Raw genomic sequence first — 144,179 nt, 5'->3', positions numbered from 1 at the left:
TCAAGATTCAGAAAGTAAACAGGTTGTGAACTCCTCGAGCTGAATTAAAACAGTTTTGGTCCGGCTTAGTTACATTACATGTGCTAGTGAATTTTATTAACTTGACATAAATGTGGGGATGATTATCTCCAAGATGTTTGAACATATTTGAAGGGTTGGACTCTTTGCTATCACTTTTTGACGGTACACTTTGCAAACAGGATACCCATCTTCTGTAACAACTCCATATAAGGCTGGAATGTCAATTCCCTCTGACATTTTTACAGCTCTTCTTTTACACACACTTACGACCCGTGAGAGGAGATTTCACCGGGCAACAATGTGACACGTGGGATTCATTTTCACATGGCAACAATGCAGGAATCGGGACCCCATAGATAGCATAGCTTCGATAATTCTTACGGTTATGAAACTGTGACGTTATTTAACCCTGGTTATGCCAAAATCATATCTTTATTTTATTGAAACAAATCTATCGCCCCATGTTGAGCCAGATTTTACTGTACATGTATTGTACCCCAATGATGTGACGCCATATGACGCCATAACTTCTCCTCTTTTTCCCATCCTTGCCTCAAACCAGAACAACATTAGGAGAAGGGGATTCTTTCTTCCTGCAGAAACTTCTGTCTCCATTGAATACAAAGTGTTCATTAACAGTGTCGTTCACGGGCAGACGGTGGCGGAGATGGACTCATTCCTGTGGTCTGGCACCTGGGCAGACAGTCAGGATACTCACACAGCCTCGGCCACCATTCATGTAGGAGCACGATCCAAAGATTACCGCACTGGTTGGGCTGTCCTGCCAACTACCACACAAATTGCTTACAGCATGTGGAAAGCATGTGCGCTCACAGAGCTAAAATAAGTGACCATGTGGCAGAGGTTCAAGAAGCACTCAACAACTTCATTGTGTTGAATTTGAGTGGCAGTAAATAAAGTGTGTGTGCACACGGCATAAACAGCTCTAATCAAAGTGTTTTAGTAGCTGCAGAGTTTTATTAGTGGCTTGACAATTATTCCACTCGCACCTGGCATAAAACCAATTCTCTTAAAGATTCTGATCCGGGGTTAGAGCGATTTTAAACCATCTCCTTAAACTGTAAAGAGACCATCAGTCAGCCCACAGCAACAATTAGTCAGAGGAGAAAATAAACGTGAGCAGTTCATAAAATATTCTCTTTTGTTCTTTAAAATAACATCCTATATGACTTTTCGGTTGTAATTCAGGGAGCCGTCTCAATTAGTGACGCAAGCTTCCTGCAAGTGCACTTTCCAAGGTAGGCCAGACGTTAACGAGTCAGAAGTGTTACAGTTGAGATTAAGCTCTTTGCACAGAATCCCTCCATCTGTGACCTTTCCCTGAGGCTAATGTGTTCTCGTGTAATTACGTGCTGCAGACCCCCTGCGCTGCAGCAATAAAAGCACGAGCTTCATTAAAGAGCACTAACTTGACTCTTGCCCTACTTTCACTTATACCGGCTAGACAATGATTCCTTTGACAGTATCCAGGGTCGTGTTTTCTTCGCCGGCAGTTAATCCTGTATTTCAGCAAATATGCGAATGCCCAATATAAAGGAGAACACCAACAGTTATTATTGGCATGGTTCCTTCTTTATGATCTAATGCAGTTCAGTAGTCAGACAGATTTGCCTATGATTACCTGACTTCAAAATGTTACTCATTATCAGGTAGCACTGGTATTCACATTTCCTCAGCATGCCCTACTTGGCTACTACTGAATCAGTGTAAGGCAAAACCTTTCTTGTTTAACGACACTAACATTACATTTGTTTTTGAAGCAAATGTATATCGTATTTTTCAGGGTATAAGTCGTTCGGCTGGTCCTGCGATGTATACTCAGGCGTGATTTATATAATAAAATATATAATTCCCAGCTGACATCGGGCGTGAGGCGGGGTGCACCCTGGACAGGAGAGAAAACCCACACAGACACGGGGAGAACATGCAAACTCCACACAGAAGGGCCCCAGCCGGGATTCAAACCAGGAACACTCTTGTTGTGAGGCGACAGTGCTGCAAAACCTAAAATTGCAAACATGGAGCATCAAAAACTCCCATATGTGACGGGAAGGGGAATGAGAACAGGTTACAAGTGTTTAGCTTCAACGTATCTGTGGTTTCCAGAAATATACAATACCAACGTTTTTTTCTGGCACTGGAATTCCTAACCACGTCTAACCTCGACATGGTGGAAGTGTTTACATTCCTCAGAAACCCTGTGAGCAAAAACACAAAGCAAGACGAGCAGTAGAGATGTATTATTATTTATAAGAACCCTATCAAAGCAATCTCAGCACTAAATCCATTTAATAGCTGTTCGGTGGCTTTCAATCATGTCACAAAACCTTCATCAGCAGAGGAAGTTTGTCACCACCTTTCCCCATCACCTGACTGCCACCATATGCACTTGTTCCCCCTTTTCCTCATCAGATCAACCTTTAGAAAGTTAAAGTTTCTTCTAGTCAGACAAGTTAGTTGTATGGTAAGGAGGTCCTCTTCCCTTTTCCTCACCACCCCTGCAGATAAGTTGCCATCTGCTTGCACCTTTGTTTTCTAGCCTGTCTATTGTCCCATGCCCCTTGACTTTAGCAATAAATCACTGAATGTATCTTGTTTGTCAGCTTTCGGTTCCTATTCTGCATTTCTTACCATAATTTCCATTTTCTAGGGGACTACTCATCCGAGTAAACCCTAACCCACAATTTTCTCTCCTGGTTTGCACTTCAGCACCTGTTGGCCTACTTCCCGTGCAGCATGGCTGTACATGCTGTACATGGTCCAGAAATGGTAACACTGCTTTGTGAGGTCACCAAGCATCAGCTGAACATGGAAGATATCCTCTCTAAGGGCAGAAGAAACATGCATGGCTCAGGAGGTGTTCCAGCTGAATTTCATTCGGCTCCCCACACAGTATGCAATCTCCAGTTGAACAGTTCTGCCCGATGGAGCCTTAATGGGGGAATGATGGGGCATTTAGAGGAGTGCTCTGGGGAGCCGCATTGTTGATCTGGAACATTGTTATTGGACTTTTGCTGCTGGAAATAAATTGTACAAATAACAAAGGTCCATGTTCAGAGTTTTGCACCTCTACAGTTGTCATGAATGGGGAAATTATCTGCTGAGACCAAAACTGTTTTTTGTACCACGCTGCAAACATGTTTATCTCTGCTGTAAAGTTGGACATTTTAACATGGGGCTCTGTGGGGATTGAGTCGCTTTTGGAGCCAGCCTCAAGTGGGACTGCAGATTTTGGCGCTTTTATGTTGGTTTCATTTTTCAGCTCCATACTTGATGCACTAACATGAAAGTGGTATCAATCTTCTGATTCAACTCTCTGTTAGAAACCAAATGCATGTATTTCAAACTGTTCCTTCGATGCTTTCAGGGTAGCTGGTTCCCACAAAACTGTAAAAAACAAAAAAATAATGATGAATAAAGCCACTATAATGTGCATTATCCGCATTTCTGTTGATGTTACGATATGTTCAGATGGTAGTCAAATCTGATTTTACAAAGTAAAATCTAGCCTTCTGAGCTTGTATTTATTTTAAAGCTACAGTGTCCATTTCCTGTGTTCAGGTGTCCTTAAACTATCTGCAGGGGTTGCTGTGGTGACAGCATGAGTGCACGCAGTATGCTAATAAATAGAAACCAAAACAGAGAGCTGCAGGCTAGATGAAGAATACAGATGTATCCCCCTGCACTGGAGGCCATCGCATGGAGTCGCATTGCTTAACTCCTCCGTCACATCAGTGCCTGAATCAGCCACGAGGGAGGACTTCATTTTGAACCAGGAGGCCGAACTGAGTCACACCTCTACGTGAATCAGTTTCCGACCATCTATGAGTGGGGTTTGATCCTGATTTACAAAAAAAAATCGATGCCCATGTTGAGGTGAACATCAAGCCTCAATAAAAGCAGTGTGGTTTAGAAATGCTCTGCCAATCTCGACATACTGAATGTTTTCTAGATTTTTATGCCTGTCCCTATTTCAGCCTGTGATTTACACACAGCCCTTCATGTAACGTGGTGAATGAGTCATCTCTGCTTGTGTCCAAGTGATTCCATGGTGCGCATCAGCCCTCCCAACACACTGCCAGACTGATTCACTGTGGTGAAATGAATCAAATCTTATTCCATTCTTCTCCTTGGAGGCATGTGTGTTGTAGATTCTGACTCATCCCTTCATTTTTCACCTAACATGTGAAAAACGTCCGTCTGCCCAAATGCTTTGATCAATCTAATTGTTTGCAAAGATGGCACAGTGTTGTTCTTAAACACTTATAATCAGTTTTATTCTAAGTTGTGTATGGATCCAGCTGTGGTTGAGTCCATACCGAATCCCTGCTCTGTCGCTCTTGTATTTGTCATATTTCACGCCATACTGCACGCACACAGAGCTTCTTTGTTTTTCCTGAATTAAATTAATTTGTGCGTCATCAGCGCTGTGTACGCCAAACCTCTTCAAACCAATTGTTCAAGCTTGGCTTTTATTTAAAAGATGCCACAACACTATTATGTGGTTTTCGACATTTGTACCCATTTTTCTCCCAATTTGAAACAAGCACTGCAGTCTTTGCTACTGCTAATTGCACCTTGGGCACAGTGGATAAGTGTGTACCTTAACAGTTTTATTAATTTGGGTACTTGTCAGACTTTCTCTTTTTTTGCTTCCCTCTTTGTTTCCTTTTCTCAGGTCCTTGCACGCTTGGAGAGCAATTAATAACCTTCAAATAACCATGTGCAGTGCGCACAGCAGAATACACACAGCAGCATAGTTATATTGTTACCTATATATCTAATTATATATCTAATTTGTGGCCACAAATTACGTGCTACATGTTGGTTAAATCACTGTAAACTGATTTAAAACAAATGTACCATTTAAGTACCAAACCAACAGAGGATGCTTCCAACAGTCCTTTTGTTTGTTTCTATAATTACTGCTGCCACAAATATTAATGACTCATGTACTTTTACGCCCAAAGTGACTCCACACAGCTGCTTCCCTACAACAATTATTCTCCACGCACATCTACAGTTAATCTCTGTATTTTAATATTCTGTGTTGTATGTATCCACCCCACCTATCTGTATGTCATTCCTGATTTGCTGTTGCAAATAAAACAACAACAACAATAAAACGGAGGATTAAAATTGCGATTTTACTCAGCATTGAATATTAATGCAGGAACCACCCTAAAGACCTTCAAATGATATTGTACCTCGATGGTAGCTCATATATTCCCAAACACATTTGCAATTCATGATATTACCACAAACCAATTGACACATAGTGAACCCGGTGCCCTATGGGCTGGATCCCTGGGGCGGTTGCACACTTTGTCTGTTGGTAATGCAGCCTTGGGGCGCTTAGAAGACTTAAGTTGTTACAAAGATTTGATTTTCCATTAGCTTCCTAACCTCTCAGGGCAGAAGGCGTCACACTTTGACATGGAGGAACCACTGCAAAGATTAAACAGACTTTTACCAGGTGAAACACAGAAGGTTTCTTTGGCAAAACTAAAATAAATAAGCAGCTAGTGTAGAGTAAAATAAATACCTTAAACGTACCTCCAATCATTCAGGTAGTCGTCCCCGTTTGAAAGTCACTGTGGCTGTTGATAGTGTATAGGATTTGCTCTCGGCCAAGCTGCTGTCCTTCATACTCTCTTGCACATTAGCAACGACAGAACTGGGAGATCACATACTGTATTATCTGTAAGTGCAGTACATTGATATGTCTAAGCGTGTAAATTCATGTATAATTTGCATAAATGTTTAACAGTTGCTCTTCTAGTGGGCCTTTAGTGTGCAGACTCTTTCACTTGGGAGAAAAACCGGCAGACGAAGGAGGGTAAGAGATCTCAGGGGATGCAGCAACCTGAACAAATATATAATACTTAGAAGGAAGTAGGTCTACACCACCAGCAGCAATTGTTTTGTCTTCAATAGACCGGGAAGTCTTGTTATAACAGGCAGGTCCTAAGCAGGGCTCATATTGAACTGCCAGGACCAGCCACTCCTGGTGGAGTTTAAGCTTTTTCAGGGCGCCCGTTAGGAGAATCAAGCTCTTCCAAGTCTTCATTCCAAGTGCCATTGATATGCTTAATAGCAATTAGCACTCTGGCTGCATCCATGCACTACGTATTCTGGATTTCCATTTCCCTGCCAGAGCTCTGAGATTTATTGTGTTTTTATGATTTTAATTCACAAACCTTAAACCTAGAACCTTGAACCTTGAACCCAATGTATTGGCACAGGCTTTCAATGTCAAGACCACATCAAAGTCTCTGCTGGCTCTTTAGATCCTCAACCTCTATATGCATCTTTCTAAAGAATCCACAGGAGATTAACACAGTCATTCATTAACACAGAGGCAAGCTTAACACACAGCGCCACCAGGTGAGCATGCAATAAAATGCATACTAATTCAGGATACTTCAGAAATGTACACTTCAACATTGACTCTAAAACAACTCCCCTCAGGGACTTGTGCACATTTAGACTCTTGCCAATCCCGATGTTATGCACAAAACCACAATCAGCAAATTTGGCTCTTGAGAGTCACTGGTAACGGTTTTCATCAGAGCTGCTTCATGAAATTGCACGGTGCAGACTTAACTGGCTGCTGTGTATGTTTATTTTTCCAAATGTCCTGTGCTATAAATGAAGAAGTGCATTATTTATGCTTCCCGACTTCAAATACCACAAAGTCCCCGAAGTCATTATCTACTGAAAGAGACATGTACTGAATGACGCCACCCTTAACTGACTGCATATGAAAAGCATTATCAATGAAGGATTATTGTGCCTATTAAGTTATAGGCTGTGGCTCTTACATTGGAAAGAGGTCACATCTTAGGGCTCCTTTAAGCTTTGAGAAAAGGCTGTCTGTACGATTAATAATACATTGTACTCCTATTGGAGTATATCTTCATTCTGCACTCAACCTTTCCATTTGTTTATTCTTGGAAACAAATGTACCTATTTGTGTTAATACATATATATATATAAATTATATTTGCAAAAAGGATTCTAGTGCATGTAGTCTTCAGTGGCTTCCCTTCACAATAACTTCAATCATTAGATAAACAGAGGATATTAAGCTACAAATGAACTCTTTTTAAATAAAGACATCCTTTTAGCTACCAGGGATTTATCTCAAAGCTGCTACCAATTTAATTTCAAAGGTTCTTCCATAAAAAGTCTGAGCAAAGGTCTGTTCAGTCATTGTTGTGTCTTTTAAAGCAGTAATTGTGTAGTTTAGTTGCTGAAGTCACCGCTGGCTGGAGTGCAAGGCGCATTTTGTTTCTGATCACAGAGGGAGACGAGTGACGGAGGACGATTTCCACTGCAGCCAAGCTTCAAAATCTCTTAAATAAAGAGGTTTGTGGGGGTTTCTTGCTCTTAAATGGCTGATATTTCTCCCATCGCTCTGTTAATTGAGTAGATTTGTCTCTGTAAAGCGCGGTTGTCGTATTGCATTTATAATGCAGTATGCTGAGCACTCCTGGAGCGAACAAGCATCCGGTTTCAAATTCAGTTTTCTCCACAGTTAATTTTGCTGTGATATATTTTATCTGGAAAAACAACTCAGTGTCACCCGCAGATAAAACTGCAGCTCTGCTGAAGTGTGGATCGGGAGGTAATGAAAATGCAAATTAAATTAATTATTCTGTAATTATTATATGTAATGTAGCTGGAGATAAGGTATAAGTTATATGTTATGCCTAGAAGCTGGCTCTAACTTGGTTTTCTTTCTAGACTAGGAATATGAGTGTATAACATAATAAAAGAAAAAAGTACTTAATTGAATCCACCCCCCAAAAAGGCTTGGTAATTAAGATAAAGATTTCAAGTGAAAGCACAGCATCATTCATCGTTAGCTTGTCTAACTCATGAAAAAGCAATTCCTGCCTCAGCAAATAGAAATATAAGTCATTCTGGTTTCACACTGTGAAACTGAGACGGCCTTAGAGTGAAGGATGCAGGCTCATGCTGTAATGTGTACGTTCAGTGATAGCTTACTTGCCCAGTGAGGCTTATATGGCAGACTTACGTTAAAGGAATAGGTTGATGTTTTTGGACGTTCTAGTGGAGAGTTAGATTTATCTGAGAGTGGTGTGAATCTTCTCCCTATACATGTCCAACTTTCAACTAGTCCTTCAGCCTAAACCTCCATCCCTTCCCTACTTCCGCAGGACTTGTTCAGACCGCACCCATCTTTGAACTCGTCCTTCGTTTGGATCTCAACCACACTCCTGTAAAGTTTTTGTGACTTCAACTTGTGCGTTTAACCGCTCACAGGCATAAATTGGGGCGTACCAGACCCCATCCCGACTTCCTACCCCCCTACTTCCTGCCCCCTTGCTCTGACCACACCTATTTTCAAACTTGGCCTTCATTTAGATTCAACTGCACGCTTGTAAATGTTGTAAATTCAATCACAGTCTCAAAATCTGGCCACAGACAGATGTATAAACACCTCAAAATACTCAAAACCACCTTTGTGTTACAGCCGGTGTTTCTTTCCATGCCACTCAAACACAGAAACACACGGTGAAAATAATACCAGCATCATTCACGATGATAGTACTAATCAATATTGACTTATTCTTTTACATGGGACATGAAGACTGTTGTCCTGGGTGAAAGTCCAGTGTTTGTTTGACCCATCAATCCACTCCGGCTTCCTTCCCACACAGACTTTGTTGCCCTTTCTACTACCTGACATCCTCCTTGGATTCTGTCATAATTACGCTACAATAAATGTAAATATGGGTCGTGATAAGCTGCTACAAAAAAAAAAACTATGAAGGTTTTTTTTGGGAGGAGGACAGTCTCCAAACTTTAACTTTAATGCTGAGCTACCTACTGGATGTGGCTGTTTGATCTGGCTGAAGTTGTTGCTCATGAAAAGCATGCAGTTTTATATGGGATGAATCATTTCTGAGGATCTGCCAATAAATATTATATTGAGCTTGGAAAGAGAGTGCCACAATCAAAAACCTTATTTTCCACTGAAAATGTTGAAATCTGAATGTATTTAATTTCTCACCGGTCTCCACAGAAATAATGACGAAACACCCGGTGTCCTAAAACCGGCTCTTTTCTGGCGTAAAGACGAGTTTACATGAGGTTCACTGTTGGACGCGTTCCCTGTTTCTCAAAGATCAATCGAGCCACACATGTGCACGGACTCCGAGCCAGTTCGAGTCTGTGCTTTGCTGTCCATTAGTCAGAGCTGTCTTTATTTTACACAGTGAGTCAAAGGATGTGAGCTAGCCTGAAAAGTAACAGCTGGAGCTTGCCAGTGGTTGTGGTGAAGAAGACCATGATTTGAAACAGACAAGAACTTGGAAACTTTCAGGCACTTTTTAAGATTTCAAATGAAAGTCCAGATAGCTAACATCAAGAACAAAAGCAATATCAAACACTCATTTCATCTTTTGATGCATAAAACGCCTCAGAGGCTACAGGCGTACACCTTGAGGAGAGGTTTGGAAGAATGGTTAAACATTTCGTTAGATCCAGACTTCAGGACTTCAAAAATCCGGAGGGCCTGAGACAGTGTTGAAAGAAAATGTTCAAATAAATTTATGTCATGAGTAATACTATTATCCAGTGTTTCTGTCCTTAACCAGCGTCTGTGGTGGTGGATGTTAATGAAAATGTTTCCTTCAAGGTTCAGAGGCGTATCTACAATTTACCACGTGAGGATTTAATGAGAAAACATCTACTATATATCAACAAACGGGACAAATCAAAACAATAATGTAATTAAACTTTATGACGCTGCAAAATACAAATGTCACTTGCATCACATCAAGCAAGGACCACAGTTGTCAGGCACATCCAATTAGCAATAACAAATAATGAAAATTAATGATGCCGTGTACAAAACAATGAACACAGAATCACAAAAGGACAAACCATTGAACATCTTATTTTAATCCTGCACGTCTCTCGGACGGTAATTAATGTTTAGAAAAGCGGACTTGCGAAAAGAATCATACAATTAAAGTTAATCTTGCAATAAACCTCCCCAGTGTAGACATGAGGCAGAGATCAAAAGTGAATCCGCAGTAAATGAGGACAGAGGTTCACACGAGGCTCATACTGTACACGGTAGAACAACAGCAAGAGGAGAATACATCACTACCCAATGTTCCCAAGTAGAACGGAATTACCAGACACCCTGAAATGTCTTTTGTAATGACACGGACATTAAGTGTGCAGACAAATGGATTTGTTCTTGGGCCATTATCTGAGGCTGAAAAGAAATAACTTCATTAGTGTGTGTGTGTGTGTGTGTGTGTGTGTGTATGTGTGTGACAGACACAAGGAAAAGAATGGAAGAAAAGGGAAAAAATGCAGATGGAATATATTTAAAATGAGTAAACACAATGCAAACAGCAGTTAAAGGTAACAGGGTTTGTATACTCTGGGATTTCGATTGCCATGATTGCCATTTTTAGATCCTCACGTATGTGTGTAGATTTATTGGCTCAAGGGCGCCCTCTCTCTAGACGGAGTAGATAAATGGCAATTTTGAAACGTTGCCAGTTTGTAAGAGATGTGGCCGAATGTGCTGGTTGTATGAGCTGCCTGTAAGACTGAGCAGTGCATATTCTGCTCTGCTCAGATGATGAATGGACCAGTGGGCCAAAAATATTAACAAGGCTCCCGCTCCTTATTCTACACACATCGCAGAATTGAGGGGTTGCTTGAACCAGCCAATATTAGCAAAGTACCGCTGAACATGGTTACACAAACTCACTATGGAGACAGATAAAGCTACTACTGCCTTCCTTTGATTTCCAAAAATAATCACACTAAAATCATAGAAAAATATTCAAATTGTCAGTATACAAATATAACAATTGCACATAAAAAACAATAAGGAATCTGAAATACACACAGAAGATAATAGGATAGATTAGGTTAATAGGAAATGTACTGAAGGACCCACTGACTATTTGTCTTTCTGCAGCTGTAGTGGGCTCAGTTGTAAAACTAGAGTGAAGATGTTTGTTGAATGTTCCAGGTCTCTAGTTTGTGGTTGTAAAGTTTTATGAGGCTGTGATTATCCTAGAGGTCACAACAGGTCATTTTATACAGTGCTCAGTGCAGCTCAAGTTTAAAAAAAATGTGCACTACAATGAAATTGCTACTATGGAGACTAACATCATCACACATGAACACAGTCGGATTCATCGAAACCACAAGAGTCTGAACTTTCCAGTCAGACCCAAATTATGTAATTCAAGACTGTTTAGAGACCCCAGTTTGCGGAAACACTCAAATACTCCATAATCGGGGAAAATAACACATTTGTACTGTGTGAGAAAAACTGCATGATTTTGCCTCAGACTGCATCTGATTATCATAAAATGAACATGTCTGTAAAGGGGAGACTGGTGGGTACCCATAGAACTCATTCAGATATCTTAAGATCAGAGATTTTTTTTTCCTTGCCAAAATGTTGTAACTTTGGAGTGTTTATTTAGCGCCCTTCCAAATAAGCTGGCATGGCGTGATAAGTACCAGTTGCACTTATGAGGGCAGGGGTCGCCCATGGCTCAATTGTTGAATAACGTGCGTTAAAGTGTCCTCTAGGAGCCAAAATGTGTGTTAAAGTTCCCTCTAGGAGTCAAAACGCATGCTAAAGAGCCCTCTAGGATTCAAAATGCATGCTAAAGAGCCCTCTAGGAGTTAAAACATGTGCTAAAGTTCTCTCTAGGAGTCAAAATGCATGCTAAAAGAGACCTCTAGGAGCCGAAAACGTGTGCCAAAGTGTCCTCTAGCAGCCACAACGCATGCTAAAGTGTCCTTTTCAGTAGTGAGGATAGGTGCCCTTTTCTTTCCTTTTCGCCCCTGCCCTTCAAAAAGTCTGTGCACTCCACTGACCAGTGGATTCATTAGATGGTGTATTTTCTTATGACTCCATCTTTACTCTAACTTTAAGCTAAAGCCTGCAACAGCCTCTTAAAACCCTCCCACAGGTGTCTTGCTGTGGCCCCAGACACGCCCCTGGATACTTTAAGTCTGGTGCAGGTTCACAGAGTCTGTCCATTACACTCACATAAAAGACTAAACCAACCGGATGGCTAACATTTATTACTGCACGTCATTACAGCTGTGAGACAAGAGAACCACACTTAGACATTAGCTCTGCCTCACCAGAGCAGAGAGACACTTTAATACACCCAAAAATGATAGGAACTCTCCTATCATTTGGCTTTACATATACATAGTTTTAGGCCCTGCAGACGAGGCCATACATCTTCAGCATTGGCTGTCTTCCTGCTGTACTATCTCAATCCTCCCTGGCCCACAATCTGTCTGGAAGTACAAAAGATCCGCTGACTAGAAGAAACAACTGATAATGAAAAAGGATAAGAAGGAATATTGGAATTTCACTTTGTGTTAAATTTAACAGTCTGCGATGCGGCATAAACGGACTCTTAAAGGTCCAAATGATTCATGATGTCACTGCAGCTAAACTGGGCTGTAATTATTATTTATTTATTTTATTTTTTTGGCTTGGAGCAGAGTGCCAGAGAGTATTTGGGAGAGCAGTACAAAGTATGGTGTCTGGATATAGTGTGAAGCCAACTGTATAGGCTCAAAGAGATGAATGTTTAAGGAACTACAGCCAGATACTTTCTCAAAGGATATTTTTCATTATGTTGATTGGGAGAAGGCTACACGGTGGTGTAGTGGTCAGCACTGTCGCCTCTCAGCTAGAAGGTTCCAGGTTTACATCCCGGCCAGGGCCTTTCTGTGTGGAGTTTGCATGTTCTCCCCGTGTCTGGGTGGGTTTTCTCCGGGTTCTCCGGTTTCCTCCCACAGTCCAAAGACATGCACGTGTTAGGTTCATTGATGACTCTAAAATCACCCGTAGGTGTGAATGGTTGTCTGTCTCTGTTCGTCTCTATGTGCCCTGTGATAGACTGGCGTCCTGTCCAGGGTGTACCCCGCCTCACGCCCGATGTCAGCTGGGATCGGCTCCAGCCCCCCCGCGACCCCGACCCCGGGTTAAGCGGTTGAAGATGAATGAATGAATGAATGAATGATTGGATGATTGGGAGAAACTAAGTGAGTGTGGCATAATATTCACAAAATACAAACTTCTCTGGGTCCGGGCATAAGTAAATCCTCCAATTTAAAATCAATGGCACGTTTCTGTATTATTATTTTTTTCACATTTCGTTCCCGTGATTGTAAACTTTAATTTGATGTGTCAAAGCAAATTATTTGAAACGTGATCAGTATCTTTTGTCAAAGGACAATCGTGTGATAATGATACATTGTTTATGTTCGGTAAATTATTCTTTTCCGCAGATTAAAGCACTTGCAAGCCAGTTAAATTAATTACCTACAAACATTAAACTAATCACAACGCTGAAACTAATGAGAGGGACCGTAAAATAAGAAAATGTCACCTGCTATGTTGTGTTGTGTGGGTCGATTACTAATTAGTGTGTTTGATAGCCTCCGTCCATGCGTTGTTTAAGATAATTGATAACTTGATTGCTTTGACTTTTTGTTTTGTTTTGTAGAACATTACAATCACAACTCAGGTCAATAGATCGTTGCACAGCAAGTCAGATATACAGACAAACTACAATAAATGATAATGTAGACATTTGGTAAACAGAAATAGATGATTCATGGTGCAATGAAATAATTACATTCACACTGACTATTAATGATACCGGATATTGAGAAGGGAGGGGAGGGAAAACAAAAAAAAACAAAAAGAGAAAAACCACAACCCAGAGAAAAGTCTTTTACGTGGAAACCATCAGAGATACAAATGGTCAAAAATCAGTCTTCACCAGATTTGTTTTGTTGCGGCCCCAGATCTTCCAGATAGTGTCCGATTTAACCTTAAGTGAGTATCTGATTCTCTCCAAACCCAAAGACATCAGCAGGTCTCTAACCCAGTGTCTGAATGGCGATTTCCAATTTAAAATAATGACCCCTCTGGGCGACATGGTGGTGTAGTGGTTAGCACTGTCGCCTCACAGCAAGAAGGTTCCAGGTTGGCGTCCCGGCAGGGGCCTTTCTGTGTGGAGTTTGCATGTTCTCCCTGTGTCTGCGTGGGTTTTCTCCGGGTGTGTCCTGTGATAGACTGGCGTCCTGTCCAGGGTGGACCCCGCCTCACGCCCGATGTGAGCTGGGATCGGCTCCAGCCCTCCGCAACCCTGACATGGACAAGCGCTTGAAGATGAATGAATGACCCCTCTTGCGAGAAGCGTGGTCCTGGCAGGGGCAGATGTGGCAAAACCTCAAATAATGCGACGGTCGAATGTGAACAGTATATTTTGGAGAGACATTTAAATATCTTAACCCAGAGGAGGCAGGCCCAAAACAGGTGGTATAAAGTAAAAGGTCCACTCTTACAGCTAATATAAGGGGCAAAGTTGGGTGCAATATGGCATAAATTGGCCCTGGACCAATGAACCCAATGGAGAATTTTGAACCTTATCAAATAATGTCTGGCACTAAAGGATAAGGAAAATATTTAGATCCAGAGCCTCATCCCAGGTACAGTCTTCTAGTGTATCGCCCATATCTGTTGTGTAAGCGCCTCTCACTCCCAATATCGATCAGGTCTGGACCCCGGTAAGGTCGCTAAAGGTTAAATTGCATTGACATTTAGATATGTAATTGAGGGATATAATCAGTTCATGTCTGAATGTCTGTCTTATATCTGTGAGCTGTCAGTGTTTGCATTATTTCATGTGGACTCTGGGAAGATAATAGGGAACCGAAAAAGCATAAAGAAAAATCAACTATCCGCCTTTATTTCATATTGAAAAGAAATTTTCCCCAAACATTATGCAGCTAGATTTTTTTCCCCAGTTCGCATTGCTATAAATGACCTTTGAGAAGCGTATTTCAGAGTTTAACTGACACTGTGTCAGAAAGGTGTTGAGTCAAATCTTAAGGTGCTTCTGGAGCCCACAGTTTGTAGTGTTGTTGTGCATTATATCACTTAAAATCAGCTTTAAAAAATCAACTTAAATCTCAAATATTCCAGTTGACAGTTGAATTACGATCTCTCTGACGATGTCAACAAGCATTTACATTTACTGCAGGACCATTGTATCAAATTGGATTATATTGCACACATTTTGTCCACTCCCTGTATGCGTCACAGCCACAGCTCCATCATACAAGAACCAGTCCTGTCATTACAGACCCTGTTATTCCCTGCCTGACCAGTAGCACTGTAATCCTCAATTGGTTTCCACCACTCCCTAGTCATCTGATCATCACCTGTCCCTCATTCCCTGTAATCAGGCGCTTATACAGTATATACACACACACACACACACACTACCCTTTTGCTAGATTGTTCACTGCAGCATTATGTTATTGTGTTTCAACCATCTGCTCCTGCTGTGTCTGCTTGTTTGTAAGTTTTGATCTCCGCCTCTTTTATCTGCCTGTCTGCTCCCATTTGGATTTGTTTGCCTCTGCTGACAGCTGACTTCTGTTCTAAGCATAGACCAAGTAAATCCCATGGCTCTGTGTTCTGCTTTTTGACACGCAACACCTAACAGATTGGATCATGCCCTCTTAAGTATATGAACAAAGATGCCAATAACATAACACAAGTTAAGTGCAGAAGTCGGTCCCGGAAATGTAAATTAAACCCTTTCCTGCAATCACAGGAAGCACTCTTTGGGCCAGATTGCTGAATCACTGTGAGTCAAGCTCAGTTTTGGAAGCAGAGGTTTGCCAAACTGGGATCTAATCCCAGTGAATGTAGCTCAAAAGTTGGAGGCATGTTATCACAAATTAAGTTACATGTTGTATTATTAAATCGAAATGTCGTCCAGTATTCAGACTGAGAGCCTCAAAACGGACGCACCAGCAGCTGACTGAGAGAAAGAAAATGCAAAAAGAGGGAAGTCACCAACAACTACTCTATGATTGTATTTCTCTTTTTAATGAGGCTGTCCTATGTGAGAGGGTGGAGCTCTTCTCTTCAAAATGATTTAATGTGAACATGCCACAAATAAAAACAGAGTGTCACACCCCGACCCCATAACATGACATCATTTTCTATTTTCTTTTTTTCTTTTCGGTCCGACGCCACATTGAAATTCCTTCTGCAGAATAATGTCACGGGGCAGGCGCTGTTGTGCTTCTGCAGGCTGACACTCTGCTCTCTGACAGCATATTTCCTTTTTTATAGTGGACTTGGCACTGTAAGTTTCTTATAAAAGCAGAGTTTGTCATTGTTAAATCTTCAGAAACATGGACGCTACAGTGACACGGAAACAAGGACTTTGGGACAGACAACGTTGCATTATGTTCTTTCAATTATTATTATTATTAGATAGAGGCATGGTGAGGAGTGAGGCATTTCTCCACATCATAAATCAGACTGATGCACATCGCAGACCCTGGATTATGTAAGACTTATGTAACGTTCACTCTGCTTTTGTACTGTGATAGGATATTTGATCAGAATCAGAAACCGTTTTATTGCCTTGGCGCATTTAGAGGAATTGTCTTATAAATGAACTGGAGATATTTTCAACTGTGAGCTTTCCACTTAAAACTTGTTCTGCTCGGCTCGGCTCGAGCTTAGTTTACGCAGGTCACAACCCTCCATGATCACTCATGCAGTGGAAAATGAGAGGTAACGTCTGCTGTTTCCACTGGAAGCATAATTGTGGGTTTAACACGTTAGATGGCTCTTTACATGTTAGTTCTTAAGATGTAAGTTCACATTCATTCTTCCCTTAGGGCATTGCTTTTGTGACTGTAGCAGCGTTGGAGAAAAAAACCATCATAACTTCATTTGAATGGCATTTCTTGGATCAACATCTTAAAATATGTCTTCTACCTTTTAACACTGTTTCAATACTGGAACATATTTCACAACCAAGTGAGCGGAGTTGGGCTATAATCAGGGCATTGAAACATCTTGACAGGTCTAAACTGAAACCAAGCTTTTCAGCTCTCATTACTCAACAGGTGACCATCAAATGTATTTTCATTTCCCTTCAACGAAATTGGACTTGTAATATGATGCCAGCAGGCAACTAAACAACAGGTGGTCACTAAATGAAGCTCAGAGAACATGTTTTTATGTCTCCTCAATTCAGCCTGTAGTTTGTGCTTCCAACTAAAAAGCTCAGACAATATGCTTTATAATAGTGGTTATGGTGTTGGATAATGACTCTTAAACTTTGATATATTGTTAAATAAAATGCTGATCATTTGCAGATTGAAAATAAAAGCAATTAAAGTCTTTTGTCCTAAGCTTTATTACACGCACTGGAGGAAGAAGTATTCAGATCCGCCAGAATGCTGATGCTGTTATGACTTTGCATCTTCTGGACTGTTGTGTTGCAGCGTTCATATACATGTGGCCACGTGTGTATTCCCCAATACTCTTAAAACATACAACTTGTCAGGGCAATGTGACTTAACAGTGGTTTGAGTGAGGCTTTAACAGCTTGGCTGCTGCTGCTGCTGCTGGTTGCTCTGCCCCAGCCCAGACTGAATGCAGCCTTTTAAAGTGCCGGAGGAGCGGCTGTAATCTGAGAGGAGCAGAGGTGTATTATTAGCCCCAAAACCCCGACGCGCGGCACTTGAGACATCCAGATGTTGCGTTTGAGGCACCGAGTGAAGTCGGGAATACGATCGTTTCCACGCTGAAACAAAAAAACACTTTAATTTGCACCTTTTGCTTTTCTTTTTTCCTGTTCCCCAGCAGTGATGGCAGCTGGCAGGCTCCTTTAAAGAAAAAGAGAAGAAGTGTTGAAACATTTCCACGCCACTTTGTATCTGTTTTGGACAAAGAGGACACTGAGGAGGACGCTGCAACACAGTTTCAACTCAACTGCGCAGTTTGGACGTTTACACCGGACTGACATGTGCCTGTTTCTACGCCGGGTTGGAGTTAAATAGTCTGTTTTAACATTTTAAACTCTTAATATTTATTATTTCTGAGTGTGTTTGGGGCATTATGGCTTTTCTTCACTTGCTCCTGTGTGCCGGGATGTTGTCACTGCCGATGTGTGGAGCTTTTTTCAGCGGACCGTTACAACCGGAGATGTCTAACGGCACTTTTCATCACTATTTCGTGCCGGACGGAGACTACGAGGACAACGACGACCCGGAGAAATGCCAGATGCTTTTTAAAATGACCGACGAACGAAAGTGCGGTCTCGACGAGGACCAGGACTCCGTCATACGGGATGATTTCACCATCATCAAGAGGCAGATAGAGGACTCGGCCAGGGTGCTGGAGGGGCTCGGGAAAAGCATCTCCTACGACCTGGACGGAGAGGACGGCTACGGGAAGTACCTGCGGAGGGAGACGGCTCAGATAAGCGAAGCCTTCACAAACTCTGAGAAATCTCTGCTGGAGCTGGAGGTGAAATTCAAGCAGAGCCAGGAGAGCGAGCAGAAGGAGGAGCACCGGCTCAACGACGACTTTCTGAACATGGTGGTGCACACACGGGACGTCCTGAAGGACACGGTGGACATTTCTGCGGGACTGAAGGACAAACACGAGCTCCTGTCTCTGATCATCCGCAGCCACGGCACGAGGCTGAGCAGACTCAAGAATGAATACATGAAGTTCTGAGAGAAAAAGTAGTTCCTACACTTCTCATTACTATTGTATTTTTTATGGTGTGTGTGTGTGTGTGTGTGTGTGTGTGTGTGTGTGTGTGTGTGTGTGTGTGTGTGTGTGTGTGTGTGTGACCACGAGGCAAAACATGAGCAATCATATCAGGGATAACAACAACAACAACAACAACGCTTAAAGGGCCAACTTGTGTTCCCTGTAATGTGTTAAAGGATACAGACTATTGTAGCCCCATCATTGGGGGTCAACCCAAAAGGGTCCTGGTGGCATCAGCCAATGCCTTCGCTGATTTAATTCAGCATTGTTTTAGGGTTAGGGGTTACGGTTAAAATCAGGCAGTGGGTTAGTGGAGGGTATACGCAGGTTTACTGAGTATACCCACCTCTTATTCTGGCAGTTTACAGTATACCCACTAAACAGCCAAAAAGACATTGGAATATATAGGAGTATAGTATCTTTCTTTTTCAAAAATAATTGTCAATAGTTGTGCTGGACATATTATTTTTGCATGACACAATTATAAAAAAAAAAATGTAAGTTTACCCACTCCCTTCATGGTTACTCATCTAACTACCAGTACCCCCACTTCATGAACAACCACTTGTTTAAAAAAAGGGTCTAATGTTCCCTGGTTACAAACAAAGCGGGGAACATAGATACGTTCCCCCTATATGGGACAACAAGATGAGTAATGGCATAGGAAAGAAAAAATTATAACCTAGATTTAATCCCTACTTTTCTCTCACCTTTGCTTTTTTTCTTGTAAAATACTCGACATAGTCTACATTCACATTAACAATTAGGGGGTAGGCGTAAACAACGCTTCACTTGAAAGGGGTCGGAAACAGAAGCGACTGCTCCAGAGGTATGCCGCCGTGCAGCTAGTTTTGGTTGAAACTGTCCAGGTCATGTGATATATCTTCAAAAACGGGATTACCAAACTGCCCCAAGGCCCGGGACCTCCAGTGGCCCCTAAAGCCCCCATGTTCACTGCATGTCAACTGTGTTTTGGTATTATTTGCTAATGTTGCAAAAGTACAATATCAACTGCATGGTCCTGCATAATTAACCAATCACTTCATGGCCTTTATTTGTAGAGATGCCATGGGCCATATTTCAATATCAAAAAATAAAATCTAATATCCACTGTATTCATGGCAGACATTTCTGTGAGTCATAATATAAAATCCTGGGAATATAAAACCAAAACTATCTCCATTGCTAGAAGTTGCCAATGGTACTGTAAGAAAATGTGTAGTTTTGAACCTAGTAGTCTGTTGGGCTGTATCAGCATTACATTATCCGTCCGCCTGTGTGTGTGTGTGTGTGTGTGTGTGTGTGTGTGTGTGTGTATGTGTGTGTGTGTGCGTGTGCGTGTGTGTGTGTGAAACAACGGCTTTGAGTCAGCCAGTCAAAAAGGTGAGAACGGGAACTATAAACACCAGTACTGTAGATAGATGAAGGGTTTTCCAAACACTCGTTCAGTCGTCTGTGACTAAAAAAACAGAGCGAGGGATGAGTTTTGGAGAGATTCATTTGTAAAAAGGTTGGACACGTTGGACAGCTTACTCACGAGCGAAACAGTTGGATAAATGAGTTTCGGATAGCTCTTCATAAAGTAATAAACCTCATGTAGCAGTCGTGTTGAAAGCTCCGAACACGAGCAGCCGTTATTGTTGCTCTTCTGACACGTCAGATGAATGTTTCAGAGAATATCAGAGAATGTTTACATATTGACACCTATTTTTGCTTTATGGGCTAACAGACTCTGCATAATTCTTTACTGTTACGGTGCTAAAGGTTGTGACATGGTTCTAAAATGCAAGGCCTTTACTGTGCTTTCCTGCGCAGGTAGTATAATCCTGGAAAATGTACAGTGTATTCTTCAAAGTAAGTCAATACTGTGAGTGCCAATATCTTTGTTACAATACACCTTAATATGTATTCATTGTTTATATAAAGTTTTGAAATAGAGCTGCATATATCTCTTCCTGTTTACCTTGTAAGATATGCGGCGAGTTGTGATGATACATTGACAGATAAGACTGCTGGCAGCACTCATGGACAATAACTAACGGATTGTGTCGTGTCTTCTTTAATAAAGAGTTTGTGATTGAAGTTAAGTGTCGCGAGAGCATTTTTTTTTTTACGGCACGCATTATACGGGACGCTCCTGAGAAAACATGCTATGATTTGGTCTTAGGTCAACACATTTTATAGATGTACAATAAATTATATACACAAGGTCTGCTGCAAATTATAGACACAGCCCTCCTACGGGTGCTTTGAAGGAAGAAGCTGGTTGTTGGTATTTATAAGGAACAGAGATGAAAGAAAGTGACCAGTCGGCTGAAAACAGCATTCTTGGTGATACATCTGCCTCTTAAGATTGTGAATAAAGTAGAGTAAACAGTTTAAGGCTTTGGGTCAAATAAATTAAAATGCACCGAGTATCGACAACTCCACACTGTGTTGTAAACGTGCCAACTGATGTAAAATATGTAACATTGCAAAGTACAGTTTACCTGCCTTGGTCTCGTGCCTGGTTGGACTCTGTATTGTCTTGAATTCTGCTGTTGAGAACTGGTCAAGTTGGTTCTGGCTGCTGATTCTGGATCACTTGTACAGAACATTACCTCAATTCTGTGCATTGATTAGTTAAATGTTAGATGACGGATCAATCTTATTCATCCAGATCCACTTTTGGCTTCACTGGAAGCGTCAGCATGATTTTATTTTGTATCTTTCGCGTGCATTTCCTGTCTTCAGAGTGTCGACTGCAACCGGGATTGTCCCGAGAGCGGCGTCTGCAGCCAGACACCCTCTCTAGTGTATTGCCAAGTGCATAATTACAAAGTTCCCCTCCATGTTTACTTTACAAGGTTTTAAGGTCTGCTGCAAATTATAGACACAGCCCTCCTACGGGTTTGAAGGAAGAAGCTGGTTGTTGGTATTTATTAGGAATGGTGATGTACGAATGTTGTGATGATGGTGTTTTGAGTGATGCAGTGAGGCTTACAAAGCTCCCATCTCTCCTGGATTTGTCACCAATCTGCTGAAAACAACATTTTTAGTGATACGTCAGCCTTTTAGGATCGTGAATAAGGTTTGCAGGCACGGTCTGAGGCTTTAAGTCAAATAAATGAAACTGCTCTGAGTATCCACGACTCCACGCTGTATTGAAAAAGTGCCGACTGATGTAAATTATGTAACACTGCAAAGTACAACATGACACTTTCATACTTGTAGACAGTCAATTGATACTTTGAGCCCACTGACTGTGTGATAAGGCAACATGAAGGATACATAAACAATAACCTTTAGCCTATATTGTATATTTCCACGAGTGGGAAAAGCCCCTGGTTTCCTCATTTAGATAACCAGATTATTGGCATCGTAAAGTGAAAAACGATGTGACAGATTTGAAACAGTCGAGGTATAATGACACCAAAATATCGTTCCAAAACATTTTCCATATTGTGTCTTACATTGCATTTTACTTTGTGGTATTGTTTCCAGTGTTGCATAATGTTAAGGCCATGTAGAACTTGACACCGGTCTCTGGGACACTTGCACTTGCTTTTGTCTCGTGCCTCGTTGGACTCTTGTCCTGGACTCGGCTGTGGAGGATCAATCTTATTATATTATCACTGGAAAGACACAATTGCCTGTTGGGGTCTAGAATAGGTCTTGATTTGCTCTGGACTAGGTCTCGACTCGGACTCGAGTGGACATGGTCTTGACTGCAGCCCTTCACCAAGGCTAACCTTTGGTTTAGATTTAGATAAATCATTCATCATTATCAATCAATTTTTGATTGAAATGTTCATATTGTCAGAATACTGTGTACTTTCTGAACCAGGAAGGTTTGATAAGTTCAGTCTTTAACCAAGATGGATATCTTAGCAAATCATGCTATTTCTTTATTATATGAAACATGGCACTGTCGCCTCACAGCAAAAGGTTCCTGGTTCGAATCCCAGCTGGGGGCCCTCCTCTGTGGAGTTTGCAACATGCACGTGTTAATTGATGACTCTAAATTGCCCGTAGGTGTGAATAGTTGAATGGCTGTCTGTCTCTGTTCGTCTCTATGTGCCCTGCGATAGACTGGCGTCCTGTCCAGGGTGTACCGCGCCTCACAGCCAATGTCAGCTGGGATCAGCTCCAGCCCCCCACGACCCCGATAGGGACAAGCGGTTGAAGATGGATGGATGGAAGTGGCTAACATGATGATCATCAGGACCAGGCTGCACAGGTAAACTCCTCTGACTAACACCTGGAGGGAAACCAGGGGGAGAGGAAGAGGAAGAAAAGCAGGAGGAAAGAAACAAACACACAACAGGCACTTTGCCCTTCCTGGCACGTAGCAACTGCCACAAATGTTTAGCACTGATCCCGTATGTGGTACAGTTTATTCTGCTACAAAAACAATGTGAAAATACACAAAACATTTCCCTAAAATACTGCATTCCAGCAATGTTTAAAATGTGTATTTCTCTCTTTCTCTCTCTCTCTCTCTCTCTCTCTCTCTCTCTCTCTCTCTCTCTCTCTCTCTCTCTCTCTCTCTCTCTCTCTCTCTCTCTCTCTCTCTGAAATGACCTGGGATTGGTCAAAGCCTCTTGTCATCAGGTTTTCTAAAGCCTTGAAATTGCCAGGGCGAGTTGCAGTTGTCTATTTTTCTCTCAAAACACTTAAATTACAATGTGATGAAAGATTATTATGGATTTATTTTTTACCAACAACGGCAAAAATTAACTGCCTACCACAGGTTTAAGCACAAATTCAAAACACGGTTTTAATCCTCATAGCTCTTTGTTTCATGCTAACCTCCTCCTACCATACACACCAACTTTTGCATTCAATTATATTTAAATTCAAAGTGACATTGGCGTGGGATACATATGTTTACATTGCCAAAGCAAGTATAAAATGTGCATGCAAGTAAAGATCTACTAAAAAGGTAGGGTTTAGCTCAAAACTACAAAATTTAAAAAAAAATGTGATTTTCCTCATAATATATACCGGTGTATATACAGATAAGTCACAAAAATGTAGATGTTGCAGTTAAAAAAAATATACTCTAACTAATTTCAGAAATATAAAATGCCTGCTCTGTATGTACAGTGTCTTTATGAGTAGAGATCAGAACAGTTCAAATTGTCTATGCAGGAATACATAAACGATTTTTAATTTTTAATGGTTTAATGGGGATTTTATTTTCCCTCTCTCTCGTGTGTGTGTGTGTGTGTGTGTGTGTGTGTGTGTGTGTGTGTGTGTGTGTGTGTGTGTGTGTGTGTGTGTGTGTGTGTGTTTGTGTGTGTGTGTGTGTGTGTGTGTGTGTGTGTGTGTGTGTGTGTGTGTGTGTGTGTGTGTGTGTGTGTGTGTGTGTGTGTGTGTGTGTGTGTGTGTGTGTGTGTGTGTGTGTGTGTGTGTGTGTGTGTGTGTATGTGTGTGTGTGTGTGTGTGCGCTGACGTCAGTTGCAAAGGTGACTGAGTTGTAATCATCATTTACCCTTTGAAACTCCGGCCCTGGATGACCGTGTGTGATCCTGGGTTAATAATTGCAAAAGGCAGCTTTTAAGATCTAAACTCAGGTGTCACTTGAATATAAGAAGGTCCTGCACCTCCACTACTGGTCATCACCTTCCCAGAACTTGCAAAGGCTGCAGAAGGTATCAAACTCAAAGAGGTAGGATGACTGAAACCAGAATTTCTTTTATTTTTTATTAGTGATTAATGTGTTGATGAGTTTCTTGATTAATTACACAATGGTCCAGAATAATGAGAAATGCAGATTAGCGTGGTGGTGGGACTGATGATTTTATTCATGTGTACTGTCATATATGAAAAATAAAAGCATTAGCCAAGCAATGGAAGCCGTAGCCAGTGGATGTTTGTGATTTCTGCCAGATAAATAACAAAAACAATTCATTGATCATCAGAAATACTAAGAAAACTCTCTGTTGTCTGACTAATTGATAGTTTCAGCTCTGGTGCAGTTTAATTTCTGTACATCTGTGTGTTCTCTCAGCTGTGGACAAGAGTGCACAGTCCTCTTGTCCACAGAGAAATAATTAGCTTAGAATTTATATAATATAACAAATATTGGATGGATTGCCACTTTTTGTACTGAAATCCCTGCTCTAGGATGCATCATACTGACTCTGGTGATCCCTTTATGTTTCCTCTAAAGCTCCATCAGGTTTGAATTTTAGGTTCGGAGTAAAATATCTATCGGATGGGCATTCAATTGTGCAATGTTCATATCAGGATTATCTTAATTATTACTTAATTATAGTTAAATCCAATATGGGGTGAATGCTCCCTGCTACAGATATTCAAAGTCCTTAGAGGCTAAATTATAATAATTGTGATGATTTTTAATTGAGAGCCTCGCAGCAAGTTTTTTCTCTTATCCAGCATTTGAGTTATAGTTAACTCAGCCTTCCTTGTGTTTAGTGCTATTTAGCAAATGTTGGCAAAAAGGCGAAATGAGCATCTCATCTGAAAAAAAGGGCTGGACAACATGGAGAAAATCAAACATCACAATATTTTCTCAAATATCATTGAGAAAATTTGTATTGCAACGATATTGTACTTGTAACTATTTATGCTTTTGGCAAATGTAAATAGCTGAATCATCAGTAATGTAAGCAGCCCCTAATGTCCCGAAAGGTGGTAAAACGTGTATATATATATTTATATAGTACAGTATCTACAGTGGCGGATTAAGGTGGTCATGGGAACCTAGGCTACTGTTTATTTGGGCCCCCCACATTATTAATCATGCTTTATCAGCAAAAAACCTGCAAGAACCGAAATTTTCTATAGTAGATCTTGGTCCCACTGTTCTTTCAGTCGTGCTTTTCTTTTTCGTACTCACATTTCTTTTCTGACATTTTGGCTCCATACTGTCTATTAACAATGAGTGACGTATCATTGACAACAACACTGGCCTTATGAACCCGGCCACATGATGGCAGCTCTCATTGAACGGAAAAGATTGCACCTGCAAGTCCAACATATACAGTATGTGTACAGCATGTAAATAGGCTGTCACAACATTGTTAAAGATATTTTTGGGCAGTTTGCAAGCCTTTTATTAGATAGGACAGACAGGAAATAGGGTGAGAGAGAGGGGGAGACATGCAGCTAAGGGCCGCAGGTCGGAGTCGAACCCATGGCTGCTGCCTCAAGAACCTTCAGCCTCTTTACACCGGGCGACTGCTCTAACCACTTCCCCCCCAGTCATGATATTTTTGATGGTTTCCTTGATTTCAGTCATTTTCTCCTCCAAGCTTTGCCAACCTTTAGGGAAGGGCTATTCAACATGTTTAGCCGAAGCAGGGACCTCCTCCTACGAATATGGTATTAAATTGAGTTGCATATTAAATTAGGCCACACAGCCAGAGTGACCTAAATCCTATACGCACAGCTTTTTATGGTGCATAGAATATTAGGATTTAACAATGATCATTATTGACATATTCAAATATTTATACATCATATTTTGACACACATTTAGAAGGCAAATTGAATCCTTCAGCTCAACTGTATCTGTGTTTGCATGGTGCAGATCCAGGGGGGGAATAATACCCTAAATTATTCAAAATTGAACAAATACATTTTTCAGACTTCACATTCTTCAAATATTAGATTCACAGCTAAAAAGCAATGATAGAAATGGCGGAACAACTAGTTTGACAAATACATTTCTCCACATCTCCGCTCTCTTGCACTACAACACAAATGAGCAGGTAGTTTCTTACTCAGACGCTGATATTTTGATATTCATCCATATCAATTCATCATGCATAAAGTAGTCCCATACACTGGGAGAAAAGGAGGATGGAGAGAAGACCTGGGGGGTGAGTACTGTAGACATAACATGCCCGAGACCCTTAAAATTATGATTTACAAACACAATAGTTAAGTAAGCAGCACTGTTGCCTGTTTAGGACAAATAAACAAAGCAGGTAAGCACAGTAAATGATTTCCTCACTCACTCACCTTCAACCGCTTGTCTCTATCGGGGTTGGGGGGATCCCAGCTTACATGGGGCGTGAGGCGGGGTACACCCTGTACAGGACGCTGCTCTATCACAGGGCACATAGAGACAAACAGAGACAGACAACCATTTACACAAACCTCTTGCTGTGAGGCAACATTGATAACCACCACTCCACCGTGCCGCCCCTAAATGATTTCATGTGCAGTACTTTTTGAATGATCTGGTGAGCCTCTATGAAGTTGTGATTTATGGTGGCATAGGATGAGTTGCATATGGGCAAAAAAATAAATAAAAATCACTTTTGTGTCCCTCCCCAATCCTGACATCAGATCTGCACACCTGTGTGCATGGGTCATTGAGGTTGTGTAAATGTTATTATTTTTTCACAAATGTATATAAGCTAATAATACATTGCATTCATTTTAATGTACTGTATATTTTCAGAGATCTTTTTAAATGAAAGTAAACAACAATTTGGCGGACCCCCTGCAGTAACTCTGAGGACCCCCCTGAGGGTCCCGGACCCCCTGTTGAAGACCTCTGCTTTAGGGTTATGCTAACGTAACAAACTTTCATCACTGTTGTTTATTAAAACGCATCCGTGTTGGCTAAGGACTCGGTTATCAGTTGCGAGGACTGAAAAAACGACCACGTTTGTAGGGCAACGTTCATGCACTCGCAGTGATGATGTCATCCCGTACAGCCTCGACCTTTCACCCACTTCCTCTCTCGCGCACTGACAGTTTGTGTTGACGGAGGCGACGCTCGCGAGGGGAAGAGGGACCGTCGTCAAAACATTAAAGGTAACTCGTGTTCCTGTCGGAAAATGTAGTTTTAAAACAAGTTTTCATACATAACGTTAAACTTTAAAGCAAAGCGGTGAAGAATGCAGCTGTGAAAGAAGGTTAACCTCTCTGTGAGCTTTACAACTGACGTTAACGTTCACGTTAGCTTCTTCCGGCGGACTAACGTCAGACTCCTTGCTGCACACTAAGACTAAAACCGCCAAAATACATTATATTCTGTCTCTAAACGGCTACATAAATGCATTTATCAGGTAAGCTGTTGTTGTCACCCTCAATGTAAGTGAACTATGAAGGGCAGCTGTGGTTCACACACTCTTTGGGTTTGTTTTTAATGGGTGTGTGCTTATCAAATCCACTCTGAAGTCACGCCAACTGGTAAATCCACCCTGGTCGTCATGCCAACTGATAATGAAAGGAATGTTAGAGAACCGGATGTAAGCTGTGATAGCTTCTTCTTTAAAAAAAAAAAAAACTTTATTTACACAAATAGACGTACAACTGTGATTACTGTTCAACCTGAATGTACAGTACATTTTTAATTTTTTTTGTTTTACAGCCTGAATATAATAATACATTAAAAAAAAAAAAAAAAATCAGTGTGATTTACACATTTCTCCTTACAACATTCAAGTGATTTTTCTTTTTTCAAAATTTCTAAAAAAACAATATAAAATGAAGAAAACTAAAATTTCAGGGTTGGAATAGTGATGAGTCCCCAGATCTAATACTTTGTGGAGGCACCCGCTGCTTTAATTACAGCCATCAGTCTGTTTTGATTCGTCTCTACCAGCACAATACACTTAGATTGGTGAATATTTACCCATTCTTCCTGCAGAACTGTTCCAGTTCAGTCAGATTCTGTGTGAGCGGTGATGGACTGCACTCTTCAAGTCCATCCACAGATGTTCTGTAGGATTCAGGTCCGGGCTCTGACTCGGTCTCTCTAGGACATTCACCTTCCTGTCCTTTAGCCACTGTGTTGTTTTGATGCTGATGTGTTTTGGGTCGTTTTCATGCTGGAAGGTGAACCATCTGCCAATTTTCAAGTGTAAGAGGGCCCCAGGTTTTCCTCAAGAATTTGGGTGGACTTGGCAGCATCCATTTTCCCTTCAGTCCCCACCAACTGCCCAGTCCCTGCTGAAGAGAAACAAGCCCACAACATAGCACTGCTATCACCATGCTTCACTGTAGGGATAGTGTGTTTTGGTTGGTGTGCTGTGTTTGGTTTCCACCAAACATAGCTCTTGGAGTTCAGCCCAAAAAGTTCAACAACAAAACGTAAAATTGTTGTCACGTGTACAGATTGACCAACCTCTGCCATTTAGACTTGTAACTCCTTTAAGGTCACCATGGGTCTCTTGGTAGCTTCCCTGATCAGTCTTTTCCTGGCTCGGTCATCCAGTTTGGAGGGACGGCCTGATCTCTGAACGGTACTCAGATGATATGTTGTGTTGTTTCTTCTGTGATGATAACTGGAGGCTGCTTACTCAGAAACGTATGCAAACAAGTTAAGTAAGTAATGTTAAACAAGTAGACAAGCAAGAACCCAGGTACATGCATTAACTCTGAAATGTATGCAAACCATGATGATGATGATGATGATAATAATAATAATAATAATAATCATATTAATACTACATTGATTTTGCGTAGCACTTTTCACAAACAGAACAGACCAAAACAACAAGCAAACAAAACAAAAGGACATTAAAAACAAACAAAAAGTAATACCTTTATTTTTATAGCACATTTAAAAACAAAAGTTTACAAATGTTTTGCAAAGGCAAAAGCAAAAATAAACCTTACACATTTACATATATGCACATCAACAAGGCAAGATAAACGATAGGACGCTTTTAACGAACAGTAAAAACAACTAATAATTCATGAAAAATGAAATTAACAGGTTATAAGGTAAAAAGACAGTAAAGAGACAACAATATAAATAAATAAATAAATAAACCGACACCGGAAAGTAGACCTGTGTATGGATGTATGGGATTTACAAGGCTACACAAAAGCGTTGGCCTTGTTAGAGCGATACAAACAGATGTTCGCACCACTGCTCAAATCCACAACATACAGTATAAATCAGATAACTATGGCTAGAATTTCTTAAGCTGTAGTGATTCATTTTCTGTCAATTGACTAATTGATTAATTTGCAGCGGTTTTCACGATTAATCCTCATAGTACATTTAATATTGGGGGGTTTTGGATTGTTGGTCAGACAAAGAAAGGCACTTTGGGTTTTTTCAGTTTCCTGATTTAAAAAAGTAGACAAAACAATCAGTCAGCTGATTAGTCAGTTGTGATAATATTTGACAGTTTTGACAGCCCTAGTTTTTGAGGGAACTAAGGTTTTCAGGGAAACATCTCAACAGAACCGTGCACAGGTGCAGGATTATAGATCACAGCACACTTTATATTGTGTTTTTTAATACAGTGTGGCTGTTTTGCCCCACAGCTTTGATCTTACCAACATACAGTCAGCAGACCGGGCTTATAAGAATACTCTGGCTGGCACAGCGACCGAGCACTTTTCCCACAGCCCCTTGAAAAAAGTTCACGTTTTGAACAAGTGTAGGACCATGATTTTGCTTCTTAAATGGGGTGTTAGACAGATATGAGTCGAAATTTAAGTCACAAAGAATCGTTGTTGATGCTTTTTTTAATTCATCAGTAAATTATTTTACCTTTCTCGCATTGGCTCAGGATATATTTAATTCAGACAATTTGCTGACAGTTGTGACTTAAGTAAATTAAGCTTTAGTAGGAGACTCCTAATGATGCTAACTTGTTGAGTCTCTTTTTTTTATAAACCCATTTTTCATTTCCCTTTCTCATTAACTACAGGGAGTCGGTGGCCCTTTATGATCTGGAGACATAATTATCCGGAGGGAACCATTCAGAAATGTGGATGAATACATTTGTACGTCTCACCCTGCCTGCCCTGCAGAGGAGCACTTCTGCCATGGCCTGCCAGGCTCTGAGGGTTTGTCGTAGACCAGGGCTGGCTGTGGATCCACTACCCTCTCACCTGACTTCATTACAGCTTCGTGGGCAGCAAACACTGGGGTCTGCCTCCCTTCCTCTGGCTCGCCACTCAGTAAGGCACGTCCGGGCTCTGGATGAGGAGAGGATGATGGAGGTGGAGTGGGAGGATGGAGGCCACAGTCTGTATCCATTCACCTGGCTGAGGGATAACTGTCAGTGTCCACTGTGTACCCTGGAGTCCGCTCAGGCCCGGAAACTGTTGATGTCTGATCTTGATATTAACACAGGAGTCGACGTTGTGGAGGTCACCAATGACAACAAGGTAGGCGGCTGCCATTATCTGACTCAATTTTCAGGGTTCACATAGTGTGGGCAAAATGACGATATTAGATTGTGAAGGATCAGAACGTGCTGACGATCTGCCAAAGCAGAGCGATAGTAGTATTGTGTTATTGTAGGGCCCATTCTATCCACTGCTGTTCTCTGGTCTGCACAGACGCAGCAGGTTTTTATTTCCTTCAGCCAAATCCCACTATTGGTTAGTCCTCTTAATGACCGCCCTAAAGATACGCCTATCAACTAGTGATAGCAAACTACAGGCCAAGGACTTCTCATTTCCCATCATGATTGTTTCAGAGAGTTGCGGTAAGTGATGTCTGAAAATGAAAACGAAACTCCCATGTCCTTACAGCATGCGAGCGTCAGACTATCACGTCCCATCAATGCTGTCTGTCCATACTTATTCATAGAATGTGCTGTAAAATATGCGCTTAAAAACCAGTTAAATGTCCCGTGCAACCCCAGAGTGCTAATGTGTTTTACAAGGAGGCAGCGCCGTCACTTCACAGAGGCCGCCTTTGAGCCCAAAGCTGCCAAACGTACACACAGTCACACAAGGTGTGCACATCGGATCAATGGTAACACAACAAACCTTTTCAACCACCTAAAGAGAAAACATCCTAAACAGTCTGCTGTGAGTGAAATGGCGAAGAGGTTGACAAAACTGCACAAATAAAAAATATTCAGAAAGGTTCTTTGGCATCAACGCTCTGTTATATTTTTTCTATATGTTTTGACATAGGGAAATACTTTGGTTGCACTTTTCAGTAACTTACAAAGTATTTAAAAATCAATGTCAAAAACCGTGATAAAATCGTGATCGTGTTTTTACTGTAAAAAATATTGTGATTTGATATTTTCGCCATATCGCCCACCCCTAGTTCACACACACTTATTTTGAGAGAAGCCTTTATTCTGGTTCAACAAGCACAACTCTTCCTTTAAGTAGTTGTGCCCTTTTGTACAGTTTTCAATACCATTGCATGGTAATAATGGACATTTTGGTTGCATTTAATTTCAGTTTTACTTTTCAATATGTGGATAAATTAGAAAATATGCTTTATCTTTTCAAAACTAAAACAAGTGTTGCCTTCTGACTGTTCAATTTGACTCTGTTGTAAAATGTGTACAGTGCTGCAAGATCCTCAGATTAAATCCATGCAATCTGTTGTGTCAAATATTGTCATAACCACCAGTAATCCAAACATGATTATTCCAGAGGATTATTTTTGAAAAAAGAAAGATCTGTCTTTCAGAGCTACTATCAGCCAAAGCAATGGGGCATCTCATCTCTTCTCACTGGTTTAAGTCCACAAATATTGAGCATAAAAGTTAATTCATAAAGTTCCCTAAACAAATTTAAGCGACTAAGAGAAGGTTTGACTGACTGCAGTCCGATTTAATTACATCACATAAGAGTTGCAACGATTAATCGATTGTTTCAGTTGATGAATTAAAATGAATTATTCTATTTACAGCAAATTAATCTGCAGCTATTTTGACAATAGATTTGTATTTTTTAAAATTATTTTCCAAGCAAAAACAAAAAATCAAGATAATATTGATGAAGAAAAAATTCAGCATATTAATTGAAAGTGAAAACAATTGTTAGTTGCAGCCCTACATCACTCTACATCTTCTCAACCTACATTGTTATAAGAGTAATACATGTGATACTTCCCTATTACTGACACTGTGTTCACCCTACAATTGTTTAAGTTACTGGGCGCTTTTTGTTTATTAGCGTGTTAAAGCATCATGAAACTTGTCCCAGTTAAGAAATGACATTTACACTTTTGCTCCCTGTTTGAGGGCAACTGCCCGGTGACACTGTGAGGTTAGGCGATCTAATTTTGGCAGCACACGTTCAGTGACCTTTAAGTCCTCCAAAGAACCACCTTTTGTGAGCTGCATCCTTCAGAGCGCCCCTGAAGTGGGACGCAGCTATCAACAGATTGCTTTGATGTGTTTGTGTGTCGCCAAGCTACCATGCACTATTTGCTTTTGTTGATAAAAATGAAATGCAGTTAAGTTTCCTGTATTGTCTCCTGTGTCCTGTACCGAGATGTCCTGGAAAATCTATTATAGTAAATGTGTTTTAAGTATCACAGCAATGGTTTCATGCTCGCCTGTGGCTATAGAAAAGATTAGATGGTGGTATTGGCCAAATGCCCCCACAAATAATAAAACAGCAGATGGTGAACATATGAAAATCCTCACTCCAAATAAGAAAAAGGATTTATTTTTATGCATTCAGTTTTGTGAACCAAAAGAGCAAAGCTTAATCTTCAAGGTTGTCAGAGAGACAATGCACTTTCAGTTGAAGGCTTACGTAAGAACAACATATTAAGAAGTGGAAAACATTTGAGAAAAAGAGCTAAAACAACTTGGCCAATTGGGACCAATAAGATTTTTGTCTCCACAGGTGTCCATTATGTGGCCCGACCAGCACGCCAGTGTGTTTGATGCAGAGTGGCTGAAGAAACGCTGCTTCTCTGCTTCTGCCAGACAATCATTGCAAGAAGAGCTTTTCCTCAATGGTGAGCCCAGTTTTAAATGTTTCATTTAAAGTTGAAGTCTGTATTTTAGAGTCTCATGGAAGTAATTGGTATTGGGGACCACCTCCTCCATGTAGGTACAACTGCTATACAGCTATATATCCTACAGTTGCCACTTTTTTTGCATACACCTATAGACTTCTGCAGTCTATTACAGCAGCCCTGCAATAAATCCTACCTTTATGAAGGTTATAATGTTCAGATTTAGCTGAAACCGTTTGAGAGGTGTTGATTCAACTGCATAGTATTGATTTTGGAGAATGTAGTCTGTAGTGCTGTTATATTGTGTTATACTGACAGGCAGGGTACAATATTAGCACTTGGCTTGTAGATTTGATTATCTCAACTTCCAAAAACACTGGTAGATTTTGAACATTGGACAAAAAAGTAAAGTTTGCACTGTGTTTACAGGTGTTGCTATTATTTTGTCCACCTCACTTATATCAATAAGGGTGGCCCAAACTAACAAACACCTCTCTATTCCATGCAAAGTTTAGTTCAGATACAGTAGGTGTACCTAATAAAGTGTCCACTGAGTGAACGTTTAATGTGCTTTTTATGTAGGACTTAGGACTAGTTCTGGTTGTAATATACTTGGGAACTAGTTTGTGCTCATCTCCTCCCAGATGTTTATACCGTGTGTGCACACATGAAGTCGGTGATGTTGTACTGATACATTTAAAAAAAGAAAATGTATAATGCATTAAAACTGCTGACAAAAAAATGTCTGTAATGATTGGTCTGCACCGGTCTGAAACTAATGATTCCTCTCTAAATGATTACGCTGTTGTTGATTAAAGAGATTATTTTGTAGGAGGCGATAAATCACAACGCGGCTGTCGTAGAATTTACAGGAAAAAGAAACACTGTCATAAATTAAGGACATTTCCAAAGCAGTATCTGAGAACAACAATTTGTCTGTGTGGCAGGCAGCACATTTTACCTGCACGTACATAAATAGCAAACAAGCAAGCACGATGAAGCTTGTCACAGATGACTCTTTCCATACTGGGAACACATGCCGTTATGAAGGTCATATTTCAAATTTGCAAAATCTGAACCAATCTGTGTTAAATCAAAACAGCCCATTTGTATTCGCTATGACCCGGCAGCTCTAATGCTCTATTTTACTGCAGAAATGTGATGAAATAGTCAGTGTCATCAATTTGGACCCTTTTTTTAATCAAAATCATCAATACGGTAACAAATTCACCGGAATTAATTGCAAAATACAAGCAGAACTAGTCACCACATTTGAAAGTTCGTTATAAAATTGTGTACTTGCCTCCATGACGTTTAAGGCCTGTTTATATAGTCATTATAAAAATGAAAGTGCAAGAGTCTGTGGCAAATTCTGCCATACTCAAATTGATTGTGCTGACAACAGTATGCTTTACTTGTAGTGAGCTATCAAAATTGTCTAAATTAGATGTGTTTAATTATAATTATTAAAAACAGGGCAACTTAAAAGAGAGATAACTCAAATGTTATAGGAAACACTTTGGGCGCGTGCGTGCGTGCGTGCGTGAGTGCGTTAATGAAAACGAGTGGACTTTCTCTTCTAACCTTTTCTGATGCCTCTGATTTAATTTTCCAAGCAACATAACAAGGAAGGAGGTTTTTCTCAAGACTGGAATGAGAACTCATTTTTCAGTGCCTTAATACGTTTTATAGTCTGCCAGACAGCAGAGGAGAAAGTTCAGCTGTGGTACAAGGTAGCAGCATTTGAGTGGAGCGGGGGATGGACCGTAGTCGGTTTGTGTACACACACGTGGTCCTGAAGGACCCGCAGGGCTGAGTGGCTCCTGCTCTCTTCCAGACTGATTAAGTGTATGTAAGCGTTTGTGTGTCTGTGTGTTGCAGAACTTCATTCAAGTTGAAGTGTAAACGGACCCACCTCATAACAGTTTACAGATAGTTAATTATGTAGGGTAGATTTTTTTTTCTCCTGGTAGACACTGCTGAGCTCAAACACCAAAACACCATACAAGATGATGCCAAAATACACACACACACACACACTCTGGGTTTAATTATTTCCTCTTGAGTGCCAGCCTGAAATTCCTTGCAGTGAAAAATACCAGAAAGGTCTACATTCTCAAAAGATAGATGATGAACAGCGTTCACCTCCGAGGATATTTGGCTCCTATTCTCACTCCTTCCTTCTCCATGACGTTAACTCTCTGAAGCGTAGTCCACAGTTTGAATTTCTGTTTCCTTTTTCATGCAGTGCACCTAGACTTTACAGGCCCAAGTATGCCTGTTAAAGTGTTCTCAACAGTGAAAGTTAAGCACACACAGGATACTGTGAGGTCAATGTGAAAATAGGAGCTCTGGGGATATTATTCAGTCTATACCATACCTCCCACTTTAACGTCTGAAGTAATGTTTTTTTTGCTCTGCTTTTACCGTTTCTATGGAGTTCTGCAACTCAAACCGAGTGAGGGTCTATTCAAGGGCAATTATTACATTATAATGAAAATGATTTAATTTGTGCTTCTCACATATTTTAGTTTTCAGCCAAATGCTCCGGCAAATTCCAGTTATTTAGCAAGCAAATTCATGTTTCCATCATTCTGAGAAAGTAAACTTGACTTTTAAATGACTTCCCTATATTGTTCATGATGTAGGCCTTTATTTTGTCTACTGTAGCGTATTGGATGCACATGTGATTTGTCAGCAGCTATAGTTTATTGTCCTTGCACATGTATTCCAGACAAAAGTGAAAGGCAGAGTATGTCTGAGTGTGAAACAGTGTAAAGCATTGGACCTTCTGAAAGGCTGACGTCTGTATAAATATGGGTCCCATTCAGACCCCCTTCTGGCTCTGCCATATGGAAAACCGATTTAGAGTTAGGGTTGAGAACAGATCTGCATGTTCTTACCAAACACAAGCTCACCGTTGTCAGTATTTCCTTCCTTGGGAACGAACAAATCCCTGAGCCTGTAGGTGTGTGTAACAAGGAATTTAACCTGTTCAAGACTGAGGAGGGCTTACAGACATTTTCCGACTAAATCTCTAACATCCCAATATACAGTTGTTATTATTTGAACACTATATTTTAGTTTATGACAGCCTGTTATGATCAAGTTTTTTCTTTTTTAATTTGACCACTTTTGTTACATATTTAACACTTTTTTGAGGAGGGGGGCATCATTCATCTTTCATCCATCTTCAACCGCTTGTCCCTGTCGGGGTCGCAGGGGCTGGAGCCGATCCCAGCTGACATCGGGCGTGAGGCGGGGAACACCCTGGACAGGACGCCAGTCCATCGCAGGGCACATAGGGACGAACAGAGACAGACAATCATTCACACCTACGGGCAATTTTAGAGTCATCAATTAACCTAACAAGAGCATGTCTTTGGACTGTGGGAGGAAACCGGAGAACCCTGAGAAAACGCACGCAGACACGGGGAGAACATGCAAACTCCACAAAGAAGGGCCCTAGCCGTGATTTGAACCAGGAACCCTCTCGCTGTGAGGCGAAACTGCTAACCACCATTCAGGAATGATGATTGGCATCGGTTTTCATTGTTGTTTTTCATTCAGTGCATTGTTTAGTGGCAATAATGCCAGAGACCATTTCTAAATCAGATCAGAACCACATTTGTCGGTTGTTTCAAATGTGATTCCAATCAAATTTCTACAAATGTCTCTCACTCTGGACCAAGGGTGTATTAAGAGAAATGGATACAGCGTTCGAGGTGAAGCCCCGTTCATTCCTATGAAAGCTGCTCAGTGGTGCATCAAGTCAAATAAGGCGTACCAGAGGCTGACTGACACCGGCCGGGCTGGCTACTTCCGGTTTAGTGCCTCAGCTAACTTGAATGGGAATTAAATTAATTAATGATGCGGCTCTAGACTTTCAAAATGTTTTCGAACCGAATGGATTAAATTCTGATATCAACAGGAATCATTTTGCGGGGGTTGTGACGCTCAAAAAAAATGTATCCACAGATCTACATACGTCTCTTTTGTCATGTAAGTCAATGGAAAAAAAGTATCTTTGGCCCAATGGCATCACGTGACAGATGCAAGTTGTAATTCCACCCTTTCGGCCACTATGTCAAATTGGATTTGAAGCGTGACGCACTTCCTGGGGGACTGGTCTGGATGCTCAAACGGACTTCAGAGTGGCTTTTACGTTACTTGGAACGCAACACACAATGAAGACATAAATACCAGAGTGATGGAAGTGCTGAGCAGAATCCATGCCGCCACTAACAGAGCGCTATGGAGAACAACAGTCCGTGGACGGTCTAAAAATAACTTGTCGGCAACGTGACTTGACAGCACAACTGTTTGGAGGGCAGGTTAGGTTGGTGATGTCTGGACACACAAATCCGATCTGATTCCCTGCACGTAACATTGCGAACAGTCTGACTTAAATAATTTGAGAAACCAATCAGATTTGCCTGCAGTCTGAATGAAGCCTTTCTTTCCTTGGACCAACTTGGTAATGGACCACTCAGCAGTAAACATCTTGTGTCTGATACTTCATTAGACAACTCTATGTGACAAGCATGCTGTCAGATTTATTTGTTTTTATCAGACACCTTTCATCTCTGTAATCGTCAACACTGGTAGTCCATCTCATTCATCGATGTGTTCAGGACCTTTGGAACTCACACAGCTGTTTTCTTGCTGGCATGTGCACTTTAAACCTCTCACGTCACTTGGCGGAGAGCGATGATGCCGACTTGCTTTCGGGAACTCCAAAAGCTTATGTCACTCACAGCCTTATCTGCAATGAGTCTTCCTTTCACCGACAAATCTGTCAGTGATTTACTCCAACGCCTGCCAGATGCTTTTAATATTTGAACCATGTCATCGTCTCAGGCCTCCCATTTTGCGCTTGTCATGTTTATTTAGCCGGGGTGGGAATCATGACTAATTTCATGTCACTGGTATTTATAAGAGGGATGTGAAACAGGTTAAATGGATTTTTTTCAAGTAAAATTTGCCCAAACACATTGCCCACGGTCTTTTCTCACAAACTTACCCACCAGCTCATATCGGTAGTTTGTAAAAGGAGTCTGTTTTCCTACCTTTACAGCTTTCCTCTTATTCAGTAAACAGTTTTAAGTGCTTGCTCTAAACAAGACGTAGTGGCATGTAATTTCTGTGACAAGTTGAGTCGTGCTGCGATCACTCGGAGTAACTGCATCAAGTTGATGATGTAGTTTTACACAGCAAGCAAGTATGTAAAATCTCTGGAAACTAAGAGTATGCGAGACATATTTTGTGAAATTTATTTGAGACAGTCAGATTTACAGAAGGTGCAATGAGATTTCTCAAACCGTAACAGCTGTACCCATTATTTCTTCCTCTGACCTGTTATTCTTCTCTTCACTGCCAAAATGTGAAATATTTCTAACCCTAAGTTGTAGATTGTCTGTCTTTTTTTAAACATGTAACGTCAAGATGTCAAAAGTCTGACAAAAGCCATGCATGCCCTAATTACAAGGTGGAAAATATTCCTCAGCAGCATGTATTTTTTTGTAGACTGTGGCACTACTGTGTAGGTCGTACATTTTGATACCATCAAGACAGATGATCTCTAGCAGACTGTGACAAATGTAATGCCTCTTTATTGTCTTCCAAGAAATTCATAAATCAGTTAAAGCTGATCCAGAACTGCCACTCACAAGGACAGAGGAAGAGCAAACATCCCACCCATTTTTAAGGTCTCACTCTTGTTGCTAGTATTTGTACAAATGTCACTAAAAACTATATGAATAACAGTACTTTTGAATAAGCAGTTTTATTGTTTCAAAGTGAAGGATGAAACATTTTGTGCAGCCAATTTTAGCTGGTATGCTCCAAACCATTAAGCTCAAATTATGGTGTCCACGGCCACACAGCCATGAAGCTCAGTGATGTGTAAATGTCATCTGCCCGTGTTTACAAGAAAAGTTCCTTTACTCTTGCTGGATGTGCATGTGCCGATGAAAATGTATGACCGCAAGCAGTTTGCACGTGTTAACACATCTGCCTATGAAGACACAGAACAATTTGTGCATCCTCTTTCAGTGTTTGCACACGTACTGAAGTATATTCAGGTCTTTAGAACGACCTAAGGACCGGCTGTACAGTGAGCAGAAAATAGTGTTATCTTTAAACAGCCATGCAAACTTTTTTAGTCTGACTTTTTAATGTTTCTTTTTAAAATATTTTTTATGCCATTATTCTTCACTTCACTTTTAAACTTAAATCTTTATTTTTACTTGTTTTACATATTCAGTTCTGCATTTTACTTCATTATTTTATCACTTACCGTATTTTTCGGATTATAAGTCGCAGTTTTTTTCATAGTTTGGCCGGGGGTGCGACTTATACTCTGGAGCGACTTATGTGTAAAATCATTAACACATTACCGTAAAATATCAAATTCGGCGGGGGCGGGTCATGGCAGAAGTGCATTGTGAAAGAAAAGATGCTACCTGCTACTTCCGTACCTATGAAAATTGATCATTTCAACATTGGCAGTACCTTTTAAAAACAACTGAGAAGGGATGAACAAAAATGGCACCGAAAAGGAAATCATATACTGCAGGTTACAAGCGACGTACCGATAGAAGAGGAAGCGGCGCATTGTCTACCTTTGGAGTTGGCAGAGTAGTTCAGAAGTGACACAGAGGAAGAAGAGTTCATTGGATTTAGTGATTACGGGTGACAGAGTGTTTGGTCAACGTAGAGCATGTTCTATATGTTATAGTTATTTGAATGACTCTTACCGTAATATGTTACGTTAACATACCAGGCACGTTCTCAGTTCGTTGTTTATGCGACATATAACGTACTCTTATTCAGCCTGTTGTTCTCTATTCTATTTTTATTTTAAATTGCCTTTGAAGATGAAATGTCGTTTCTTGGTGTTGGATTTTATCAAATAAATTTCCCAAAAAATGCGACTTATACTCAAGTGCGACTTATATATGTTTTTTTTCCTTCTTTATTCTGCATTTTCGGCTGATTAGATTTATACTCCGGAGCGATTTATAATCCGAAAAATACAGTACATGAAATACATATGTCAGTTATTATATCTGTGATATACAGTAGGCGATAAGGTTTGAGCCATTTGACCAGTTTTCCTTTTGAAGCTAGTGACATTTTGGATTTTTTTATTGCTCTAATTTCTTGGTTTGAATATCTACAGTATACGTCAGTTAGAGTGGACAGTTATTGTAGACTTCTTGACCTATTTGGCTCTCATTAACGGACTCCGTTGAGTTTGGACTTTTCTCTATTTAGGCAGCTGACCAGTTCTATAACTGCAGCTGATTTGTCAATTCCCTGGTCTTTCCCTTTTGCCATCTGGTCTGAATTTAGCCTTTAATGTCATCACTCATCAGTTGATAGAAAAGGCTCCTGGAAACAAAGCTGCAGAGGTCCATCTATGGAAAAACTGTTTTCCAAGCTGAAAACACACCGTTTACTGCTTCAGTAGAACCGTCTTCCCAAACACGTGCTTACATACTCGTGCACACGTGGTGTGTAAACAACCTGCAAGGAATCTGAGGAATCTGAACTGTAAACCATGAGTGTTTTCATCAAACTTAGCTCTTATCATTGTGAAGTGTGCTATAACGGATAGTCATCGTCCGCTGAACCCAACCTCGTGATTCATTGTGCCCATATGATTTGAGAGTACACGTTGCTTAACTCTACCTCCTTTCAACAATTTTCATTATTTATCACTCACACGGTGTGTTTCTCACAGTTTATTCTTGTTAATCCTTCACGGATCAACTGTATTTGGGTTACATCCTTTCTCTTTGTCATCTCTTGAAATGTCAACACCTTTACATCTGACTGCATGGAAAGCTTGGTGATAATTATGATTTTATTTTTCATTTCTCTGGCTAGCCAGAGCTCTCGGCGCTTTGAATACTACTGAAAGTATTGAGCACAAGTTGGCAAACGAGACATGATTTTACAAACTGTTGCAAGGCTCAGTAGGATTTTGGGAAGTTAAACTTGCTGATGGAGAAAGAGCTGTGTTTGGATTAGTATGTGTGTGGAGGGCCTGCTGCTCTCCAGAGTGAACACAGTGCTCACTCTGTGCAGAGGTTGGCTGCTCCGTCTTCCAGGTATGTTTCATAGATAAAGGTGTTTTTGTCAAATTATGGGAGGATGGAGGGAGTTTCTTACAGCTCCATTGATACACAGGCACATACACACACATTTAAAAACACAAACACACATGCTAATGGTTGACTGGACTACAATAAGGAACAGTTTTTGTTTTATTTGTCAAATACCTGAACTCATGGGTCTGGTAAAATGGGATTATTTTTAAACGTCTCTCAATTTAAAATCTTTATGAGGTCCTTCATATAAAAAAGATGTTGTTCAAGACAATGCCAAAACTCGCAGCACAAACAAACTGTCTCAAAACAAGGCTCTCTTGGCTTGAAGTCAATGAGTTTTTTGAATGGGTTCTTGGTTAGAAGCCTTAAATAAGGTCTGTGGTTTACAAGCTCAAGAGATTTTCACATTTTGTTCTACGACATAAATTCCATCAGTGAATACCCCACGCTAGCCCCGTTCACACTGTTCGTTGCAGGACTGTCACGCCTAAATTATGCTCCACCATCTGTGTGAAAGGTTCGGAGACGGAATGGAGCGAGATATCTGTCTGCAACAGAGGGAGTCACAGGGCCGCAACAACACCAAGCCGACGTCTGTGTGAATGTAAAAGCTGGCAGGTCAGAACGTCACAGAAGTGATGCACGAGTTGACCCACAGTAGTTCAAAAAGTGGCAAAGCAGCATTCAGAGTAGCCAAGGCTATTAATAACTTACAGAAACATTACGTGCAATAGTTCACAGTCTCTTTGCCTCTCGGTTTTCTCTCTCTCCCTCTCTCAGACACACACACACACACACACACACACACACACACACACACACACACACACACACACACACACACACACACACACACACACACACACACACACACACACACATACACACACACACACACACACACACACACACACACACAGGTGCTGCGGCGCTGGAGTCTATCTCTGTCCTTTTTACTTTAATGTATAAGGTTTGTAGGTCAGGTTGGCTTTATGCAGTTGATTAACGGTGCAGATCAGCTCACGCACACTTTGCTTCCAGGATGCTGGTGTTCTGTGTGAAATCACAACCTTTGCTGGGTCTGTGGGAATGACCAAAAAGCCGGCGTTCCTTCATTGTGGCGCTGTTGCTAAAATGATTGCTGAGTTGTGGCTGAATTGAACTGCAAAGGTTGTCAAACATTATTGCACCAAACAAGCAAAATAAGTCGGAAGCTTATTGGAGTGAAGTTGTGGTCATGTGACAATGGTGTTATTTGTTTATAGCTTTTTAGCTTTTTACTCTGTGATTTGCGATTGCATAACGCATCAAAAATCCTAAGTATGGTGTTCATTTGTGAAGATTATCTTGCTGAACAAAACGTTTAATATCATAAACTTTAGTTTGACACTTAAATTCTGCAATAATCCAAAATCTAATGTAAAGATCCCATTGGACGATGTCAACATTTGGGCCGTCTTACAAAATCCCTGCAGCACCTGATATGAATAACAAGTTACCTAATATGGTGCTACCCCCTCTTTTAAAATTGATTTAGTTTGGCAGGCTAATTTAGTTTAGCAAATTGTGTAACAAATTAACACTGATGAATGCACAACATGATGGCAATATGGTAATAAATGTAATGAGTGCTATGTGTTCTCAAAAACACCAATCATTAATCATTAAGCAGTTTTTGCACTCGCAGCTGTGAACAAACGGAGTGGCCTGAAAAACCTACTTTAAATCATCTGTATTCACTCACACATGTATAAACGGAGATTAAAAGTGTTAATGATTCATTGCAGATTGAGATTAATGAGAAACTCATTGAAAAGATGCTTAATTCATTGGTGGAGGAAGTGTTTACAACTTTTAATTTAGTACTGATGCATTAATGTGTAATTTTACCTTTAAGTAGGTCAAATCACAAATTAGCTACTGTTAGTTTAATAGTAGTTTAATCTGCAAAAATGCATCATAATGTATAAGTAACAGCTACATCTGATCCCTCCTCATCTCACTCCACATTTAATAGTTCAGGTGATGTGCAAGACATATGGCCGTCCTCCACAGAGCTGGGTCTGTCTGATGTTCCTGCCTGTAATAGGGAAGGTTTTCGTTGCCACCGTACTCAACGGGGGAATTGTTGGGTCTCTGTAAATCAAATAAATAGGTCATAGAGTGTGGTCTAAACCTAATCTGTAAAGTGAGATTACTTTTGTTATGATTTGGCACTATAAATAAAATTGAATTGAATTGAATTGAATTAAATACTGCAATATAAGACTACAGTTTAAGGTAAAACCTCTCAGTTGAAAATGTCCCTTTAGAAGAAGTCAATCATTATTATGTGCATTAAGGTAAAAATATGCTAATGCCGAACTAATGGCTCTCTGTGTCATACTAGTGTATATTATATTATTTGATTATTAGTTCTGATGCATTAATGTGTAATTTTACCTTTAGTAGGTCAAATCACAAATTAGCTACTGTTAGTTTAAAAGTAGTTTAATCTGCAAAAATGCATCATAATGTATAAGATGTTCTGTGTATGAAATATGAACTTGTAAAGTAACTAGTGACTGCAGCTGTCAAATAAATGCAGTGTTGTTAAAAGTACAATATTTCCCTCTGAACTGTGGTGGAGTACAAGTATAAAATAGCATGAAATGGAAACACTCAGGTTAAGAACAAGTACCTCAGATTTGTAATGAATTAAAGTACTTTAAGTGTATTAGATGCTCTTGGTTGTGGCTTATTGATACTGAAATATCACTTAAATAAAATAAAAAAGACCAAGAATGTGATATTTGTAGATCAAATCTCAGCTGAAATAAGGCAAACTGTTTCCAATTTATTTAATTATAATCTCTAAAATGTGCTTTTAGTATAAACAACTTCTTGAATCAAATATAAAAAAGTCTATGATTTCCAAAAAATAAAAAAGAGTTGTTTCTGCCCGTCTGGCTCTGAGCCATCCACTGTGAATTCCACAGACGGGCCATTGATGTGAGCTGATCGGAGCCCTGTGATAAAACTTAACCAAGTCAAAACAAGAGCTCTGTGGATAACTGCAGTGATTGAAACTGAGCTTTGAAGGCGCTCCCAGCTGCAGGGCAGAGCGACGCGGCCCTCTGAGCTTAAACAGAGCACAGTGAGGGGAGAGCCAAACTGCCATGGACCGCCTGACAGCCACAGGAGCCGCGGCTTCAGGTTTCCTCATCTGGAAAAGCCACTGTAGCAGACCACGACCGAGGGGGAAACAGGAGAGGGGATTATGCACATATACTATCTTGTCTGACTGACAGAGGTTTCCCTTTTAAGCACACACCAGCAGTGGAAACCGGCTGTTAGCACAACATTGATGAACAGTTTGCAAACGTAGCAAACATTTGCTTATTTACACATCCAACAGTTACGTAGCAGTATTATCATTCGTTAGCAGTTGGGATTTTGGCCACACGTTGTATATGTAAATCTTTAATGATTTTATTTTAATAATCTAACTATATTGACTCTTTTTGCTCTTTTGGTCTCTACTAACTCCCAAGAGACGTTGTAGCTGCTGAATGCTTCACTATGTTCACTAGCTAGTTGCTAACTATGTCCGTCTGCCATTTGGTGCTGAGCAGGTAGTACAGTGGGTTTTTTTAGAGCTTGTTTGCTGAAAATATGATTAGCTGATTAGCCTTCCCAGTTTAGAAACAAGCATGTGAGGAACTGCTTACATGAGGATGAGAACTTTGCATGAATATCTGCCTTCGAATCATGTAAAGTTCTCATCTGCCACAGTGTGTTGAAATGTTTGTGTGCTCAGGTTGGATGGTTGGCCTTGTCCGTCCGTAGACTCCAACCATTGGCATATTCTTATTTATAAAGCTGTAACTGCTTCCTTCTTACCTACGGACCTACATCCTTCAAAAAGTATGGGAGGTTAGTATCTTCACTCCCAGGATGTATTACTTCCAACTGTCCCTAATGTCCGTACTCAACCGTGAAAAGGGGCGTTAAAGTTTGCTGCTCCCTCTGACTGGAACTAGTTACAAAACCACCTGAATCTCTGGGAGCTTCTCTCACTGGACACATTTAAAGTGACGCTAAATTGCTTGGAAGCAGTCACATCTGGCCGTAGATGTTTTGACTGTTGAATTATGTTTTGATATCTTAGAAGATGTTATTTCTTACTTGTTTCCATTTAATTGTTATATGCTGGTGTGTCTGAAACTGTGTTACTTGGGCTGCTGCCTGTCTTGGCCGGGACATTCTTGGGGTTTAAATAAAGGTTAAATCAAATTTTTAAAATAAATTTAAAAATGAGATTGGTGCTGAACTGCAGCCAGGACTACACAGCTGATATATATGCACGCTGCGACCAGCGCTGCAGCCTCTTTGTCACGGGTGACACTCTGAACTGCAGAGCCGAAACACCGCAGTGTCTTTCCAAGACATCAAAGTCCAGTTTCACAAGAGTGAGTGTAACATTTAGGCTTGACCTTTGCCCCAGTTTCTGATCCTCTGCGTTTGTTTCCCTTAACCCTCTTGACAAGTTTTAACAAGCAGGAGGTTCCTGACCCTTTGAACCATGTGGCCAGAAGCTGATAATTTGTGACAACAGCCTAGAAGGAGGTCTGCGAGTCACGATGATGACTGTGTTACTAATGGATGTTGCATCTCTGTGCGCTTTGAACCTCCCTAAAAAACAAAACAAAAACAAGGCACTGAAATTCCTCATCAGCAGTCTGCTCGTTGCAACTGTAAATCTTTACGGCCTTCAGAGCGAACAGTCACATTGTCTTTGAACGTTTTAGACACTTGAGCGCGATAAATTATGCATGAAGATCAGCGAGCTCGCCTCGCCGTGTGTCCACCTCCCGCTGGCTTTAGCCTTGTAATGTGTTTGTGATGCAGCCATTTGGAAAGTTGTTTTGAAGTTGGTGGGAACTGAAAAGAGACGCGAGGATTAGACACAAACATCAGACAGGTACACAATCTCCCCCTAACCCTCCTCCTCCTCCTCCTCCTCCTCTTCCTGCAAATGTACTTAGCAGCTGTTTGTGTGGAAGTCACAGGAGAGAGGCTGCATGGAAAAAGGAGTGGAGCCAGCTGGGTGGAGAGCAGTGGGAGGATTTTTTCCACTTCTGTTTGTCTGTCTGATGCAGACAGGCGGATTTTTCACAGCGTGCTATTCATCTTGAAGTGCGCAGACTATCTCGCCTTCAAATGAAAGATACAGGAGACCAAAAGTGGAGTTATAATTAATAGTTTCCTTATTGTGTGACTAAATTAACAGAAAATGTGTCACACATGTTTTTTCATATATGTGTTCATACTTTTTTTACTTACTTTCCTTTGCCTGTAGCATACCAGACAGCACTTACCGCACATTATTGGACTTTCTCTCCACCTTGTCATAAAAAGAATGTGTCCTAAAGGTGGCGATGTGTGTTGATAGAGAGTATAAAGGAATGGACATGCTCTATACTGTAGCTCATCGCTGCTGCACACCTGGATGGTTTTGGTCCCTTTTTATTTTACAGTTGAACTAAACAATGAGACAATGTCGACGCAGGTATTTTTTTGTGAAAACATTAAATGTGTTACGTTGGTGAATTCAACCTTATATCTGTGAATTCTCAGTGGAGCTGTAATTCTCTGTTACATAAAACAGTTGATACGATTTATTTATGTGGCGTTAAAAAAGGAACATACTTCCATCCATGTGAAGACGAGGACACACTGTACAAATGGTGAAAACATGAATATCACAAAATATCTAAAACCCCTTTTTGAGGGACATAGGAACTTTTTTCCCCCCTCCTTGTTGAATTATAACTTTTACTATTCTTTCTGTGTTGGTTGAGGTAAATTGAAAATGATTAATAAAGGTATCCATATATATATTTTTAAAAAATACAACATTACAACAATACAACAATACAACATGCAGCGAACACATAACAGGTAATTCGTTCGTGAGCCGTTCTGTTCTTGTGCAGTATTTCTCCCGTCCCGTATCTGTTCTGCTGAACAGAGACAAACTGTGGGGCGGAAAAGCTTCATATTGGTGCATTGCCGACACGCAGCTTATTTCCTGTCAGACAAAACGAAACAAAACAGAAAACAAACGGTTTATATGTAAATCTCCACTAAGATGAAGTGACGTTTCTCCCATGTGTTGTTTCTCATTTCAGAGCGTTTTTATTGGGACTCCAAATTGCGCATTCCCACGGCCAACTACCAGGAAGTCCTCCACGATGATAAGGCTGCGCTGGCCTGGCTCTCTGCCCTGCGTCGTGTTGGCATCGTCTACCTGAAGGGGGCTCCGGCAGAGCTGGGCCAAGTGGCCAGACTCGCTGAGAGGATTGGCTATCTCAGGCTGACATTCTACGGGTAAGACTCTGACGTTCGTCCATTTTTCTCTTGTCATCCTCAGCCAAGCCACTGTTTAAAAATCCGACTCCCCACTAAATCCTGAACCGCTGAATTTTCCCCTGATCATGTTTTAGCTGGAGCAGAGCCCACGGAGTGTTATTAGTTAAAAAAAATAAGTAAAATAGATATTTTATTTCCAGGGAATCAGGGGGAAAAAGCAACTAGATATTCTGATGAAAGAAGTTCTCAGATTTTCAATTTACAACATTAATATTTAGGAAAATGTTTCTTCGAGTCAATTATCTGTAGCTTTGATTCATTTTGTTTCCATGGAGAGGCTTAGAGAGTGTCTGCTGGCCCCTTTCATCACACCAGAGTTCATCACTTTGACTTACTGCAGTGCTGATTAGTTGAGGACAGAAACGGGGAAAACAACCTAAGAGCATTCCTTTTTTTTTTTTTTTTTTCTAAGCCAGAGGAATTACCTGGTGCACTCAGTCAGAACAGAGGTTTGGAGCGTAAAGCTTCAGCACCGCCAGCGGATGAGCTCATACTGGTAGAAGTAAAGACACTGCAGACTAAAGCTGAAGGCCTGCCATCGGAGAAACCGGACCATTTTACGAGTCAGGCATTCAGACAGAACATGGAAGATAACTTTACCTCATTAGTGCTCGACTCCTGCTGCATCCCAATGAAGTATCTTCTTCAGAGACTAAAGTCTGAGCGTTCCTGTGAAGCTGCCCCGTTTCCCCGCAGGGATCACTGCAAAGTTCATGTCATCTCATCCTTTTTTCGCCACACAGCCTAATTGTTGCCGCTTATCGTCCAAAGCAAAAGTTGAATAATTAGCGTAGAGTTTAATAATGAGTGTTATCTTTGTCTTCAGGCACACATGGCAGGTCCAGGACAAATACATGGCAAACAATGTGGCCTACACTTCAGGAAGGCTCAGTCTCCACACAGACTACCCTGCATTACACTTCACACCTGGAGTGAGTAAAACCTGATTCATAAGGTCTATTTAGTAGATTAACAGCACTAACAAGCAGATATGGTATCATTTATGAGCTGCTTTTATAAGTTTAATTTGACTGCTGGCATGCAGCTTTTTATGTTGCTAGAATTATAAAACGAGTGTTTGTGCAATATGTGTGTTGTAGGTGCAGTTTCTGCACTGCATCAACCAGGCTGAGGAGGGAGGGGAGAGCGAGGTGGTGGATGGCTTCCATATGGCCGAGCAGCTGCAGAGAGAAGACCCCGAGGCCTTCAGGACACTGACCTCGCTCCAGGTGGACTTCACCGACAAGGGGGCGGACTACTGCGACTTCATGCTGCAGTCCAAGAACCGCATCATTGAGTAAGTGAAGATGACCTGCTTTTGACTTTTATTCCCTCACACGCAGACATTTATACGTCTATATAAATCAAAGTTTCAGACCTTGCACAAAATTTGAATGACATGCATTTAAAAAAAAAAAAAAAGGTGCTTTGGGGTTTGTGTTTGATTTGAAATGAGACACTGCCATCTGCTGTTCAGAATTATTACTTCAAAAGATACTTTCTCCGGCCTCCAAGATCATGTGGAGCATAAGAGTGTTATAGGATATTCATCATGTTAACAACCACATTTGGGTCTAATGTTCACGTCCATGCAAAGCATTGAAAAAATTAAAAAAATTTAATGAATGTGTCCGATAAATAAATGAACAAAATATTTCTGGGTGTAAGGACTGAAATTGGACCGCAATTGTTTGATTAATATGTTTATCATTCTCTTTTATTGATGAATTACTGAGACTGTTAAATAACAGAAAATAGTGAAAATGTCTTTTTTCAGTTTGTCAGAGCTGAAAGTGTCGTCTTCAAATCTTAAAAAAAAAGATTTATTTTGTGAAAAAAGCAGGAAATCATCAAATTGGTTTTCACTATTTTCTGAAAACGTAAAACGCAGTTAATTTGGCATGTTTACTAAATATTAGACTTAAATGATTAATCAATTGTGTTTTAATTGACCTTTTTAACCAGTTGCTCCTCTCTGAACAGCATCGATGCCGAGGGCAGAGTTGAGAGGGTAAACTACAACAACGCCACCAGAGATTCGCTGCTGGACCTCCCCGTGCATCAGGTTCAGCCCTTCTACCGAGCGCTGAAGGCCTTTGTGAACATCTTGCACCGACCGGAGAACGTGGTCACCTACAGAATGATGCCAGGTCAGTGTGTCTCTCTAAAAACTCATCCGACCAATCAAAATTATGCATCTGTGAAGTCCCCTGATCACTGTTACGATCTTAAGATCAGTAATACTCGTTATTACAGTGACGCCCTGCAACATCTCTGTCATCATCAAGGTCACTCTTAGATCAGTCAGCGTCACCTCCGTCACTGCTGACCTCAATTACTTTGTGTGTGGCCTCTAAATAATCACCGCGCAGCAAAGTCGGCTGCGTGAAGTGACAGAGACAAAGTAATGATATCGTACGAGACAATGAGGACACTTAGCAGGATGGTGTAATTAGCAGGGAGCTGGTGTTTCCACGGCAGCACCCATTAATCAGTGTGTCGGGGTGTCTGCAGCGTCTAAAAAGTATTTAAAGTTGAAACATGACAAACTATACCAGACTTTTAAAAAAAAAAATACTTTTTATGACTTTTTCATGACGTACTAAACAATGACCTCATTACTTTTTTATGACAAACTATTCTATGACCATTTTTAAAACTTTTTATAACAAATGACTTTTTCTTTTTTACTTTTTATAACAAACTCACATTTTTTTTACTTTTTATAACAAAATGTGATTTTTTTACTTTTTATAACAAAATCACTTTTTTTTACTTTTTATGACAAACTATGATTTAAAAAAAAGACTTTTTATGACAAACTGACTTTTTTTAACTTTTTATGACAAACTATAACTTTTTTCACTTTTTATGACAAACTGACTTTTTTACTTTTTATGAAAAACTGACTTGTTTTACTTTTTATAACAAACTGACTTTTTTTTACTTTTTATGACAAACTGACTTGTTTTACTTTTTATAACAAACTGACTTTTTTTACTTTTTATGACAAACAGACTTTTACTTTTTATGACAAACTGACTTTTTACTTTTTATAACAAACTGACTTTTTAAAAAACTTTTTATTACAAACTATGATTTTTTTTAAACTTTTTATGACAAACTGACTTTTTAAAAAACTTTTTATTACAAACTATGATTTTTTGTAAACTTTTTACGACAAACTACAACTTTTTTCTTTTACTTTTTACGACAAACTGACTTTTTTTTACTTTTTATGACAAACTGACTTTTTTTACTTTTTATGACAAACAGACTTTTTTTTAACTTTTTATGACAAACTGACTTGTTTTACTTTTTATGACAAACTGACTTTTTACTTTTTATGACAAACTGACTTGTTTTACTTTTTATAACAAACTGACTTTTTTACTTTTTATGACAAAATGACTTTTTAAATTTTTTTTATGACAAACTGACTTTTTTTACTTTTTATGACAAACTGACATTTTTACTTTTTATGACAAACTGACTTTTTAAAAACTTTTTATGACAAACTGACATTTTTTATTTTTTAAAACAAACTGACTTTTTTTTAAAAACTTTTCATTACAAACTGATTTTTTTTTACTTTTTATGACAAACTACAACTTTTTTCTTATTTTACTTTTTATGACAAACTGACTTTTCTTTTTTGACTTTTTATGACAAAATGACTTTTGTATTAATTTTAATCACAAACTATGATTTTTAAACTTTTTATGACAAACTGATTTTTTCCAAAACTTTTTATGACAATTTTTTTTAATAAACTCACTTTTTTACTTTTTATGACAAACTGACTTTTTAAACTTTTTATGACAAACTGACTTTTTTACTTTTTATGACAAACACTTTTTTTTACTTTTTATGACAAACTGACTTGTTTTACTTTTTATAACAAACTGACTTTTTTACTTTTTATGACAAACTGACTTTTTGACTTTTTATGACAAAATGACTTTTTAAATTTTTTTTATGACAAACTGACTTTTTTTTTTACTTTTTATGACAAACTGACATTTTTACTTTTTATGACAAACTGACTTTTTCAAAACTTTTTATGACAAACTGACATTTTTTATTTTTTAAAACAAACTGACTTTTTAAAAAACTTTTCATTACAAACTATGAATTTTTTTTACTTTTTATGACAAACTACAACTTTTTCCTTATTTTACTTTTTATGACAAACTGACTTTTTTCTTTTTTGACTTTTTATGACAAAATGACTTTTGTATTAATTTTAATCACAAACTATGATGTTTAAACTTTTTATGACAAACTGATTTTTTCAAAAACTTTTTATGACCATTTTTTTTAATAAACTCACTTTTTTACTTTTTATGACAAACTGACTTTTTTACTTTTTATAACAAACTGACTTTTTTACTTTTTTATGACAAAATGACTTTAAATTTTTTTTATGACAAACTGACTTTTTTTTTTACTTTTTATGACAAACTGACATTTTTACTTTTTATGACAAACTGACTTTTTCAAAACTTTTTATGACAAACTGACATTTTTTATTTTTTAAAACAAACTGACTTTTTAAAAAACTTTTCATTACAAACTATGAATTTTTTTTACTTTTTATGACAAACTACAACTTTTTCCTTATTTTACTTTTTATGACAAACTGACTTTTTTCTTTTTCGACTTTTTATGACAAAATGACTTTTGTATTAATTTTAATCACAAACTATGATGTTTAAACTTTTTATGACAAACTGATTTTTTCAAAAACTTTTTATGACCATTTTTTTTAATAAACTCACTTTTTTACTTTTTATGACAAACTGACTTTTTTACTTTTTATAACAAACTGACTTTTTTACTTTTTTATGACAAAATGACTTTTTAAATTTTTTTTTATGACAAACTGACATTTTTACTTTTTATGACAAACTGACTTTTTAAAAACTTTTTATGACAAACTGACTTTTTACTTTTTATAACAAACTGACTTTTTAAAAAACTTTTTATTACAAACTATGATTTTTTTTAAACTTTTTATGACAAACTGACTTTTTAAAAAACTTTTTATTACAAACTATGATTTTTTGTAAACTTTTTACGACAAACTACAACTTTTTTCTTTTACTTTTTACGACAAACTGACTTTTTTTACTTTTTATGACAAACTGACTTTTTTTACTTTTTATGACAAAATGACTTGTTTTACTTTTTATGACAAACTGACTTTTTACTTTTTATGACAAACTGACTTTTTACTTTTTATGACAAACTGACTTGTTTTACTTTTTATAACAAACTGACTTTTTTACTTTTTATGACAAAATGACTTTTTAAATTTTTTTTATGACAAACTGACTTTTTTTTACTTTTTATGACAAACTGACATTTTTACTTTATATGACAAACTGACTTTTTAAAAACTTTTTATGACAAACTGACATTTTTTATTTTTTAAAACAAACTGACTTTTTTTAAAACTTTTCATTAGAAACTGATTTTTTTTTACTTTTTATGACAAACTACAACTTTTTTCTTATTTTACTTTTTATGACAAACTGACTTTTTTCTACTTTTTATGACAAACTGACTTTTCTTTTTTGACTTTTTATGACAAAATGACTTTTGTATTAATTTTAATCACAAACTATGATTTTTAAACTTTTTATGACAAACTGATTTTTTCCAAAACTTTTTATGACAATTTTTTTTAATAAACTCACTTTTTTACTTTTTATGACAAACTGACTTTTTAAACTTTTTATGACAAACTGACTTTTTTACTTTTTATGACAAACACTTTTTTTTACTTTTTATGACAAACTGACTTGTTTTACTTTTTATAACAAACTGACTTTTTGACTTTTTATGACAAAATGACTTTTTAAATTTTTTTTATGACAAACTGACTTTTTTTTTACTTTTTATGACAAACTGACATTTTTACTTTTTATGACAAACTGACTTTTTCAAAACTTTTTGACAAACTGACATTTTTTATTTTTTAAAACAAACTGACTTTTTAAAAAACTTTTCATTACAAACTATGAATTTTTTTTACTTTTTATGACAAACTACAACTTTTTCCTTATTTTACTTTTTATGACAAACTGACTTTTTTCTTTTTTGACTTTTTATGACAAAATGACTTTTGTATTAATTTTAATCACAAACTATGATGTTTAAACTTTTTATGACAAACTGATTTTTTCAAAAACTTTTTATGACCATTTTTTTAATAAACTCACTTTTTTACTTTTTATGACAAACTGACTTTTTTACTTTTTATGAAAAACTGACTTTTTTACTTTTTATGACAAACTATTTTTTGTACTCTTTATGACAAACACTTTTTTTTTACTTTTTATGACAAACTGACTTTTTTCTACTTTTTATGACAAACTGACTTTTTCTTTTTTGACTTTTGTCATAAAAGACTTTTGTATTAATTTTAATCACAAACTATGATTTTTAAACTTTTTATGACAAACTGATTTTTTCAAAAACTTTTTATGACAATTTTTTTTAATAAACTCACTTTTTTACTTTTTATGACAAACTGACTTTTTAAACTTTTTATGACAAACTGACTTTTTTACTTTTTATGACAAACACTTTTTTTTACTTTTTATGACAAACTGACTTTATTTTAACTTTTTATGACAAACTGACTTTTTTACTTTTTATGACAAACTGACTTTTTTACTTTTTATGACAAACTGACTTTTTTTTACTTTTAATGACAAACTGACTTTTTTTAAACTTTTTATGACAAACTGACTTTTTAACTCTTTATGACAAACTCTATTTTTTGTACTCTTTATGACAAACACTTTTTTTTACTTTTTATGACAAACTGACTTGTTTTACTTTTTATAACAAACTGACTTTTTTTACTTTTTATGACAAACTGACTTTTTTACTTTTTATGACAAACTGACTTTTTTACTTTTTATGACAAAATGACTTTTTAAATTTTTTTATGACAAACTGACTTTTTTCACTTTTTATGACAAACTGACTTTTTTAAAACTTTTTATGACAAACTGACATTTTTTATTTTTTAAATCAACTGACTTTTTTAAAACTTTTCATTACAAACTATGATTTTTTTTACTTTTTATGACAAACTACAACTTTTTTCTTATTTTACTTTTTATGACAAACTGACTTTTTTCAACTTTTTATGACAAACTGACTGTTTTCTTTTTTGACTTTTTATGACAAAATGACTTGTATTAATTATAATCTATACTATGACTTTTTTAACCTTTTTAACATACTATACTATGACTTTTTTAACCTTTTTAACACACTATACTATGACTTTTTCCATTTTTTTAACACTATACTATGACTTTTTCCACTTTTTTAACACTATACTATGACTTTTTCCACTTTTTTAACACTATACTATGACTTTTTCCATTTTTTTAACACTATACTATGACTTTTTCCACTTTTTTAACACTATACTATGACTTTTTCCACTTTTTAACACACTATACTATGACTTTTTCCACTTTTTTTTCAAAAACTTTTTATAACAAATTCACTTTATTATGACAAACTGACTTTTTTTTAACTTTTATGACAAATTCACTTTTTTAAAAACTTTATAACAAAATCACTTTTTTACTTTTTATGACAAACTGACATTTTTTTACACAAACTATACTATGAATATTTTCTTATTATAGCATGATATAAAAAAGTAATTGCGTATTACATCATAATAATATATGTTTGTGACTTTTATGATTTTGACCAAATCAAATCACTTGAATAAGGACACAACTCAAACTGATGTTTTATTGTGTTACATGTGTGAAATGTGTGGATGTGTTATTCGCTGATGTTTCGTTGCATTTCAGGCGACATTGTGACCTTTGATAACTGGCGTCTGCTGCACGGGCGGAAGAACTACGTTAGCCGGCCGGACAGGCTGCGGCACCTTGAAGGCGCCTACCTGGACTGGGATGAAGTCATGTCTCGTCTCAGGATACTCCGCCACGCCGTCCACGGGAGCATTTGAGCCCCAGAAACAACCAAATTTACAAAGATTTTCGGATGCGGAGCGGCTTTAAACAGAGCATCAGATCTTGAATGAAACAACTCCATGAATTACACAAAGATACGTTGTAGAGTGAGGAGGCTTTCCAAAATCTGCAACACTTCAATGCAAAGATAGTGAAAAAACACCTTTCTTTTTAAACTTGAAAGGTGTTTTTGGATTCAGTCATAGTGACAAATAACTTTTATAAGCTTAAATGTAACAAATATGTTTTGTACATTTCCCTGAGTATGCCAAATTATTATTATAATAGTGTAAGTTATATATTTTTTTTAAATGAATTGATCATCTCCAGTTCTCTGGTTAAATCGAACACTAAAATCACTGTCCGACATTTTTTTAAATTACGATCATGATGAAATTTCAGTGTCTCCAAACCTGGGAGAAGTGAACGAGCGAGTGATTTCAGACGGAGCATCAAAGTAAAAACGTTTTTTAAGTCTTGCTTCCTCTCCTGTTCAACCCTGTGCCTGCACAGAAAATGGTGTCCTCGACTTTCTCTTCATGCTGTTGGGGTCTGAATTAAAAGATGGCCTTAGTCTGCAGTGCAGCAGCGTTACTAGAGGGGCTAGTGTGAAGTGTCTGCAGTGGTAAATTTAAAGATACCTTTGGAAAAAAAAAAATAAACATGTAGACGTTTACTTTCTCCTTAACCTTAGTGGCATCTGGCCAAGCAGAGATGTACTGAAGGATTAAGCTTATTCTTTAAAAGATAAAAAAAAAACCATAAACATCGTCATGAAGCTGAAAAACAGCATCTTCGCTAATATAAAGTTTCAGAGGACAGCGCTGTGGAAACTTCTCCTTGTGCACAAAAGGGTTTGGGGTAAAAAAATGTAAATGTAAGTAAACTGATCCTTTAAATATCCATCAACTGTTTTCCTGATGTCATTAAACAGCACAATGTGCTTGTTTCAAACACAGCCAGTTTGTGATCGATTTATTCCACTTCATTTGTACGTAACCTTCGAAAAGACGAAAAACAATCAGGTAACGTCTGGAAATCCTCCGCTCTTCATAGTTGTCGTGGTTGCGCCGGTGTTCAGTGGACTTCACGACTCGCCTCGTTTTTCTTAATTCATTAAAATGACCATGAACTACGCTGAGCTTTATTTGCGGTAACTTTATTATATTGCCAAAGCTGTACATATTCTATAAATGTTTATTTTTTTCAAATAATGAAATACTTACACCTGGCATCTCATTTCATGTATTCCCTCGTGTTACAGCGGCCGGCGAGCACAATGATAGAGATGAGCTGTGAAACTAAAGAGCCGTGTCCCAAAACCAAATTTAGATGCTTCAGATCGATCGTTCTGTCTTATTTATATATTATTTATACTATTTAATATATTCATTAATGGAACAGCATCTATTTTCCTTCAGTTAAAATCACAAAAAATACAAACATGTCAGAATTAAAAAAAAAACATATTCCAGCTGTAATGATCACACACACACACACACACACACACACACACACACACACACACACACACACACACACACACACACACACACACACACACACACACACACACACACACACACACACACACACACACACACACACACACACACACACACACACACACACACACACACACACACACACACACACACACACACACACACACACACACACACACACACACACACACACACACACACAGACACACACAGACAGACACAGACAGACAGAGAGAAAGTGAACGGGCCGGCGTTGGGACACAGATTCAACGGTTCTTTACTATCACAGGACAGAAACAACGTTCAGACTCGATCAGTCACAGGACGGGAAACAAGCTGCTGCTGGTGAGTTTGGAGGAGTTTGTACTTTTGGCACAGCCCAGTCGGTGACATGGACACAGGTGCTTGGTTTTGGCGTGGAACCCCACAATCTATCCGCTAATGAACCTATCCGCTAATGTCTGATGACGATTTAGCTGTTTGTAATTATTTACCGCCTGCGTCGCACCGTTGCCCCCAGAGGCTAAATTGTCCACAGACAAAACCAATGGGTTCCCAGATTACAGCGCCCCTTACGGACGAATATTACACACTGTGGTGTAACGGCGGTTGAAGCCCGGGGGTGGGGGGGAGGCGTGGTTTCCACTTCATTTCAATTCAGCACAGAAATGGCACGGAGTCGTAAGGACTTGAATTAGAAACTAACAGCATCGCACACAGTTCAGACTAGCAAAGACACATTTCACATGGCTTGTAGAGGCTGAATCCAAATGCAATGAATGTTACGACAGCATCTCCGCCCCCCCCCCCCCCCCGCTGTTCTTTAAAAGCACCGTGTGACATCACAGATTGGGGGTGTGGCCTCAGTCCAAAACGCTCCAAAGTCTGCACCACAGCGAGCAACACAGCAGTGGGGGGGTTTTTCTTTACCCCCCCATTTGTGATTCATCGATTCACCTAAAAGACAAACTTCAGACAGTCAAACTGAATTCATCAAAATTCACTTCACTCAACATGAACCATAGAAAACAAAAAAAAAGAAGTTCTTTCTTACATTCTTCACCCTGTGAAGCCAGTGAACGCAAGAAAACATGGCTCTGGCAATGGCTAACTACTTATTAAGTATTGCACATCTAGCAAATCAACAATTTGTAACATTTTTTTTCCAGAGAAATGTACAGTCAATATATATGTATATATATTAAATAAATACTATATATAGAAATATATATAATATTTATTTTGAATCCTCGTAACATGCAATTGATAACAGCAGACCACAGACGAGAAGTTTTACAGTAGAACTAGAACAGTAATCGGGCCGCGCGGGGCCGACCGAGGGCAAGAGAACACATCTGAGAACACTCACATTATTTTGGGCTTCGGACACTTTTAAGAAGCGTTGACGTGCGGTGCTCTGGTGCGCAATACAGTGGCATGTTCGGTATGGGACACCCCCGCAGTACGAGAGGGTCTCTGGACGTGTCACCCGTTTATACTTGGACGGACTGGAACTTTACAGTAACCACATAATCAGAGGATAACTCACAGTCGAATGGAGACGGGCAGGAAGGGGGAAGCTACTCTGTGGTGAATGTCAAGGCTGTGCACGGGACCTGCATGCACTCTGCGCCTCGGGGCGATCCCTCACATCTCCTGTCGGTACAAACAGTAGGGTCTCGGCAGCAGGGACAATAGAAGACTTTCACACTGAGGGGGAGAGCTGGAGGGGGAGTCACTTCTCCTGAGTTACGGAGGAAGCAAACATTTAGCTAGTTGGTATGATCATCATGGCGACAGCGGTATTTACACGACATCACAGACTTAACACCTACACAACAGGGTCTAAAAAGGGTCTTAGGCTTGTATGTACACGAGGAGGAGGGAGCAGGGATTGTGTGCTTAGAGTAACGTTAGGGATTGTCAGAAGTCTGTGGTTTTTAGAGCTGAGGTGCCATTTCGAGTAGAGAGGCACTCTGAGGATGAGAGGGGGCGAGGGGGGCGAGGACGCGGGGTGTAGACTAGCTAGGAAGGGGTCTCGGTGACAGGATCTTGGGTTTTCCTTCCGCCTCCTTCCCCTTCACTGCCGCCACGTAGGAGAAAAGGCAGAGGACCGAGTAACAGATCTGATGTGCCTGCAGAAGGGAAAAACAACCATGAGCCAGGTGTGAGGTAACATCTTTAACACAAGCACAAGGACACACAAGAGGCTCCGTCTAAACACTGACTGTTACATGCTCCTCTATTTAAAATACTTTGTGTTTTTACCACTATCAACAGTCCTGAACAGGTTTTTACAACTGTGTCCCTGTTTTTTCATTACGGAGACCCAACGGGCGATGGAGAGATTTTTTTTCTTCCACTCCTTATGAGCCATACATCTTGTTTCACTCAGCTGTCTACTTAATGGAGACGAACAGAGACAGACAACCATTCAGACTGGCGTCCTGTCCAGGGTGTACCGCGCCTCACGCCCGATGTCAGCTGGGATCGGCTCCATTCCCCTGCGACTCGACAGGGACAAGCGGTTGAAGATGGATGAATGAATAAATGAATGTCTACTTAATATCCACTTCAGAGTAAAATTCAATGAGCTGATGGATAGGGCGGCGCTACACTGCAGCTGTAAAACAGGAATAGGGCTCAGAACGAGTGGAAGAAGAAAAGTTTTGCAAGGAAACACAAAAGTAGTCCCAAAAGAAATCTCCCCATGACCCTTTGGGAGCTGCGTACATCATGACGTTCACCTGATCAGTAGTTGGTGCCTTCGAGTAAACAAAGCACAGTTTAAATGCTTTAAACTCGCCTCAGCGGATGTTTTGAGAGGAGGAAACCCCATTAGTCAGCCCTGTATTATGTAGTGTTGCTTCCACACCTTATATCTGTGTGCTCTTCATGCTGTTGCACATTTCCCTGAACTCAACTAAAATAAAAAACTACTGATTGACCAATGCGTTGTTATTGATTTGTGATGGAACTCATTAGCTCCAGTTAGTGCACGCAAAAAATGACTCAATCAAAATGTCGCAAAAAAAGGTTCTTACTCTTGACTGACATTGAAAACTAATATTGATAAAAGCAAAATGTGACAAAGTTCAAAGGAACCAGACTTGGCAAATGAGACTTAACACCACCTGTGTGAACCGTAACGTTCCTCACATGAAAACACAAAACAAACACATATTTACATCATGACTTCTTATTTTAGTGCTGATTTACTTAAAATTCAGTGAACATTTGCACTAAGTTTGGATGTAAACTTGTGATAACTTTCCAGAGTTGTAAAATTCTGTCTCAGCGTAATGAACCACTGCGGTACGTTTTACATCCGATTAACCTGCAGACCCATGAATATATTATTTTAACTGGATTTTCCCAGAACTGTATATCCCCCGCAAAAACTGAGACCTGCAGGTTTCAGGCTGAACATGCCAACGTACTGTTAAACCCAGTTAGCCGACTCAGGGCCAAACTCACTAAAAGGTGCCGTAATCCTTTAATGAGTCAAACTGCTGCACTCTAGTGATTAAGTTCACACATTATAAAGCAAGTGTTAAGTGCTGCCATGCTTAAATCCATGTTAGTGTTCTCAGGAGGGGCTGAATCAGAGCGCACCTCCACATCAGTCCTGGTTACAGTTACAAACTCGCTGAGTCATCGTTCTGCTGTGACTGCTTCTCTACATGCACGGGTAAAAAAGCATGGACTCGGACAGGGGAGACGCTGGGACTCACCATGGGGGTCTTGTACTTGTGGATCACCACTTCTTTAGTTTCAGGAACTATGCCGGTGCAAGAGACAAAACAGAGAATTCAAAGGCAGCAGGAACCTTATTGAGTTCATGCTTGAGGGGGGGAGGGGGGGGGGGGTCACAGGGGCGGACTTTCAACAAGGTGTGAGATGGGACGCGGGCCAGGAAGAGTCCCCCACGACAGTCACATTGAAGTTCAGACAGAGAGGAAGATAAGGGATAGATAGAGAGGGAATAACTTCGTTCATCCCTGAAGGTAAATTATTTTTGTCGCAACCATCTGAATATGATGCAATAGAATAAAAATTAGATCAAATAAAAATATCTGGGCATAAGAAAGAGGGGCTATTGTCTATTGTTAAACCCTGCTTATACTGAATTATATTTATAATATGACTAATTAAATGATAGCTGATAAATGATCCATCACAGGCCTGTGTGTACGGTTTACGCAGAGAGGCCGAGTATTACTTTTGAACTGGTGACTGTCGGTGAGACGTTCAGGGCCCACAAAATGGACAAATGAAAACGCAAATGTCCTATAACAAGAAACTACAAAAAACTGTAATGTTTAAAATGTGAAAAACACGAGAACAAAAGGAGGACGACCTCCCCTCCCCCGACTCTTTCCACCCCGATGAACTGAACGTTAAAAGACAACACAGGAAAGCAGCTACAAGAGGCCAAACTCCTTTGACCCCGGGGACCGCGTCGCTGCCCGCGGGACAGACGGACTTTTCATTAGTAACTGTGAACCCGTAGCAGAGATGATGAGGAGGCGGAGATCTGGACGGATGAAGGCGCTGGGAAAAGGTTAAATCCCAAACAACAACAACAGTCCCCCCAAAGATCCCCACTCAGTGAGATTCAGAGGCGGACTGTCAGAGAACGAGAGATGGAGTCTGGGGTGAATCTCGGAAATGAGAAGCAAGTGATGAAGGAAGCAGAGGACAACTCAAAATACGGAAAAAAGGAGGGAGGAAAAGCAAAATGGGTGAAAAGGATGGAGTGAGGTATGAGATATTCAGCACAGAGTTTAGTTTGAGTAAGAAAGGAGAAAGGTGACGACACTTTACCTGCTGGAGAATGAAGGTTTTCATAGTGGCAAAGATGAGGGCAACATTACAAAAGCAGCACAGAGACACGACAGTAACCCAGCCTGGCACTCAACCTCAACCCCTGACCATCATGTCGCTGCACTGTCGGTCTGCAAGTCAGCGTTTTTGACTTTGTTCCTAGAAACGTGAAGCACGCACTTAACCCTCAAACTCTGCTCTGGACACAGAAAATCAGCCTGAAAGTTCAAACTGAACCTCTTTGCTCTTTTCTCTCCATCAGACTCACGAATAAAGTGATTTATTAAATAACTAATAAACGTTTTACGCGTGAAATAAAATGTGGGCCAGAGATACTGTTGTCTTTCAATCTAGATCATTTGTGAAACGAGCCCTTTTGTCAATGCACTAACTCGTGTATTTTCTTTATTTAAACGTATATTTTTTCAGTGGAAAGTGTTTTTGTGTTGATAGATTAAGATAAATCGTCTGTTTTTGTCTGATTCACAGCAACGACTACTTATTTTTGCTAATTTTATTGACATTTTTTCGTAGTATTTAATTTGTTCTATTGCGCCCTTCATGCTGCAGTAATTCCTGATTATTTTTATATTTAAACGTATATTTTTACAGTGGAAAGTGTCTTTTTGTTGATAGATTAAGATAAATCGTCTGTTTTTGTCTGATTCACAGCCACGACTTTACTTTTTTTCGCTAATTTTATTTCCATTTTTTCGTAGTATTTATTGATTTTGCTCTATTGCCCCTTCATGCTGCAGTAACTCCTGTTTATTTTTTAGCAGCCACGATGTTCTTGCCTTCTTTTGCTATAGTTTTGTTTAGGTAGCTGTCATGTGACGGCAAGCTGAACTGAGGAAGTTTATTTACTGAAAACAATAAGCAGATATTGCGAGGAAACTAACAAAAAGGATTTAAAACTACTACGTTTACTAAGTTCAATTAATTTTTTTTGATTTCCAGGCAACATAAAAGCAAATCCCTGAACAGCTGAGTGACATATTTCAAAGCTGAAGCTGTGAAGTAAGAGTGTTGTTGTTTACTGACCGAGCATTAAAACACATTTATTACCCAATATTCATTTATATTACCGTTAAATAAAATCGACCGACTGGAGATGCAAGTCTTTAAAAGAATAAAAATATAGTTCCACGTTTTAAAAAGATCAATGAATTCCCAATAAACAGCTGCTACAGCGCTGTAGTTTTAAATATTACTCCAACGATTCGTCCCTGTTTCTGTAGTTTAGTACACGGAGACGCTCTTTATTTAGTTATGAACTCTGCTTTTACGTTTCCATGTTGCCTCTAATTCATCACAGTGTCCTGGTTGTCTCGTGGCAGCTGTGTGAAGCTTTGTCCCCCAAACAAAATCTCCCCTCAGGCATAAAAAAGTTTCAGCCGTGGGTTAAATTCACATTTGGTGCTGCGGTGAGTATCTACAGCGGCAATGTGTGTTCAGACTCACTACAATAAACTACAGTGTGTGTTTAATAGTTTTAGGACAACAGTGGAGCTCTACGGCACAGCAGAATGTTTTTATATTTTTGAATGGACGAGATATAAAAGCAAACTTATGCTTTTAATGTTTATATTTCCCTTTAAGCTGCCATTGTATTCGCTTGCACATAATCTTTGTTTTCTCTAAAATGGAATCGAATCCCGCACCGACACTATTTTAAAGGCCTGCTGTTGAATCGTTTGTATTCATTATCAATTAAATGATGCATCTACCTCTAAGAACTGACGTGACTTCTCATGACGGGACATTTTAGTAACTTAAGACGGGAAAATGTGGGAAGAAGGCAGCTAGACTTTCCGTTCTCGCTCTTTATCAACTCAATGAAACGCAGCTTGCTCTAAAACTTCAGCGCTGTGACTGAACGAAGGATCCCTCCCTCACTAAATCACCCACAGACGTCAGTGTCTCGGTGCACCCGGAGGTGAGCGAGTATCCAATTTAAGCGAAACCCTTATTAGCTCTCGTCAATACGTTTGCCATGGAGCTGAGTTACTGCCGCGCCGAGTACAGGCCTAGAATCAATAGATGGTGTAATTACCAAATTCCTCCAGGACAAAGACTCCCTTCACTGTATTGCACTTTTTAATGTGACTCAGCTCTATGAAAACCTAAAAACAAACAACAAAAACAAACAAAACAAGACAGAACATTATTAACTCAACAACACCGGATGAAAAGTAAACACTTCATATTTAAAAGAAATTAACCATGTTCAAACTTGTTTTATTCAGTGTGAAAGGTCAAAATAAAACAACTACACATGGAGGGCAAGCTTTTAACAGCTGACGAAAGAAAAAAGAAAAAGCACATTATGAGAAGTTTCCATGATCAAACGCATACATGGGCGACGGCTAAATGAGGAGAAATGCATTTAGTCTCAAGACTAGTTCGACATGACTTGTTTCATCAATGACGAGTATCAGAACTGGAACATTTAGACTTATATTTGGAGGTAAACAGCAAAGGGAGTTGGGAAAAATAACATTTTTTTTTGTTTTAATCAGAGATGCAATATGGCCCATATGATGCATACATGGAAGTTCCATATAAAAATGTAGACAAGGACACAAAAATTAGATTTGCCATACAGCTACGACAGGGAAAAGAAAAAGATAGAAGAAAAGAAAAAACCCAACAAGATGTAACTGCTAATAAGCAAACACAGCAGAAGTTGTGTACCTTCCGCTCCTTGCAGGGGGAGAGAGCATGGGAGAGAAATGGTTTGGATTATTATCGGACAGAGGAGCACAAACACTCGACGACACTCCGAGAGGGCGCTATCTGCGGGGGGGGGGGGGGGGGGGGGCTTGCGCGGACTCAAATCGTGAATCTAGCTGAAGGTTAACCAGAGCCGATGCGGAGGAGAAGAGAAAAAACTTCACATGAGGAATCAGCCGAGGTAAAGAAGAAAAAAAAAAGAGGACTAGAGGTTCGCCGAGGGTGTTGAGAGCTGGATCCACCTTTGTTTCCTGGACTTTAAACATCTTACAGTCCCCCAGAGCCCTCCATGCCTCCTCCTCCAGCAACAAGGGCTGGCACCAACACCACTTGCTCACACAGCAGCGCAGATAAATGAGGGCAGTCACCGATGGACGGTAAGTCCCGCTGCGGTGAAGGACGTCACCTCTGACAACATCTCACCGCACAGCTGCCCCGCGCCAGATACAGCACTCGCTCACTACAAATGAAATCGCTTAAAAGAATGAAAGAGAGTCTTCTGAACGGCACCCGGCGCTGAATAAAGCTGCTGAGGGTTTGGTTAAACTGTCGAACTAAAAAAGAAAAACAATGACGGACGTTTTCACAAAGTGACCTGCAAATACTCACAATCTCAAAGTCGCTAATCAAAATGATTTATTCGAGACATGCGGTGCTCTGCGTCTTTGATTATCCCGCAGCTAAATACTTGAAATTGACTTGACATTTTCAGTCGTGAGCACACGTGAGATTTCCTCCAGTCACTGCTTCGGGTTGGAGGCAGAAAACTCAAATTCAACCTGTCGGCTAAGTTCAAAGATGTCTTGTTGTCTTGTTATTTGGGTGAACTGACCCTTAAAATGACTTTTCTTTGTTGTGCAATCGGTTTAAAGATGTAGAGTCTTTTTGACAGCTCATACTTTTGTTTTTAAATGTGCATTAAATGTCTGTTAATCTGTCGGCACGGTCTCCTCTGCAGACTATTCAACTGTTCAGCCGCACGCTTAACAGACCTGAGGAAATACGAACCCCGACAACAACCACCTGCTCAGGCGTGAAGACAACACATGACGATGTTCAGGGTCCAAACTTAAATGCGAAAGTTGCCATTTGAAATAGCCAATTATTAATGAAAAGTCTTTGCTCAAGGTCGTCCGTCTTACCACTGATGCACAGCGCACACAAACGCCAGCACACACACACACGCACGCACACACACACATATTAACACTTCATCTCCTCCCACAGTAAATGAACAATGAGGTTTGAGCACCACGGATGTCAAAAGAAACTTGTGTGGAAGGATGTGTCTATATATTTTTTGGGAAACGCATGCATACGAACACGAACACACATGTACACACACACACACACAAACAAAAAGTCAAACTGAAAAAAGCAAATCCAAAAAAGCAAAAGCACAAACAGGAATTCTTCCTCTAAAGGAGAACATCAGGTCCGAAGCAAATGCCAATTGAACATGTTGTCAGTCATCGCTAACATTTTGACGAGGGTTTCTTTTTTTTTTTTTAAGTGTCGATAGAGGAAGACGTCACAAGATGAAAGGAAATGAGGCAAACAGGAGTGGAGAGCAGAAAAGTGGGACAGAAGGACGGGATGAACTCTTAACCATCATGAGTGATTTTCCTTATTTTCATGCCCTTGTGTGAGATGAGAAGCAGTTACTCTGCTGTGGTACGGGCCTCTTACCTGGCTGTGCATGAATTTCAGGTTGATCCCTTCCAGTGTGACCTGCAGCAGTCCACCTTCGCCAGTTTTCATGTCCTGGACGGGAAACTCTCCACCCAGCTCCGGACCTGAGGGGAAACGGCAACTGGGTTTAGAGCGAGTACGGATATTAAATTCCCCAAAACAAACTCGAATCCCAGAAAAGGCAACTTTACAATGTTTCTGTAAGGACATTTATGAATGCTTTAGTTTGTCCTACATGTGGAAAGACTACAAAATACTCCAATATAAGATCATTCATTCATTCATTCCCTGTCGGGGTCGCGGGGGGCTGGAGCCGATCCCAGCTGACATCGGGCGTGAGGCGGGGTACACCCTGGTCTATCAAAGGGCACATAGAGACGAACAGAGACAGACAACCATTCATACCTACGGGCAATTTAGAGTCTTCAATTAACCCAACACGTGCATGTCTTTGGACTGTGGGAGGAAACCGGAGAACCCGGAGAACCCGGAGAAAACCCACGCAGACACAGGGAGAACATGCAAACTCCACACAGAAAGGCCCAAGCCGGGACGCCAACCTGGAACCTTCTCGCTACACCACCGTGTAGCCCACTCCAATATAAGATATAAAATGTAATTTCAAACGGGAATCCTAACTGTACAGCACTAAACGACAGAGGTGTGATGGTGTTTAGGTTCTTCCCAGACAGTTTATTACACTACGTCCAGGTCAGTATGAAACATTTCTTTGGTTCATTGCATCCTGTGAACAAATTATTATGTTAGAATTGATGTAAGCCCTTTTTATTTACATTATATTTAAGAATATGTGGGTTAATCTTTTGTAATTATGATTTAGAAAGCGCTCACTATTCCCTCTACAGGTAAACTTTATCTTACCAAGAATATATTTGACTTCGACCCTGAAACAAAGTTCACCTTTACTGTACTCTTACGTTTGCTCAGTTATCCATGAGAAAAGATGAGTGGTTAAAAGGATGATGATGGCTGTTTTTGAGAAAGACAGAGAAAAAAAACGGTGCAAACAGCCAACTCCCTTACTCCATACCTGGTTTAATGCTTTGTTGTCTTGCTGCAGCTCTTTCCATACTGTCTTTAACACAGTAGTAGAGTTCACGACACTAGAAAACAGAGGAAAAGGATTTGAATTTATTAACCGATGTTCACCTGAAGTGAATACAAGAACAGGATACAGAGAGAGATGCCGTTCCTGACCTTTTTGGTATAGAACTTGTTGAGCTGCGTCTCTTGGCCGTTGCGTCTCCACAGACACAGCACCTTGGTCTTGGGGCAATAGGTCATGTTGATGAGCTTCTCGTACCACCAGCGCTCGTAAACTGTGCCGATGTTGCTGCGCAGGACTATGCAATCATCACAGACCTGAAACAATGAGTAAAGTTTAATGTTAGTAAAATAAGCAGCACGCTCTCAATGGGCAGCATTTAAGAAATCTACAGATATTTTGAGACAAGTTAGTAATTTAAGAAAATGTGTAATAATAACTTTAATCATAAAGCACGTTTCAAGACAGGATTACAAAGTGCTCCACAAAAATACACGATACACATAATAAAAAGAGATCTCATCATTGTGTGTTAATCTCCCAAGTAGAAGAATGTAAATAAATAAAAGCGGACCTAGGACGGAGCCTTGGGGAACTCCATAGTTCGTAGCGGCAGTAGATGATGTAAAGTTACCAAGAATGACTGTAAACTATCTGTTTGAAAGATAGGAGGTAAACCACCCAAGAGCGATGCCTACGATGCCTACGGTGCCTTGTATCTATGTAAACTACCTCCATGAGCTCCAGTTGTAGTGTAAGAAGTGACAGACTTTGCATACCTCCATAAAAAAGATGTCTCCTGTGGTATCAGTGCCAGCATGTACAACAAACGTTTGCTTCTTGATGTGACGGCTTCCACTGGGCTTGATGGACAGCTCACGGCCGTTCTAAAAAAATATATAGTTCAGTAAAAATAATTCCAAAGTGGCGATTAGAAGTTAAACTTAGTGATTTAAATAAGGGCTGAGATTCACCATGTTGGTCAGTTTGTCCAGTATCTCATTGATCTCTTGGCTGTAGGTGAGGCCAATGTGGGACTTCCCCATCAAACGCCTCACTTTCTTCTTGATGTCGTTTTTGTTCAACTAAACAAACAAAAACATCCATAGGTTAAAATATCAGGACGGAAAAAAAGTCAAACTTTGCAGAGATCAACAAACTAAGGGAGACGAGACAAACCATGCTTGCAATAGTTTTTTTTAATGCTAAACTAAAACGCTTTGTTATTTTGAGATAATGAAGCAATTCATTTGGAAGGACACACACGTGACTACGTCTGGTTTTCTATGGAAATAAGATCCGTTGGATGATATTCACAATAATTACAAAACATGTGAACACTTGTGTCCCTTATAAATTAAAAAGAAAATATCACTAATTTAAGATATTTGGTTTGCTGGAAAAAAAGAATAATTTGAGACAATGGCAGATACATTTGAGTTGCGGACATCTCTGAATAGAGACACAAAAAAAGTATTTTTATAGCCTCAATTTAGAGATATTTCACCTCAGACTGATCTAAATGTAAATAGTAAATGTCAGTATATAACAGTATATATGGGTGCACTAAAGTTGTTGGGCCGTCTGATCACACAGATGGGAGTGATGGCTGGTTTGGCTGCAGAGCATGATGGCACTCCAACTCTCTGATAACATTAGAAGTAATAAGAGGAACCAATTTTAGGGAAACGAGATAATTAACTAGTTATCACAAGATGATGGAGGAAAAATAACAAGAAGCATGGCCGATCTCAGCTTCCATAACAAACAATTACGATGTGCAAAGATTAAAATGACAAACAGGCCTCCCCGTACTTTCAACATTAGCATGTATGCGATCATATTGTGCAGCAGGGTGGCCAGGAGTCTGTCTTCATCATCCTCCAGACGCTTGCGGTCGTGATCTCCTAGTGACAAGTATCTGTGTTGACAAACCGCAGAAAAGCAAGTATTAAAAGAAGAGGGGTCCAAGTTTCATACATTACAAAGTTATCCAGTAAGAGTGACAAAAAAGTCTGTAGATAGATGGAATAAAACGTCCGCCATGTTTAACCTTTCGATCATCTCCTGAGGTCCCTGGTCCATACCCATGCCCTCGCGCTCCAACATCACAGCATCTAAGTAGGCGTCCTCCCAGAACTGCAGCTGGTCCCACAACGTGGAGCGCTCCTTACCTGAATACATACATGAAGTAAACATGTAGTGCCTAAAACGTGCACAGCTTGACAAATTCAACAACAACACATACCATATGAAGCCTCAAGCACACAACATTCTCTCATACTGTACCAACTTAAATACATTTAGACAGGTTTAAGGCTTCTCTCTCTCTCTCTAATACAACAAACTAACTTCTCTAAGTTCTTTCAAAAAGATAAAATTGTATCTTTTTGATTCATTTTCCTGTAGCTCTCCATTTCAGAAAACTGCTTTTTGGAAAATTAAATTCTTCACAGACCTTACTCGTTCATAAACACAACAGAAAGTGTCAATTAAACTGAATACATTAACGTATCATAAGCTCCATACAGCAGGAAGCGGTCTGAAATGATTTTCACCGGATGCAAAAGAGGAAAAGAATATTTCACTTTTATTATCATCTGCCAACTCGTTTCATTTTCCCACCCATATGACTTTGCCGTAACTCATTGGAAATCCTGACATTTCCTAATCTCGTTTACCATCTGCTGGCTCGTTTGAGTGCGCTCAACTCCTAATTACATTTCTGACAGCACTTGAAGGTAACATGCACTCGGTGAAGACACAACAGGCGCACCCATGAAATGTGAAGCTTTCAGAAAACTGGGTGAGAAAGTAGGAGAGCAGAATTTAAGATGAATGTTAAATGAGTAAAAGTGTATGGAGATCTGATCTCCCTGTGAGGGAAAATTACAACCAAATGCTGCTTATACTTCCCACTTCTATCTCATGCAAAGAAACACACAGATGTGCTGGAAAAACCCACATCGTGCCACATCAGACTTTAAACACAGAACTACTCCGGCCCAGATGAACAATGGTTATATGCCCCCAAACACATACACACACATAGGAAGAAGGGCAAACGCAAGAGATTAGCCCTACTTAGAGAAAAGGTTTCCATGGCAGCATCCTCAAGTTGATCCCAAACGGAGCTCTTATCGCGGCCTGGAAGAATTTCCCAGGAGCAGCAGGAGGGAAGAGAAGCAGCGAGAGCAGGAGGGGGTTAGGCAAAGAGGTGAGTAGGTTTGACGGCAACAACAAGAGCAGAGCGAGCCGCGAACCAACCAGAACCGGGGAATAGAGAACAAACGAAGACATACCGCGGTCACTTACTCGCTAATTTATGGCTTGCACTTATACACAGGATGTCACGTAGATGAGCAACAATCTTGTCACTGCCATTTTAGGTGATGAGGCTGTAGTTTTACTCCTCTCCTACTTTTCAATACCATATGTTTAAACAGGATACAATATCCACATTAGATCGTATTAAAGATATAAAAAAGCAGATCAACACTCGGTGCAGCGTGTGCAGGTTTTTAAAACAAATATTGCGGATTGCTGCTATTTTTGTTTTTGCAGTGGTATCCAAAGCTTTTTGATGCTCGTTTTGTATCAAAGTTGAAAAATTCTGGTATTGTGACCTTACTCTGTTTAAATATAATATTGACGTGAAGTCATTATTGTTTCTACATATTTTAAGACTGTTATTAACTTAATTAAATGTGTTTTGTTGAACATACAATTCATTAATTCGCAGCAGATGCAGTCGTGACATTCCATAATGTTTTTTCTGTTTATTTTCCTGTCACTTTATTCTGTTTACCCACACATTTACCTTTATAACATATTTTTAAATCTAACCTCTCAGACAGCAGTGAACAATTTCCCTCTTATCTCAGGAGTGTTGATTCATCACTATGTAAAATTGGACGCTCCTATTATGTAACACACACATCAGGGTATAACGTTTCACCTCTGTACATGTTCAGTTTGATATTTCATAATAAAACATTTAACATTACACCACTTCTATCGGACTTCTGCTTTTCTCTCTTAAAAACAACTCTTATCGGTCAGTTGAAGTTGACTGCGGTTACATCGATACGCAACAATACGAGAGCTTGCACAAGCTGTAGTAAATAAAAGGGAAGGGAAATTAAAACATCATGGAAGAACCTCTCAGTATTTAGGGTTGTTTGGTTCAAAAGATTTTCTTTCACAAATGACAGAGTTAATGTTAGTAAAGGAAATGCAGTTGCAACACAGGAAGGAATTGTTTTCTTGAAACATCAGAATGAATGTCAGCTGCTCGACCAAACTACAGGAGGAAGTATCTGAACTGGAGCGCAGAACATACCCAGCAGGCCTTCACAGAGGTAGATCCTCATACTGATGTCCTCCATGGGCTGTGCAGGCGGCCCCTTTGCCATACCAACTACGTGATCCTTTGCACTTGGTTTCAGAGTGTGGGTCTTTCCCTGCGGAAACAAGACAAGGTCATCATGTATGTGAACCAGCTTGTACAACGAGCAAGAATACAAGATTCAATGAGCTCAGAGTGTTTTGAAAGGGAAACACATTTTGCTCTCACTCGTTAACCGCCATCTGAACTTTAACACACCACAAACTTTCAATAGCTGGCAGATGCATGATTGCTTCATTCTTGGCAAAAGAAAATTACAGAAACAATTTTCCAGCACATTAAACTTTTGTCTCTCATTTTCAGGTGTTTTAAAGTAGTGGAAAACTAGTCTGCAATCTCAGTTTTTTCTAGTCTGCATGGGAACCCTGAAATCCCATCAACCCCAGACGCTTCCTGTGCAGCGTTTTAAGTCCAAATGAAGTGATTGCAATTAAATTGGCAAAGTGCAAACTGTATAATCTACTTATAGTGAGTTCTATACTTACAAACACGGTGCTGGTGGCTGGGTTGGTTTCGATCTCACTGTCAGAGAGAGTCCCTCTGGACTGAGTTAAATGAGCAGCAGTTCTCCCACCGAGGCCGTCTCCTGCTGTGCTACTCAGGTCACTGTCAGCTCCCAACGTCTCTCCGGAGCTGTTGCTTATCTAAAAGATAAAGAGCCGTGTGTAAGAACAATACATAAAACATGTTTCAGGTGCAGAAGGTTTGCTAGAGAAGCATTTGAAATTCATACTTTTTTTAATATACACTGTATCTTTATGACATTTGCCCGGTGAAGGTCTGAGAAATTTGGTATTTTTGTAAATGATAGGGTTTTCATTGAAATTTCAAAAAATGTTTTTTAAAAAAACGGTGCAGGTTTGAACAATGTTTGGCAGAACACCTTGCGTTTGTGACTTGGAGAAACGCGGTTAAAGCATTCAATATGGTAATATATGCAATAAACCATAAATCCACTGATTCACAGTTTTTGAAGGTAAAAGAGAAACTATATATATAATTTAAAAAAAAGACTGAACACCAAAAAACATAATCCGGGTCTGTGTAGCAGGAATAGACGGGAACAAAGAGCATAATATCTGAGTTGGCCGTGCCCTACCACTGTGCTGGCTTCTGAGTCCTGGCTGGTGCTTCTTGTCAGGATCGGTGGCTCTGAGCTCGTTACGGACTCCGTGTCGCTCTTCTGTGAACCCAAAGGAATAAAAAAAGAGGAAAGAATTAATTGGCATACATCAGTAGTAAATCAGTAAAAATGTGCTGCACACTTTAAGCAGTGCAAAGACCGTACAGACCCCGGTGAAGGCTGAAAGGCATGTTAAAAGTGTAGCCTATATAACCTGACCCTGACAATCTCAGGCCTGTTGTGCGTGAAGCCTGAAGCCGAGTTTTTGACTGATTTTTTGTTGTGCAAAAAACTGCTCAATCACATCTATTAGTCTACAATTTCATTAATGTAACTCTCTAAGTGACAACACAACAGAACTCTATGAACAAACCTGAGATCCAGATGTGACACTGAGCCCACTGTCAGCACTGATCTGGGATTTCTTCTCCTCTGCATCGGTCACTTGGGGGCGCTGCTGCTTTGCGCCATCAGACCCTGAAGGGTAGACCATGATTATTAGCATGTTTTCATGATTAGGACTACATGATCTTGTTGCTTCATTGGGCTTCGCCTCGCTCAAAGCCACAATAGCACAGCAACACTGACTAAAATGCCAAAGCCTCGATTTAAACACTGCATTAAACCTGGGAGGACCTGGCCTTAAGCTGTCTAGCTAAAAATACAAGGTGACTAATACATTTAATCTACGGAGGTTAGAAAACTCATTAAAATGTTTTCTCAACTTCCTGTATGCAATAGAAGCGCTTGACTGAGCAGTAACAGATACACTTTTTTAAGACCAGACAGAGAAGTTACAAAAGGGGCAAGCAGAGTGCCAGAAGACCAGAAAAATGTCACAACTGAAAAGAAAACTGCAGAGCACGACATTAATTCCCGGGTCAATGCTGCAAATGTGGCCCACGTTACAACAAAAACGGACAGACAGGCAGTTAGGCATGCAGACAGACTGGTGGACGGTAAAGGAGACATTTTGTGTTTCAAGTGTGATTTGCACTTTGGTATTTATCACCTCCGTAGATGCAGACATGGTGACAAGTAGACCCTGACACTTCCTTATTTTTCAGAGTTGTTTTTTTTGGTGACACTTTTTGCAAACCATTTAATAAAGCCTTACAACGTGCCAACAACTGTAGAATATGAAACTTGAAACTGGGAAAGAAATACAGTTTAAGAAGTGCAGGAAAGGGCGGCAGGTATTCATTTCTGCTCATCTTGAAGTATGATGTAAAGGGGGGGGGGGGCACACTGGAAAACAAAATTACATTTTGCTTGAGCTTAAGCCACTCAGTAAAACATAAAATTCCCATATCTTTTTAATGTCAAGGACCCAGTACACACATCAGTAAACCTTTTATTTTAAATGTGTATGTACCTGCCTAAACTGTAGGCAGAAGGAAAAAATTTAACTTTTACACAGGCCTACATTACCACACGTGTTGGCTTCAACAGTATGTCCCGCATCCAACCGTTATTTGATTAACAAAGTGAAGTCATTATAAACTGTACTATAGTGAATCTACCGCATACTGCAGTAAAGCCTGCAGAGATCACTGACGTGTAAAAGAGAAAACACGCCGACACTAACTGCCATCTCAAGTCTCGATTAAACACATGGAAAATATTTTTTGAACTAAAGAGAGGATGTGATTAGTCACAGCACTATATCTGTGAGACATCACGTGACCCTCATTGCCATATACAGTCTATTTAATACCACTAGAGGACACCAACTACACTACACACAGAAATGCAGTGTCATGTGCAGTAGGTTTAAAACTAGAACATCTTCACAGAGAAAAATGAATTCTCGTTCTCTGCTGAATTTCCCACGATCCACATCTCATTTGTATTACATAATAAATGCAATCTTGATCTTATAATCAAGAGTTTTGCCGTTTTCCATGAAGACATACTTTTAGGGAGCACTCCTTTTTTATTTATTCCTGTAAAAACACACTGGAGAGTTTGAAAGGTGGAGAGAAGGGGGTAGAAAAAGGTCAACAGCTGAACACCCCATTTCTTTTCTTTTTTTCGTGTGTGAAAAGTCTCTTACTCTGTGGTTTTTCCATAGCTTTTTGCTTATCCTGGTGCTTGCTCCACAATTCTACCCAAGATGCATTGCAAGCAAGGAGAGAAAGACAGAGAGAGAGTCAGAGAGCTGGTTGAAAAGGCATGTATGGTGGATGAGCATAAAAATCAAAACTAAAACAAAATAGGCATTGAGTCATTGTTGAATGAAGGTGTTTTGTAATGTTTGCATGTAGCTGTGCTTTAATCTGGACAAAATGAAAAAGAAGTATTTTGTTGTCACGTCGGATCCACTGTGGGAAACAGCTACTAAGGTAACATTACAACACACCCAGAGCTCTCGGCCCAAAAGTCCTGGAGAGCCACACAGTGACGTCAGCATGAGCTTTGGCTCTGAGCACAGGCCACACATTTCACCGACTGCATTTGTCTGGCTCTCCAGAGCAAAGGAGAGAGAGAGCGAGGGGTGTTTGATTCGGAAAAGAGCATGGGATGGGGTTGAGAGGCCGACTAGCCAGCGGTTGAAATGGAGCAGTTGCAGAAGCCGGGATGCAAGTCTCACAGCACTGTAGAATTGAAGGTGCAACTTCTAACAGGAAGAGAAGGGGTGCGGGCAGGAGAGGTGTCAGGGTGGTTGACTGAAAGTGTCCCCCGTATACAGACCCAGAATAATTCTCAGAAAATGAAGTGGTAAAGAGATTATCAAGGATTATCTAAGTCAGTTGGTTCTTTAGCAACCGATAAAAAATTTGTCTCTTTACTGGGACTGTCTACTGGGGAGTGTTGCTTCCACCCTCCATGCTGAGAGCAAAGGGAGCTGCCATTTTCTACAGCACGCCTCGCTGAACCTGCAGTAAAGGCACAGACGAGCACCGATTTTGACTATCGATGCACATACCTCTGGTTTCCCTCGTCCACTACTGCAGATTTAGGTATTGGAAGACCAAAACAAAGACATGCATTCAAGGAGCTAAGAGGCTGACAACAGAAGTCCAGAGGAGGCAAACAGGGGTACAGATGTTTAAGGAAGGGGAGACAAACACACGCAGTCCAGGCTGGGAAAGTCAACAGGGAAATATTCCACACACTTTTCAAGCGTAATTCATATATTTTAACCAGGGCCAAACTTTGAATTTAGATTTTTATTTTTTTCCTTTATTTTTACCAGACACAGGATATACGATCACAGGAGTCAGTTTCTGCTCCAGTGATCATCCCCAATATTTCAGGTCAAAGTGTGTGGAATATTTGAACACCTGTAAGAATCTGTCGGGGACAAGTTTCTTGGAAACGGTTGGAGGAAGGGGTGGGAGCTTGTAGGGGGACGGGGGAGGGGGATCTCACAGTGCACATGCAACGGGAGCCGGAGTGGTGTACACACCAATCGAGGCAATAAAGTTCTCCTCATTCAGACTCCGGGTGTCAAAATGGCGGGCTCCTTTTCCCACTGTGTGGTGTGGCAGCTGCAGGTGAGGAACATTCAGAAAGCCCTGAGGTCTGGCGGTCTCCATAGGACCAGAAGGACTCTCTTTACTCCCCGGGCTGCCAGCACTGTCTGTGGGGCTTCGCTTGCGTTTTTCTGGGTCTACCAAGTGACCAAAACGAAGGGGCCAAAGACAAGAGTTCATCAGCATCACAGAAAAAGAAAATAAGTGGAGGTTAAAATGGGGAGAGGAATAACAGTGTTAGACAAAGGTGGAAAAACAGTGATGAGGTCTAATCTTTGCAGTTACAGTTAATGTTTCGGTGACTAAATGTCTAGTGTGCAGAAAGGTTGCAAAGACATGGACAAGAGTTAGTAGCACAGGCTGCTGTTACGCTTTAAAATATACTTTGTATGAATCATACAGTCCAGGATGAAATCTATTCATTCCTGTGCTGAGGTGTGTGTGTGTGTGTGTGTGTGGCACGTACCTTTGGTTTGATAATGTGTGCGTGCTATTTCCAATAAGCTAAAGACACTAGCCATTCCTCCAAGGCCTGCGTTAGTGTACGAGTGCTCCAGACTGGAAACCGTGCACTTCAAGATGTCCAGCATGCCTTTGTACACCTTTCTGTTCACCTCCTGGAAACACAGCAACAAGGTTGATATCATTATCTAAGGACATCCAGTGCAGGCATAGTACCCGGTGGTGATCCAACCTTGTAAAGTGAAACGATGTGGTTCTTTTACAAACAAACAAACAAACAAAAAACTATTCTTACAATTTTTTTCTCATCATTTTTAGTTTTTTTCCCATATATTTATCTATCTTTGGACCTTTAAACTGTCTTTTTGAATACATCATCTTGGGATCTATGATATAATACTATTTTCTGACATTTTATAGAGAATTTCTTTTATCAGATGAATCATCAGAGCCATAGATAAAGAGAATAATCGTTAGTGGCAGCATTAATAAAATTAATTAATAGAGTGAAGAAAAAAGGCAGCATCCTCTGGCTTTGATGTTAATATCGTGTATTTCCTGGCACATCAGTTTACAGCTGGGAACAAGTATCTCACCACATCGCGTATGATCTCCTGTCTGGCATCTTCCTCCGACTGGATGGCCCTGTTCAGCTTACTCAGCACAAAGACACGAAGCTGCTCGTTCTCCAGCAGGCGGCGCACTTTTTTCATGTTGAGCCAGCCGACTCCCTGGCCATCCAGAACACTCTGCACCACTTCCTTCAAGAACTGTTGGTTCTCGCTGAATTAAAACAAAGAGTTTCAGTCGTAACCAAAGCATATAGAAGAATTAAATCAAACGTATGTTATGACAGTACGCTCTAATCTTTCATGTTGCAAGACGGAAGCTGTACATTTGAAAGAACTCACTACCTCGTGTTGTTGACTCGGCCTTGAGGAGAGGGTGATTCTCTCTTCACTGTTGGACTGTGTTTGATTACTGAAGACTTCTGGTCCACAAGTGCTCGAGGTGCACGTGCGCCTGGAACAAGGACAAAAACAATGAGGTTCATGAACACCACAGAGCGAGATAACCAAAATAACAAAATAAAAAAACTACAACTAGGTCACTAGACAGAAGATCACTCAGTAGAAGTGAACCAGACACACACACACAAAGGTATCTGCTCATCAGGAACTGTAAACCTGGACAGGAGACAACTTACAAACTAGTCTTCTTTTTAAGATACCACATTAAATAGAAAAGAAAGCAGTTTACGTCACTGTGTGAGGAGGGCAGACACACCTGAAATTTGCTGAAGGTTATCTAGTGCTGAACAGACAATTACTGGAGCTGCTAGAGTCTATTATTACAACAAGAGAGGTGAAGGAGAACACACACACACACACACACACACACGCACACGCACACGCACACGCACACACGGTGCTCTTGGTGGTGCCATCACAGATTAGCAGCATAGTTATGTGTGAGGTCAGACAGAGGACAGTGTGTACAACAACTACATCAGTGATGTCATGCATGAAGGAAATAAAGAGACAAGTGGATGGAGAGGAAGATGAGCTACACCACAGCATCACAAGGTGACTCATTATAATTTACTGCTGCGATGTTGTGGGAAGCTGGGAGTGAACCTGCACCTGTCGGGGTTGGGTCAATCATTTTAACAGTATATTATTTCTCATCGTTAAAGAGGCTCAAAAGATGTAGACAAGTCTATTTTTTTTTCTAACTCAGTTGACTCAAACGGATACCTCTGAGACTTGACCCAGACTCGAGTCCAAACCACTGCAGTATTGTAATGAAGCTGCTCATTAATGAGCGCCATGTGTTGTTGCCGAAGTCTATTTTTTTATACCTCAGAGAGGCCGTTGATTTTTTTTTCTTTTACACTACTATTAATAACTTTAAAGATGTTGCAAGTTCCAGCATCTCAGGACAGAATAAACTCCCCTGATGAGATTTTTTTCATTCTATTTGAAGCTGGGCAGACAGTGTGTGTTTCTTACTCTTGTACATTGTGTTAACTCACATCACAGGTTGAATCAGCCTTTCTGCACAGCCAGTAGGGTATTCTGTTCATAGTCTAAGATTTCTGTAGTTGATTTGTCATTTTTTATGCTTTCTTTCATTCATGCTGAATGAAATCGATGACAGCCCTAACGGCCAAGCCTAACGTTTATTAAAACACGACAGCCACGTCCTCAACGATGTCGACAAAAAGAGGAAGGCAGCATTCAATTGTGCAGGTCGACTATGAACGGACAGTGAGAAGAAAAAAAGACAAATATGAAGCTGCAGATAGCTGGGAGATGCAGACAATATAGTGAACGTTCTGCATTCCAGTTATTATTATTATTATGGCTTTGATTTATATAGCGCCTTTCTCAGTGCTCAAGGCGCTTTACAGAGTCCAGGTTCCATTCATTCACACAGACATACATGGAGGTGGTAAACTACGTAGTAGTCACAGCTGCCCTGGGGCAGACTGACGGAAGCGTGGTAGCTAATCAGTGCCTACGGCCCCTCCGGCCACCTCCTACATACAGCAGTCATACACATTCACACAAGTTTTCTTAACAGAGAAGAATGCAGTGGGACTCCATGTATCTATTTAAAACATGGAGCTTAATTCACTGTCAAGTTCAGTTTTATATCACGTAAGTATTTAACCCACATCATGTGACATACTACAGTGAGAGTTTGGCAGCCATGTGGGAAATGGAACTGCTCAAAGAGTGAGATAGCAGACCAAAATCTCTGATATGACAGAAATCCAACCAATCGTCCAACCAGATTGTTGATCAATTAATCAATCAATCATACTTTATTCATCCCCGAGGGGAAAGTCTTTAATCCGGCCTCATGAGCCCCCTCAGCCTGCACATCAAACAACATAATGATCTGGCAGGAATGTATCCCTTACTTCCCTTAACCCTGTAGTTCTTTTGCACCAGAGAGAAATTAGATTCTGACTAGGCAGGACAAGTCAAAGTTCAAGCGTACATGAAAACAATACGTACAGGGCCATCATCCCAATAACGTTTTTCAAGCTTCACCAATATAATAAATCCTGCTATAGAAGTGTTGAGTAGTACTGAACTTTTACCGTAAATACAGTAATTCTACACTGTGATGAGTGCATTTAGTGACTATGTCCTGAGTACAGCTGGGTATCATATGACAATTTAGTATACCAGTGTGATTACCAGTGCCCTTAAATTGATACTGATACCAACAGAGGAGCAATTATCCTTCATCTTGGCATGTTGAACTGCCAAATACACTGCGCTCAATTTCACCACACCTCATACAGCATGGGTTGTAGACGCTGCGGTAATGGCCAATCACATGTCGTGTCAAATCAAAGAATGCTTGTGGTGAATGGCTGCGAGCAAAACCATACATAAGTTTTTTCTTTTCTTTTTTTAGATGTGTGTACAAAAAGAGTCAAATGCAGGTACTGTCTGACTACAGAAGTTACTTGGTACTTGGTTATCCTGAAACCCGGCCCTAGTCTTGAACTACACAAAGCGCACAAACTTAAAGACAAATCTAAGGGTGAGATGAGCTCACACTCCATTTAGTTACTTGTGTATTGTGTTTCTAAGGCATGAAAGGACGAGGGAGGAGCACCCTCCTACAAACAGAGGACAGAAAGCTTTTCTGATCTGACATCTGTCATTACCGGCTGGTTGATTGCCAGTTGAATGTGACAGCGCAGATGAATTGTTGATTATTGTTGCTTGAGTGTCATGGTGACAAAAAAATTAGCGTTACCAATACTTTGATTGCACAGACTCTTTCAGCATGCTTTTGTTTGAAAACCAATAAAGCATAGCTGTTTGAAAATAAATCAGGAGGAAATAGCAGCAGCACTTGAAACCCAAAGGCTCTCTAGGAGTATGATAAACATTCCTGCAGGGAGAGGGTTATGGATTTTGTCCAACATGAATTTGGCAAGACATACAGTGGGTACGGAAAGTATTCAGACCCCCTTAAATTTTTTACTCTTTGTTAAATTGCAGCCATGTGCTAAAATCATTTAAGTTCATTTTTTTCCTCATTAATGTACACACAGCACCCCATATTGACAGAAAAACACAGAATTGTAGACATTTTTACAGATTTATTAAAAAAGAAAAACTGAAATATCACATGGACATAAGTATTCAGACCCTTTGCTCAGTATTGAGTGGAAGCACCCTTTTGAGCTAATACAGCCGTGAGTCTTCTTGGGAATGATGCAACTAGTTTTTCACACCTGGATTTGGGGATCCTCTGCCATTCCTCCTTGCAGATCCTCTCCAGTTCTGTCAGGTTGGATGGTGAACGTTGGTGGACAGCCATTTTGAGGTCTCTCCAGAGATGCTCAATTGGGTTCAAGTCAGGGCTCTGGCTGGGCCATTCAAGAACAGTCACAGAGTTGTTCCGAAGCCACTCCTTCGTCATTTTAGCTGTGTGCTTAGGGTCATTGTCTTGTTGGAAGGTGAACCGTCGGCCCAGTCTGAGGTCCATAGCACTCTGGAAAAGGTTTTCGTCCAGGATATCTCTGTACTTGGCCGCATTCATCTTTCCTTCAATTGCAACCAGTCGTCCTGTCCCTGCAGCTGCAAAACACCCCCACAGCATGATGCTCCCACCACCACACTTGACTGTAGGGATGGTGTTGGGCAGGTGATGAGCGGTGCCTGGTTTTCTCCACACATACCGCTTAGAATTAAGGCCAAAAAGTTCTATCTTTGTCTCATCAGACCAGAGAATCTTATTTATCATAGTCTGGGAGTCCTTCATGTGTTTTTTGGCAAATTCTATGCGGGCTTTCATGTGTCTTACTCTGAGGAGAGGCTTCCGTCGGGCCACTCTGCCATAAAGCCCTGACTGGTGGAGGGCTGCAGTGATGGTTGACTTTCTTGAACTTTCTCCCATCTCCTCACTGCATCTCTGGAGTTCAGCCACTGTGATCTTTGGGTTCTTCTTTACCTCTCTCACCAAGGCTCTTCTCCCCCGATTGCTCAGTTTGGTTGGACGGCCAGCTCTTGGAAGAGTTCTTGTCATCCCATACGTCTTCCATTTAAGGATTATGGAGGCCACTGTGCTCTTGGGAACTTTAAGTGCAGCAGAAATTTTTTTGTATCCATGGCCAGATCTGTGCCTTGCCACAATTCTGTCTCTGAGCTCTTCAGGCAGTTCCTTCGACCTCATGATTCTCATCTGCTCTGACATGCACTGTGAGCTGTAAGGTCTTATATAGACAGGTGTGTGGCTTCAATATCAAGTCCAATCATTAGAATTAAACACAGCTGGACTCCAATGAAGGTGTAGAACCATCTCATGGATGCTCAGAAGAAATGGACAGTACCTGAGGTAAATATACAAGTGTCACAGCAAAGGGTCTGAATACTTATGTCCATGTGATATTTCAGTTTTTCTTTTTTAATAAATCTGTAAAAATGTCTACAATTCTGTGTTTTTCTGTCAATATGGGGTGCTGTGTGTACATTAATGAGGAAAAAAATGAACTTAAATGATTTTAGCACATGGCTGCAATTTAACAAAGAGTAAAAAATTTAAGGGGGTCTGAATACTTTCCGTACCCACTGTATCTGAGGTTAAATGAAAACATTTGCTGGAAATAAACAGAAGTAACTCCACTGGCGGTTCTGGCTGAAGGTTTTCATCAATACGTTTTGCGGGACAGCTTTTAACCGTAGCTTTTTACAGAGACTATGAGAGCCTAGAGGGATATCAATGGAGAATACTGCGGCTTTTTAAAAATGGTCCTTAACCTTGGGGTCATATGATTTGTCGACTTGAGAAATAAGAGAGAGATTGTAGCGGAGCTGAAGTATGGGCCAGCAAAAACATTGATGCAACTGCACAAACTGGTCAACAAACAAAGTTATATGAGCATAATCCAAAGTGTCACTCTTGTTTCAACATCAGCCAGACTTTTGGCCTGAATTGACCAAGACGGTTGAAAACTATAATAATACATTTATTTGAAGATCACTCAAGTGTCTGACTCAAACCACGCGGTCATTCACAGTTACAAAGAAAAATATGTGAAGAAATATGTAAGAAATATCAATTGGAAAATCAATGAAAAAACTAATGTGTGCCATTCAAATTTTTTTTCATGCCATTTCAATTGCATGTATGTATGTCCCTTTCCTCATCTAGTTTTTCCTGTTACACCAAATACCTGTTTGGATGGTCCATGCATAATTATGGTCTCTTGTTGACTAAACCCTACACCTACCTCCACATTTCTGTTATGGAGTATACTGGCACAACAGAAACTGCTTCAGTCAATTTGATGGACAGGAAACCACTGAAACACAAAACTAATTGGAAACATGCAGAGAAAGAAAAAATCTGAAAAGCCTTCAGGAAGACAGACTCAGGTAAGTGCACTTCCGGGGGACAAGCTGGAGCTGGCAGGGGTGAACCAACACCTCACATCCTGGATCCTGGATTACCTCACTAACCGGCCACAGTATGTAAGGACTCTGGACTACGTGTCGGACACAATAATCTGCAGTACGGGGGCCCCACAGGGAACGTTCTGGCTCCTTTCCTGTTCACCGCAGACTTCTACCACCAATCCCCTCACTGCCATCTAAAAAAGTTCTCTGACGACTCTGCTATCGTCGGCCTCATCAGGGACGGTGACGACGGAGCCTACAGAGAACTTATTCAGGACTTTGTGGACTGGTGCCGGCGGAACCACCTCCAGCTCAACGCCGGGAAGACCAAAGAGCTGGTGGTGGATATGCGCAGGAACAAACAACCCTGCACACAGGTGAACATCCGGGGAACGGACATTGAGATGATAACATCTTACAAGTACCTGGGAGTTCACCTGAACAATAAACTGGACTGGTCTGACCACACTGCAGCAACATAAAAGAAAGGTCAGAGCAGACTGTACCTTCTGAGGAAGCTCAGGTCCTTTGGAGTGCAAGGGGCACTCCTGACCTCCTTCTATGACTCTGTGGTGGCATCAGCCATTTTCTATGGAGTAGTCTGCTGGAGCAGCAGCATATCAGCCGCAGACAGGAGGAGACTTGATAAACTTATCAAGAAGGCTGGCTCCATCCTGGGATGCCCTGTGGACTCAGTGCAGGTGGTGGGAGAGAGCAGGATGCTGGACAAGCTGTCATCCCTGCTGGTGCAGGAGTCCCACCCCCTGCAGGTCACTCTCACAGCACTGGGCAGCTCCTTCAGCAACAGACTGATACACCCTAAGTGTGCGAAGGAGAGGTATCGCAGGTCCTTCCTTCCTGCTGCTGTCAGACTTTACAATCAGCACTGCTCCCAATAGACTATTGACCTCATCCTGTACCCTGCACTGTGCAATATGCCTGTACTATGGGCACTTCTGTTTTTTGCACAATTTGTCTTATTTACTCATATTTATTCACTCCATATTATATTTTTACAAAACAAACAAAACAAGAACAACTGCACTATACCATGTGAATATGTATATAGGTCTATTTCTATTTCTTCCCTTTTTAAATCTAACTTTATTGCTTAATTTTTGCTATTTTTTACCTTATTTTATAATATTCTGTTGCTGCTGTGACAAAAGAATTTCCCCGTCTGCGGGACATTAAAGGTTTTCTGATTCTGATTCTTTGCAGGAAGGCGTACTTTATGAATTGATTTAAAAGTGTTTGATGGGGCTGTCATCATTAACTGTGAGACATTGGCGGCGTGGCAGATGGCCTGGTGTAGAAGAAAAATCAGGGTGCTGCCATCACAGACGAGGATTGGATAACTAGTTTGGTGATGTTTGCATGTTTGTTTGCTCAGATGGGTTTTTTATAAAAACAGCTACACAGTTTGACGAGTTAAGGATGCCAAGATGCTCCACTGGACGAATCCTCCCACGGCTGTGAAACTTTTGAAAGGTTTTATTTCATATGTACTGCCTGTATGCATAGTCCAGGAGAGTAGCCATTGGTTCTGTATGAACTCCAGGTAGCGAAGAGGGCGAATATTATCATGGCTGACAGCATCCAACCTCATTATCAGGAGTTTCGATCTCTACCCTCAGCCTCCAAATTCCCCTCAGTCAGTTATTTTGTGAAAAAACAGTGAGCAAAATTAGAGAACAGTAACCACTGTGTCAGAAGAAGATTTAAAACAATGTTTTCTTAGGGCCATAGGATTCAAAACTGAATAGGAAGTGTAGAGGCCCACAGGACATCGCTAGTTTCTCACACTGCTCTGGTTTGATCTTGGTCCATTCTCCTTGCGTTCTCCAAATTGTCTTCAATGACAAGACACTGTGCAGAGACAGATTCTTACCCTGATCAGAACTGAACGGGCGAGCAACTCCAGCTACAGGTTTGAACAGATTCCCCATTGAGTGTTTGCATAATCCTGTCCTCCAACCTTCTTGCGCACTTGTTTTACGGTGACGACCGGTCTTTTTGACGGACTTAAATGAGTCTGTGTCCTTGTAAAGTTTCAATATTCTTGAAATCAGAGGCTGTGAACACCCAACCTCTCTCTCTGATGGCTGAGAGGGTCATTCCTTTGGCCTTCATCTGAACAACCTGCTGTCTCAGGGTTTCAGTCACCTTAGTAACCGGGAGAGTTGCCAGATAATTAAGGTCCAACAATTAAGTACTTTCACAAGTGCATAAGCAAGTGCTCACTGCCTTTTTCACAAAATAAAGGTTTTTGTTGAAGAGCCTTGGTTATTTAAAAAAAAAAACATGCTAGTACAGCAGTGGTATAGCCACAGCAGATAATTTATCAAATTCTGAACAGTAAAAAATAATAGTATTTCAGAATAATTCAAGTATTTATAATTTGTCCTCTAATTTTGATCTCCAGTGTAAACATTAATCCCTACATCTTCCTTAAGGAGGCCATGAGGTTCACTAAGGCCTCCTTGGAGGAAAGTGTACACGTTGATCTCTGCTCTTGTTGTTGCCGCTCAACGATTATGATGATGTATTTTGACTGTAATGTTATGCTGGTCGTACTTTTATGTAGAGTTTTGACGGAATAGTCATCATGTGCCTTTCTTATTATTGTTCCAACGATTATGTTTGTTCGTTGAGGCAGTGCTGCTGAGTCTGTTATTAAAGGTTTATTTTATGTTGCAATTGATGCTGCATAGCTACTTGCCCTTCAGGGACAAATAAGGTTGAAAGTTGAAGGTTGTATTACTGCTGTGCCGTGTTTAGATGCATCACTTGTGGTCTGTTTTTTATTCATCAACTGACTGATTGTATTAATATCCTATTTTTAAATTTTGTTGCGAGTTGCTGAGCTCTCTAGTGCACTCAGAATATGTGACTGTGTGTTTGTGTTACTGTTTCTATGTTGTTGATGTTTTCTACGTTGTTCCATTATCATGTCTTTCATTGTTGTCTGCTGCGTGTCGGACAAACCCCCCAGTGAAGTGAAGGAACATTTCTTTACATTTATTTTGCAATGTTTTACAAAAAAGAAATAATACTGAAAATTGAAAACAGTAATTTACATTAATATAGACACTGTTTTATCTAGATTTATTTTAAATACTATTATGCATTGCTTCTGATCAACCTATTATGATTCAGTATTGTTATAATTATACCAATAACTACCCAAAACCTCTCGAGATAGTTCTGTCAACCTCAGTTTCCCCCCAAACCCAACTGAAAAACTATTGGGAAACACACAAGATGCTCTGCAACATCATGCCTCATCTATGAAGTCTAAAGTGTGTAATCCAACTGTAATGTTGGCACAGTGCAGATTCTTAACTTATCGACCAGGTTGTATTTTTCATGACAACCATCTAGACAACCAGTGCCTTGACTAGTTCAATTCTGAATTCAGTTCACTGACATTAAAAAAGGATTTTCAGCAGTTGGGCTTAAAATTTCACTGTAGTCACTGCTCATTGTGTACAGCACAATTACAGCATGATTGGGCCCAACCCCATCCGTACTCTGTGGGAGCATAAAAGACAAGAAAAACAATGAAAACAATGGGTGCTGGTAGAGCAGCTTAGTCTTTCCTTATCATGTAATTCAACATCCTATTTTGTGTCTTGGGCTTCATTTGTCTCCCTGTGGTTATTTGTTGCATAATGTATTGTTTCACTTCTTCCGGTGATAACTGATGTTAGATCTAGATACATGTGTTTCTCATAAGTCCTTTGAAACGTTCTTGTGATAAAGCTAGGTGAATAAATAAAGAGTAACATACTGTTGAGTGAAATAACAGTTAGTCTGAGGAAGGGGAACAGCCACTATGAATGGCGGCGACAACAGACTCAATGCTTGATCTTTGATGACACACACAGTGACTGATATGAGGAGAGACAGAGGGGGATGCTGGGAGATGTGGTTGACTGGCTTGGAGAAGCATGCAGCTCACTCGATAAAAAGGGCAGAACCCACCTTCTCCGCTCCCAGGGCCGGCCTCTGTAATTATCTCCATTAGAGAATTTAGCCCAAATACTGCACACAAAACCCAGAATTAGTGCCGCGAAAATGGTGGACAGAGAGAGGGACACCGGCCCAGACACAACCAGTCTGAACATCAACCCATAACACAAGACATGCACACTCAACATGGCGCCATGTTCAAACAAAGAAAAGACAAAAGAATAAGAAAAAAGGGCAGACAGAAAAGAGGAAAAAGACAACATGTACTGATGATGGTATCAACCCTGAAAGATGACTAATGCCATGTGTTTGGCAACACATTCAACATTTACAGCATCAAGTAGGAGCTGTGTAAAGCTCATACTTTGTTGTATATACACATCAGTGGTCTGAACATGTGAATAATGAACAGTTCAACAATGAAAATGTAAATCTAGAACAATGGATGGGCTTGTTTCTTTGAAATGTGTGCATGGTGTTACGGCAGGAATCTTGTTTTGAGCACAAAAACACGAAGATAAACATGATGCACGGTGAAATGACTTAATTAGAAAACCTGATAACGTCAAAGTTTCATCACTGCTTTTGTTTAAACAGTGAGTGACCGCAAAGAGGAAGGGAAACACTCAACAATGGGAGCCACTACAAAAGCAAGCAAGGCAAAACACGTGAGAATCAGGAGGCAGGTGCGAAATAAACTCCATTCACCGAGGACAGATCTTTCTGTGAACGTCGTTCAAAACTACGTTCAAGGTAAAGGCAGTTTAAAAAAAGGACAGAGCATCCTTCTTTGTAGTAGTAAGGATGTACAGACGCCACAGCAATAACAGTTAACATCACAGAAGAAATCTTTTGAGTACGAATGTGTGCTTCACAGCATCAAAAAGACTCCCACCAGTCACACAGAGCGGAATGGCAGAGGAACAGAGGGGAAAGGCATAGGTATACATGAATGACATTAAAAAGGTGTGCCTTCAATCTTAGTCCTATGCTGTCAAACAGGGTTTAAGATAGGTAAAGGTCACTTCAAGGATGCTAAGACTAAGACAAACTATCACACCAGACATAACATACCCGGGCTGTCGGGGTCATCTGGACGACAAAGACAAAACACATCATAATCAAAGGAACAGAATTTTTTTCTATGGCAGCTATTCCACATCGAGTGGAGCTATTGAGTTAGATTAGCATGCTTCACCGTTTTCTCTCTCAGTTAAAGTGAAAATCCAGCATATTCAGAATTCATATTAGCCTTTTAAACTGTCATAAAAATGTCATATATATATTATCCAGTTTAATAACTGCTCCAAAGTGCAATTTCATTCTCCGTGACTTGAGCAAAGTGACAGGTTTGTCTGCATAATTCACCTTCTCTGTTTAATAAAGAGCTGAATCTAAGCATCACTTGCGACTGCAGTTGGATTCACTTTGTTATGTTTAGGTTCCCAGTGCAGTTCATCTTATATTAACACCTGAGTCCTTATTAAAACCATCTATCCTCCTGCAGTTGGTCTGGATTGCTTTCTCTGTTAAAAAGATTGTGAGCTGCCTTGCCACATTTATCTGCTTCCAAGCGCTATGTAGGCGTGCAGTTGTACTAATGTGCATGTGAACGACTCCAAACATGTTTACTCTGAACACATTCTACACTATCAGATAACAGCCTAGTTAGAAAATAATAAATACAAATGTAAATTCATGAGAAAAACTGCACATGAGAAAGATTAGCTCATTTCTGCAAATGGGGAACAAACTGTCTGAGAACATGGCAACAACACGTCTTTTTTTTGAGTGGATTTTCCTGTTAATCTTGAGAGAAAAACTTTGTTTGACATATCCTCAATATCCTCCTATAAAATAGTGCCATATCCATTTGGCAATCCAGCGGGGCACAAAAAGTCTATAAAAACAGCTCTACAAACCTGCTTGCTCCATTTCCTCCTCAATATCAAGATCAAAATTGAAATATTCTTTTATCCAAAACATTATTTAGAAAAACAAATGAAAACAAAAAAAGCAGAGAAGGACAGACAATAAATTAATCAAATAAGAAAGTTTTTTAAAAAATCGGTTTAGACAAGTGTACATTAGTTATGGTTTAATTTTGTTTAGCAGTTAGGCAATGACCGTAAACATGAGCAATAATGACTTATTAATTACTTTAATTCTATAGTCATATAGTGAGAGGATTTAAGTCTTTGGAATTGAATGACATCTCAATATAAACAGGTACGTGACTGCCAACATGAAGCCAGTAAAGAAAAGAAAGCATTTAATGAATGGGTCAGAAAAAAACTAAAGTTGATGATGATGACACTAAATTGTTATTTTTTGGATCTTATTCTTTAACTTTATCAACTCTTCCTTAAGTATCTGTATGTCCTAAACAAAACATTTTATTATAATGTTTCCTTTTATCCTTGAAACCACACTGAACAACTGGGACAGACAGTAAGACGACAGAAACACCAGTGTAACAAGCACTTTAAGCAGAGGTAAGTGTCAGCAGGTAGGCGGTGCTGTCCTACCTTTTAGACTAGGAAAAGGGGTTTTCTCCCTCGCTGCCTTGTTGGGAAGCGCGAGATTGGACAGACTGAAACTGGTGCCGTGGTTCTTGTAAAGATTGCCTGTAGTGGGAGTGATAATAATAAAAACATTGAATGAATAACTGTTAAGTCAACAAACAGTAGTGTACATGGCCATATCTACTGTGAACACAGACATAAACCCAGAGTCATAATAGGATACATCATGTTAAAACAAAACGTATTATAATAGGCCATCTCTTAAAGTGACACTCTGAAATTGACAATAGGATACCCCCTTGTAAGATAACATTAACTTGTTAGCATACAGCTGCCTCTTTACACATCCAGGACACCAGCATTGATTTTGAGTCCTTGGCCTCGTCCCTTGATGAACTGAAGTGCGTCAACATTCACTCTCTTTTGAGCTATTTTGGATCTACACTAACTCCTGAGGAAAATATCTGGGTCTTTAGCTGCTCCACTACGATCACCAGCTAGATGAACTTTGCCTGCCAGTCAATTGGTACTGGGCAGGAAGTGTATGGTGGGTTTTAAATCTGACACCATGAAAGCATTAAGAGTGAACCAAAGTGGTGAAGTTGCAGGCCGGGCGATCAAAACAATGGGCTAAAAGATACTAAAAACCCTCCAGAGATCTTAGGGGACCTGCAAAGTCAGATGACAATTCTTGATGGGTTCGTCACTACCCTTTGACATTACATATAGCAATTTAATCCATTGTTTTGTTTTGGGTTTTTTTGTTGTTCATTGTAAAGCCAGCTATTTGCCTCAGAGAAAAACATCCATACAGAAAATTGTATGACAAGAGAACACCATTTTCACTCTCCTCTGGGCAACTACACCCACTCTACAGTGTGGATTTGAATGCATTTTTGAAATTCTGAGGGGTCGTGTTCAAGCTTCAGATGGCTGTTAAGTCTTAAAGAATGGGAATGAAAAAACAGGTTTGAAAAGCTTTTGGTTTTGGTGCTCTAAATCATCATCCCCAACAGAAATCCATGTTTGAAAGGTGGGCTTATCTTAGCTGAAAAGAAACAAAATGAAATTCAAATATTCTTACTGGCAAAGGACATGAGTCCTCCAAATCCATCATTGCTGCTGTTGGAAATAGTGGAGTTTGGCGAGCTGTTGCGGGAGTCTCCCTCCCCGTCAGACTCTCCTGGAAGCCTCAGGCTAGAGGGACGTAAAGGACGCTGTGCCCTGAAGAAATGACCAAGATACATTACAGTGCGTCGTAGACACAGGAACATATGCATGCAATATGGGAAACTCTCAAGCATTCACACCAACATCACGCCACCACAGATTCATGACCACCATGAATGGAGAGAGTAATTTGACATGCTGGGGTTTGATAGAGAACATTGCATGGTTGGTCAGAGAGCCCATTTGAATGATGATAATGCATTCATTCAAGTGATGAACAAGTTTAACACACTTGTTGCCATTGAGGTTCTGGTTGAATCGAGGGGTGTATGATTCCACTTGCTCTTCTGCATCAGGGTCATCCTCTGAGGGGAAGCCATACTGAGGCTCAAAGTATGGGTTGTCATACTCTTGCTTTTTGTTGGCTGGGTCCGCCACGCCAGCATCAGCTGTAGGTCTGAGGAATGGCCCAGTGGCCAATCCGGAGATAGGGTTCTGTAAAGCAGCACCTGCTGATGCTTCGATTTCAGGTGCTTCCCCCTGCTCCTGGAAAAATGAGCACACAGATTAATTGGAATCATGGATGATGAAATATTGTTCTACTACCCTTATTAAGATACAGATCAGATCATCGCTGCAACCATTAGTTAGTGCCCTCTTCAAATTCAACATCAAAATGCGAGAGATTAAGCTTCTACAAAGTGTAAAGTAGAGAAAAATACATTATCCAAAAGTGAATGTAAGCTTTACACCAATCGGACAGATCACACACTTGGTTGACTCCCTGGATGACTGTGCTGGGACTTGAGCTTGCAGTTGTGCTGGAGCTTGAGCGAAGAGGTTGTCCATCAGAGGGTTCGGCAGGTCCGTCCCCACTCGGTGGACCCTCTGAACCCTGACCTTCCCTGAAATCATGGAAGTCTTGAAACTCAACCTCACTAGCATCTCCCAGTGCAGCATGGGTAGGCGGGTCCAAGCCTAAGACATCAAGAACCAATATTTAAAAGGGAGGAAAATGTTATCAATAAGGACAATGCGTAACTTGTAATAAAACGACAACTCACTTGGTGTGTCTCCCTGGATGTCACCCTGGATCATCTCACTCACAAGGTCTCCAAGTGAGGAATAGGACGAGCTGGAGTCATCGTATCCCTCACTGTCACTGCCACTGCAACAGATAAAATGCATTTCCAAGAGCCTTACTGAAGCTACATACAGCAAATACTACAATAAACTTAACAACATATTCAACTGTTATGCTGAGAAGGTCCTGGCTCTTTCTTACCTGTCTGTGGGGTCAGAGTCGTTGCCCTCATCCTCCAAGGGACTAGCCATAGCTTCAACCAGCTGGGAGCTTCCATCGTACACTCTGTAGACCACCGGCTGTAGCTGGTGAGCGTACCACTTGGGCTTGTCTCCGATTAAGGAGGGGTCATACACATCTGAAACAGAAGTGTTGGGCGAATTATGTTTATAACAATTTAATGCATATTGAACAAGATACAGACGACAGGCATCTGAAATGAGCCTTACTGTTGTGTATCCTCTGAAAGGCGAGGTTTGTAGGATTGAGAGCCCATTCTCCATAAAACTCCACTGCCTGCGTGTGAGAAAGTTTATCTGCAAAGCTAGAGCGTCGTGGCCGAGATGCCAGAAAAGAAGTACACTGGAAAGCCACCACAGGCCGGGGGAAGAGGCGCAAGGTGCGAGTGTGCATCTGGAACCCCTGGAGGACATTTGGGGAGTTGAAGAACCGTACCATGGCCACCCTGAAAAAAGGAAACAAGTTAGTTTAGCTTAATATTTCTTGTGATCGTTAAAATGAATATGCACAATATAATCAGGGTTGCACGTATATTGGTGGCTGATGTATCATTATCAGATAAGTAAGACAATAATATTATAACTATTGCTCCTATAATAGAATTTCCGTAGCTGAATATGACCAATAAAGTGGAGCATGGCTTCACGTTATAATATATCGAATAGAAGACAACAATGCATGTTATCCACAGGTGAGACAAAATCCACCTGTAGGGAAAAAGCCAGGGCAATTATTGATAAAACACCTGTTGAATAAGAAGAACATAAACTTGCAGAAATTCTTCAACTGTTTTACAAAGCCACACAGAGCTTGTTTTGCCAAAAGTTAGTTGTAATGAATGATCTGAAAAGCTAAATGTATGTAAATGTTGAGCCTAATTAGCTTTGTATCATCAAATGAGTTGAATTCTTGTAAATGTCGAGGCTGAGACCAAACAGCGTCTCCTCTCTTCCAGCAGTTCCTGTCCAGCATAATGTCTCTTTACTGCAGCAGCAGAGGAGCTGAGGATGCCAGTCTACTATAAAAGGCTTGCTGCTTTTCTTTTTTTGTTTTCAAGCCTTTATTATGTAGGACAGACAGGAAATGGTGTGAGAGAGAGAGAGAGAGAGAGAGAGAGGGGGAGACATGTAGCACAGGGTGCATTGAGCACCTCTAGCCTCTTTACATGGGGCGAGTGCACTAACTGCTGTGCCACCGGCCGCCCCGATAGGCTTGCTGGTGTTCTAAACAGTGGAGTCCAGGGTCTTACACATGACTTAATTCAAGAGTATGTAAAGTCATCTGAATATGTTTCTGTAGCCTACACATGCTTGACAATAAGGAAGTGAGGTCTGGTTTTTGGTTCGACCGGACATTCCCTATCTGTGTCTTTTTAATACGTTTTTTCTATAATTTCTTGCACCGTAAATAGACGGAGAGCAACATAACAAATAATGGACAACGGGAGGAGACGCTCATTACTTGCCTGGTGGCTACATCCACAGAATCGACGTCATTGCCGTAAATTAGAGGGTTGAACTCTGTGGAGGACGGCGAGGCTTTATCTCGTCCAGGTGGGAGCAGAGGCATCTCCTGACCTTCCTGGAACTTCTCCAGGTTCAGGATGGGTTGTGTGTTCAAACTCATACTGGCCAAGGCCTAGAACAGGTGACAGTGACACAAGTTATAAACAGAGCAGTGGGTCTGAAAACAAAAACAGCGCTGTGATGGACCACTCCCACAATTGGCATCAACATTCAGTTACTAAGATCAATTTCTACACATAATGGGACATTATATGAATATCTGCCCTCTCGATTGAGGGAATAGAATTAAGGCCAAAGTGACTGACTGCTAGAATGGGGAATTAAACGTCTGGGTTTATGTGATGACCCAATAGGATTAATATACCTAAATGGTAATCCCTCTCACTTTCAAGAATCTCTGCTGCCCATTAATGTGCTAAAGTGAGGTAAGAGATGATAAATTACAGGGTCCCAAGACAGGATTTAACAAATTTTACTCATTATAGACAGTAGCGGAGGGATCATTTTTGTGCATGTTGATGCCTGTGGGAGGTCGGTCATTTTGGAAAGGAGGAGCACAAGGGAAGTAAGTCACTATGCATGGTTTGCTTTAAGGGAACTGCTGCAGACTCAAGTGTCAATGTTTAGCTTAGCACAATGGAACATTTAGTTGCTGGGTCTGGATGGATGTTAACTTTGTCAAAGTGATTAGCTTCATCGTATCTTGTTTTGGTTACGAGAACACTCACTGATGCCAAGATAGATGCACGCACATTCAGTCATGCTCAAGCCAGAGCTAAGCAGTGTATCAAAAAACTGTTCCGCAACATTCTGTGACGCTGTTATGCATTTTATTCAAGTCTTGGAAGAGTAGGAGACAAGTAGTAGTGACAAGCAAAATAATGTGAGAGAGAAGATATATCCGTGCAGGGGCATTACACATTCCACAGGAGGAGAAATGAGTAACCTTATTTTCAGAGGAGAAGATCTGCTTTTGGGTGATCACGGTCAACCTAACCAGACACTAGGAAGGGGATAGGAGGAGAATCACATGAAGGCCTGGGATGATCACTTTGTGACTGACACTGGAACAGCACATGACGGAAAAGTCACAACCATGGCCCTTTCCCTTTCTTTTCTTTGTCTCCTTTCAACAGTACTTCCCTATTTGTCGGCTTTTTGCTGACGGCCACTAAAAGTTTATTTTGGTGCCACCCAATTGTGAGTCCAAAAATCTAATGTTATATTTGATTTGTTTATGGAAAAAAAAAAAAGAGATGACTTGCTCTTTTTTCATTTCAATTTTCAAGCCTGCAATTTACTGAAGAAAGGAGTTAAGAAAAGATACATTTGTGTTTGTTTTGAGAAGGTGAAGGACGGCCAGTAGAGCAAGAGAGTGAGTGAAAGTGAAGAGACATTTTGAGAAGACCAAGAGAGAGAGAGGAATATGAGGAAAGATGTTCAACACGAAAGACAGTGGGACACAGACGAGCACAAATGTGACTAAAAACCGGACTTCACCTACAGAATCCAGCCGCTAAAAGACACATGAAGGCCATCCATGGTGACCAACTGGGACAAACCAGTGGTAACAATGGAGTGGTGATGATAGATACAAAAACAGCAGATCTTTTCAGAGACATAGATAAAATACTTGCACAATAAAGCACCTGTAGCAAAATGAAAGCCTTAATAGTAAGGTCTTAACTGCTCAGAAAACAGTGCAAGGTTAGCTGAAGTAACACAACCACCGTTTTTGCTAATGGAAATAAATCGGTCATTCTTTAAGACCAATTTATTTTTGTCTTCCAGTGTTAAGTGCAAGTATTTTCAGGGACTCTCACATCAACAGCATTCTGCTTTGGCATCACAGTCTTCGGATGATCAGTTAAACCTTCTTCACTGACATTTTCTCCATTCATAGATATCAATATTGTCTGCTTGTTTCTAAATATACAACTGCTAAACTGAGGCTTTGCACACGCCTACACACCAACCTCGCAGTCACACGTAGCCACACATGGGAGAAAGCTGCTAATCACACACACTGCTAATGAACCGGCTCTGATTCAATGCATATAAAACAAAATGTGTGTCTTTGAGGGTTTTAACCAAAACACAGCTGGAAGTATACACAGAAAGTTCTATTTTGGTTGCATTTACTGAAGTTATAAAATTAAAAGTTATACTAAAACAACTTCAGTAGTAGAGTATGTGCTGACTTTGTAGCTTGTGAAGCTTTGATCTTGGCTGAAAAACAACTGAATTATTGTTATTACTATTAAAAGTGAAAGACTAGTGATGTCCCTGTTTCCCAGTGTGAATAAAAACTGAATGTCAGACAGTTTTAGTGTGTTGGTCTGTGCAAAATGATTACAAAAATGTAATTAATTGTTGCCATTTGTGAGCCTCACTCCGGATATGAATTATTTGTTCCTGCAGTCGTTCAAATAAGATGGAGTTATAAAGTCCGTGTTTGCTAAGAAGGGACTTTGCGTGATTGGTGTTGCTCTTTGTGTGGAAGCGTGAGAAAGTGAGGTGTTCCAATGAATCAGAACCAGGTTCTGACGTTGTGTTAGAGGAGTAAGTTAGTTACTACCAGCATTACTAAAGGTTTTGCTTGGGTAGCAGAGTCCTAGGATCTGATTTTACCTCCAAGAGCTAGAGCATGCAAAGAAAACAGGAACAAAAAAAGAAAAACATTTGTTGATGTTAGTGCACTACAAACCCCATTTCAAATGCTCTCACACTCATCAACAATACATACAACTGTGTTGAAGAAGGAAGCCCCTACTCTTCACACTGCTGAAAGAGAAGTGTTACACTTGTATAAGAGTGCAGTCAGCTAAAGGTCACAGGAAACAACATTAAAAAGGTCAGCTCCAGAGTAGCACCTGGGTTCATATGGATCCATACGTGCCAGAAGACGCACTGGTTTGGGGATTGAGCCCTGGCTGCCACAGTGCAGCAGAATCAGAAAATATTACACTGATTAAAATTCAAGAGGATCAGTCAGATTATATGCAGTACCTGTTTCAGATGTTTCTTAAGCTCGCATGCCTCAGGCTCTGGTAGAGGTGGTAGAATTTCTGCATTGGTGGGTGCTATAACCTGTAGACAAAAAAAAAAAAAAACATCTAAAATTAGATGTATAAATAGAATCAGGATATCATGAAAACAGACAAAACAAGATCAGGAGGAGGAGCAGACCACCATGATGATGTACTGACCTTGCTGCTGTCAAGGTCCACGAGCCAAATGTCGTCTGGAATTTTGAAATCAGATTTGTAGAGGAAGAAGCTGGCTGGTACGCCTATAATGTAGGGAGTAGGGGCAAGAAGGAGCTGTGGGGAGGAGAAAACATGACAGTCCGTCACAACTTGATGTGACCACAGCGGACAGCATTTGCAATACAAAAAAAGTGCAAGAAATAATGCAATTACTATAAATATGTTTATAAGAAATGGTTCAAACGTTAACCTGTTCAGCCGAGGCCATGCATGTTGGCAGTAAGGGAATGACAGGGAACATGTACTCCAGAGGGTAGATCATGGCCACAAAAGCCATGACACTCATCGACAAGGCATTGTAATCTCTGGATTGAAGAATGATCTGAGAAGAAAAAAAAACAAGACACACTTGGTGGGTGTTCACCGCTCTGTTATGTTCTTCGTACTGTCATGTCTAATTAGACAGACATGCGGTCACCTGGTTGACTTTTTCTTCTTCTGATGCTCCATTTGTCTAATCTATCCATATCTCCTCTTTTCGTCCGTAGTGTAAAGCATCGAACAGCCTGATTTCACATTGAAATCATAATAGCAATATTAAAAACTGAGCTTTTATGAAAGATTAAAAGTGCTTAAAAGGAAGTTGCCCTGAAAGCTTCAAGGCAGGACTTAGTTCAGCCTGACTGAATTTAATGATGTATTGAATTCATCTCTCAGTTCAAACCCAAATGGATGAAAACAGGATGGCAACGTGTCACACAGGTAGAGAAATTATTTGCGGTTGATCGACCCCATTCAAGAGGACTTTTCTATCTATCTGCATTTTGTGCTTCCACATGTTAGGAATAAATAAATAAAAACCTTCTGAGTGGGGCATCTAGATAAATTCCCTATCTGAGAAACGCTGAGAAAGAAGAGCTGAAAAATATGTCTAGGCTTTATCCAGCAGTATAGTCTTTCAGCAGTGTGACTGAAGCTGCAAAGCATTGGTTTGATTTGGGATAGCTGCAAATGAGCCTGTGTATCAAAGTCACAGTAAACCAATAGCAACAACAGAACACTACACCTGCACCAGTCAAACAAGGAGTTCAGTTACATCATCTTTGAAACTGTTTTTTAACCAGGTGGGGACATGCAGCTGCACTCCAGGATAAACCACTGACCAACATACTAAATATAGCTTTGCTTGTCCTTTCTCCTCCAAACATTAATAAAATCCTACTTGTGATCTTGTAGCAGCCACAGACAACCACACATCTCCTGATCTTAAATACAAAAGAAAACAAAGAGCCAGGTCGAAGTGATGATTGATAACAGACAGTTTGCATCCTGAACTCTTTGCTGTGTCTGTCCTTACCTTGTGCTCTAGCAGGACGCAGCTGAGAACCTGAAGACAGGCGTCGACACCCAGCAGCTCTAAGGGCAGGTGCAGGGGGAAGTCAACCATGGAGAAGCGAGAGTTGTCGGGCAGGGCGAAGGTGAGCGCACGTTTGAGTTCATGTGGCAGGACTTCCACATCCACACGCCTCTGACCAGCCACTGGTACTGGTGAACGAAGCAACCGGTACACCCAGGATTCAATCTCCCGCAGGTCCGCCAGCAGCTGGCTGCCTTTCTCTTCCACCGACAGCGCCCCAGTGAACACCCGCCACATGGTGTCCCTAGGAAGAAAATAAACAGAGTATATTTCCAGAACTTGCTTTGTAAATGAGTATTATTGTCATTGTAGATAATTCTTGATCTATGTCAAATATTATTTATAAAAGATATTCAACAGAACACGTTCCCGATCCCCAGTGTGATGTCTTCAAATTACAGTCTAAAGCGCAGTTCAGACCAAAGATTGGCAACCAGATGAGTTGCAACTACTTGCAACGTGCAGGTCTGCAATGTTCTGAAACCTGACAGTTCACACCAGTGAGAAAAGGTGAGATGATGCATCAACTTCATAGCATAAGCATAGTATTGAAATCAGTCAACAGTAATTTTGTTAGGATTTAAAACTGATTAAACTGAATCATTTGCTTATTTTACTGCTGCATTCAGCTACCACGAGACCCCAGCAATCACCCAGTGAAATCACTAATATAATGAGCAAATGAGATCGAAAACATAGAAGAGGCTTAAGAAATTGGCGAAATATTGATGCGCAAACCCACTCTTCACACACACGGTGTCATTAAACCCCCTCTAGAGTGTACACTCAGAGAGTGTGTGTGTGTGTGTGTGTGTGGCAAGGAGGGAGATAAATCATTAGTCCTTTGGAGCCCTCCCACCGACTGCAGCTGCTACCCAAAGGCAGCCAGAGACCTCAATCTGTCAGAGGCGCCAGCGCACAAACCTCGCAGCCATCATGCAATGGCTCTCCTTCTTCTCCGTCATTGCCACACCACTTTTCGACCAACCATGTCAGGGGAAAAAAATATTCTCAGGTCTCTTTAGCCTTAGGCTTGAATGGCCTTTTCAACGCTGTCAGAGAAACCACAGATCTACTTATATTGATGATGTAAATCCATTGCAGCATTTTACCAGAGAGAGAAAAAAGCCACAGTATGGTATGATCAACTGTGCATTAAGATTCCTACAATCCCTTGTAGTGATGAGGGGGAAAGCTGCGCTTGTTATACAGCTATAAATAGAAGCACTTGGGAAAACATATGCACCTTGGGTGATCAACAACCATACAGTCATGCTGGGCCGAAGTCAGTTTGAAGTGACAGCCTAAATATCACTTTACCATTCAGAAAACCTGCAATCTATTGTGTCACCCATGGCAACGTAATGACCAAAAGCGGACTGCCAATACGGCAACATAACAACACAATGCCACAACAAACTACAGTGTACATATGTTTGTCCAGGCACGGCACACTTGCTGGACGCGGCCCGATTGAGAGAGGTTGGCGTTTGGAAAGCATGAATGCACCTGTACGGGCACAAGCGTGTGCACGTGTACGAGTGCGCCCCTTGACGGTGGTCCTTATGTCTGTTAATAAATGACTGTTCTCCGCGACATTTAAAGAGATGCCGTCATACGGTTTGCGTTGGTTTGATGTGGAGGTGGAGTGTTTACAGCCGATCTGGTCAAGTGAGAATATTCTAAAATAGTCTGACAAAAACAAATCTCAGGGGGGTGATGACGTATAAGCAAGAAGCAATCGAGCCGTGGCCCAGGTCATTTCAAGTAATGCGTACAAGCGGGCCTGGGCCGAGGGGGAAGAGGGAGGGGGAAAAATCACCCTAAAGCACAGGGTACGGTACGAATGGACAGTATGAGTGCGCCGTTACAGAAAATATGAATCTGAATGGTTAAGAAAAATCTACCTTTTCAGTTTTTATTTTCTAGTTTAGAGTTTTAACTTAACTGCACAGGTGCACAACTAAAAGCAGCTCAAGTATCAACGTATCCCACTGAACCGGTCTTTTTTTGCCTCAGCTGAACTTATAGCACACGATGAAATAATATTTGCTGTAAAACAAAACATTTTAAATGGATTGCGAATACATTGGTTGCCATTATTTATCATCCAGGTGGAGTGTGATAGCATAAAGCGTACTGTGAAAACATGACACAAGCTGCAGATGGCCCGCAAAACTGCATGGAGCCACAGACAAAGCCTTTCCTATTAATTCTGCAACACAAACATACACATAACAGGAAGACAATGAGCGAAGCATGAAGGGAGGGCGGCGCCAATAGGCATTGCAGAAAACATCAGCAGGAACTGTAAAGGCATCAAATCTTTTTTTTATTTTTCTAAACTCTTCTCGTCTTGAACATTTTAAACTGAAGCAGAAGAGGTTTTCAAGCAACTGTATCAACCCTGTATTTGTGTGGTCGACCATTTGCATGCAGTATACAATGCCATGCCAGTAGGAATACAAAGAAGTTATGCAACCGGTTATACAATCACCAGTCACTTTATTAGGCATACCTGGTGCTTAATAAAGTGTCAGTGTGGTCTTCTGCTGCTGTTCCCTATCTACTAGAAAGTAGATGGTGGTGTGTGTTCACAGATGCTCTCCTGCATTCCTCTGTTGTAACCAGTGGTTATTTGAGTTACTGTTGCCTTTCTATGAGCTCGAACCAGTCTGGCCTGTCTCCTCTGACCTCTGGCATCAACAATGCATTTGCACCCACATAACTGCCGCTCACTGGATACTTTCTCTTTTTCTGAGCATTCGCTATAAACCCTAGAGATGGTTGTGCGTAAAAAAATCCCAGTAGATCAGCAGTTTCTGAAATCCTCAGAGCAGCCCGTCTGGCACCAACAACCATGCCACGTTCAAAGTCACTCAAATCACCTTTCTTCCCTGTTCTGATGCTGGTTTGAGCTGCAGCAGGTCGTCTTGACCATGTCTACATGCCTAAATGCATTGAGTTGCTGCCATGTGATTGGCTGATTAGAAATTTGCGTTAATGAGCAGTTGGACAGGTGCACCTAATAAAGTGGCCGGTGAGTGTAGGTTATCAAGCATGAGCTGTATTCACGTCTTTCCTTTTAAGCAGAGCTATTCATTCTTTTTCAATAATTTAGAGGTGCTTGTAAAGACTTATTAGGGCCAATTTCTTTGAACAAGACTTGCTGCCCCCAAATCCCTAGAGGCTGTAAAGTTAATTAAAGTTCAGTCCATGGTGCAAAACTAAAACGTCGTTCTGACCAAGCCAAAGAAAAAAAATTGATGGTATGAAAGTAAATGCCATGGTTTCAATGAAATCAAAGGTTTGTGCCCTCGGTAATATGAGAGTACTCAATCTGCCTGATAATGAGATCTTGTGATTAAAGATGACATTTGGCTGGTCATATACTGTCATAGGCAATAAGTGTACATCATCTGGCTGACATTAATGTGCTCAGTCTTTTCATAGCAATCAACCAGATTTTGCTGTTTCTAATGGACAAAGTTTGTTTTGATAGTGGCCCAAAGAACTTAGAACCACCTTTTAACCAAAATAGCAATAACAGGGGTATCTAAAACATTAGATGGTTTTAATGTGCATCAGGGTGAAATGGTACACGGAAAAAAAGCCCAATAAATGAAGTAAGCAACAAAAAAAGAAAAGAGTTGCATGTACAGTTAAAGATGCACTTTTAAGCCATACCTCTGAGTGGCACGAGGGATCCCCGCTCGTTGAGTTAGCCTCTGACTGCAGCAGTCCACCAGCCTCTTAAGAATATACAAGCATTCCCTAAAGGTGGAGAAGAATGGGTAGTGGCTGAGTATGCACAGCGAGGTCAGCGTGCTGTTCCGATTCCTGGATGCCATCTTAGCAGCGCTTCGTCTGTGCTGTGGGGACTTTCCGGCATTTAGCTCGGCGCTTGGTTGTCCGCTCTCTTCTCCAGAGGCAGGCGGATGTGCTGACTCGGCGTTGTTAGGCAATAGCACGGAGGGTGGGCCTCCGCCGCTGCCATCAGACCCATCACTAGCGCTATCCGCAGCCTGTGATGTTGTCTCTGTGTGGCCGCTCTTATCCCCGCGAGTACGATGATGTCCTCGCTGAAAAGAACGGTAGAAATTGACGCAGATTCCATAGCGGGTGATTCCTGAGTCCTTGTCTGTCAGCGTGAAAACAAATGAGGAGTCGTCACGAAGGCTAACCCTTCGCTGGCGTATACTCAGGCAGCCCTCTGGTTGGCAGAAAAACACGACATCTGGTGGGAGCGGGAAGTCGGGATGGTCTTCCAAAGGGTAGCGGCGGAGGAGCTGAGGTGTCTGGGCCACATTGTCACTGCTTGGTTGCCTGGAGACGGAGATGGAAACACAATTGTTTTGTCTTATAGAAGTTGTGGTGCTGAGCCCTTCATTATTTCTATGTGGTTTAATTGGGATGAGAGAAGCATTTCATACGGGAGTAATCAAAGCCTTTGATCACTTGATAGCAAAACACTGGCTAACAAAGCCCTGACAGTAGTCTGTTGGTTACAGAAGCAAATGTGTACCTATATTTAGATGTTAAATCCAAGAACTGCTTTGGAAAATCTGGTCAGGGGAAGTAAACAAAAGACATCCCATCCCACAACAACTCCAAAATTGCCCTTTGGCATAACACTTAAATTCCGGGATGATCCAGTAGAGTGAGCAATACTAAGAATTGTGTCAGACAGTTTTCTAATCTCACTGTGTTCATGGGAATCAGCCTTTCCCCCTGTGGCTATTGTTCTAGCAACAATGCGCTACTATCCTTCATTTTGCATGCTATGTCATATGGGAGTAACTGCTGCTTCAACTCCAAAGCAAAAACTTGCAAGTGGTAATGAAGTTAACTCTGGTTGAGTGGAAAGTAGAAGATTATTTAACTACCAGGAAGTCAAGTTTGTCTGCTTATCATATACGAAGGCTGTCTTCTCATCCTTTGAGCCTGGATTGTACGACTCAGTTAATCGTGGCGACTATAATCTTCTCCACTGTCTCAAGGTACACTGTTCACTCGCACAATGCCAAGCTTCAAGCTATATATTGTGCTATGTGCACTTATAGTACTCCTGTGATATTGCCTTGGGCTATTTTGTGCTATTTTTTGTGAGACTATCCTGTATTTTTCTGCTGGAACCTCTGCAACCACACCCCCTGTAATGCCAACAATTTTTGCAATTGTTGGTCTGACGGTGCCATCATGACATCAATAGCTGTAACACACTATAGCTACGTTAGAGGTAAAATGTAAAAATGGTTTTAAAATGGTTATAAATCAGTCCCAGACTTGATTACAGATATCTCCGAAGAAGCATCACTAAACGTTGGGTTGCAAAGTAATATTTACAGCCTCTCTTATGACAAAGCAGGCTCAGGTATCCCTTTGAACAAAATTACTACATAAATTAGATTAGGTTCTTACCTTGCTCCGACCACTACCAAGTAGTCGAGAAGGCGAGGGCACGCTTTCTTTTTCTCCATCTTGGATTGACCACGTCCCGTATGTCACGGCATCCAGGATTTACGTTCCCTCTTGAGTCAGTGGTGCCTTTCCATCACAGCTGGGAAAGCTCAGGTGTAAAGGTGTTGAAACACAGCTCCTTGATTATCATTGTGATGGTTCAGAAAATGTCAGTCAAACCTATAACAAAAGAAAAGACACAAAAAATAAAAAACATTAAAAATACACATTATATACATTCATTATAGTCTATTTCATTTTTTAGCATATCGAGCCGCAGTATTTTTCAGAAATCCAAAACTGGGCTAAGTATGTCATCATGCTTTAAAGTTTTTGACTTTTTTTTTTATATGTCAAGGACTATGAAGAAGTTGTGTGTATTATTATTCTTACTCAGGTTTGCGGCCTTCTCCGTATACAGTACATCCACTACTTAAGTCAGTACTTAAAGCTTTTAGCAAGAAGCCTTCCAACCCTGCGACAGACAGTGGTTCACATACACGCAAGTTTAGAGAGGCAAGAAATCTTCTGAATTTTTTCATATTTATGAGATAATGATGAGGACATGAGTGACACAGACAGATAAATGCTCTGCCGTCCACAGTGGTTCAAACACAAATATACATTATATACTTGTAATAGGTTTTATTTCACAAACCAATGCCAGATCAGCAAAGATGCTAAATGTAATTACATTGCATTCTGTGAAGAAACTAAATGAAAACTGATTTCTGAATGTGGGATAAAAGAAACTTTCAACACGACAGATAATGATGTTGTCTTGCTATCGAACAGCATTGCACTATTGTTGCAAATGTCACCTTGATGTCGCAGCTACATTTTTCCTTTGCAAGAAATGAAAGACATCAATGATGTGATGTTGACGTTTTTATTAGTGATTATCCCTACCAGACAGGGTACACGGCTGACAATAAAACAAAGCTGGCACAGCACAAAGACGTCAGATATGACAAGCCTACACCAGCATCTCCAGTGAGTGTACAACAATGTTTCACATCCATTAAAAGAGAGAATTGACTCAAACATGCACGGTACATTCCTATAAAACTTTGATTGTGTTAGAAGTGTCTTAGTGTTGATTTGTTATGACCATTATGTCAGCCGCTTTTATTTTGTCAGAGGATAAAAGACTAAGTAGAGGCTCGCTGTTATGGAAAGCAGCTTAGGGGCCCTGGCTGAATAAGCACCCTTCAGAGCTTGTACTATGACCCTGTGACTACCAGGAAACTGTAGCAAGCTCAACCTGCACCTCTACAGATGGCTATTCCCCCACTCACGGCTCCAATCGAGCACCATCTCACAGTCAGAATGCTTCAAGATACTGAAACCTTTCCAATTATACTTGACGGCGGGATGGAACATCTCTTATAGGGGTGGGAATTTCTAGGCCCCTCACAATTTCGATTATGATTCAGAGGGCTGCGATGAGATTATAAAACGATTATTGATGCATCTTTTTTCTATACAGAATTTCTTTTTTTTAACACTGATTGACTACTCTTTTTTTTTTAGCAGTGATCCACAATGCATTTACTACCACAATGCATTTACTTCTAATATCATTCATTAATAAAAGCAAATAGAAGTTATGTGGCAATTCAACTGGAAGGTTACAGCACACATCCCTGCAGTGCAAAGAATTTACGGAATAAGTTAAGTCTGCCTGTAGCGGCATTCTTGTAGTAATTTAATAAACTCCAGCATATTCTGAATAGCATAAAAATGATCCCTTTTTGACAAATACATAATAGAGAATCCCAAACAGTTCAGCTGCCACTTATCTGCGATAAGATGTGCAGATATGGTGACATAAGATTCTGTGACAAAGAATGACCATGCACCATAAGGTAAAACTCTCCGAACCTTTCTATCCTGATTCAATGACTTTGGTTTTGGTACCAGGGTGAAGTTATTTTTAAACTAGATGGGGTGAACCTCAGCAAAGTCGCAGCTGGGTCTGGAGTGAATATCTGCCGAATATACAACTTGAAACTTGGGATTGCTGTGTCAGTAAAAGATCTTGGGGACGGGACATAGACGCGCGGACACATATCCTTGGCAATAAACAGTCGGCAATAGAGTTAGTAATTCGCTTCGCCTTTTCCGAGTTGGTTGGAAGTGATTCCATACACTAGCTTTTAGTGCGGAGGATGCCGGTCGGATTTCTCTTTAAACCATCATGTGTCATGTGTCTCTGTTCTCTCCGCAAGCACTTCCACCTCTCCGAGTTCCGCCTTTTGCGTTCTTTTGTGAATCGATTCAGAATCGTCCACGTCCACATCAAGATACATCTTAGAATCGTTTTTCCCCCGTCCCTAATTTCTTATACGGCACTATAAAGTACAGAACACAGGATTATTTTTGGATGATTAGTTTATAAATTGTTTTTTAGGATTATACTACATATACCTTTAACCACTGCGTTGTGTTTTACACCTACAGTGATGTAAACAGCAACAAAATAGCAGAACAATTTCCATAACTTGTGTCTGCAGTGATGTCTGGCTTATTGGAACTAGAGTCAGAGAGAACTTGGTATCTCAGTCTCTCCCACAACAGATTTCTCCCAGCATGAGTGTCAAAAGTTGTTATAAAATGGCGGAAGGAAGATTTTGCTCTTTCATTCTGAGGGACGAGCATCAAAACCTGACAGCTAACTGTTGCTTTAGACTGCTAAAAAAAACTGCATATACATTATAATATACTTCATATATTATGCTATCAATCATAGGGAAGCAGAGGCGATGAAAATGTGTTAAAACATTTCTTTTACACAGGACAATCCCACATTAGCAAATGTAATTCTGAGTGTCGTGCTCAGAGAACAGCCTTTAATCTAACACCAACAAATGCCTCATTGAGACACTCCACCCTGAAACACAAACACTATACCCAGAGCTCTGTTACACTGTCTCGTAAAGGCTTTTCCCTGCACTGATAAGCTAATGGATGTATAATTTAGCCAGTGGTTCATACTCTACCACCTATGCATTCCTCTTGAAAGAGTAACCTGCAGGGGAGAGGCCTAGAATGTGTTTCAACTAGAAAATGTGTCTTGTGAGCAAGATCCAGCTGAGACAAAAAAAAGATAATCAACGTTGCCTTTTTAAAGTAAATTAATTCAATGATTTGTAATGGAGACAGATGCTGTGAAGACCTTTTTTTGTTTCCTGCAAGAAAAGATAATCAAACTAAAGATTTACTAGCTTGATTTTATTTACTTATTTGTGAATTTATTGAGTTAAAAAAGCCCATTAAAAGCACGATTTATAGGGAAATAATTATGGCATAAAACATAAAAACAAGTGTATTCGGAATTTGCGCACATTTGTGCAAATGCCCCCGTTCCAGTGCTATTTTCGGGGCTATTTTTGAATGTGGGTCTATGAGATACGGTTGCGTCATTTTCCAGCAGCATCACTTTTCCACAATGGTGTCAATGTCCACAGGATACATTTCAGCCGCAGTAAATGTTAAAGCAGCATGACAGATTGTGTTATTTTGTCCATGGTTTATGGACTTATATGTGTTATTGACTTGCCAGTGTTTTACAAATACTTCCATTTATAATTCATTTCAATATTCAATTATGATAAAGTGTTTGTTCAACCAAAAACCCTTTTGTTTTCATTCCTTCGAGGGTCATTGTGAATACCATGACACTGGGGTGTATTCAGAGAGAGTTATCATACCATGAAAAAGAAAATGTTAACAGTTCACATGAATTTCATGCTACAAAAGATAACGGGGCAGACAAATGGGCTGCATGCAAGTCATGAGTGACACTCTACAGTCACACATCCTATCACAGGGTAAAATAACCCCAGCAGCCATGGCACAGCCAGCATGTGACAACAGCAGCTGTGTCCAATGGATACTTGGGGTGACTTGATCACAGAGGGCTTCAGATGCATTAGGGGGTCCAATTATGTCTAATAGCTACACTTGTGAGTAGAGGAGCCATTTACAGAGGGACATAACACCAAATTGAGCTAGACTCTATTCTTCTTAATGGAGCATGATGGTAAAATCCTTAATTTAATAATAATAATTAACTTTGATCATATAAGACCTTTCATAACACGAAATACAGCTCAAAGTGCTTTAGTTAATTACCAAATACATCCAAAATAGAAAATGCTTACACCTTAAGCTTCGTTTTCACCGAACAGCATTTCGTTACATATTAGTTTTTCGTTACACGCGGTTATTTTTGTGGTTTTTCCATTGTCAAAACTTGTGGATGGCACTTTTTTCATTACCCCTCTGTAAAAAGTACCTAGCACACTGATCCTGTACTAAAAGATGGAGCTAGAAACACTGCAGATGGCGTCGGTGAAGAGAAAACACAGTGAGAGAGCAGTGAGGAATTAAAAGGTTTTTCAGCTTCTTTCTCAGCACATGCCGGTCCACGGCTCTAACCATCCAGTGTGTCCCCACCAACGTTTTAAGAGTACCATCTGCAGGGGAGACGCAAAACAGAGCTAGGGTTCAGGTACATGTCCATACAGGTTACATACTGTTCTAAAGGTACCATACTGAAAGTGTTTGATGGATATGCAGCAATCCTTTCACTGACAAACTTATAATATAATAATGTAGTTTAGCCACTTAACAGCAGGGTTAACAGAAGTTATGCCACAGTATTTGATGTGCGGGGTGCCATAAGTAGACGTGGTTTAAACAGCAGTGCATAGTGGGCTGAAACATGTCTTGATGAGTCAGCTTAATGTCAGCACTCATTTCGTAAAATTATTCAAAAACACTGCAAGCCTGACTGTCTGCTACGGGTTTGTGCATGTCAATGAACAAGACGCCCAAAGTAAGCAGTCTCCAAATATGAATATTAAGTCTGCTCTGTGAGACTGGTAAAAATACATAAAAACTCAATTATTAAAGCTAGTTCTTCACATTATTCTAGCTATTTCTACATACATGGCACAGCTCTGAGCATGTTGAGTGGTAACAACTTGAACCTCCTTCACAGCAAAGGCTAAATACAGAGAAGAAATAATATCAACCACATAATGTATTCCAACAGTGAGGGCTGGGCTTATGCAGAATACAGATCTAACCCTCTTTATGTTGCAGAACCATCAGGAGAATGAATCAACATGCTGCTCTAGCAACATGAATGCTTCCTGGTACAGGGCCAAAACGGCTATTTTATGAAGCAGCAGAGCTGGAAGCAGAGCAAGAGGCAGACTCATCTAGCTCGAGGATACAGGACCGCAGCATTATTTTTAGATGAGGGTGGACGGACTGCGCCGCTTCACTGATTGTATTGCATAAACAAGCTTGGTATTGGACCTTTGTCTCGCTCTCTAATAAAAGAGGAGATAAAAGAACCACCACAACACTGTGCAACATTCAAAGGCAAGATAATGGTGTAGGTTAACACAACAGATGCATCTGGTCAGAGAGGTCTGCAGGCAGCACTCACTGCTTATGTAAGCACTGAGAGGAGATGGATATGATTCACAGGCCTCCAACATGGACAGCGTTTATGCCAGTCACAGTGAACAGCAGTGAGTAGAGATGGAGAGGACTCTTGGTGAAATGCTTTTAGTTCGGAGGGATGCAGTGTTGATAAAGTATCGATCGTTGTTTTCTCACTTTTAGATTACACTCGTTTCTGATTGAACCAGTCGTACGGTGTTACACGGCTGAACAGATATGAGATTGCTCAATAAACGTGGTTGGCACAAAATTAGTCTGGACCTCTCCAGCCCTACAGCAACATGAATCACTCTCTTCTCTTTTTCTATATTCATTTCTAAAAATGCCGAAAAGATGCAAGTTCCTAGACGTTGTCCAGCTTGTGACCCCCATTTTTGGTCCTAAAATCTACCAAACCGAAGCACATATAGGCTTCGGTTGTCTGTTTATGGGCACATCATTTTATGTCCTGAAATCTGCAAACATGTGTGTAATAACAGTGAGGCCATGTGCCATCATGCAAGCTGTCTATTCAAACTGAGCAAGACAAGGTTTTAGTTTTTCTCGAGTAACACAGAGGCGTGAATTACATAACAATGACAGCATGCATACCTTTTTTTATTTAGGAATAAATCATACTGCACCAAAACATTTGTCCAAAAATCCACCTGCCTTTTTAAAATCAAACACGAAATCCAGCCGTACAGCTAAAAAACTCCAGTGTACAGTAGATTATGTATTTGTATGTAACCATTTGTCAAACCTATTTATTCTCTATGGCCCTCACCATTAACTTTTTTGGTACGTTTATATTGTTAATTGCATTTCTGTTAATCAGTTATGTTTGTGGCACTTACTGTTAACCGGTTTACAACCTTTACTGGCATCGTTTACCTTCTTTTCGCACCTTAGGCTGCATCATTTTTATTGTTTTTTCTTATCTTCGTGGGCTGTTTTTACATATACTGTCATCCGAGTCCAATTTTACTTCACGCTCAATTAGGTTAGTATTATCTTATCTAACTATAAAGCTAGTATGCAACATATGTGGCTGGTTTAACTCGCTCTATTGAGTATTTAGTGCTGGACTAGACCTTTCTCATACTCTTATAATGTATATTCAAATTCAGAACACACATTAAAAGATTTATCACCAGGGTGAAGGGCTCATCCATTCAATAATGTTCACCTTCATCTACACATGCTGACATCGATATTTACGGGGCTCATTCCTATGTTCCCTCAGCTCTATGTTCCCTAATTTTTCCCCAAAAATTCACCTGTGTTCCCTCAGCCACCATACAGTACCCCTGTTTTGTTTCAACGGAGAATCTGGACCCGGAAATCATATTTTGAAAGGGTGTTACGTCAGTCTTAACAGCCGGAAAGGGTTGAGGGAACATAGGGTTGAGGGAACACAGGGTTGAGGGAACACAGGGTTGAGGGAACACAGGGAACATAGGGAACACAGGGTTGAGGGAACATAGGTTTGAGGAAACACAAGGTTGAGGGAATGTGGGGTTGAGGGAACATAGGGTTGAGGGAACACAGGGTTGAGGGAACACAGGGAACATAGGGAACACAGGGTTGAGGGAACATAGGTTTGAGGAAACACAAGGTTGAGGGAATGTGGGGTTGAGGGAACATAGGGATCAGGGAACATAGGGTTGAGGGAACACAGGGTTAAGGAAGCATAGGGAACATAGGGAACACAGGGTTGAGGGAACATAGGTTTGAGGAAACACAAGGTTGGGGGAACGTAGGGTTGAGGGAACACGGGGATGAGGGAACATAGGGAACATAGGGATCAGGGAACATAGGGATGAGGAAACATAGGGTTGAGGGAACATAGGGGACACTGAGCTGAGGGAACATAGGGTTGAGGGTTAATAAGGTTGAGGGAACATAAGGAACACTGGGATGAGGGAACGTAGGGAACACAGGGCTAACATTACGATTCAAAATGCCTCATCTCATCAGTGTGTTTGTGTCAGAAGCTGGTTTTGACATTGTGTATAAATGAAACGACTGCTGAACGACGCTGTTACGATGCTGAGTTTACAATGACACACGATTTCAACGGAACGGGTGTACGTTACAGCCGTTACGGCAATGTACAGACGTTAAAGCCGTTACAACCGATGCGTAGAAGGTATCTTACCACCTAACGAGCTAACTGTGGGGATTAGAGTAGAGACATTGACGCTAAGAGGAAGGTAACACGGAGATAATAAGGCGACGCCTCCAGATAACTCCAGGAGATCTTCTTACCTTTCTTTTTTTGTAATTGTGTCAAGCTGTCAGGCCCGGTTTCGTCCTACATGTTCACCCCTAAACACACATCCCCTCACCTCCATTCTGCTGCCTTCACGGTCTTCTACGTCACGGATGGATTAGCGAGCTAACTAGCTGCTAACAGTAGACCAACCGTTTTATCTGTTAAATTAAAAACCTGGCATGTGTAAAAAATATTAATACACTAGAAAAACAACGGTGGAGACTGGAGAGATTCAGCTCGTAAAGCCACAAATGCGGTGGATGTGTTTGAACAGAAGAGAGTGAGAAGAACGTCCTTACCTTGCTTACGTTAGCCCGGTTAGCCGCTAACGTCCCCTGCAAACCCAGCTGCTGATGACGGCCCGGGCGCTGGGTGGTGCTGGGTGTCCTCCACGGTCACAGAGGGAGAGAGAGAGAGAGGCAGCGCTGTTTGTGTTGAATTCAGCCTTCTTTGTTTTATATTTCACGGTGTGTGGCTGGCTGAAAGGGTGTAGCTACTCCGTCTGACAGGTTCGCAGCGTAAATAAACGATGCGAATTGTGTGTCCGCCTCTCAGCTCGGAGAACGGGCGGACCAGCCAGTTACCAACCTGCCTTCACAACATCCTCTACATCATCATCACGTCTGCAGGGAGTTCCGCATACGGAGAGAGCTAACGGAAGCGACCAACACAAGCCTGACGAAATAAACACTTCTTCACAATCCTCTCCACTGGGGGGGCTCATGTTCGTGCGGTTGTGGCTGCAGTCGTTCACTTTAGAGTCAGTCTAAACAGCTTTCAGTGTTTTTACGGTGTTAAATAGACTTACAGGGCCGGCCGCAGCATTTTTGGGGGCCCTGTACGTGTGGTCTGATGAGCCACCCCAACCTCCCTCCTCATACTTTTTTTTTTTTAATAATTCAATATGTTACAATACAAATCTTATAAGCATAAAATACTTCACAAAAATACAATCCCACTGTGTAATGTGACATCAGAGTGACGTATTTTCGATCTGCCAATACAAGAGAGTAAACCTACGTCACAGAGACCGCTCCCCGTCACCGGTGAAAGACCTAATACGAAAAACAGGAGTGAGTACTCAGTTTATAAAAATTAATTTGATTACATTTGAGGAAATACAAGTCATATTTACATATTTATTGATAGAATAACAGCAGAGAGATGACAGAATTATGTCAAAAAGATGGCAGTGCGTGTGTGTGTGTGTATGAGAGGGAAACATAGCACATTCTCACCCTCATTTAACCTCAGATGGACAAAGCCTTTGCTGTTTGTTTTGTTTCACATAGCTAAACTAAAAGGACAGTATATTAACGACAGAGAAAGGGATCGCTGTCATAGGCCTGCGTTACCTGGTGAAAGGAATAAATGTGTGGGTATGTCACCTCTGGACACTGAGTGGGCTCCTTTACCAACTTCTCCTCTGGTAAACTGTATGGACAAACATTCCCTAGGGCTTTGATTTTTTCAATATAACGCCGATCATCACTCTGCAACAACGTAATATAGCTGCCTGCCTGACTAACATTAGCCATTGCAGGAGGTTTCCACGCCGATAAACGTAAAAAAGGCGAAATCAGGAAAGTTTACGGCAGGATTTGTATTTACTGCCAGTCAAAACGGGCAGTTTGTTTTAACCGGTATGGGGGCATGGCCTCATGTGTTCTGTACTCTACTAGGGTCCACTGAAGGGGTTGTTTTGAAACGCCAGATGACGTCTTTTACCAAACGTCCAATGCAGACGTTTGTGGGACCTCAGTGTGAGGGCTATTTACTCCAAATGTGGTCGTATGTGGACGTCTTCAAACATTAAATTTAGACTCATTCTAAACTACTTCTATAATAATTATAATAACATGACACTTTTCTTTGCTGCTTATGGCCGCCATTCAGCACGGCTCCTCCGACCACCACCTCAAACACACAGCATTCAGACAGGGAAAAGTGGGTTAAGTGTCTCGCCCAAGGACACAACGATCATGACACAAAGCAGGATGGGGATCGAACCCCTGACCGCTCTACCACCGGATCAATTTCCACAAATTGCATTTCCAAATAATAAAAAAAAAACAAAGAGAGAAATGCAAAAAATACATATTCATGAATAAATAACTTGATTATTCAAAATAACGCAGTTAAATAAAAATAGGAAAATGTGTAATAACAAAAAAACACACCATGTACATTTCCTGCACCGTTCACAAACGTGACAAACATGATGTACAAAAAATGTACCCAGTTCAAAGGTCAAATGGCAAAACTTGGGTCATGGTTGGACGTCCATATAGTGGACCTAGGTGGACGTCGAATAGATGTCCAGAACTGGTCATGGACCTACAGACCCAATGTACTGTAGACATGATCCGCACGTCTATCGGACGTCCAGTGTTTAGTGGGATGATACTGAGTAGTGCAGTGCAAAACATAAACAAAAATGCAGTAGAGAAAATGAAAGCAATACAAAAATGTTTTATATTTATCAGGGGTCAGATTAAATGAAACATTCACAAAGAAGAGAAGCATTTTTAGATCTAAACAATTCTAAAGAATAAAAGAAAATGGATCATTCTTTCGGGGAAGCTGTGAAACCTGGAATAGTTTTGAGCAACTTGCATTTGTGTATGAAATATTTAGCCAATACTATCAAATTATTAATCCAAAAAATCAATTTTTTTATCCTCCATTTTTTAATATTACTATAAATCCTCCCAGAATGAATGAAAAAATAAGAATTCCAAGAAAATAATAGATATTCTTTTGTTTCTATTCATGAATTACAGCATGTATATTCATTAAGGTCAATTCATTAAAGTTAAACCTCAAATGTAAAAACTCCTTACCCCCCCTCTGTGCAATTACAATTTATAATACCGAGTGGAAAACATGCTCTGTATAAAAAGATATATACCTTTAATTCCTGAGACACATGCTTTTGTTTGGAATGCATTTTTTAGTTTCTCCCACATATTTGGAATTAAAAGAACCCGACAAATGAAAAACAAACAAGGTATTGTCTCTGAACAGGAAGTAACTTTTGAAAAAACATGATGACCTCATACAGGGACAACGGGTTTAGTTTAGTCACCAACAACTGTTGCTGTTGCTCTTTACAATACACAATAAAATGTTGGTTTATTTTCTAATCTTCCAAAACTGTTTTCCAGCCACTTTTACTTTGACTTTGCACGAATGATAATAAAGTCCCAGTGTCCTCATATGGACAACTTCATCTGCGAATGACCTCGAACAAGTACTTCTTAGCAGAGTTGTAACTTTTTACCGTTGCAAATATTATTAAACATAAATAAACCATAACATTAGATGAGGTTTTGTACTTTACCAAATCTTGTCTTGGGATTGGCTGCAGAGTGACTGGGCTGAGATGCAATATCCTTAAATGGGAATTGGGATTATATTTAGATAAAGCAGAAAAAAAAACTGACAAAAACACTTTTTTGGCATATATATGTGGTAAAATGTACCAATTTTACTATACTTTGAATGTAATCGTCATGCATTTTATCTTTCATGACTATGACCATTTCATACTGATTCAGACTCTGAGGATATCTTAAAGGGACAATTTAAATTAATCATTCATTTAAGAGAAAATGTTGGTTTTAATGTGTTAATCATAAAAACTCTTTGGTGAAAAAGTAACAATTTAAAAGCCTTAATCAGGTCCTACAGCAAAACTCTTTTTTTCTGAAGTTTTACAAAACCCTCTGCGCATCCATCATTCATCCATTAAAGAAATGTTTCATTCACCAGCAAATAAACCAGGACGGGATGGGTCCAATTTAAATACCAAACAAATCTGAGCATATGTAGCCAATCGCTGAGGTCTTGTCTGTATTTAAGTTCATTTGATGTGTCAACAACACACAACATCTAACCAGCAAACGAGTGATTGTGACTCCAAACATACCAGCACTACAGCGTAGCTTTAATTTATACTGTACATACAAAACAGAAGATCTCCAGGAGTTACAAGTATTAAAATAGGTTTGCATTTCTATACATCAAAAAATGTTTACAGTGTCACCTTTTAAAGACAAGAATTAAATGAGATCAGAGATGACAATAGCAGTATATACAGTACAGTACAGTTATAGCCATACCTTTAACGTTACATGGACACTAAGAAACAGAGATTTAAGAACCAAGAGCTGATGCATTTCGCTCGTGTGATCAGAGTACAGCACACCGTGAGGAAATCGTTTCAGTTGCAGGAGACCTGGGGTTCGATTGGGGCGTGGTAGAAAATTCAGTCAAATATTAAAACGGTTACTTTTAAATGTAATGCTTAGCGTTTGGCTGGATACCCTACAAGCAGCAAGCCAAAAATCAAAAGCAAACCTCATATTTTATCGCAAAGGGACCCAAAAACTAAACCAAAAATTCTGCATACTCTCGAATTCATGTGCTTCTTTTTTTCTTGTTAAAAGAAAATAATCAAATACATCACTAAAGGGTTGGAAGTACAGGGAATTTATAAAAAAAAAACACTTTTAAGAGCATCGATAAAAAAGTAAATCAAAGGGGGGAGGCAAGCGGCTTGATACAATACGTGGTCGGAGAATGCCGGGACACCATTGACTTTCGTGTTTACGTGTCCTGCTGAACGGAGACGTGCCTCGGAAAATTCTTCTTTTATACTAAAAACCTAATAAATTTTACTGACATTTAATTCAGGCAACTTTCAAACTCACAATGTAACACGACACTACTTCTAAAAATACTTGCTTTCAGTTTTAGAAGAAAAAAACAAAATCTGTGATGATTCTGCAGGCTTGAGACCACACTACTGTTAATACGATATAAACATTCACCTCTTTGTATTAATTCAACCAACCAGTGGGTGGAGCTCACTGCCTTTTGCCCGTTTACTACCACAGTCGAGCAGCGTTCACAGATGCACCAGGCAGAAGCAGTGAATTAGGACCTACTGCTCCCATGAGCCATTAGATCATTAAATTTATAATCTATTGTATGTGTCAGAGGATTTAACAGTGTGAGGTGGGTTTTTCCAGGTTCAGGGGAGGCTTGGGGAATGAAGGGGAAATATTATTTAGAAAAGTTACCAAAACATCACAGAGCATCCTACGTGTGTGTGTTATTTAGTTGAAGAGATAGTTCAGGGACTCAGTTGTTTTGGGGGATTTAATGATTTTTCAAACTTTCCCACAGTCAGAAACTAATAAATGCCTCGGGGCAAACCTTTTGAAAGTATCTGGTGTAGTCTGAAGTTATGTTTACTTCCAATATTAGGCTAAATGATTGCGTGTCTATGCAGTACAACAACATAAGATCTCATCTAGGAATTGAGCAAAGCTGTGCAAGTAAACTAAGGGGAGGTTTTTCCAAGCTTCGTCAGAGGGGAGGCCCACAGTCCCAGACTCTGAAAAACCCTCGTATATAATCGTAGATGAATCGAATGACAATTAACTCAGCAATTTATGCTTTTACCATCATTAGAGTTGCATTAATAAGTGCTGTAGTATTTCCTCGATCTGTTAAGACTGGCTTTCAAAGACACACTTCGAAATGCTGCTGTGGAAAATGGCCTATCAAAAAAACAAAAACAAACTGGGAGACCCACAGCAGGTCCATCATTAAAACAAAAAAAACTATATGCAATACAGACATGTTGGTTTAGTACAGAGAGAGAGGGAAAAGAAGGACAAACCAGGTCTAACATTTAAATTAAAATGATTAAATCACATGAGCTACATCACCAAGTGCTTTTGGACAAGATTATCTGATCATATTAAAACTGGACCTGCCTTTATGATAGTGGAGAACATCATTTCTGTCGTTCCATTTCAGCTGTAACAGGTTACGCTGTTAAATGCAATTTTAATTGATAAAATTAATAAAAGTAATTGTAGCTAAAACTGCTAAAGAAATGATAGCGATACAGTATAATGCCTGATTTAAACTGGCACCTTGTTAAAGCTTAAATGGCTGTTAGCACAGGGGAAACACCATTTTACATTTATGGTACCTGGAAATGGACGCACACACACACACACACACACACACACTTAAGTCACTGTCACTTCAGAAACAGCCTGCAGCAGCATTATATTATCCAGAGGGAGCATGAAGAGAAACCAAACTTCACAATAGTGAATTTGCATGAACATTTCTTTATCATCCGTTACGTATTTCACGTTTACACCGCACAGGAGAATGCATGGAAAACACAGCGTGAGTGTAAACATATAAATCTCTGTAGATATAACGTTTATTATAACTTAAGTTTTAAATGTTTCTACTCATTCTCTGTTGATCTCCGCTCCCTGTGAATAGAGATTTTGGTATATTTTTTCTTAGCAAGGCTCTCCAAAATCTGACCGTTAAAGCTGTTGGTGTCGAGTACGTTTAAGGATGATACTCGGACTAATGGACCTTTAGTTTTGTCCTCTGTGCTATTCATACGCTATATTATCAAAAATAAAAAGGCTGTCAAACTCTCAATCTCTTGTTCAAACTTTAAGTATGTTGCTCATACATCTCTCACACCTTTAAACTTTAGAGATAAAACAACAAATCAAATATGAAAATAACCAAACCGCTTCGTAACGCAATTAACAAAAGTACATCTCGCATAAAACAAAACGACAAATGAGGGGTTAATAGAGGCGACTCGTTCTATTTTGATTCATGAATACAACTTTGTCAGGATGGAATTTTATTCATTTAAAAAAAAGGAGGGTCACAGATTGTAGCTTGACTTTCTTTTTTTAACCAACATTTGAATCTTTACATGGAATTTGAGGACACATTTGTACCACCTGTTTCGAGGTACCAGTGCTCTGTGTAACAAAAAATATTAAGTCATATCACTGTTTTCTGTAAATGAGGGGTATGGTCTGCAGAGTTTTACTTTCTTGTGCGTTAGTATATGATTGTACAATCCGTGTGTGTGTACTCTATACATTTTGTCTTTGTGAAAATAAATATACAATTTACATGAGCGTTAATGGGCATCTAGAAATGACCAAAAGGGTCCCTTATGCACTTGGAAGAAAACTAAAGTAATCTAATGGAAATCAAAGAAGCCTCCAATTCCCAGAGGTCTACTTCACATTACTTTACCTGAGCGACTACACCAACCTTTTGATTTCTGCACTTACTCCAAAAAGGAACACAAACTACTTTGTTGCCATGTCACAATGCACATTACCAACCAGATGGCCTACTATTTTACCCTTACATCAATAAAGTGAACAGCAGATACGCGTCTGCTCATGCTTTAACTCTGTATCCACGTCCAGCTATTGCACGACTGCAAAAATCACTATTTCGACTGGATGTGCAGCGTTAATCCTGATGTTTGAAGCAGCCACAGCCAGGACCTGCTCAGATTATAATTGTTAGAGGATGAGAACAGAACTACACTAGAAATTGACATAACTTTCAACAAATATTAGATCAAAGAAAACTGGCTAAAGAGCCTGATGCTGGTATTTAATATCGCCATAATCATGTCAGCATCGACACAAAATAAGAACAGCAGGCTCAAAGACTATGCGTCCACGTTTCTCCTTATGAACACAAAAACCATTAAGCAGTCTGTTTGAGAGCAGAGGGCAACGGTGCTCTCCTCCCGCAGGAGAAAACGATCTCACCGCTATAACCAATCCCTGACCAGATGGGCAGAAAGGAGTCAGTGTTCCTGCTGGATGCCACGTCTGTCTCGGGCTTCAAAAACATTGGACATCAGCTTTGCAGTCACTCATTGACGTCCCAAATTTCAGAGAGCAGTGGGGGAAGCTTCTTGTCCTGGAGGCGAAGGGCAAAAACCTGCTCCGAGTGGACACTGCTGAGTGTACGAAGGCTCACCAGCTTCATCAGCATACGGGGAAACATCAAATGATCCTGGGGAAACCATTAAAATAACATTTCATAAAGAACTACAAGGAGAGTAGACTTTCTGCACTACAATCGCTCTTGAAACACGCTGCAGGAATGACTTTTAATGTTGAACTGTAGCTCTGTTTCCAGTTGATGCAAAAAGGCAACGAAGCATTTAGGTCACAAATTATAATCAAGACTATTTTGGTCAATATTGAGGTCGCGGTTATTATGACACCATTACTCACTGACTTTGTGAGTCATCATGCATTTATTGAACTGTAAAAACCTTAGATGTTCTGATTAAATTTTGGTTATTCCTGATACCGATTTCCGAACCTGCATATCAGCTGATACCAAGAAGCAATCTGATGCGCATTAAATAAACATATACAGTACATTTTTTATTATTAAATGTAATACTACGGATGTGATATTATTGCTATCATTATTGTGAGGCCTGATTCAGGTTTGTAAAACAAGAAAAATACATACAGAGAAGGAATGCCACAGAACTTTCTTTTATCGTCTAATCAGTCATAATGGAAACAGAACATAAATAAACTACTTTAAAGTATATTCTTCTCATAAATTACGTGGTATCAGATCAACTCGTACTTGCCGATATTGATACACGCATTTTAAGTAGTATCAGAGGCATTTCCAATACTGATTATACGAAAATAAATTTGATTTTTGCATTACACTGCCACAACGTACAGAAAACCCCCATAACATATAATTAACATTTTGGTAAACTATATTCAACATTTTACAGTGTAAAGGAAAGGGGGGGGGGGGGGGGGGGGCGGCGCTGGATTTATAACAAGACAAAATGAGAGCATCATTTCAAAACGCAAAGCAGCACGATCATTTATCTAAATGATCCTGTCTTCAGAATCGTTGGAAGACAAACAAAAGTCAGCCAACCAAACTCCATTACAGTTGAAAATGTTTCTCATAATGGCCCTTCTCATCCAGCAAACAGCTGCTCTTTTAACTCTTCAACCCCCCCCTCCCTCCAGTCTGAACATCAAAAGTAACCTCAGCCGTGACCTAATGTGCTTGTTGTGATGATGACTACCAGGTTATGCTGACATGCTGTCGGTCACAAGAGAAGGGGTTACGTAAACCCACAGGCACTTACATTTGGTCTCTTTATCATGATGTAAGAGCGCAGTGCGTCTACGTAGGGTTGCTGAAGCCTCTCCACCAGCTCATGATCCTGCACATTTGGCCGATCTGAACAGAGTTTACCAAACAAAACAAATAGAAACGTGTTTACAGATCCATTTTTAAATACAATGCGATTCATGTTTCTGGAAAATGCGACTGCAAAGAGCAAATGTGTCCCTTGAGCTATGGACAGAACATCATTAGCGCTAACTACATTTCACTTTGAGGATTCAATGTAGTTCATGAAAACTGACCTGCAGAGAAAATGTTGATGGCAATGAGCAGGGCATATTCGGCCTCGTCCAGATGTAGGTCATTCATTCCTTTTGAAAACTCAAAGATGGGGTTAATGAACTCAAACTGAAGCCCTGAGGAGGAGAGGGTTCAGAGAGGGACATGGAAACAAACAGTCACTTTAAAGAAGGAAATGTGAAGTAAGAGCAACAAATGTTTCTTTTTTTTTTATATGAACTGCACGTCAAATACACCCGTGCCACTTTCATTAATTTGATTTAATATCTGATGGTGACTGTGCAGTCAGGGACATAGACAGAACTAAATGTGAGAGTACCGCAACTAACTGACAGCTGATTGGCAAATATTCATTTGGTTTCAGAACAGGATGGGATGTCTTTGAATTTGATTGGATAGAAATGTAAACAGGTTTAACAACTGCTTTTATGTTTAACAAATCTATGTAAATATTTGTTTATTTGTACCTACTTGTGGGAGACACCTGGTCTACTTGTTGCAATAGTTTAGGCATGCTTGGGTAAGAAAAAAGACGATTTGCATTGAGTGAGTCTTCAAACATGCTTAACTAATTAAGCCTGCTCATTCTTTTTTGTTTTTTAAAAACAGCATGCAACACAGATGGAATATAGGCAACCGGCTGAAGTGATACCTAATATTCATGTATTCCATATATCCACCTGCTTTGGCGAAATCCTCCTTATTATAGCTGAAATCCTTCAGAAACGTAATGCTGTCGATTGTAGGGTTGTACCGCCGAGATGTCTCGAGCAGCATAATCTGAGGAAGACAAACATCTTTGTCAGTGGAATATTAATATGTAACCAAACTAAGACAAACTGATATGCAGAAAGATTCAATGAAGTTGTCAAACTGATGCAGGAAACAACTAAGTTTCAAAACAGCATTGCTGAAGCATTACTAAATTATTTTGCATACTACAACTGCAAATTTAGACCGTACCACCATATTTAGAAATCAACCCATTGCTCGCAACGTGCTGCATTATAAATAATGACAAACCTCAATGGTTGACGTCTTCAATAGAGCAATCTGGTCCTCCCTCGTGAGCTCCAGGAACCCTGGAAGCTGCTTAGCAAAATCAACAATCTCCTGGACTGACATGATTGCGAGCTCAGTGAAGTGGGCGAACCGCTGCTGACGCACTTCTCGGTTCTGCAAGTCCTGACTCTGTGGCCACGGCTGTCGGACGCACACAGACAAAAACATTAATGAATTGTGTCCCGTCAAGTACATGTTTCCGTGATATGTTTTCAAAACAGCAAAGCAACAGACACAGCATATTCTAGGTCAAACCTGAATAGCAGAGATGCTCAAATCAAGTATGCTTTTACTACAAATTGACAACGGTTGTCCGTGACTCTTAATCTACCTACACACACCGTCAGTCATAAAGGAACAGCATTTTGTTTTTCCGTGTCCTTGCAGAATATCAGCCACCCACACTGAACACCTACCCTAAAAGCAGCAGTTACTTATTCTCTAAGTGAAGCAAATGTTGCTAATGCAAACCACAAGTTTGAATGCATTCATGATTTATTTTTTTACAATAACTGGGTGTAATAAAATCCCTGATTTCTATATGGTTAATATGACATAAGTCAATTAACTGGTCACAAACAGCCCGAATCTGTCCCGAGACATACGCTTACCGTCACTTTCGGTCGGTCAAGGAAAGACCTCTTGTTGCATTGCTTCTGCATGGCCACCAGCTTCTCAATCATCTCCTGCTGCTGTGGATCCAGTGCGGCTGTTTCCTGGGGAAGGGTGGGGGTGACCACTGTGGACGTGCGGGCCGTTTCCTCCTCATGCTGCTTTTTCATCTTCTTCAGTCTGATTTGTTCCTCAGAGAGCACACCTACAGATCAAAGAGGACACGCTCAGCTCAATCTCTGAGTCAATAGGATGTTCCATTTTGTTCTCATGATTTTCGATCTAGCTGTAAACACACAAGCCAAAATGCAGTGGAATCTAAACTTTCTCCATCTCTGATTCATTCGGCACACAGACACTCACATTGCTCCAGCATGCCTGCCTCCCGGCACTTGCGCAGGCGGCACTGCTGACACTTGCGCCGCATGTACATGTCCATCTCACAGCGGCCGTTGTTCTTGCAGTTGTACTGGGCACTTTTAATGACGCTGCGTCGAAAGAAGCCCTTGCAGCCTTCACAGCTCAACACGTTGTAATGGAAACCAGAGGCCTTGTCACCACATACACTGCACACCTCATTGCCCAACATCTTCGGCGCGGGACCCTTCTTTCTCTTCACTGGCTGACCATCTATACACACGTGAAATAGAGGCGATATACCATATTAAGAACTTTAAATTTAAACAGAGATAGATACTTGCAGACTTGCATATATGTACATATTAAGATAGACTGAAAAGAAACGTTAAAACTAAAATAACTATCTCCACAACTATAACACAAAGAGTCAAAGACATGTCTGAGATTAAAGCCCAAATTGTTGCAGCGGTGTGCACTTGTTCGTCTCAGCTTGACTTGAGCCAGTGATGGAAGCGCTTGCAACTCAGCTTGACAACCTTTTTCAACAGCCAATCAGCTTGTAACAAAGTCAGTTGGTCAACTCTGTTACAAACTGTCGCCGGTCAAAAGGGCTGAGTTTTGGAGGGAGTAAAGAGAGAGACTTCAATTCATTTGAGTAACAGCTTTACAAACGACTCAATATGATCAACAAACATTTCTTGGTTGCATTTTTCCCTTGTAAAACAGTCAGTCATGTAACTTGAGTAGGAAAATACTAGGCCTAATCTTCCCAAACCCTGTGTAATGGGATTTATGGTGTCTTTGAGCTGTAGCTCTGCTGTCGCCAAGTAGCACAGCGTCATCATCAGCAGTTCCCCTGCTGGTGAAAACGCTGTCTCGATTGTTAGTGTTTTCTCTGCTGATTAGAGGTGACACCAACTCCTCTCAATGACGGACCTGCAAACGGGAGCAAACGGGAGCAAACGGGAGCAAGCGGGAGCAAACGGGAGCAAACGGGAGCAAACGGGAGAAACTGACACAAGAGGGGAGATCTCCTGACCCAAGCTCACAGCATTCATTTGCTTTTGTTTTGCATTGAAGCACTCATGGACGGCTCCAAAAGCCTCTTGTTTTTTTCTGTTTCTTCAGTGAAAGAAATGCAACTGTGGCAAGTATCTCATTCACCATCCCTATCCTTAATCATATTTTTAAGATGCTACAAATGATGTCCATCTAGATTTGTCTAGTCTAGTTGCATCGTGTGAACTGGAAGATTTTAGAACGTTGCGAAGCATTGCAAGTTGCAGGTTTCAACTCGTCTCGCTGTGAATCTTTGGTGTGAACTGGGCTTAAGAGATTAGCAGAAACAATACAGGTTAGTCTTGTTTGGGAAAGTTGCCCCACCAGTCCAATTACACACAGACATACCTAAAGAAACACATCAGAATCTAGATGCATGACGGGTATATAAGGGATTGACTGTGAATATGCTCAAAGTATGCTTCGATAAAATATCAAAATCACCCTTTCACTGCATCTTAATCAAAATAAAGTAAAAGTAGATGTCATTAAAGCCTTTAGGACTCATATTTAGCCACATACATTCTCATGTTATTTCCAGAATGGTGATGCATTCAGTTTCCCCTCAAAGATGACTTATGATCACTAAAGTAGTGACCAAAGTAGCAACACTTACAAAAACAGTCAGTTCAAGCGGGAAACTTGAGTTAGCCAAGTAGTAAAAGCGAGCATTGTCCTCTCACCTGTGCTGGCAGGTGTGTCTCCCGCAGCCGGATCCAGCTTAATGTCACTTGGCTCGATCGGCAGAGGACTGCTCATGTCCGTCAGTGAGGGGGGGACGGGGAAGTCATCTGGCTGGGAGAGGTCAGCCAGTGACAGCAGGCCGTCACGCTTCATTGTGGCGCTTCCACTGCTCTCCTCAACCATGCAGTCCAGCTGCAGCTCAGAGGCCCCGTCAAACACCTTACTCTCATCTGACACAGGAGACAAAAACACTTTCACATTTCAAAACAACCACCAGCTAGATTGTACCACGGTTCAAGAACACACTTCGGCTTCTCTCCATTTCAGTTGTGACAGGTGTCCAAAACAAATGCTGACGCTCGTCGGTCAAAAGCTGGCACACAACAGAAACACACATACAATATACTGTAACCCGTGAGATAAATACTACTTTTGCAAAGCTTCTAATATTCAATTTCTACTGAAACTACTCTTTTACCAAGGCTAAAGATAAAAAGAGCAGTCGTGCCACATATTGACAGAGAAAACAAATTCAGCAGACACGAACGCTTGAACTTGATTTTATTATAAATTACGGTGTTTGTTTTTTTGTTGACAACATAATAGATGATAGAATAAAAAAACTAGGCTGGACGGCTATTTCTGGAGCATACAACAAGAACATTAAAAAAAAACTTGCTGGTATAGTAAAACAAAGCTTTACGCAGAGAACTGAATCCAGTCCAGTTTGGTCTCACACAGTGGACTAAGACAGAAGTGCTTCCTCTTACCATGACCAACATCTGGGATATCAGTCACAGACAGCGTGGACATCTTCTGCACAGCAGCTTGTCATTACGAAATCAACGTGTACCTGTGCATTAAAAACAACGTATTTTACAAGTATGACCCAATCACAATAGACAGACAGAACTAAAGCAACCTGCTGTATGTATGTGTACCTGTTATGAATGTGTACACATTAAAAACAGGCATGTGGTTAAATTACATCAATGTCAAGGAAATCATTTTGATCTTTCACAGCGTAACAATTCTTCGAAAGATCTAAAATATGGCAAGTTTAAGAATCCTCTGACATCCTGTCTATGGAAATAAGTGTACAGAAAAGCCAACTAGCAGCAAAAGCAGAAATGAAAGTTTGTCATGCGCCACATATAAGAGCATTTCAGGAAACTGATTCAGCAGACATGAGTTTGGGCTATTCTTAACCAGCATGCAAGAAGGAAACCCCGGTTTGAAAAAGCAAGCTTTCTGCAATGAGTTGTTAAATGTCAAAACGATAATAAAAAAAAAATATCTAAGTTTATTATTATGTAAGATAATACAGCACTGTATTTAAACAACCAGGTCAACCTAACTAAAACTGGTGCAGTCTGATGTTTTGGAGCAGAGCTGATTCAACTTGGAAACTATGGATATTTTAGAGGCTGAAGTTGGTGATGCTGTTGAACTGTAATACTGCATTATAATTCAGGGCGTTTATGATATTTAGTATACCCTCTTAGATATAAAAAGGGTTGATAAAATAACCAGATGGATATGTCTTGTTACTATAAATTACAGTTAATGAAACAGCTGCAAAACTCCTGTTATATTACCACAAAGCAGCACGGCTCATTGATTCAGAACGCAGACCACCATAGAGATAATGAACAGTATAAACAGGAGGGCTGTGCATTGGCAAGATCTGTCAATACGCATCACGATACATTGGTTACGAGTCAATATACTGCAATACTGCCGCCATACTTTAGGAAAGCTGCCACAAAGGTCAAATTAAAAAAGATCTCACTACAATGAAATGGTTACTTTGCACATCACACATGAACACATTTTGGCTCATTGAACCCACATGAGTCTCAGCTTTCTAGTCACACCCCATTAACCCCATTAATTGTGTGTGTTTAGGGAACACAGTATGATGAAAAATTCAAATACACCATTTTAGAGCTGGTGGAAATAACATCAGTTGTTCGATCTTCAAAATGAAGCATTACTTTGAAGCATGGTTTAACCCTGCTGCCAACAAACTAGCCTGGATTCCAACAACTGGATTCCTGATGTCTGGTTACATACCTCACTAATATGGCGCTAGAGCAGATCTCACAGCCCTAATAAACAGGGTACAAAAGAACATTATAATGCCCATTATTGAACTGAGACACTGTTACAGAAGTTCTACCTGTAAGTTCAATCACTTTTGCACTATTAAAAACATTATGATGCTTATACTGAATTCTTCTATTTGTTCCTTATGCTTTGTTCTTGTGTTTTCGTACATTTGTTGTCTTTCATTGTAAAGCATTTTGAGTTTATGTGTATTGAAATGTGGTATAGAAATAAAATTACCAGTTTTTTGGGACATAACAGACAATATTACAAGTTTTTCAGAGCGTCTAAGATTCTCAAAATTAAAGAGCTGTTACAAATGACCCTCCTAAAACTTTACAAATGCACAACCTAATGTTAATGTTCGCTAATGTTAATCTATCACTATGAATTTATTATATGTATCAGTGCGTGTGTGTACTTTACAGAAAGCCGGAGAGGGAACCAAAAACCAAAGTTTGTATTATGCAATTGTAAATGATGTCACTTTTTTGTAACTAAATTATAGGAAATTACCCAACATCGCTCCAGTTATTAGATGGCAACTGATCTGTCGACTGTGGAAATCAAAAGCTTGTGCCAGCGAGGTGGTCATTTTTGAAAATTACTCTCATACTAGGTGATACAATAAAAGAACAAAAAGTCACCAATGAGCTAACTCAAGACAGTCACAACCAACATCCCGAGGGACGCCTGTCTCAAATCACAACTCCATTCAAGTTACCACGATAACAACCACGATAACAACACAAGAACCCACTGATATGCTTTTGAATACCAAAGTAAACCAGTAAAGAACTTAGTGTTGCAGTCCAAGAGAAAAGGAGATAATAATGAAGGCAACATTAGTTGGCTTTTAGTGGGTTTTTTATGCGCTTATGTACACTTCAGCTTATATTGCATTCAAATGAGGCAAGGTATTATACTTTGTTTGCCTTTAAAATATTTGTTTCGGCATTTAGCAGAAATGTCCCAAATCTGCTGGAAAGAAAGACTGAAATTCTACTGGGATTTTACAATATTTTTTTTCACTTATATGAGCTGCTGTAACAAGTGAATGTCCCCATTGTGGGATCAATAAAAATTATCTGAAAAACAACTTGACAATCTGAACAGCATTTTGCTCTAGATAACATCAGCTGACGCCTAAAACATTTAATACAAAGCCTCATTTAGCTGAAATGCAACAGACATAGTTGGGCTGACCTTACCTCTGAAGTTGATGTCTTATTTATCATCAATCCATCCTGCACATGTGAGTCCACAACCTCAGTCTGTCGATATCCGTGCACTGATAGAGGACTTGCTTGCCTGATGAGCCTTGAGGATGCCAAAACCCCTGTGATTTATCTGGCGGAAGTTTAGTGACTCAATATCTTGAAGACAGCGAGTAGGAAAGAAGACAAGTCCCTTTCTACAATGCCCAATGGGAGACAGGAGGGACAACAGAGAGAGAGGGAGGGAGGGGGAGACAGAGAGAGAGAGTGAGTGAAAGCGGGAACACAAGAGGTTACTATTGGTCATTTGCATTGCTCTTAAATCTCCACAGGTCTTTGGTGCTCCAGCATTTTTCCTTCCTTCTTTATTTTAGCCGCCCACTTAACTCAAACAGCCTCAAACCACACAGACACCTAAAGATGACCCCATCTTTTCTTCAGTTCTTTTCAACTATATCCAGCAGCACTGTGGTTCACTGCCTCAGATCCTAATCTGTGAAGGCCGATACCGCTCAAAGACTTTATCATACAAGTGTCAATCAGCATGTTAAAAGAAAATTCACAAAGCTAATATCACATCTAGAAATCATTCAAGAGAAAGACTCTAATCTAGGGGTGTTCAGAATCATAACAAGTCTAGCATTCACATATCTAGAAACCACAAATCAATGTCATAATGTCACATCAGTGTAGCGGATCATAGGTGTGAGCTTGTTACAACGAGCTCTAAAATCTGTTTTATAGACAATAGGTCTGGTAATCAAAGGTATCCAGTTTTATTGGGTGAATTCACATTCTTTGGTTGTAAAATAGTGCTACTCTGCCTGTAACCCCGTGTCATCTCCGTGCTGATCTCTCTGTACAAGTCCAATGTCCCCTGCGTCTTATCAGCCAGTCACCTTTGTCCATGAGCATGTTTTCATAGAGTGCTGGGATCTAAATGAAAGTGCTAACAAAATCAATAAAGCACTGGCTAACACCAAAAGCTACGTATTGATCATAATCTTTTATAGTAGATTATAACTCACAAGTCGATATTATAGCTTAGTATCTAACTTAACTGACAGGACCAGTGTTAAAACAATGACTTAATCAATGAGCAACAATTTAGCTAATTTATCACTCATTCAGTCATTTTCAATGCAGAAATTTTTAACATACCTGTTCTAAATCCTCAAATAAGAATATTTTCTATAGTTGTTCTGCATTCCCGTGTGGACAAAATAAGCCATCCTGATATGTAAACTTGTGCGAAATTGTAACGGTCATTTTTCATGCGTCACCAAATACCATGAAATTGTGAAATACTCTGAGACGGTAATCGAATTTTGAAAATCTCATACCGTCGCAACTGTTACAGGATGATTGCGAGAAGGTTGTGCTCATACTCGTGCCTCCCAGTCAGTAAACCAAACACCAGCGTACAAATACAGTCAGCAGGACTGAGTGGGAAATGGCCCTTTCTGAAAGTCTCAGGGTACCAACGGATGTAGCCCTCCCCGGTAAAGCAAAAAAAAAAAAAATCGACTACCTTACTCAGCAACAACTCAGTGTGAAAGCAAAGAGTCAGTGCTTTCGGGCGTCACAGGCTCAAAGAACGAATTAATTTCCCACAAAAACACACTGATGGAAGAAGAAGTACGATCAGTGAATCAAGGCCTTGCAGACCCAACCAGATGTTATCACTTCTTCCGACGAGAGCCCTGGGATCAGGTTAACTCTGGGTGGAGCTGTGCCGGGAACTATGTGAGGTCAGGTCACCAAACTAATAAAAATGTTTAAAATTGGAAGTCAGCAATTGTGCCAAAGTATATCGCCACTGGATTTGGATGTAGCAACAAATATTTAGGTCACATGACAAAAGTTATACTTGCATTGGGTAAATTTCACATTCACAAAATTTCTCAATAGTCAAAAGTCTCTAAATCCTTCCCAAACATTGGTGTTGAACGTGTACATGGATTAATTGGCACTTGAGCGCACATTGACATATTTTGACAAATGGTTTTCTGTGGTCCCTGTTTGACTTATTGTGTTATCATTGTTTATTTATGATTAACATTGTTATTTGTTTTTTCATATATACTTTATTATTTTATATATATTGTTTAGCTAGATATGTATATGTATTATTTCCACAGTTATTTGTATGAATATCTATTTTTGCTGATTGTCTGCTTGTTCTGAATCTGAAATAAATAAATAGACGTAAATTATACCGCAATGACAACATGTGCAACAGGCCTTTCTTTACACACACACACACACACACACACACACACGACATGATATGTCATTTGACATGTTAATTTGCTTTTTTTTAACTGATTTACTGAGAACCCCCTGCAGTTTTTACTGCTATTATTACATTTAACATCTGTTATTGAGGATTTTGTTATTTGCACTTTATCCTCTTTTGCTGCTGTAACATTAAAAGTGTCCGCACTGCGGGACTAATAAAGGATTTTCTTAGATGTCCAACCTGTAAATTACACGCCCACACAAGAGGATTAATCAGACAAAGTGAGTGAAACCACCTGTCTAGGTGGACCAGAAATAGATATAAATATATATATAGGCTAGTATTCACACGTCAACCACACACATATGTCAAAGGAAAAGATGCAAAACCCAACTGTTACAGCTTTTATCAGGCTAAACGAGCTCAGATGCAGCTGTTAGCCTCGGTGCTGAGTTGAGCTAGGGGCCGTTCGTTTCGCAATCGTTTTATTATGTATGTAAACAATTGAAAGCTAACTTGTCGCAACTTGAGAAACACATTTGACAAGTTTCTAGGTTAACACTGCTGATATTTGTTTTTAGTTTGACTCGTTGCTGCCTACATTAGCCAAGTTAGTTGGTCAACCAGTCGAGTTGTCAGTTAACTGCTAAGACAAACAACCGTAGCTAGCTAACGTTAGCATAGAAGTTTGACGTGTACACACTGACGTCAGTTAACAACATATTTATATACCAACTGTTAACTCGCTGGCCTCTAAACATTACTTGTAACATGATTAGCTTCATGGTCAATCCAAAACAAGGCCAGTGTCGTTAACGTTAGCTCAACAACTCCGCACTCGACACAACTCCCCTTTCTTTTCTCTATTTTTTTAACAAGTTCTACTCAGCCAACTCGGCTAACATCACATCTACGGCTACCACAAACGTGACAAAAACGCTAACGTTGAATTAGTTGACTTGCCAGAGACTTGGCGAGTTTGAAACCACTTCTCCTTAGTTCGGGTCCGTCCGCTTGTAGCTGTTGACAACCGCAGCTAGCATGTTAGCAGCACAGTTATCATGTGATTCAGCGACCTCCGGGTAACTCAGGGAGGCTCGCGCATGCGCAGTAGGAAACATAAATTAGGGGGTTTACTGCCCACGGTTTAGTCTTAAAGGCAGCTGTCAGTGACAGAAGGTAGCCAATTACATTTAATCAAGTATTGTGGCTTGAAAATATAACAGCATCTTATATGGACAACATTATAATTATTATGGGTAAATATCATTCATGCATGTTAAATGAAAAAATCAGACACTAAATTCAATTCAATTCAATTCAATTTTATTTATAGTGCCAAATCATAACAAAAGTTATCTCAGGTTATCACTTAGTGTCTCAGTTAGTGTCTTGACGACTGTTGCAGCAGGAGACTGGAGCACCTTCCGTGAAAGTCTGATTCTGCCGTCTGTTGGGTCTCGACCGAAGTACTTGACCTGTATCTGCTGTCCCACGTCTAATCCCAACGCACTCAGGACACTTTACAGAGCAGGTATAGACCACACTCTATGACTTATTTATGATTTACATAGACCCAACAATTCCCCCGTAGAGTACGGTGGCAACGAAAACATTCCCTATAACAGACAGGAACATCGGACAGACCGAACTCTATGGAGGACGGACATCTGTCTGCACCAGTTGGGGAGGAAGAAAAGGAGAGAGAAAGAGAGGAAAGATGGACAGATGGACAGAGAGAGACAGACACAATTCCAGTGACTATAATAATATCTATAGTAATGTGACTGTATGTGACTTATATGACTTATATGGAATGGCAGTTAATACATACAGTACAAGTCCTGTGTGTGTCAGTTGTGGTCATTTATTTAAGAATATACAGTACACTAACTATTGTTGACACTACAGGATATGGCCACAATATTTGGTAATGACCTTGTTGTTTTTGTACTTTAGTGATGCACTTCCTTAACAAATATTCAATTAATCAAATAACCAGACACACAGTAAACCCAGGTCCTGGGTTAATTGCCTTCTTTGCTTTCCATGTAAACTGAGATGTTGATAAAAATAGACAGGGGTTTTAAATGCGAGGATCATATGTGGTTTGTGTCTGTACAGTTTACAGAAAGAGAAGAAGTTATTCTACTGTAGTGTTACAGTGCTCCTTACAGGTCTGACTCAGGGCAACAAAGTTATTAGCCACTTTATGCTGAGAGCATCCAAGATTAAATAGGATAAAAATGATTAAAAGCATTTTTATTTATTTATTTGCTGAGCTGATGAACAAAAAGCCTGAATAAGCCCTTTATAGCTACACAACTGCTTTTTCTGAATGTCCTGTTTTTCTGCTTCTGAACCCATGTGGGCATTTTGCCTAAAAGTAAATAATAATATATAAATAATAATTAAAAGTCTACACACCCTCATGAAATTGCAGGGTTTTTTTTGTAAATGTCAGACTTCCATCATTAACGCTATCTTCCCAAAAATTCAGAGGGAAAAAATAAGTTGTTATTTATGAGGAACATCTTGACGAAAATGTAAAAAAGAACTGCAACACCACCTGCAATTTCCTAAGGGAGTGAAGACTCGTTACATCCTCTGTATGAGAAACTGTCACATCTCCACACATAGTCCTTCCCATAAGTGACTGGGCACATATTTGGTGTCATACTCGCAGTGGCACAAAAAATATCTAGAGCCCTTACTTAAGTAATATCTCATTATGGAAGCACGCAATTGCAAGTAAAAAAGTATTTAAACTGTTACTTAAGTAAAAGTATTAAAGTCTAATCAGCAAAATGCACTCAAAAGAAGTTGCAGTTGAAGTAATGGCTGCTGTTAGTATTACAGACAGACAGACAGACAGACAGATAGATAGATAGATAGATAGATAGATAGATAGATAGATAGATAGATAGATAGATAGATAGATAGATAGATAGATAGATAGATAGATAGATAGATAGATAGATAGATAGATAGATAGATAGATAGATAGATGGATAGATGGATAGATGGATGGATGGATGGATAGATGGATGGATAGATAGATAGATGGATAGATGGATAGATGGATAGATGGATAGATAGATAGATGGATAGATGGATAGATAGATAGATGGATAGATAGATAGATAGATAGATAGATGGATAGATGGATAGATGGATAGATAGATAGATAGTTTATTTCGAATATGCAGTCATAAAGAAAAGGAAAAAAACAGAGAGAAAAATAAATGTACAATAATAAAATAAATTGGAAAATATAAATTCTGTTTACATATCCAAAAAGGAGTTGGAAGAAGTATAAACTTGTTTTATTCCACCCTTTTTAATAAATATTACTGAAATAACACTTACTGAAATATTTTGCCTTCTATCTACATAGTAATAACAACAATAATAACTTCCATTTGTCATTCCTCAATTATCCTTGTTCTTATGTTTTGTATGTGTTACAGTATCAGTGTGTGAGGTAACTTGTGACTACAGCTTTTAAATAAAAGGCACATTTCCTTCTGAAATGTACCAAATCCTGTACGTGCCTGAAAACGGCCCTTTAGGACAACACTCAGTAAGTCATTTGTGTGCATGCTTAAAGTTCCCCTTGTTATTTTTTTTATTTTAATCTGCACCAAAAAACATTACAAAAGTATAATGTTGCCTGTTCCAGCAGTGTGTAGCCTCTAACACAACATTTAGTGAAAGTTTAAAAAGGGTTTTTTTTGGCTCTAAGGACCCTCTGAAGTATCTGTGAGGGCCTGCTGGGGGACCCGGACCCCCTGTTGAAGATCTCTGGTGTAATCTATTTAATTCAATTCGGTTTTATTTATAGTGCCAAATCATAATAAAGGTTATCGCAGAACACTTCACAGAGTAGGTATAGACCACACTGACACACTGACTTATTTAATGTCTAATTATTTAATAAATTATTTTAATGTCTCCATGTGTAATCTATAGATATTTTAATATTAAGTTGTAAACATAAACATTCACAATGAATCCAAGTTCATTTCCTGTTGCAGTGAATGCGAATGACAGGAAGTTAAAAAAGACCAATGCTGTTGCCTAGTAACTGAATTCCGTTAAAAAATGTCTATATATTATTAATATTTTCTTACAACTTTTGATTGGACTTAAATAAAATAAATAATAAAAATAAAAATAAATAAAAAGGAAAGAAAGATGACCCGAGCCGCCGCTGGAGGGCAGACTCTCTCACGGCGAAACCGGAAGTGGAAGCGGATGTACATTTCTTCTTCGTTGAAATAAAAAAAAGAGAGAAAAGAAAAGGAAAACAATCACAAATCCGCCCGTTTGTTCTTTCTCTGCACGTTTCTCGACAATAAGGAAACAATGCCCGTTATTTGTGCGGCTATCGGGTGCAACAACAAGTTTGTGAAAGGGTCAGAAATCCGATTTTACAGGTAAGTTTTCCTGTTAATGTTCTTCACATGAGCTCCGACTTTCATTTAAAACAATATATCTTCATCTAACTGTAATATGAACCATCACCTTTTATTTATCTTCTATCTTTTATTGAGATTGGGTCTAAATGCACAGCCTGTTCATATAATTAATGCAAAAACAAAGCAGCAAACTGTGTTACCATCAACGATCAGGCTTAAAATTAATAAATAAAAATACAATACTAAAGAAGGGAGTCTGTAGTTTATCACGCACTCTTCAGATCAGCTTTCTCCATGTGAGAAAATCTTTTGCTATTTACTTATTCTTCTATTATTATTATTATTATTATTTTATTCCAATATGCTGCTAAAAACCTTTAATGTCCCGCAGACGGGGAAATTATTTTGTCACAGCAGCAACAGAATATTACAAGCGGAAACATGTTACAAAATAAGATAAAATTAGATAAAAGATTTTTTTTTTAAATAGCAAAAACAAGCAATAAAGTTAAATTTAAAAAGGGAAGAAATAGAAATAGACATATGTACATATACACATGATATAGTGCAGTTGTTCTTGTTCTGTAATAATACAGCAGTAAGTAAATAAATATTAGTAAATATGTCCAAATAGTGCAAAAACAGAAATGACCATAGTACAGGCATATTGCACAGTGCAGGGTACAGGATGAGGTCAGTAGTCTGTTGGGAGCAGTGCTGATTGTAAAGTCTGACAGCAGCAGGAAGGAAGGACCTGCGATACCTCTCCTTCGCACACTTAGGATGTATCAGTTTGTTAGTTTAGTTTATTTTAGCTTTACTTTTATTTGATTTATGTTTTTATGCTTATTGTTACTCTGCCCCTTTCCCATCTTTGTATTGAAACTGTTGAACAATAATTTCCTTAAATTAATAAATAGGGATAAATAAAGCTTTTTGAATCTTGATTAAATATTAGTCTGTTGTGGTCAGGGGCGGATTAAGGTGGTCAGGGGTCCCTAGGCTACTGTTTGTTTGGGCCCCCCGTATTATTAATCATGCTTTATCAGAAAAAAGAACCTTGGAACATTTTCTTTAGTAGATGTTGGTCTTGCGCTTTCGTGCTCTGTCGTCACGTTTCCCTTCTGACGTTTTGCCGCTGTACTTTCTAGTAACAGTGAGTGACGCATCACTTGACAACAAAACCGACCGTATGAACAAAAGCGACCTTATGAACCCGGCCACGTGATGGCAGCTGATTGGGTAAATGTGTCCCATATATTTATCCAATCAGCAACTTATTTTTTTAAATGTTTTTTAGGCCCCAAAAAGGCACGTTTTTTCCCCTCCAGTGTAGTAAATTAAAATGTCTGTCTAGCCAAGGCCAGCCTGTGCATTAATCCGCCTCTGGTTGTGGTGTATTGCTTTGTATGTATGTTTGGTCTGTTTTTACAGCTGCTTATCTGTTTATTTTGTATTGTTTTTGTACATGTAAAGTGACCTTGGATGTCCTGAAAGGCACCCATAAATAGAATGTATTATTATTATTTTTATTAATATAAAACTGTCACAACAGGCAGTCAGCCTGTTGTGACAGTTTTATATTAATAAAAATAATTGAACTGTGTCAGGTATGATGATGCCATACTGCCCTACAAGGTGCAGAAACTATGAGAAAAAAAGAAAAATGGCTTCAAAGTCTGTTTACAAACCCAACAAATGAATATTTGGCACATTGATGATGGATTATGGTTTACTAGTTTAGCATTTAATATATTTAAAGGGACAGATACAGGACATCTTTCCTGCCACATGCCATCACACTGAACAATAACAGATACACTTTCAGAACAATACAATCAGAAGCACCTTATGTTTTTCTCATCTGTCCACTGCACCTTAGATTATTATATGTTTACATTTGCACTACAGTTAAACAGCTTATTTATACATTTTCTTTTTAAGGTATTTTTTATATTGTATTTCTTTATTACTGTATTGATGTGTCTGTGTGTAAAGCTGCTGTTACACTGCAATTTCCCAGCTTGGGATCAATAAAATATTTCTATTGTATTTAATTCAAATCAATCCTAACCTCCGTACTTTCAGGCCCAAAAATTGTGCAGAAATCATTAGTGATTTTGTAGTTACTGCACGTAGGGCAGCATAGCTATTAATCATATTGAATTAATACTATGGGTGATAGATGCTTCAGTCAGGTTTTTACTTTACTTACATATTTTATTTCTGGCAAAGCTTCTGGAGGTAAACGTGCGGTGACTCGACAATAACTGCATAATGAGTGGGTGGCTGACGACATGTCTTGATAAAATGGTTCACGAGCTGATGCTTCAGACAGTTGTTACGTCCGCTCACATATTTCCATCATACAGAATAAAACTGCGTACATTTACAGATGTGGACAGCATCTGGACCAGGTGTCAAGACAACTAACAAACATGCTTTATATACATATATAAAATAAAGCGTGATTTCCTTCCAATATAGCTGCAAGAAACATTTAACATCAGGCTCTTTATGGGAACTCTCTTCTCTAACACAACCACAAGCATCTGTTTAACTTTTGCCTGCACTGATGGGCCATTTACGCATCCTCAGATTGGGGCTGTACCAGCGTTTCCCTCTCCAGGGTTCTTTTTCATATTCTGGAAATCCTCGAAAACACTTGAATTTAAATGTGGTGTTTACAGGGTTCAAAAAGTACTTGGTTTCTGAAAAAAAATCTGCTTGAAACTTAGGATATATACGATGCCAAGTGTACTTACAGTGACACAAGTGACACATTTTGAAACATGCAACTTTGTTTCGTTTCCTTTCAATTTGGCGATCTTCTGTAGAAAGCGTCACGAAACACAATTGAGGTTGTTTATCGCACAGTTACATCTAATTAAATTAAGAAAGGGTAAAATATTGTTTATTGTATGTACTGTATACAAAAGGGTACTTTACGACAGCTTTAAGATTCTGGTAAAAGCATGAAAATGCACCTTGAAATGCTTGAAAAGTGCTTGAATTTGACTTTGGAAAAGGTGGAGGAAACATCTCTCTGTCTCATCGGTGTCACGTTTCCATTACAGCTGCAACATTTAATTGGTTGATTGATTAGTTATCAGCTATTAAATCAATCGGCAACTATTTTGGTCATAGATTAATCGTTTTAAGTAGGAAGGGAAAAAAGACCAAATTCTCTGATTCCAGCTTCTTCAGTGTGAATCCTTTCCTGGTTCCTTTCCTCCTCTATGACAGTAAACTGAATACCTGTGCTTTGTGGAAAAAAACAAGACACATGAGGATGTTATTTTGGGCTTTGGGAAACACGGATCGACACTTTCTGACATTTTAAAGACCAAACAACTAATCGAGGAAAATAATCGTTAGTTGGAGCTCTAGTTTTTATCTCTACATCGCAGCAAAGACATCAACCGATGCGCAGCCCACACAGATAGCTTACCTAACGGCGTGACCTACATTAAACTGGTGTACTCCCAGCAGTGTCAAATGCTACCGTGTTAGAAAACTCTGATAGGCAGTCTATCATCAGACTGTTAGTCATGAGCTTAACAGGTGTGATGGTTGAAATCTCTCTCTTCTGTGTATCAGGTTCCCACTCAGCAAACCCCAACTCGCTAGCAAATGGGTACACAGCCTGGGGATGAAAAACTTCGTCCCTACTGCCAACACATGCCTCTGCTCGGAGCATTTCAGGGCCGACTGCTTCAGGGACTACAATGGCAAACAGTTTCTGAGGGAGGATGCCGTGCCCACCATATTCACCCAGGGGCAGGACTCATCGAAGGTGTTATTTGAACTATTCTAATGTCACAATTTGCTTTCGGTCTGATCAAGTCACCCCGCTTTGTTTTACACAAAGTGACTAGAAAACTGAATATTCCACAGATTGAACTTCGTAAAAGAGCGGTGGCACCAAAGGAGACGCCCGTTGTGAATCAGGTTTTAACACAAGCCGACAGAGACAGAGTGAGAGAGGCCGCCAGTCTGCGCAGAGAAAGAAGAGGAGGAATGAGGGTGAGTTTCCTCTTACTGTTGTCTGGACTGTGGGTTTACCTTTTTAAAGTTGCTTACCAGTTGTTCTTGCTTTACATTACAATTATTTAAGTTACAATTAAGTTTTTAATAGCAAATGGTATGGATGTGCACGATTAGTCGTTTAAACTTGGCTACCCTCACTAGTCGGTTAAATATATTTTTTTTTTAAGATGATTTTTTGGGCGGTTTTCAAACCTTTTATTAGATAGGATAGACAGGAAATGGGGAGAGAGAGGGGGGAGCATGCAGCATAGGCCGCAGGTTGGTCTCGAACCCGCGGCTGCTGCCTCGAGGACCTTCAGCCTCTTTAAATGAGGTGGCCGTCTAACCACTGTGCCGCCGCCCACACAAAACGTATTCTTAAAAGGATTATGATCTCAGACTGAAGGATGAGACACCACTGGGGAGCGCTACATGACCAGATAATACTACTACCACTAATTATAATAATAATAGAGTAATAGTACATTATTATACCAAAAAAAAAATTTTCCCCAATTTTTTTAAATTAAAGTTTGCATGCAAGTACACAAGAAAAAACGTTACAACCGTACAGTGTGTCTGCTTTAAGTGACGGAGAACAGAAACAGAAACATGAAAAAACACAACATGAATCCCTCCATCCCTCCCAACAACCCATGTCAGACACGGTCAAAACAACCAATCAAGCAACCGAACAACGTATGACATCGTATCTCCCCCTTCATCACACTCTCACCCACATCATGAGTTCAAAGCCCATCTCTGTGATGCTGCCGTGCAGCAGTACATGCAGGCTAACTAACTAACCCTCCATTGAAGCGGGCGCTGTTCATCTCATAAATACAATGCAGCTTTTTTCTTTGAAGTGAGCGGTGAGTTTTGAGGGGGAAGGGCCATGTGAGTTTATTTACCAAGTTTGCTCTTTAGTTTATGCTTCTGTGGTACTTTTTCATTACTAAAAAGTTGTGCGCCAGACTTTGAAGCCAATTTGACATAGTGACCAAACGGTGGAATAACAACTTCTGCTCTAGTCACGTGATGCCATACAATTCAATTCAATTCATTCATTCAATTCAATAATTTAATCCCTATTCAAGCTAGCAGGAGACCAATTCCAGCCAATGTGCTGTGTGAGAAAAATGATGACCGCCAGTGTTTTCAATGATGGTAAAAGGTTTCAGAGATCGTTTGTATTCCTAATGTCTTCTTTATCCGTTTTGAAATTTAGAGTTTCTTCTAGTCAGAAAAATTAGTTATAGTGTAAGGATGTCCTCTTACCTTTTCTTAGCTGACAGTTTCGACAGAAAACAGCAGCTCCAAGGAAGGCTGGAGTACAGCCGAAACTGTCAGCTAAGAAAAGGTAAGAGGACATCCTTACATTCATTCATCTTCAACCCTGTCGGGGTCGTGCGGGGGGGGGGCTGGAGCCTATCCCAGCTGGCATCGGGTACACCCTGGACAGGACGCCAGTTTATCACAGGGCACATAGAGATGAACAGAGACAGACAACCATTCACACCTACAGGCAATTTTAGAGTCATCAATTAACCTAACACGTGCATGTCTTTGGACTGTGGGAGGAACCCGGAGAACCCGGAGAAAACCCACTCATACACGGTGAGAACATGCAAACTCCACACAGAAAGGCCCCAGCCGGGATGCAAACTTGGAACCTTTTTGCTGTGAGGCGACAGTGCTAACCACTACACCACCGTTTTTTTTAAAGGTTTCAAACACATCGAAAATGCTTCAGTTAGGCATAGACATCTAGAATTTTCCATAGGTGTGGTCGACAAGATGTAGAAGTTATGTGGTGATTTGCAAAGTTCGGGCATGTCCTCTGTTATTGTTATTCAAATATGACGATGATGATGACGATGTTAATACATGCACTGTGGCCTAACAGTTCTTCTGTTATAAGCTTTTCCATTTGGGTATGGGAAAGGATGGGTGCGTTTACCTGTAGTATCTAATGTACATATTTATTTTGTCACAGGGTGGACGAGGAGGCCGCGGAGGAAAACAAGTGGCTGACAGGTAAGATGGAGTGTGGGTGGTTCTTCTCACTGTCGCTCTACTGAATTGTATAATAGACCATGATCCACTTCTCTGCCCATCCACGAACTTGAGATTTTGCCAAAATATAAATAAATACTCAGCTTTGCCTTTCAGCTAGTGCAGTGACTTGTTGTCTACTAAGGAATCTGTCAAGTAAATTGTGAACAAGATACTAGCAGCTGGTAACGTTGCGTATAACGTTTGAAAAATAAACCGGAAGCGCCGAAAAATTGGGCCCAAACCTACAGGAAGTTGGTTTCTGTCCGAGCACAACCCGAGCCTGAACCATGGCAGCAGTTTTGAGCCTGAGCCCCATTTTAAAAACTAAACTTCTCACTGCTTTTTTAAAGTCGAATAGATATCCATACATCATTCATCACAAAGACGATAATGCCTGCAATTAAAAAACAAAACTGTGAAAGCTAAGCTGACCCAGGAGAATCAGGTTGGGCAGAAAAACAAGTTCTTCCTCTGACCTCCTGGCTTGTTTGTGCAGTACCACAGTTGCCCATAGGGGGCGCAGTAGAGAGAAGTTTAGTGAGATCTGTCTAGTAAAACTGTACAGATGGCTTCCACTGTCTTTCAAGAAAAAAAATAGTTATTGTAATTCATAATGCCGTATGTAGGAAATCATTTTACACTGTTAGAGTTAAATAAAACAATAAGAAAATCAGAGGAACTATGCTTCAAGAAAACACAATCATTAATGTCAGTTCTTTTCAACTTGTGCCCGCAGACAGACTTTGGGAGCCAAGAGCAAAGCGTACGACAGCAAAGGCCGGCTGCTCTCCAACAACAAGGACATGTGCGACTGTCTGGATGTGGATTGTATGGGCTGCTTCTACCCCTGCACCGACTGCGGCTCACGCAAGTGCGGAGTCGAGTGCCGCTGCGACAGGAAGTGGCTTTACGAGCAGGTCGAGGTGGAGGGCGGAGAGATCATCCGGAACAAATTTGCTGTATAATTGGCATTGACTCTTCAGGGGGCTTCTGGGAATCTAACTGTGCCCTCTCCCTGAATTCAGCTGCCAGTCACACCGATGGACCATTCAAAACTATGATTAATTTCTTTTTTTAAGGACTCCTTTAAATTGTTCAGTTATTTATCCGATCTTGCAAAGCTACTGCCCCTGGTAGAAAACCGCGCAGCACTATGTAAGCATTCTCCTGAATGTGCTTATGTTGCTCTTTAGAAGAAATGTGGAACACCATTTTAAAAGTTTTTATTTTCTGTTGTGTTCTCCAGTTAAACACTGATGTGCCGTTCTGTGTTGATAAAGTATTTTCTTATTGTTTAATGTTTCAAAGAGGAATTCAACCCGATGTTTTCGTGTCCAACCGTCACAAATTCCATTGAGGCTTCATTTAGTTTCAGCTTGGATTATTTACAGAAAAGGAAAAAATAAAAAGATCATAATGCATCTGGGCTACACGGTGGTGTAGTTGTTAGCACTGTCGCCTCACAGCGAGAAGGTTCCAGGTTCGCATCCCAGCCTGGGCCTTTCTGTGTGGAGTTTGCATGTTCTCCCCGTGTCTGCGTGGGTTTTCTCTGGGTTCTCCATGTGTTAGGTTAATTGATGACTCTAAAAACTGCCCTTAGGTGTGAATGGTTGACTGTCTCTGTTCGTCTCTATGTGCCCTGCGATAGACTGGCGTTCTGTCCAGGTTGTACCCCGCCTCATGCCCCATGTCAGCTGGTATCGGCTCCAGCCCCCCCGCGCCCCCGACCCGCGATTGAAGGTGAATGAATGAATATTGCATCTGAAATACACAATTGACAACAGGAAACTTTGAAGAACAAGAGAGACTAAGGGGTCACAACTATATAATCTGTAGTACAGTTGGTTTGATGTGACATTTATAAATGAGACAAGGTGTGTTGAAGAAAACTATTAACACTATAAATATCACGTAATTATCCGTCAGTGCTTTCGTGATGTGATATCACGACTATACTATATTGTATATAGTATATATAAAATGCCATTATAGATTCCCCGGCTGCAGTGACGGTGCATGCAGAGAGCGTAGATGTGGAAACACTGACCAATGAGAGCAGACTGGGCTTTTTCAGGAGGTGGGTCTTAAAGAGACAGGTGCTAAATTGTGTTTCAGACAGAGGGTGGATACAGGTATATTCAGACGGACTGCATGTGAAAAATGTGTTTAACAGTAAAGTGTGTAATCATGTTCTAGTTGAAACCAAAAATAAGAGGACAAACCTGAAAATTAGCATGATATTGGACCTTTAAACTGGAAACAAGTTATGCGTGCCATGCTGTGCATAATCGGTTCAACTACAGGAGCTGCTGCATATCACTGTGAGTCCCTTCAGTGGGAAATAAAACTAAAAAGCAAATAATTCAAATGTCACTCTACGGTATATCTACTCTATCCGTCCAATGTTCAGTCTTAGTCAGCGGTGTAGGGAAAGGTAATCCTTCTCAAATGACAGCGTACCCTTCATTCCATTATGCACCACCGTTGTGATGTTTTATGGAGGGCTTTTCCAAGTAAAGACATTAATTAATGCAGAGTCATCCTTTCAAAATGTAATTAATTTTTATTTCTATTCAGCCATTTATTTTTTTTTTGCACAAGAGGGCCCAATCTTTTTGACTTCTCCCGACACGCTGACCAAAGGCAGCATGACACAGCAGTTCATCACGCTGGCTAAAGAAAGAGTTACAAATCTGCTCAGACAGTAATGTCTCATTTATACACATCCTGCTCTCCTTGAGCTCAGCTGTAGGTCAGGAGTCATGCAGCTCGGTCTCCATATCCTCCGACTTATTCCCAGGGAACATTTGCAGGACTGATGAGCACGATCCTGCCAGATTTAAACTTCGATGAACTACAACGGTGTATACTTTTGTGTTTAAAGGGCATGTACTTTAAATTCTAGTCCTCGTTGTCTTGCAGGGGAAATATGTGTCAGTCAGTAACATCACAAAAAAGCATGTTTTAATAAATATAGGTGTGTTGTTCTGTTTTGGTTGCCACTGCCTTCATAATGCTTTTCATAGCTCATTTTTTTAAAAAGGGGTACTTCTAAATGGAGCT

At 40.1% G+C, this 144,179-nt stretch overlaps 5 protein-coding genes across 11 annotated transcripts; 3 read left to right on the top strand and 2 right to left on the bottom strand.

Annotated features, from left to right (window-relative positions):
- Positions 1-17,677: 17,677 nt before the first annotated feature.
- On the top strand, positions 17,678-20,738 carry fibinb (fin bud initiation factor b). Its single transcript, XM_083921238.1, has one exon. It carries the CDS (start codon positions 18,029-18,031, stop codon positions 18,650-18,652), a length of 624 nt encoding a protein of 207 aa, XP_083777364.1. The 5' UTR covers positions 17,678-18,028; the 3' UTR covers positions 18,653-20,738.
- Positions 20,739-27,402: 6,664 nt separating this feature from the next.
- On the top strand, positions 27,403-56,960 carry bbox1 (butyrobetaine (gamma), 2-oxoglutarate dioxygenase (gamma-butyrobetaine hydroxylase) 1). 2 transcript variants are annotated; one of them, XM_083912258.1, is made up of 8 exons: positions 27,403-27,469; positions 30,328-30,790; positions 33,233-33,347; positions 47,638-47,836; positions 48,705-48,810; positions 48,979-49,175; positions 49,862-50,028; positions 55,732-56,960. In XM_083912258.1, exons 2-8 carry the CDS (start codon positions 30,386-30,388, stop codon positions 55,890-55,892), a joined length of 1,350 nt encoding a protein of 449 aa, XP_083768384.1. In that variant the 5' UTR covers positions 27,403-27,469; positions 30,328-30,385; the 3' UTR covers positions 55,893-56,960. The 2 variants fall into 2 exon arrangements, with proteins under 2 accessions (XP_083768384.1, XP_083768385.1); XM_083912259.1 differs by lacking the exon at positions 27,403-27,469 and adding an exon at positions 28,626-28,902.
- Positions 56,961-57,591: 631 nt separating this feature from the next.
- Positions 57,592-112,540, bottom strand: madd (MAP-kinase activating death domain). 5 transcript variants are annotated; one of them, XM_083917936.1, is made up of 34 exons: positions 112,269-112,540; positions 104,193-104,411; positions 102,459-103,097; positions 98,712-99,015; positions 97,605-97,736; positions 97,355-97,468; positions 97,155-97,235; positions 95,092-95,148; positions 94,085-94,257; positions 92,829-93,064; positions 92,581-92,737; positions 92,360-92,463; positions 92,068-92,273; positions 91,588-91,841; positions 91,210-91,349; positions 90,129-90,227; positions 78,109-78,217; positions 77,791-77,977; positions 77,199-77,349; positions 76,666-76,869; positions 73,627-73,730; positions 73,230-73,313; positions 72,616-72,774; positions 72,065-72,185; positions 69,776-69,896; positions 69,538-69,643; positions 68,697-68,807; positions 68,502-68,609; positions 67,875-68,039; positions 67,708-67,780; positions 66,654-66,760; positions 64,285-64,354; positions 61,136-61,182; positions 57,592-59,536 (listed from the first exon to the last, which is right to left on the bottom strand). In XM_083917936.1, the coding sequence occupies exons 2-34, from the start codon at positions 104,249-104,251 to the stop codon at positions 59,423-59,425; spliced, it is 4,896 nt and encodes a 1,631-aa protein (XP_083774062.1). In that variant the 5' UTR covers positions 104,252-104,411; positions 112,269-112,540; the 3' UTR covers positions 57,592-59,422. The 5 variants fall into 5 exon arrangements, with proteins under 5 accessions (XP_083774062.1, XP_083774064.1, XP_083774063.1 ...); XM_083917938.1 differs by lacking the exon at positions 76,666-76,869; XM_083917937.1 differs by lacking the exon at positions 95,092-95,148.
- Positions 112,541-115,900: 3,360 nt separating this feature from the next.
- nr1h3 (nuclear receptor subfamily 1, group H, member 3) lies at positions 115,901-131,657 on the bottom strand. 2 transcript variants are annotated; one of them, XM_083911490.1, is made up of 12 exons: positions 131,568-131,657; positions 128,361-128,559; positions 127,117-127,151; positions 125,811-125,893; positions 125,040-125,270; positions 123,301-123,567; positions 122,937-123,142; positions 122,287-122,466; positions 121,944-122,043; positions 121,266-121,379; positions 120,983-121,077; positions 115,901-119,859 (listed from the first exon to the last, which is right to left on the bottom strand). In XM_083911490.1, exons 4-12 carry the CDS (start codon positions 125,851-125,853, stop codon positions 119,713-119,715), a joined length of 1,383 nt encoding a protein of 460 aa, XP_083767616.1. In that variant the 5' UTR covers positions 125,854-125,893; positions 127,117-127,151; positions 128,361-128,559; positions 131,568-131,657; the 3' UTR covers positions 115,901-119,712. The 2 variants fall into 2 exon arrangements, with proteins under 2 accessions (XP_083767616.1, XP_083767615.1); XM_083911489.1 differs by lacking the exon at positions 127,117-127,151.
- Positions 131,658-134,913: 3,256 nt separating this feature from the next.
- arl14ep (ADP-ribosylation factor-like 14 effector protein) lies at positions 134,914-142,366 on the top strand. Its single transcript, XM_083912792.1, has 5 exons — positions 134,914-135,047; positions 138,630-138,825; positions 138,927-139,055; positions 141,055-141,095; positions 141,853-142,366. Exons 1-5 carry the CDS (start codon positions 134,977-134,979, stop codon positions 142,079-142,081), a joined length of 666 nt encoding a protein of 221 aa, XP_083768918.1. The 5' UTR covers positions 134,914-134,976; the 3' UTR covers positions 142,082-142,366.
- Positions 142,367-144,179: the final 1,813 nt, after the last annotated feature.

The sequence above is a fragment of the Echiichthys vipera genome, assembly GCF_963691815.1.
Source record: "Echiichthys vipera genome assembly, chromosome: 1".
Taxonomy (NCBI): Eukaryota; Metazoa; Chordata; class Actinopteri; order Perciformes; family Trachinidae; genus Echiichthys; species Echiichthys vipera.
Note: the sequence above shows the minus strand (reverse complement) of the source record. Positions and strands in the feature narration are given on the sequence as shown.

Excerpts from the sequence above, each read along its gene's own strand:
- fibinb (XM_083921238.1), top strand. The coding sequence starts at position 18,029 with ATGGCTTTTCTTCACTTGCTCCTGTGTGCCGGGATGTTGTCACTGCCG.
- bbox1 (XM_083912258.1), top strand. The coding sequence starts at position 30,386 with ATGTGGATGAATACATTTGTACGTCTCACCCTGCCTGCCCTGCAGAGG. Across the intron at positions 33,348-47,637 it reads AGAAGAGCTTTTCCTCAATG|AGCGTTTTTATTGGGACTCC; the intron begins GTGAGCCCAGTT and ends TTCTCATTTCAG. Across the intron at positions 48,811-48,978 it reads CATTACACTTCACACCTGGA|GTGCAGTTTCTGCACTGCAT; the intron begins GTGAGTAAAACC and ends TGTGTGTTGTAG.
- madd (XM_083917936.1), bottom strand. The coding sequence starts at position 104,251 with ATGGAGAAAAAGAAAGCGTGCCCTCGCCTTCTCGACTACTTGGTAGTG. Across the intron at positions 99,016-102,458 it reads ATCCCTCGTGCCACTCAGAG|GGACACCATGTGGCGGGTGT; the intron begins GTATGGCTTAAA and ends TTTTCTTCCTAG. Across the intron at positions 68,040-68,501 it reads GAGACATCTTTTTTATGGAG|GTCTGTGATGATTGCATAGT; the intron begins GTATGCAAAGTC and ends TCATTGTTTCAG.
- nr1h3 (XM_083911490.1), bottom strand. The coding sequence starts at position 125,853 with ATGTCCACGCTGTCTGTGACTGATATCCCAGATGTTGGTCATG. Across the intron at positions 123,568-125,039 it reads AGACACACCTGCCAGCACAG|ATGGTCAGCCAGTGAAGAGA; the intron begins GTGAGAGGACAA and ends ACGTGTGTATAG. Across the intron at positions 122,044-122,286 it reads TGAAGACGTCAACCATTGAG|ATTATGCTGCTCGAGACATC; the intron begins GTTTGTCATTAT and ends TGTCTTCCTCAG.
- arl14ep (XM_083912792.1), top strand. The coding sequence starts at position 134,977 with ATGCCCGTTATTTGTGCGGCTATCGGGTGCAACAACAAGTTTGTGAAA. Across the intron at positions 135,048-138,629 it reads TCAGAAATCCGATTTTACAG|GTTCCCACTCAGCAAACCCC; the intron begins GTAAGTTTTCCT and ends TCTGTGTATCAG. Across the intron at positions 139,056-141,054 it reads AAAGAAGAGGAGGAATGAGG|GGTGGACGAGGAGGCCGCGG; the intron begins GTGAGTTTCCTC and ends ATTTTGTCACAG.